Below are 129167 nucleotides of genomic sequence, written 5' to 3'. Positions count from 1 at the left end.
ACACGGCCAAGGAGTTAAGCGGAGTTGGCAGTAGGTGCCTTCAGGGGTACTGCCAGAAACTGAGCACTTGAAAGGATTATTTCCACCTGAATATTCAGAAACTGCAAGTCACTAGAGTCAGGGTGGCCCCAGCCATCGGGAAACCACTCAAAGATAAGCGAATGAATGGGACTTCCTAGCAATTACGCTTTCACCAGTCCCCTGAAAAAGCAATTAACACCAAAGGGGGTGCGGGGGGAGGAAGAGAAGGCAAAGGAAAATGCTACTAACATGCATTACGTTTGCAGTTTTAAATGAGAAGCTTCACTGACTCTAGTACTACTTCCTGAAGGGGAATTTTCTTAAAGATATAATCAACAGAAAAGAAATGACTGAATTTTCAAATTTTCCTGTACTACCTCTTTATTTTAGCGTGACACATACATCCCAGCTCATGAAGAATTGCATTATCTTCAGAAGGAACTCCCCAGCCTTCGTGAATTCTGTGCTTTCCCCCCCCCCCCCAAGTTAAAGCCATGGTTTGTAAATCCTCTTTAAAGTCCTTTGGGCACATTTTTGCCTAAATCAGCCCTTCTCTCTTCCCTAGCTACAAAGTTTATCCACACACACACTCTGGGGATTAAACTTTTTGACAGAACTCGGAAAAAATACAGAAACTAAGCTCTCCTGTGTCGTGTCAGTATTAGAATGACAAAAAATAATCCACGTAGTGATTTTTTTTTCACACCTTTGAATAATCCGTGGGCTCCTCTATAGCTAACAGCGTGGAAAAGAGACTCCACCAGCCCCATGGTTCTGCTGTGGACTGGGAAACAAAATGTGGTCGTGTGAATCAAGCGTAGGAGGAACTTTAAACACTTTCATGATGTTCTGCAGCTCGTGGGCACCTTGGGGAGAGTGAGGACAGCAGCGGGCCCCGGCCATGGCGCGGGGTCAGCTGCCGCCTCCCGCTGCACCCCCAGGAAGCAGGGGCAGCGGCTGATGGGTGCGCTCAGCCGCCCCCAGCACCACGTCAAGGGGATCCCTGCCTCGCTGTGGCTTCCTGCCCCGACGCCCGGGTGATGGCCGCGGAGCTGCTGCACGGCAGCTAGGGCTCAGCCTCCTCTCCAGCCTCGTCCTGCGGGTGGGGTATCAGGGGAAGGGGTTGTTGCCCTTGCTGACATACGTGATGCTGCACAAGGTCACGCCGTCTATAGCACAGAACCAAGCAGGGGCACTTTAAGGCAAGTGAGGCACAGATTTATCGCGGTAACTCGTTGGGCAGGTGACAAAGCAGTGCAGAAACTGGCTCTCCGCTTGCCATCGCGGTTGGAGCTGAGGCAGAGTTCCAGTGTGGGAGAGCGGCTCCGCAGCACCCAGCCTCGACGCAGCGATGCACGCACACGCCTTCGCGAGGAGGGCACGGCCATGGGCGGACACTCGCTCAGATATCCCATAGAATCACAGAATCAATCAGGTTGGAAGAGCCCTCTGGGCTCATCGAGTCCAACCATTGCCCTGACACCACCATGGCAACTAGACCAGGGCACTAAGTGCCATGTCCAGGCTTTTCTTAAACCCCTCCAGAGATGGTGACTCCACCACCTCCCTGGGCAGCCCCTTCCAATGCCTAATGACCCTTGCTGAGAAGAAATGCTTCCTAATGTCCAACCTGAACCTCCCCTGGCGAAGCTTGAGGCTGTGTCCTCTTGTCCTATCGCTGGTTGCCTGGGAGAAGAGGCCGACTCCCACTGCGCTCCAGCCTCCCTTCAGGTAGTTGTAGACTGCACTAAGGTCACCTCATGATTTAAGCCCACAAATGACAACTGACAATAATTTTAAATGCTTTCACAGAACAACCAGTGTGATTGCAGTGGGCTCAGGACCCAAGCGTGGACTTGGAGTCCACTTGGAGTCCACCCTCCGAGAGCACCCAATGCCTCCCAGGCAGACGTCAGCAGGTCAGCCTGGGAAGGGGTTCTGCCAGAGACTGCGGGCTCCTCATCGCTTCCCTCCCACCTCTGTGCCACATCATTTATTTCTTCAGTAACAACATTTTCAGTTTATCTGCACTTAGTAAGCAAGGTGGCAACTACTTTCACTAGAAAAAAAAAAAATTGGCCTTTTAAAGACAGCACTGCCTGAACAGCCTTGTTTCTGAGTGGAATTTATATTAGTGGAAACCCAACACTTTGATTTTCTGGTGCTTCCTTCACTGTTACACAGCACGATGCTGTGCTCTCTACTTGGAGACTGCTCCACAGACGCTGCTTGGCCCAAAGTGCTTTGGGTGTTTAAAACTTCAGAGAAGACGAATTCTTTAATTTTTTTAAATTTTTTTTTCAAGTGAAACAGCTTTCTGACCTGCCTGAAGTAAAAAAAAAGTGACTTACAGAACACGTAATTTGCTGCTCCCAGGAGCAACTGTTCCATAAAGTTTCTAACTGGGGAGGCCCAGGTTTCCTCCTGCATGCCTCGTTTTAGGCAAAAAGCTTTTGCAGGCACTAAAAATTAAAAATAAAAAAACAAACAGATGTGATTATCTACAAATAAATACCACAAACCAAACCAATAAATGATGCTTTCAAAAGCTTAATCATTTAAGGACTCCTTGTAACTTTGTTAGCATTTAAATGTCACACTAAATATCATTTCTAATCTATTTCAGTATGACAGTTTGTTTACTACCCACCCCCCCCAGCCCCAGGGGCAAGCTGCCAGGAGCCAGCACGTATTCTCTGCTTACTGCAAGATTACACCTTCGGGAAATGTGATGCAATTTGCAAATTCTCCTTCATCCTACTCCATGTAATTTGATTTATGCAGAAAAAAGAAATTTAGCTGTAGCACACCTTTGCCTCCAGCTGCACCGGCTGAAGGAAGCAGGTTGGCTCCAGCGCCGGGCTGGGCTGCAGCACCGTCCCAGCACGGGGTCTGAACCACTCACAGTTTGTAAACTCAACCGCTGATTCAAGAGATATTACATGTGCTGATGCTAGACGTTACATGGTGACCCACATTTGGGGCTTTTGTCATGTTATAAAGTGTTTTATTGAACTTCTCTACCATCTTCTGAAAGTAGGGAACAGCAAATGGCCTGGAGAAAAGTGTTGTGGCTTTTTGATGAGAATTTCATGGAAGGCAAAACTGGAGTAGTGTTGGGAACAAGCAGGTGGGCTGTAGGGTTGGCCAAATGCAGGTCCTCAAAAAATGGTAGGAGAGACCTGAAGTTGTTTATATCACTTAGTGCCCTGGTCTAGCTGCCATGGTGGTGTCAGGGCAATGGTTGGACTCGATGATCCCAGAGGGCTCTTCCAACCTGGTTGATTCTGTGATTACAGCATCCACTGGACCTCATGAGGTCTGACATGGTTACTTAATGGCATGATCCCATCCTGTGCCTCCACAGAACCTCCCACTCCTCCCGCTGTGACGGCCCGGTACCGAGACCAAGCTCCTGCCTGTTGAACTGGAAAGGCACAAACTCAACCCATCTGAAATGATGGGCCGTCGTTCCCCCGTTTCCCAGAGAGGCAGGGAAGCGAAGGGGACCTGTAGCCCCTCTACTCCTGCCTGACCCATCAGCCATACCTGGTTCTTTCCATTGCTTGCTGGTGATTCCATCCATGTCCTGTGCCGGTGGTGGCCGTGGCTCCAGCCCACCCTCTGCTCTTCTTTTGTGTGATGATCGTGGGCAACCAGCCTTGGTTGTGGGGCTGGAAAAAAGGGAAAAGAGATTTTTTTTTTAAAAAGACATGGCTTTGGACACAGAACAAAGCGAAATGTCTGGGTTTGGTTGCACTGAGGGTCTCTTCAGCTGGTTCCTCTGTTTTCTGGTGCCATCATCCAGAGATGAGCTATGGAAAGGTCCGACTGGTGCCAGTACAGTGTGCGCCTTCGCCCCCGGCCTCTCCTCCACGTGGGGGCCAGAGGACCCTGATGGGGACAATCGAACACCTAAATTAACCACTTGGATCATTTTTCTGAATTGTTTGGGGACAGACTTGAGGTGGCTTAAATCAGGCATGAGGAGTATGGGGGGGGTGCGTGCGGGGCAGGCGCAGCCCCCCCCCAGCTGCCGGAGCGCCGGGACTCGCCTGTTCTCTACCTCTGGCCACAGCTGGAAGCAAAACCAGCCCTTCCATGACAAGACCCAGTTGAGCCTGGGCTCACGAGCCTGGGGTCCTGCGTCCACCCCAGCCGGCAGCAGCGGGCTTGGGGACGCAGTGTCGCAGCCCCACGTGCCCCCCTCCCTTCTGCACAGGCAGAAATTTCCCTTATTTCACAGTCACCGCTGGGTTTAACGCTCCGGGCAGCTGAAGCCGCTCTGATCGAGCGATTTTGGTTCCCTTCAGTTCAGTGACGCTCCCGGAGGGCAGCGACCCCCTCTCCCCTAGCCCCCAGCCTGACGCTGTTTCTCAGAACCGGGCTCCGCTTTCTCGCTGTCATTTTCCACCCACGTGAGCCGAATCGATCGATGTCAGCTTTTCCCATCACCAGGTTCCCGTTACCGTATCGATAGTTTGGGGAAATGATTTTATCTGCCTTTGGGGGACGTGACACACTCTCTCTGCGTGGGGTTTCCCAGCCAAGGGGTTCCCACTGCCCGCAGCCCCCCGTGGCCCCACCGTGCTGCTGCCGGACCCCACTCCAGGGCACAGGGGGGGGTGGGACCACAAATGTCTTCCCTGGGGCCATGGTGTGTCCCACTCCAGCATCCCGCTCGGGCAGCTCGGCTCAGGGGACCCAGGGACAGTGGCTTTGGGACAGAGGGACACGCACGCTGCACTGTGCTGCCCTGGATACACACCAGCTCCCACACCTTCCTCCCAGTGCCTGCGATGGGAAACCTCCAGGCTCCCGTCCGCCTCCAGCTCAGCCTTTGGAGTTTGCAGGAAATTCAGTGATTGGGAATCATCACCAGCTTTTTTTTTCCCAGGAAAACCAATTTTTTCCAGCTAATAAAAGCAATGGTGGGAGTGCTGCAGCCCAGCCCTGCCATGGTAGTGTTAGATCTGCCCATGCGAAAAGAACGCAGTGCAAGGGGAAGGGGGTGGTTGAAATGTGAAGTTCAGCGCTCCTCAGGCTGGGCAACACCTTGGCTTTACTGAAAAAAAAAAAAAAATGGTTAAAGTTTAAATGTTTCTACATTTTCTAAATTAATTTAATTATTTACAAACCTCTAAGCAGGTATGAGGTGAAGTCTTGGGTTTCCCTGGACAGGGTTTGCCCAGGGCAGGGGCACTGCCTGGCAGCATGGGGTGTTGGGGTGAGCAGAGCCATGAGGTGCCAGGGGCACTGAGCCACCTCACTGGTGCTTGGGAAAAGGCATTAAAGACTTTGGGGAAGAAATGAGCCATTTTGGTGAGTCAACTTTTTTCCCCCCGCACAGAATTCCCACTAAGAACCCAGTTCAGCCATGGTGGGAAAGGATTGTGGTTCCATGTCTGCTCTCTGGGCAAGGATGCAGTGGTTGGAATCCCTCAGTCACTGCTGGTGTTCTAGTGGGACAGCGTGGGGTGGGATGGGATGGGATGGGATGGGATGGGGTGGGACATCATGGGGTGGTGTGGGACAGTGTGGGGTGGTGTGGGACAGCGTGGCTGGGCTGGCATGGATGGTGTGGGAGGCCGTGGCCCACGGGCACAGCCCCACACAGGGCTGAACGGCACCGGGTGCTGCAGGAGCATCCTCGCAGGATGGGATACGTGCCACAGAGCTGAGCAAGTCCTAGTTAAAACCCAAACACCCACACGCCAGAAAACCCCCTCAGCTGCTTCTTCCTTTACATGCAAGAGCATTTTTTTTTTTGTCTTTGCAGATGTTTAACATCTTGATAAAAGTTTTGAGGTTTTTCTTTTCTTTCAAATCTGACTTTGGCTACTGGAGCTTGCCGGAGCTGCTGCCAGTATGGCCAAACAATATGAATTTTTTTTTTCTGTCACACAGTTCAGCTGTCCCGCTCCGACAGCAGCCGTGTGCCATCTCCTTCGCCAAAGTGTTGCCGTCACCACCAGCAATGACCAAGCTGGAGCACATGGTCCCCAGGGCCACCACCAGGGAGAAGGGATCCTCCACATCAACGGGAAAGAGAGCAAGTGGTTGGGGTGCCCTGCAAAGCAGCGCTGGGCACGGGGGTCCTCCCACCCATATCCCATGACAGCGGGGTCCCCAGGGCAGGTGGGTGCCGAGTTGGCTGCAGGACGAAGAGGCACGTCCAAGTGCAAGAGCAAATGTCTGCTTTTGTGTCACTTCACCTCCTGGATTTCTAAGCAGAGGGTGATGCCAATCCCCAGGCTGTGCTGCAGCCCCTGGGCACACACCCGGGGTCGTGCCATCCCCAAGGACCATCGCCACCCAGGGCAGGAGCCCCACAGGCATCCAGCCATGCACATCCCAGAGCCGGTCCTTCTGCATAACTGTCTTTTCCATGGTGGGGACAAGGAAAGCTGGAAGCTTTGGCAGATATTCCTCTGCACGTAAGGTCATGGCTTGTAAGGTCATGGCTTGACGTTCCTCAAGCGTTGCAACACGCTTGGTGAAGCCGTACTCACATTCATGGGTTTCCACACACAGCACGTTACAGACACGCTCGCTATAGTAAATAGATCCTCAACCCTCAAAGAGAAATGCTCAACTTCTCATCCCAGTATCTCTTCATCTATCAATTAGGTGATTAAAATCTGCATGGTAGCTGAAGAGCAGATAAGGCTGGTTAAGGGCGCAGAGTCTTCGCTGTCATTACATAATGCCCTTCTTTGGGGCGAATGGCACGTCCCACCGTCTCGCCTGCTCAGCACAGGAAGACACCTATATTTGGTAGTCCATGGGGATGCTCTGCCTTCTTCACGCTATAAAAATGGTGCTCTGCCAAGCAGCGAGGCAGAGAGGCCCTGGCCAGCCAGCCCAGGCGGCACGGGAGCGCTCGGACAGCGGCGACACGATGCTCCCCTCGCTGAAGGCAACCTTCGCGCTCCTCTCCCTGCTCGAGCTCATTGCTTCCCGACCACTGATGACCACCTCGCCCAAAGTAAAGCTGTCAGAGATCACCCACCGCATCCAGCAGCTCAACTCAGGAGTGCAGGTAAATGCCGCTACACCTCCTGCCTTTTCCTTGCTTACAGACCAGAGGAACGTTATTGGTGATGGTGATGGTCCTTGGTGCTCAAGGCCAGGCACCGGCACTGCCACCATGGGGACCAGCCCCAATCTGGGCACGCAGGAGCCATCCCCACCAGCTCAGCCCGCTGCGTCCCACCTCCAGCTTTGGGCACCCCAGCCCGTTTCAGCCTAGACTTTGGGTGCTCAGCACTTGACTTGGTGGTACCAGAGGCTGCTGGGGTCGGGCAGAGTGAAGTTTTCCACCAGACATTGGGCACATTGCAGAAAAAAAACACTGAGGAACAAGACAACCTCCCCCCAACCTCCCTGTCCAACACACAGCGCTGTGTTGGGGGGACCGCGGCAACTCGGTGATGGGGACATGGTGGCCCGGTGCTGTGTGAGCTGTTGGGGAGTCCCTGCTCAATGCCAGTCCATAACACGCGGGGTCCCTCCCAACCTCCCCAAACAACTGCTTGTGAGTGTTCTACAAACCCAGGTCCTGGCTTCCCAGGAGCCTGTTTTGAAACAACTTGCTGAAACATGGATGGGGGTGGTGGCAGCACCCAGGGCACATCCATGCCGTGTCCTGCTGGAGGGGGATGGGGAACACGGTGCCCCTTCCCGGGGGAGGGCACAGCTGGCGGCTCCTTGGGGACCATCTCATAGCAATGGTCTTACAATGACCATCTCATAATGAAGGTCTCGTAATGTCATCTCGTAATGACAGCTCTCCCTTGCGTTGCCTCTCCAGGTCCCCTGCAATGACACCCGCGTGGCACAGGTCGCCTTCACGGACCGAAAGGTAAAAGATGATGGAGAGGGAGGTGGAAAGAGCCCTTATACCGAGCACAGCCCCAGCCGGCGCCGTCCTCACCACGGGGCACAGCCCACGTAGCGCCGGTAGCTTTATTAGTCACCGAGCAGGAGCTGCTCAAGCTCCAGTCGCTGGGGCGAGCGTGCGGCTCGATGGGGGCTGCGCCTGGGACCTGCCTCCTGGGCACCTTGATAAGTAGCATCACCTTAAATCAACTACACAGTGCTAATAAATTCCCCCCCTACACGTTTACCAGCTGTCGGAGCAGGAGCTGCTGTGCCAGGCTGCCGCGGCGCTCACCAAAGTCACCCGGTGCAGGAAAGACTACGAGCCCTTCATCGTCAACCTGCAGAGCCTGCACGGCAAGACGGTAAGGAGGAGCTGCACCTCCCCTGTGCCCCCCACACCGGCCCTGCTGAGCCCCCCATGCCAGCCTTGCTGAGCACACACCCCGCTGCACCCCAACTGCACCCCAGGACTGGGGCCGGACCCGGGCGGTGCAGGGGCATTTGCCTCCTGAGCACCCTGGTCACCCCGGGCCAGCAGAGATGGGGGGTCACAGCGCTGGGCACAGGGGCTGGGTGCTTGTCCTGAGCAAAGGAGAAATGCCCACCCTCCCAGGGCAGCATCCTCACAGCTCAATTATTTGCTGAATTATTTATATGGGAGACACAGGCAGTGGAAACACACCATCTGCTTGGGCTGGTGGTGTGGCTACTCACCCTCGGAGCTGCTCTAACTCCTGCTCTCAGCTCTAATGTGTTTCCTCTTTCCCTCCCCCAGAACTGCTCCCTGAGCAATGAAAACGAGATCTACCTGCGCAACTTCTTGCCAGAGCTGGGGAACTTCACCCAGGGGATGTACAGGCGCCTGGCCACAGCGGCTGCGCAGTGAGCCGGGCGCTGCTCCGGCGAGAGCCCCGAGCCCAGGGACCCAACTGCTGGTAGCTCTTACTTAGTTTTTGCAGATTTTCTTTTTCCACCTTGTTGCACTCCCTCAGCTCTGCCCCAGCCCTCCTAAGCCCGACGCAATCCTAACAGCAAGTCCCAGAGCGTACGCCAGGCACCCGGGCTTGCTCAGCCACGATGGAAAATGTCCCCTTGCTGGCAGGTGCCTGGCATCTCCCAAGCTTTCCATCCATGTGTTAGACAGTGCTCAGCCTCTGCAGGAGAGGTCTCGGCCAGACCTTAGTGCTCCCGTGCAGCCCTGTGGCTCTTCCAGCTGGTGCGGGGTGGGATGCGACCCCCTGGGAGGGATAAGACCCCCCCAGGAGGGATGCGACCCCCAGGAAGGCTGGCAGGAGGCTTTGCCCAGCCGGGAGGAGCAGGACATCCCACCCAGACAGGACATCCCACCCAGACAGGACATCCCTCCTGGACAAGGGATGTCCAAGGACAAGGGTGGCCAAGGGGGCTGAGCTTTAACTCGCTTCCCCTCCTCCTGCAGCGCCTACCAAAACCAAAACCAACTTACCTCCTTCCTGTTCCTCTTCGCGAAGGGAGGCTTCTTCACAATCATCTCTTCTTCCTAACGAGATCACAATCTAGGCTGAAATGATGCTTTTTTTGCTAACGAGTTACTACAGCAGCTCCCGGGGCCGCGGTGGGAGCGGAGCTGGGGAATGCAGCATCCCAGAGCGGGAGGGGACATGGCGCTGCCAGCCAGAATTGTCACCATAACCTTTAATGTGTCTCCTGTATCGTCCATGGGCTTTTAAGTTATTAATTGTGAAGACTAGGAAAGTCTGTAGGATAACTTTGGATCTAAGAGGTGCTCACTGGCATCGTAATTCTAGTTTATTTATTATTATATTTTATTTAAATAACTTATTTTTATACTGTGCAATCTAAAGATTCAAGACCAAAAAGTCCTGGTTCTTGAAAGCTTTTCTTCACTTAGGACCCAAAAACAAAAAGGAAAGGTCGGTATTCAGCATAGGTGATTCATTTTTAACTTATATACGAGTAGTTCTGTGGAATACAGGTGTATTTAAAATACTGCTACCTCATTCTTAGGGAACTATTATTGCCTAATTGCCTTTCCGTGACAACAAAGGTGTGTTGATTCATAATTTATTATTCTTCCCTCTATTTAAAAATATTTGTATTACAACAGAGTTAATATATTCAAGTGATCATGTATTTGGATGTCGTCACTTTGGGTTTTTTATTTCATTTCAACTTTGCACTGATGTTATCGAAGTGTCTCAGGGCTTAAGCAATAAACTACTGAATAACGAGCTCTTGGTACCAATGGTTTCTGCTCTGGATTCCTCTCTTCTTACCTTCAGCAGCTACTACAGAGCATCAGGGGGGTGCTGGCTCCTTGGTTGGGCAGCACAGGGGGGACGGGGTGGGGAAAGGCTGGCGCTTCTTGGGGCAACACACGGCAAATCTGCCCAGCCTGCACCAAGAGCAAGGGCTCAAGCAAGCAAAAGGCATCCCTGACCCTCCCCAGGTCGTGGTGCAGGGAAACAGGGGGCAAAGGGAAGGGCTGGAGGAGGGGGATGAGGGTCCTCGTTTGGGAAGAGGGTCCCATGATGAAGGGGAGTGTGTCGGGGTGCAGAGCATGGTCTGGGGGCAGCAGGGCTGAAACGGGGCCAGTGGGCAGCAGAGCAACGGGGGATGGCACGCTGAGGCGAGGGAGGGGATGGGGGTGGCATGTGGGATGAGTGTCAGCTCGGGGCCAGCAGCGGGTACAGGGGGAGGAAATAAACGAGCAACGTGGCTGCTGTTAATTGCTATAAATGCAGGGAATGGCTATAAATGCAGGGAATGGCTATAAATACATGTGATGGGGCATTACCTGCAGCCTTTGGATTTGTTCCGGATCAACCACAGCGTTATTAGTACAAGCACCAGACATGGCAGGGAACAGAAGTCCCTGGAAAGTGCAGCCTGTCCCAACCGCTGCCAGCCAAAACGTGCCCCAGGCAGCGCGTGACGCCCAGCAAAACCCTCGTGGCCCTTTCAGAGAATCACAGAATCGTTTGGGTGGGAAAAGACAGAATCACAGAATCAACCAGGTTGGAAGAGCCCTCTGGGCTCATTGAGTCCAACCATTGCCCTGACACCACCGTGGCAACTAGACCAGGGCACTAAGTGCCATGTCCAGGCTTTTCTTAAACGCATCCAGAGATGGTGAAACCTTTGAGATCATCAAGTCCAACCATTAACCCAGCACTGCCAAGGCCACCACTAACCATGTCCCTCAGCACCACTTTCTCAGTGGCTGTCCTGGAGTCACTCTGGTTTGGGCCAAAGGAAGAGGGGGAAAGCTGAGCCAGTGGCCATGGCTTTCAGCAGAGCCCTGGGCTCGGATGCTGGTGCTGGGAGCCCAGGCAGGATCCTCGTGTGATGGGGAGATGCTTCAAACCACAGAGCACAAAGGGGAGAATGGCAGCGCAGAAAAACCGAGGCCACATTTCTGAATCAAGCACCTTCCTTGGGTAGGGAAAAAGGCAGCAGGTTCATCCCTGAAGGGCAGCCGGGGCTCTAGAACAACCCTCCTGCCCCGCATGGGCAGAGCCAGGGCCCACACCAGGGCTGGAGCCGTCCCTGCAGCGAGCGACGGAGCCAGCGCTGCCATCGGCTGCATCCCACCCTCGGGAAAGGACGTGGGAATTTTTTCTTCCTTGGTGACTTTCCCATCACAGAGTGATGCAGCTTTCCACCACGATTCAGCCCGAGCAGCTCAAAGGTTACATTTTTCTGTTAATTTAGCACTATCTGTTCCCTTACTCCAGCTTCAGACCTTTCCACCGTGATCACTGGGGACGGGACCACCACCTCCATCCCCTTCTCCAGCATCACTCTTGGGAGGATCCCTGCCTACCCCCACCCAGCCCAGCCCAGCGAGGCGGCTCCAGGGATCCCAGCCCCACGGCCACCCTCCACCGTGGTCCCCCTCGCTTCTCCGCTCGCCCTCGAGAGCGGGGCAGGTCGGAAATGGCGCAGCGCTCCGCTGGCAAATCCCTCGCAAAGGGCTTTCTGAGTCAGTGGCACTAACTTCATCTGGGGCATTTCGTAATTAGACAAACAAACTTACTCTCAGTCTGGCTGCTCCCGGATTAATCGAGCGCTCGCGAGCTCTTATCAAGCATCTGACGGCAAGTTGCTGTTTGAGTTAGAAAAATACCTCTTAGTTATTACAAAACTCCGAAGTTTCCCAGCTCAGCTAATTTCTCAGCGCGATTTCCTGCGGCGGGGCTGGGCGGTGATGCCAGCAGAGCCCAGTGCCCGAACCCCCCTGGGCTGCTCCCCGAGAGGGGCCGGGGCAGCCTCCGGCTCCCCAAGACACCGGGCGCTGGAGCAGAGGCACAAAACCCCATTTTCCCACGCGAGCACCTGCGCTCCCGGGCACGGATGCCACAGGACCACCAGCTCCCCGTCCCTCACCCCCATCCCCCCAGCTCACACAAGTTTCAGGGGTCCCCTTTGGCCAGGAGGGCCCCCAGCTCTCCATAAGCCCCCGGCCCCGATGCCCCACTCCCATCGGGGAGGTTTTTGGGCCCCAGGCAGGGCTCGGCCCCGCTTTCCATTTCCCCCCGGGCGCAGGTTCCGATAACCGTAGCCAGAAAAGGGTATGCAGATGAAGGATGCTTTGCATGATTTGGAGATATTCAAATGAAAGGTGAGATGGAAAAGCTTGCAGGATAGTGATAGAGAAAAGAAAAAAGCCAAGCTCCGTTCTTGGAGCGCGGTCAGATCCATGGTCTCCCCCGTTCGGCTGCTTTCACCTCGCGGTGCAGAGAAAGTCTCAGGATGCGGAGAAATGCAGAATCCCCAAACGGGGCAGTTTACACACTTTTCTTTTCTACGTGACCTGACTCCTACCGCCGTTATCTTACGGTGGAAATTTCCTACGTTGAAACGTAATGCAAGATCAGAAGAAAATCGTGACTTTTGCAACAAGACCTGTTGTCCTAATTGGATAGGAGCAATTTTGGAAAGTGCAGCTAAGGGAAAAATCAGTTTTTCCTGTGGGTTCAGCAATTTTTACGGCCATAAATTGAGATGGTTCTTCCAGCAAAGCACACACAGGTACACCTCACCCCAATATCCAGAAACTGCGAGCTGAGAGGGTTCAGTCCAAGCAGGCCATGAGCATCCCGGTCCCGGTGCTGCTCACCCTCCTGGTGCTGGCCGCCTGCTGGGGCCACCCAGCCACCCTGCCGCAGACCTCCACCCTGCTGAAGGAGAGCATCAGGCTGCTGAGCGAGCTCCTGGAGACCAAGGTAGGGCTCGGTCGTGCGGCTCAGCCTTCACCCGCTGATGGGAGGGACAGATTGTTTTGCTGGGTGATGCTGAGTCTAAGAAAGGTGCTGAGCGTGCAGAGCTGGGTTCACGGGGGTCCGAGAGCGGGCGGGCGTCTGCGTGTGCACGTCTCAGGCTGGATCCGCGTTGGCGGCTCCTCTAGCCTGACTGCTCCTCTCCTTTGTGTCTTGATAAAGGTTTCCTGTGACAAGATGAACGTGACAAATATTTTTGCAGGCAATGAGGTAAGAGAGAAAAAAAGTAACTCGTCCTTGTTTGAAAACAATCGTATGGCCACGATGGGTGTTGGGAGAGGATGGCGGGGGCGAGCACGGGGCAGGCAGGGTGCAGGTGTGAAGTGCTGCCCGTCCCGGTGCATGGGAGCGAGGAGCCCATCGCCAGCCCCGACGCTGGGCTGCCAGGCTGGTCCCAGTGCCCAGCACAGCTGCCCTCACCCAGCTCCACCTCCAGCCCAGGCGGCATCAGGGGGAGGCCGAGGGGCAGGCAGGAATGGGCAGCGGGTGTTTGAGCAGCACGCAGGGGCTTTCAAGCTTTTCAGAAAGGGAGAGAGGAACGTCTTCCCTTGCCTTGGAGCGGTGTGTCACCGTCTCAGACACCCACACACCCCTATCACGCAGCATCTCGAGCGCTGGTTACACATACTATCCCTCTTTAGCCCCTTATCTGGAGGAAGGCTCCTCAGTGAGCACAAGATTTAATAGCAGATAATAAAGCCTATTTCTGCTCTGAAAATTGCTGCCTAAGCCAAGCTCCCCGGCCCCAGAGTTCCTGTTTTCACAGAAAGCCGATGCCCGGGCGGGAGCAGCCGAGGGGCGCAGCAGCCTCCCTGGGGGGGCTGGGGGCTGAGCACCCCCTCGGGGGGTCCCCGTGCTCCTGCTGTGAGTGAGATGCCCAGGATGCTGCACGACCTGGCGCCCGCAGACCCAGCCGTGCTCATGGGGACAGGCTGGTTACTTATTTGGTGGCAGCATTTGGGGCAAGCTGGGGGGTGTGAGCAGGTAGAGCTCCCAGGGACCTGCCCATGCAGCGAAGGGACATCGGCAACAGCCCCAGGGAAGACACCTGAATCGTTCTCTTATTACCACCAGCACCTCATTTCTCAGCTCATCTTCGACTGCTGCTACAGGGCTTTACCTGCTCAACCTGAGGCAACCTCTTCCCAGGGGCTTTCGTTATTCCCGTGGAGCCTCTGCCCACCCAGATCAGCTTCATTCCCACAGGACCCCACAAGCAGCAGCTCCCCGAGCACAGGGTCCCACCCATGGGTCCCACGTTCACGATGCTCTAAGCACGTGGGTGCTCACTGCTGCGCCAAACACTGCCACAACTTCTCACCAGAGGCTGATGGCACCATCCTCACCAGGGACAGGAACCGACCCGTGTGTGCCCACACGCTGGGAAGCTCTGGGAGGCTTCGACACCTCGGGCTGCACTTTGCACCTGCCGTTTAGAACAGAAATGTATTATTTGCGCTGGTTTAATCTGCTCATGAAGCCGTGGCTGTACAAAAGGGTTTCTAAAAAAGCCACGTGTGTCTTTTTCCAGAAAGACAACGATATGGAGATCTTATGCAAAGCCGCCACGGTCGCCTGGGAGGGCCAGAGCTGCCACAGGCACCTGGAGGGCATTTACCTCAACTTGCTGCGTCTGGTCCAAAGGAAGAGTGGGGTCCACAAGGTAAGGCAAGGCAAGGCTCTCCCCTCGCCACCATACAGCCCTCAAGCTTTCTGCACATCCAGCTTCTCCCTTGGCCACCATTTCCACCCAGACCTCTCCCAGTAGCAGCCAAGGCTGGAGAACTGGGTCCCTCCCCAGCTAGCATCCTAACGGCCCCTTGTTCCTGTTACAGGCACCGTGTCCCGTGGCAGCAGGCAACACCACCTCACTGACCGAGTTCCTAGGGGACTTACGCAGAGTCCTCCAACGATTAGTAAAAGGGTAGAGTTTGAAGTGAAAAAACACAGTTTGGGGTTTGTTTTTTTTTAAACTATAATGACACTGTATTTTTCAAAGCTTATTTATAATAATTCTTTAAATAAATGTATTTTTGGACTAAATTTGCTGGCATTGCATAAGATGTTTCTTGGTCAGGAACTGGGGAGCACAGGAGCATGTTTGAGAGCTTGAAGGTACCAGCTGCAGCATGGGGCAGTGGGCTGCAGGACCTGGCTGGCAGCACCCGTGAGCCAAAACCCTCCCAGCAGAAATGCCCAGGGGTGGCTGGGCCCAGGAGGCAGCTGGGGCTGGGGCACAGCACCAAGGCCAGGCCAGAAGCAATGGGGACCAGGCTGATGGCACCAGGTGGAAACTGCCAGGCAGGGAAGAAAGGACCAGGGTGTTCAACCCACCTTGTTGGAAAGGGGCAGTGCTGCCTCCAGAGGGCTGAGCAGTGGCAGGTTCCTCGATGGACCTGGGGCTTTAAAACCATGAAGTCAGAAGTTATTTTTGTTACTTTGCCACGCAAGTTGCAAGAAATACCTGGGGCTGCAGCAAACAGAGCACAGGGGTGGTGCTGGCAAGAGCTGCCAACACAAAGAATTTGTCCTGCGATGGGGTGAGGTTTGTACTAACATAAGGAAAGTAGGGCCAAGCAGAGGAAAAAACCCAAGAGAAGCCAGAGTGGAGAAGCCAGGTCACAAACAGGGCCTGCTTCTGAAAGCCATGAACTCAGAAGTGCGTGCTAGAGCCAAAAAGGGAGATGCCAGGTCCTCAGCTAAGGGGGTCCTCAGCTCCCCCCTCACCCCAGTCTGGCAGTATAGTGTGGCCCAGGAGTTAAGAGGCTCCAGCAGCAACAGCAGTGAAAGAAACAGCAACAGGGAGCAAAACTGCACCGTGGAAGGGGTGACTCCAGCCTGCAGCAGACCTGGTGGTGGTTAAAGCCTCTCTAGCAGCAGGGGACTGGAGTCTCGCAGGTATTTAGGTGTCTACAATCTTGCAACCAACTTCGGGACGGCGTGGGAGAGCGCTTTGGAAAGTCCCAGGACTGCGCAGGGTTTGGTTCGTGCATCAACTGAGTCACTCAGGGGAGCTGCAAAGTTAGCAGACCACAAAAAAACCTGTTACCTACTGCCTGAGCGGGCTGAAATGCCTTCCAGAGGAAGAAATGCGCTGCAGACCAGTACAGTCTGCGCAGCAAAGGAAACGGAGCTGAACATTTCCAATTAGTGCAGGTAAATTCACCCCATCTGCACGAATACAGGGTGAGACAGGCTTGCTGCGGAGCCAGGACAGTGTGGAAAGCCTTCTCCTGTGCAAGAAGAGGCAGAACACAGGCAGCACCGACTGTTTCAGTGGACAAGCCGCTGCTCTCGCAGTGCTCTGGCTCAGCTGGGCTCTGCTCTTCCCCCAGGGCAGCTCAGGACAACCCCAGCAGAGGGTGGGTTTGAACACAGGGGCCAACAGCTCCCTGGGCACGTCTCTGAGCTGCCCACCAGCCTCATCCCACTGATCTCCTCCGGAGTCTGGCAAAGCATCCTCTTGTTCTGCCCTGTCTGCTTCTGCCACAGCAGCTTGTCACCCACTGCCCTGGGCCATGGCAATGGGGGTCCCCACATACCCCAGACTCACCTCCTTAACTTCTCCAGTAAGTGCTGTGTGTCTCAGAGCTACACAGACTACTTTAGCTCCCTTCTGATATTTCTTCTGACTCAATGGAGTTAGAAAGATGCTGTATGTATAAAGTTATTTGAAAAATATGCACAAGAGGTTGGAACTAGGAATCAAGAATTTTATTTCATGGTATGAACATGCTCCAGGGACACAATACTGATATATACAGTATAATGAATAAAGTTTAATCGTAAAACAAAGAATAATCAGAAATAAACAGAGTTAGAAAACCAATAAATAGGAAGACAAATGATACAAACAGCCTAGCAGTTTCTCCTGTACACAGGCCTGGCTAAGCAGAACTGTCGAGAAAGGTGGAAGCTGGACACGTGCAGACAGTGTAGTCAGTGAAAGGCACTAAGGACCATTTTCCCCTCCTCTTAAAGAAAGGATCAGGAACAAGTTAAATATAAAATAATTCGCTTACACAGCATTAAACAACATAAACCGTTAAAAACCTCAACGTTAAGGTGAATGTTCTGGAACGAGGGGAATCTTCTGGTAGCAAGATACGAAGATGAGCACCTACAATACATATATCATGGTAATATGATTTCTGATAAATACTACAGAGCACGTACTGACCTGGGATGAGAATGGCTGGATTAAGCTCTTAAACCCACACAAACCAAACCCCTTCCTCATTAAAACATGTTACAGACCCATCAGACATTCACAGGTTGTCCAGGGCTACAGAGAGGGCCCACATGGCAAACCTGCAAGCCAGACTCCTGGGTTTTGAACGAAAGTTCCCAGAACTTCAACAAAACACACCAGTTAGAAGGTAAGCCAAACTCAGAGATCATCATGCCCATGATATTGTTCTACTTTATTTAAAGTCCTCTCGTGAGAACAGATAATTTGTTCTCAAGCCCCTGTAACAAGAAATCACAACCAGTTTCTCCAATTGGCCAATAACAAAGGTGTGCAAGCAATTATTTATTGTTTTCTCTGCCCCAAGGCTCACTTAAATATGTAGAGTACTATTGTTTTCAGCAGCAGGACTGTAACATTAATTAAATCCTAAAGCATATGTCTTTATAGTTGAGTTTTAAATATTGTAAATGTAGTGTCATGGTTCACAGCAATATCTTTAAGCCACTGATTCTGTCAGGTAAAATAATTTTCAATGGTCTTTTTGAAAACAGAGTTCAGGAGAATCTCCCTTAATCACTGATCATTCAACAAATCTTAGCACAACGAGGCATAGCACGAAAAGGAAATACAACAGTTATCCCTGGTTCTGAGAAATAGCACGGGCCAAAACTATCTGTCTGCTTGGGCTGGGAACTGACATAAAGCCTAAGACAAAACAGCACTTAAGCCATTTTCAGTCTGTCTTGGTTGATGAGAAGTGTGTGACACGAGATAACCCAGTTCTATCCGAGCACGTTCAAAGTAAGATCAGCTCTTCAAGGGCAAAACCAACTACAGCTTAGACTGACAAAAATTCTGAGTGTTCACCTCTAACTGCTAGGCTAGAGAAAACAAATGCCAGTGTTTGTGTCTTGTACAAACTCAGGTGACACTCCCTCCCCCCCAGAACAGAGGACAGTATGTTCTTCCAGGTTATGATCCTGAAAACACATTTAAAAAAACAAGCAAAAGCTTACAACTCATTTAGAATAGCACTGAATATATCTCCCCAGCAGCACACGCCCATACAAGACCAGGTTTAACTATTCCAGATCCTGTCACAGAGTCACAAGGTACACCCAGTTAAGCATCCCCACAGTAAGAAAGGGCTACCAGCTTTATAACTACTCTAAGTACTTCACAAAACATTCTGCTAATTGCAACTGTGGCTACCAGCAAGAACTCAGGACGCCTAAGGAGCTGCCTTCTTCTGTCATGCTTCAGGACTCAAATTCTCCTATTAGTAATCACAGCTTTTTAAACCTCTAGGTAACACTAAGATTACACGGACGTTACACCTAATCACCACTACCCTGGCGTGGGAGCTGTGAAGACGCCTGCAGCCGAGTGCTCCCACATGAGTTATAAAGCACACACAATCCAAGGGAGATGCATTTTATCTGTGACACAAAAGCAATGTGTTAAAGTGATATGTGTCTATTAGCAGCATAAATATCAAAGAAAAAGAGCAGCCACCACAAATAAATGGTTATTATCAGAGACCAGAATTTTTTTTCCTCTCAGAGCATAACCAGAAACCCGAGATGATACAGTCTACACAGGAACACCAACAGCATCAGCTATTTCAGGGGAAAATAGGGCAATTCATGCCTGTTTTAATATAGGAGAGTCAAATTTATCCTCAGTTTAGAGCACTGGTCCAGTGCCCTTGTAGCCAGGGATGAGAAAATGGGGCCATAATGCTCCCAGTCCCAAGGCTGAAGCCAAGTGCTAGTGTTACAGCACTCCCCTTCAATACTCTCTGCTGTTCACATTACAAAACAATTCACATACATTTTAAAAATTCCAGCTCAGAAGCATAAAAAAGCAGCCAAAGCAATGCTGCAACACAGCCTTAAAAGGAGGGGGGGAAAAAAAAGCTCTTTCACCTTTGCATCAAAGGCCTCACTCCACAGTGCCAGCAGATCCCAGGCAAAGAGACAAAGATAAAAGCACTCCTCAGACACACTTGTTTTCTGTTGCACTTAGAGCATGGTCCCTTCCCAGAAGGCTCAGACTTTCCTAGTTTCCCCTACCCAACTACTTTCTTAGTACAGCAAGACAGCAAATGAAGGGACAAGGACTGTGTATTTGATACACAACACGATCAGGTTAACAGCCACAGCGAGGAATATTTAAATAAAAGGGTTTGATGCTCTTAAAAGGTTTGCAGCAACCACATTCAAACACAGATCAGTGCAACAGAGGACAATAGTGAAAGCTGCCAGTTATGTGCAAAGCAGGGCATAAATCAGAGTTACCAGCCTTAAAGTTTAGGATTTCATCAAAATTTTGAGCTAACGTCTAGCACTTACACACGTCTAGAGCCTTTATTCTCTATACATTTCAACGAGGATTGCCAACACGAGTTTCCCTGCACAACACATTTAACACGTGGAATTTCACAACCATCATATATACCAGTTTGATATTATGTTAATATAACATACAATATACAGGCAACTAAGGAAAAATACATTTTTTTAAAATAAAGCTCCATACCAGCACGGCATGGATTTCCTAGCCATGTCAAACTGTGCCATCTCTTGAATTCCATATTCTGGCCAAATCTTATACACTCACTGATTTTTATTGCAATTCTGAACAGGTCACACCTACTGCAGCAGGGAGTCAATGACAGCTCCTGGCTTTGCCGAACGTTTTCTGTTTGGAGAGCAGAAAGAAAAGGGGAAAATAACACCACACACACATCATTATGCTATCTAGGAAAGACAGGGACCAGCCACATTTCAAGTCAAAACTACACAATGTTCCTCTTTCACAAGCATTTGTCAAAACCAAGTGAACAAAAATGACCAAGGAAAGCCATGCTGAAATCTTCCCCAACAGCACTACTTTCCAGTAATAAGTGTGTGCACTGTCAACGTGTCAGATGTTAAACTGAACCACAGAGCACAGTAAAACAAAGCAAGAAGCCAGAAGAGGGGAATGCAGCAAAACAGCATCAGAAAAATCCCCAGACCAGTCTTTCTGGACAAGATTTTACTGTAGTAAAGAGATTTCAGCTTGGTTCTGTCACACTTGGCACGAGTAAACTTTATACTGTGCAAAATTCTAGCATTTTCCCTTCTCATTAAGCAACTGTTTGAAGACTTATGGTAAGTCTGCATGCACAAACTCAAGCCTGCCCCTGGGTAAATCCCCCTTTACATAGAGATACTCCAAAGTTCTTCACCTTCTACCCATCTTGGGCCTGGATCTTCCTTTTGAAGTCCTTGGTCTCTCCAGCTTCATCAGAGATTGCCTCAAGCTTTCTTCTGTGTAAGCCAAGTACACATGGGAAAGGTCCACTTCAAAGGGCTTAAAAAAAAAGTAAACACACAAAACATCAGAAATCATTTTATACACTGATCAATGGTGCTTTTTTAACACTAGAAAGACTCATCTCTTCCAAAGAAAAGAAAATTGAAATTGGACAGTTTCCCTATAAATACACAGGCAGCAGAACTCAGACCTGTGCAGTTCAATACACGCTTATAAAAAGTTACTCACATCTTTCTCTTTTTTATCCAGGACAGGCGTCTGCTTCCTCATGTTGTTTCCTGTATATGCAACACATTTCTAAAAGAAAGAAAACTCTGTTAGTAAAGTCTACCGTGCTCAGTAAAACTGACTACAGCTTTATCAGCTTACTTCTGGGCTCAATTAAACTCCCCAGAAGCTCATGCCAACAAGAGCTTGCACATGAGCCAGTTCACTAACTCACCAGCTGCCATTCTCCAATGTCTTCGTTCCAGTGAACGTAGTTTTCAATCATTTCCTAGAGAGAAATTAGAACAGTAACTGTTACAGACTTGCACATACATCCCTAACAGCCTGGCCAAGCTGCTTAAGTCTTGACCATTCCAAGTTGTTTTTATCAGGACAGCTCTATCACATCAAAAAACCCCTTATTTACACTCTGAAGACTACAGAAGAGGAAAATACCACTCCCACACTGTATGCACTGGAGTTCCCACTAAAGCATGGGCTTCCCACTATGCCAATGTCATCAGGATAGCAATAAACACACTGTAATATGGAAAAAAATGAAAGATGAAGAGAAATAGCTTTCATATTTGCTGTGAAATAGCATGCACCATATTTAAGCTCATCATGAATTTTCTGGATATTGGGATCACAAAGAAAACAAGGAGTTCCAAGTTCAGGCTCACTACTTTGCACTAATATCAGACATTAGCAAGCACAACTTCAAGCACAGTGGAAAAAAGGGGTTTGGAACAGACCCAGAGCATGGGCACACAGTGAATATTAAATACATGGTAAACGTGATTTTATTTCTTTTAAACATTAGGAAAACATGCTGCAAGAGAAATGAGATTAGTACATCCCTCTGCTTATAACCCCCAACACATTATACACTGCTTCCCTAAAACACATTCCATAAACATGGAATTGTAGCCAAAGTTATCAAAACCCCTAAGAAATCCAACAAAGCCATTCTGTATTTGTTATTGACATCATTGTGCTGGTTTTAGAGCCAAATGCACCCACTAACTCTGATCTTCCCATTGACCTTCAAGCAGAAGTCCACCAGGTTACAAGAGTCACTTGACAAAAGCTTCTTTTCCTGGTTGATTCTGTGATTCTTTTCCTATTTTAACATCACCTGGTTCTAACAACCCAGATAATGGCACAAACACATGAATGCCACCAAGTTGGATCTGCTCAGCTGAGCCCAGCAAACCAAGGCTCACAGCAATACACCCCAACTCATTGGTGCTACAAGTGTCAATCCATTCACTGTGAGTTCCTCACGAGGAGAAGGCAGCTCATTCCATTTGTTGGACAGAACAAAAGCTCGAGAGCTCAGCACGCCTCACACAATCCCACAGCACAGGCTCAGGTTCTTTGCCTTTACCTGGTAGTCCTGAGGAATGAAGTTGTCTATGATAAGCATCTGGAGACGAAGTTCTCTGCTCAGCTGCCGAATATTCTCTAGCAATCCTTCAATCTCCCTCTGATGCTCTTGTTGCAGATCCGCCATCTAAAGACAAATCAGGCATTTGAGAGGCATCAGAGCTGGCTTAAGACATGGTAACGGCCTAAAAGAGAAGTGTCTTCTGCCCATATGAGGTTTTTGGGAAATGAAAACAAACTCTGGTTTTATATTTTATAGAATATAACTCTATATAGAATATACTAGATATTTATCTCTGAAGAATAAACCCTCTGACACGTCCCAGCTCAGAGATAACTGAAAATAGCATTAAGCTCTCAGTTTCATAAAAACAAATCTGGCCTTCTGCCAACCCAAGCTCTGCACCAGCTCAGAGGAGCAGATGAAGAACGTGCAGACAAGTTATACCCCTGGCAAGATTTCAAGGAAAATCTCTGATCTCAAAGACAAAATGCACTTTTCATGAAACAGAAACTCTAGATACCAGCCAATGGACACATTGGTCCAGTGACTGAGGAAGAGATAACAAGGTTGGACTCGATGATCCCAGAGGTCTCTTCCAACCTGATTGATTGATTCTGAGGGCAACAGGCAGAAAGGACAGACAGCAAAGAGCAGAGGAACATCTGGGCTGCTGCAGAGCAGGAGACTGGGCTGCCAGCAAACAACTTTTGTTTCAGAAATAACCAGTGTTTTTCCTTGGAGTTCTGAATATCTCAGGGTCTCACACATACCCCCTCAGCCTGGCTAGGGGAAAAGCTCTACAACATGCCCCTGTGCAGCTCTGATGCCAGACTTAATTAGATCTTTTTGAATCACAGAAGCCAGACAGACAGCACAGGAAGACATTTCTAAACATATGACACTTTTTCCAGTGTTACAAAGCTGATGGCTTCCCCTTCCCAGCTACAGTCTCTCACATCACAGGCTGAGGACTTCAGACACTAACCTCGGATTTTGCAGCCATAAGCATGGTCCAAACTTTCTTCAGCTTTTTGGTTTTCCCCTGTGCTTCTTCCTGGAGGCTGGTGTACTTCTCCTCGATGTCCAAGCGTTCTTGCTGTGTGCAACATTTAGCACAGACACCCACACATTAACACAATCAAAGAAACTATCTGCAATAGTATGAACAAGAGGAGAAACTACCTGAACAAAACAAAGCATTTGCCCATGGCACGGAGACCTGCCTTAGCCAGGCTGGCTCAGCCCCACAGTGGTCGCACTGCCAACACGTGCCCTCCAAAGTGGTGAGGAGCAGAGCCACGTTTCATCCACATGAACAATGCCAAGGCACACAGCACGGTGTATCCTGCCATGGCTGTTTTCAGTACAGCATATAACCCCACCTCCTTCTCCTCAAGCTCCTTGCGAAGCTGTTCTGCTCTCTTCCTTCGTTCTTCCAGTTCCATATTTGATTCTTCTAGAAGCTTCTCTTGCTCCTCTGCTTTTGCCAGCAAGTCCACTCCTCCCACAATCACCTTCTTCTCCAACGCAGACAGTTTCTCCAACAGGGACTGGTGCTCTTGTCTAGAGACAGGTAAGTGTAAAACTTCCTATCCTACAGTGCTCACGAGGCAGCAGGTCCAGCTCAGTTTTACAGCCCAGACAGCATTCACAGGGCTGGAAAAACCTGCCTTGCTGCCCAGGGTTTAAGTGGGGGTGAGGCAGTGCAAGTGAATGTAGGGAGTTCCCTGAGCTCCAGCTCCCATCACTTTCTCACAAGGAAATCCAGGTCAGCAGAGAAGTCTCTCCTGCTGCAAGTCCCCTCTGTGAGGGGCTGCAAGGTGCCAGCAGTACTGCCAGGCTACCCAAGGCACCCCCTCCCCAAGGGCCCTGCCAGCACAGTGATGCCCAGAGGCAGCTGCAGAGACAGAAGCAAGTGAACACAGACCGAGGCAGGGCAGCTGAGATGCAAACCAGGAATGCTGGCTGCTGCTGGAACAGCCTCTGACAGCACGACTGTCCTATTTGCATGGACCAGTGTGATCTCAGCAGCTTCTCAGCTCCAGAGCTGAGAACCCTACAGCCAAAATGACATGCTCGTGACTGTGCTGCAGGAAACCTGGCTTGCTACACAGCTGTTGCCCACTAACCAAGCAGTACAGCAGTACTGTTGCTCTTCACAGGTCTCCAGGGTATGGAGGATTCATTTATGTTTCTACGCTATCTTGCACAACTAAAGTTAAGAGAAGAAAGAAGTGGCAAAAGGATCAAGTTTGTACTTCCCATTTGCTCTAAACTCTGAAAGCAAAGTAAGCTCCTTCTTCACTTTGATAATAGCAAGAGCTAATGTCCAGTTTACACAAAGTTCTACAGGCACCTCACCATGTACCTTCAGATATCCATAACTGAGTTGTAGATCAAGGAAGGAAAAACCCACATGACCACACAAACTACTCAGAGCAGGGTACTCACTGAGCTTTAAGCAAGTCTTTCTCTCTCTTCTCCAGCTCAGCTCTGGCTTTATTTCTTTCTTCTTCTTCCATATCAAGCTTAGTTTCAAGAGCTTTTCTCTCCTCTTCAATCTTTGCCTGCATCTCTGCCATCTTATCAGGGGAAACTTTCTTTTTGCCTTTGGAAGAGATAGGGAAAATAAGTCAGTTCACAGAAAAATAAGACAGCCTCTGCATTACAGCATTTTTTTCCAAGTTCAGATTCAATACTTGCATTTAGCAAAAATTAATTTATCTAGATGTCAGCTCCAAGCTGGGCACGAGTCAGTCTTTCAGATCCCATTTTAACATTGACCAGTTGTCACCAGTTCCTACAGAGGAGGAACACTATATAACTGTAACATAATGCCCCCAAAATAGAAAACATGAACACTTGGAGAAGGAACACTGCCTGAAGAGAAGTCTGAGCTGGAAACTCAGATGTTCTAACTATGTAGATTAGGCCAAATGAAGGAAAACAGAAGACTGTCTTGACATACAGCTACAGGAGCTGAGCTACCAACAGTTACATACTCAAACTTCAGATCAGCATCCCCACCCCTCGTTCATTCTCCTCCTTACAGGCTCACCTATTGCCCAGTCAGCACGTAGATATTTTAAGAATGCACTACTATAAAAATACACAGGCTGGGGAAATTCAGAACAGCCCTATGAAAACAGGCAATTAAAGAAGCTTTTTGATGGTATTCAGTCTATGCAACAGTGACTACCCACAGATTTGAAAGTACTGAGGTTTGCTGTGACTTATCAATTGTGTCTTTACAGAGTAACTACTATTACAGCAACTCAGGGACGTTTCATAGAGGGTTACAAAGCAAGTGGCCAGAGCAACTCATTGAACCTATGGGCCTGAAGGGCTGGTCCCAAACACCTGAGATTTTGAAATCAAGTGTGAAGCTGCTGCTCTTGGGAGTCACTCTGCAAGTCTTGAGTCAACTTTCATTGTAATCCCAGGAGTGCCTAAGGCAGCTGAACACAGAGATCCCTGGGGGTATCTGGAGTGCGAGCCCAGCCTATGTGCATTTCCTCAAATCTCTCACAAGTCCTAAAACTCCCTTTATTCACTACAAGCAAATCCTTCATTTTCTTGGTTTGCTCTTCTCCAAACATGGAAAAAACCCCCTGCAGAATCCAGATGCCTAGAAACTAACAGAGGCCATCGACTGTCAAAGGACTGCTTTTCACAGTGACATAATTCATACAGTCAGGACATGCTCAAGGAAGCTGTTGTCCAATAAAAGCCTTCCCTTACCTCTAGTCTTCATGGCATTCAGCTTTATTTACATACATACATGACCTCTAGCACACAGACAAAATGCACTGTATTTGTAAACGTGCATGCACATATGTACATGTGTGTAAGCATGTTTGTTCATGCACACAAGAGAATATAATCAGTTTTGTGGCAAGGTAAGGACTTCAGCACTACAGCAGACAACGTCTTAGTTTCCATCTGCTAAACTCAGGAATCAGATAATAAGCACCTATTTCTGGATCTGTGGTGAAAAAAAAAACCTCTCTCACCAATTAGTCTGAGTAAGAAGCTTTCTGAAAGTGCTATACAGAGCTGATCATATAAAAAGAGATAAGCCAGATAAAGGCTTCTTACTGTTAGCAGACAGCCCTACATATTCTCAGTTTAGGAGAAAAAGGTGAACTAAACCAGGCTGTGAGACCCTTTCACAAGTTCTGCAATTGTATAAGGAGATGGAAAACAATCACACCAACCTGCTTGGTCTTGCATTAAGAGGAGGTAGAAAGCAAATCGCAGAGAGGCAGCATATGCATAAAAAGAAGAGGAAAGAAAATATATTATTGCTTTGATCATTCTTGGACAAAGATCATTATCACCAGAACAAACATTAATTTTATATGCATGTTGCTAGAGTAGAAAACACAGGATAATCATCACTAAAAAACCCTCCATTACAGCACACATTAATGCATCATGGTTTTATGCTAAAGCAGAGAAAGTTTCTGTACTTCAGGGTGCTTTGCATATCCAGGATCATCTTCAGCTCACTCTTGCATTCTTCTGCCCCATTCAATGCAATGCAGAATCTAAATGTATATTATGAGCCTGCCGCAAAGATCATGCCCTAAGAAACAATTAAAGAGGACAGATTTCTTCTTCAATAAGACTGAATGCTTTCCTCCCCCCTCCCCGACTCAAGACAGCCAATTCTGTTGGATTACCTGTAAAATATTAGCATACAGAAGACTTGTTCTAAGTTTTAACCAAGTTTCCAGGCCAATTCTTTGCAAGATACATGACAGTTGCACACAGGAAGTCTCAGCACAAGATTTCTTCATTTAATTACACAGGTTAGTAGGTTAATTTGCAGTAACTGATGCTTCCATAGAGGTATAATATAGCCAGGTTTGGTTACTCAAGCAAGCGCAGCAAAAAAAGGCAGGACAGGGATAATGAAAGACACCACATGCAAAAGGGCCACGCTTGAGGACAGTCAATATCCCAAACCACAGCGAGCTACACTTGCACAAGTGTGATTAGCATTAATCACCAAAAGCCCAGTGCAACTTCCACAACAGAGCTGTCTGCAACCTTGCAGGAGATGGACTCATCCACCCACTGCCACACCAGCAGTTTGCTATTAACTGTCCTCATCCAAATAAAATATTCAGGTTTCAAGCAAGCTTTGAAAGAGCAAGTTTGAAGCAAGCAGATTTCCAAGCCTACCATCATATGACCCAAAGTTCTCCCTTAGGTTGGGACCCTTCTTAACCTGCTGCTACACCTTCTCTGAGCTGATGATGTCCACTAACATAACCAGGACAAATTTGATTGAAGTATAACTATATAACAATGCTTTCCAGACTCTCTCCACACAGGGAGGAGAGTGGACTGCATCTATACAGGATAACCACAAGAGTGGGTGAAGTCCCTACCAGCCAAGTCCCAAGATGAGATTTATTTCTTCAGTCATCACTAATTGACTGTAGGGTTTTCAAAGGACAGAGGCCTCTCTCTGACCAGGAGCAGACCAGACTTTCCCCACTGCTAGACCAAAATCTAGATCCCTTGTTCCTCTGAACTAAGTCCCACAGTGACCAAGAACTTAATGTCACGAGGCAGTTAAAAAAAACCCTAATTGCCATTAAGTATCTGCCAAAATAAAGCCAATCAAACAAGCATTAAACGTTTTCCTTGCAAGTATAAACCTCGTGTTGCTTGATTGTTGACTGCTCCATTCATTTTCTCCAAAACTAATTTTGAGAAGGCAGAGTCCAACATAACATAGCACAACCTATTTCACCCATCTAGCTGTCCTTTTTAGGAACTCACATTGTAGCAACTCCCATAAAAAAGGTCTGCTCAGGTTTTTTCCTGATATTTTCGACAGTGTTTAACACAGAATTTGCATACTTTTTTTTTAACCTATTATTTCTCAATTGTCTTTAAGTCTTGTTCAGGCAGCACACTAAATTGCTTCCTATTCTCTCACACATCTGGCTAACTGTGCACATTGAACAGCTGTTTCAAGCATGGAAGCAGGAAGGGCAAGGCATGCTTTAGCAGAGTTAAAAGTTCAGCTTTATCTTGCCAACAGACACAGCGGGGACGAGTGCAGCATCACAAAATGGAGTGTGCAGATTACGGAAAGGCCAAAGCTTAAAGGACTTAAGAGCTCCCACTCACTAGTGAAGGACTTATCCAGAGGTTTCTCTATGACAGAGCATGTGGAGTCTGAACTACTGCTGCTGCTACTGCCTGGAAAACAGAAATGCGTCCCACAGAAAAACCCAGAGAGGAAGAAACATGCAGATGGGAAGTTAGTTCTAAAGGAAAGAAACCCAGAAGGGCCAGCAACCCTCGTTCAAAAAGGCACAAGTTCCCATTAGGAAGCATTTGCTAGGATCCCTCCCAGACTCAGCTCGCAAAGCCACCATCTCCCAGCACAAAATGGCATGCTCAGAAAGATACTTCAGTTAAAACCCATCTTAACCAGCCTACAGCTTAAAACAACATGCCAAGGCAGCTTCCATTTCAAGCAACAACAGCACAGAAAACCAGATCATAGTGGAGAAGGCTGTGGGTATCTTCAGCAGAGGATTCAGTGACCAGGAGTCCTTTTCAGTCTTATGTACGTGGCAATGTGCACTTTTCCCTCTAGAAGGCAGAGTGGGCTTACACAGGGACTGTGCGTACTCCTGCTGAGCAGCACCCTTGACTGGAAGTTGAGTAAGTCAGTTATTTGCCCTCTACTTCTTTTGAGCAGCATTTTGAAGGTGGTTTCCTCACGGGAGGAGATTTGGGCAGGACTTGGTTCTTGATGGAGACTATGGTCAACGTTTTTGCTTCTAGAAGTTACCAAAAGGTGAAAAATGAAGTAAGAGTTGTCTCAACTATCACCAAAAGGCATGACAAAGGTCATTTACAACTCTACTTGGACAGATACCAAAATACCAAGATAACAGAAGAGAGTGCATCAAAAGCAAGAATGCTTTAACAGGAACTTTTAAACAAGTGTGGGTGTTTCAGGACAGAAAAGCAGTCTGAATGTCAAAATCAGTTTACTAGAAAAGCTGGAGGTTGAGGTGTAGCACTGGGCTTGACTTCTCTACTCCCCATGAAGAGAGAGATTCTAGGGGCATAGCAAGCTCCCTGGAAGCCACAGCATCCCCTGGGACACAGTGCCCTGCAGTTCTAGGCTCAGCAACATCCCTTGGGGTTTGAATGTTGTGCAGTAGCTTAACACTGGTGTAGGACAAAGCAAACTTCACCATGGGATTTCCAGAGTGCTCCCAAACAAGGGATGTGCAGCTCCCATTCAGCTTTTCAGCTAGCACAAAGACACCCAAAGGTCAAGTTCTTCCTCTATCAACATAAAATAGGACTCCAGAAGAGTCACTTACTGAACATCCATAAGACAGATGAATCCTTTGCCTAAACCACAGCCAAAATTCCCCTCCAATCATTCCCATGGTTATAAAAACCACATCTGCCTATCATTGATCTTTGGTGCCTTCTTCCTCCCACCCCTGTGAGCAGGGGAAGTTCCACACCACCAGTCAGAAGCCATACACAGCCACCTTGCGGCAACCAGGGAGCCACCACAGAAGAGGATGTTACCACAAGCACAACTACCCAAGTGGAAGCAGATACTACACAGGTTCAGAGCTGTCCATCTACAGAGACTGTGTCCAATAGCTTCATTTCTCGGAGAGGCATGATAATTGCAGCGGCAGTAGGGCAGCTCTACAACTCCACTTCTCCCCTCCTGGCTCTGGCTACAGTGTTTGACAGCAGCTGCTGGATAAGAGGAGATTGGTGGCACTGACAGAAATCTCTACTGCCTTACCCCGCCGTTTCTTCCGCTTCTCCCCATCCTCTCCAATCTCTGCATCGTCATCTTCATCCTCCTCTTCAGAATCACTGGTCTCAGAACCAGATATCTCTTCCCCTAGAAGAGAAGAGAGTGTTTTTTGAGGTACTTTGCTTCACCTCATATCATCTCATTTTTCTCAAATGGAAAATGGTCAGATGAACAAAGTTCACACAGACTTGCTGCTTAATCAGACACCTGCATACATGAAGCTAGATGGCTGTTAATTGAGAAACATGCCCAGTTTCACAAATGTTTATCATTGTTGCCATTGCAGACATGATACTCAATGCTTCAGGCTGAGTTTGGAAACCAAACTGTATGGAATCCAACATCTAACATCTGGGCCTCCCAGTAATGTCAGCAAACATAACGTTGGTTGTTCTGTAGCTTAGAGTCTAAAATTTAAGAACCCACCCTCAGCCCAGCAGGGGTGAAACAGCTACACCCAGCTCCCAAACCTTGAAGAGTTCCTGATTATTTCCTGCTTCCCCTGAACGGGGCAGACTCCAAAGAGCAAATCATGTTGGAGTCACTGCTACAGCTGTTCTGTGCTGTATCTCTCTGGAGAGAGATGCTGTGCCAAGGTCACTGTTTAGTAAGCATCTCTCTGGCTGGGTCCTTTGATGTTGATGGACTAACAGTGTCACGAAGCCATGAAGTTACAGGGCTTAAAGAAGCTTCTTGTTTCTCTATGCATTGTTTGAAAGCCAGCCCCAGTTCTAGCTCCACAAATTTGGTTCATTTTTCTCCCAAAAAAACGCATCCCTCCTCCTCAAATATTTGACCTTTTGTTACGGTACGTTTTAATTCCCCACACTGTGCCCAGAGCCCTCCTGCTCCCCAGGCAAACCTGGCACACCTCACACAGTCCAGCAGCCATCACATCCTGCGTGCCAAGTGCCACCTAGCAGGCACCACTGGGCCCCTGTGGCCTTCCCACCCTCAGGACACCCCTCCCAGAACCCAGCAGGGCAAACAAAACCTGGCCACTGGCTTGCACCAGCTACCAAACTCCTGTGACACATCTTCAAGTAGCAAAGAACATTCACACTCAAGCAGAACGAGCATTGGTAGGGAGAGAAACACTAGGAGGAGGGGGAATCTCACCTTCTTCCAGCTTTTTCTTAAGCTCTTCAATTTCTTTTTGAAACTGGCGGAGCAAAGCATCTTTGGGATCTTCATTAATCCTGGCCTTGTTCTTGATGTTCTTGGCTCGGTTTGCATATCTGAGAGTGCTGATAGTCTCATCGTAGTTGTAGTCTGCTGGTCCAATATTTGCACACTGTGACACGGGGAAGACAGACTTACTGGAGCACAGAGTGTCAGAGCCCAGCACAAGTCATTTCACAGGGACCCAGACCCAGTTCTGCCCATCTCACACCACCACTCTCTCCCAAGCTTTCATGTTGCTTCTACACCAAAGCTGCTTTTGGCTACCCAAGCGCAGCTTCTCTTTGATCTTATGTGTACATTTGCACCGTGTTTAGAACCTCATCTGTACAGAGGCAAAGAGAAAAGACAGAAAAAGCACATTAAAAGTTCTCTGAGCTGCAAACAGCTCTGAACTAAAGAGGTAAACGCCAGGCTGCTCTCATGGCAAAGTCACTACACTATCCCTGTAAAAACACAGCTCGATCACTGGCACTTGAAAGGGCATCTCTCAGCTTACCATCATGGTTTTGGAGTTGCCCCCCAGAGAATCCTGAAGGAGCCGTGTCAGTTTGGAGTTACGGTAGGGCACGTGGGTACTCTTGCCATCCACCAACGCAGAGATAACATTCCCCAGCGTGGAAAGAGAGAGGTTGATCTTAGTAGCTTCTTTCAGTCGCTGCCCCGTGGCTCCAGTTTTCGCCTGTCTTTCAGAACCCTGGAAAGGGAACAGGAAGCAGAAGTGGCAACAGATCCTCTGATACATCTTCTTCCTCCAAATAGGATCAACTGCACCTGAAGTCTCACTAGCAGCCCTGTCACTAACCACCTCATCTGTCTGTTTTTAGAGAACCTGGCTAAGTACCTCAGACATTGTTAAAGAGACAAGTCAAACAGGTCTTAACTGAAGCTTTCAATGCCAGCACATTCAGGATTGCTCCAAGTAATGCAGCTGGGAAAATAGAGATTTTGTCCCCACGAACAAAAATTCCATAAGCAGCAAGTCAGCAGTTATGAGATACCTCAGCTGGAGCTGCTAAGCACCATCTCCAGCCTTTCCTATCAGCAGATCAAGGGAGAAAAGCAACACTGCAATTATTTCAAAGTTTCATAGAGCAACCATGTAAATAAAGTTAACATGCAGACATTGAATGCCTTTAGTCTCCCCTTTCCTGCACCTTCTCCAAGGAAGGACATTCCAGTGGTAAGTTTGGGCTAAACACACATTTTACCAGCACAATTATATTGGTTTAAAGTGAGTAACAGAGGGAGGGAACCTGCAAGCAATGAACTGCACAGTCACAACCCTCTAAAAAAAAAAACCTCCTGCAAAGACCCAGTTCTGCTGTCCAGAGAGCTCCTTCCAACACAGTTTATCCATTTAATGATCAGGTTATAGAAGCAAGAGAGCCCTTTTACTTGGACAAGCCTAAAGGCTCTTCCTGGAACACTTTTGATGTAAGGCCCCGAGTACTTCACCAAAGTCGAGCGTCAAACAGAAGTCAGGCTTTAGCCATGAAACAGAGGAGAAGCCCTTTACCATGCCTTCAACAGTGCACACATGAGCAGCAATGCCCATCGTGCATTACAGCAGACCCAGCTGGTCCTACTTACAGCAAGGTCGACAAGGTGGAGCTTGCCCATGCGCACGTGCATGTTTCCATCAACCCCCTTCTCACTGCACTCAATGGTGATGGTGAAGATGGCGTGGGAACGGGAGCTGTGCTCGTTCATGTTTGTGGCACCAACAGAACCTTTTAACAGAGAGAAAAGTCAATGTCTTCAGAAGGAATCACATGCTCCTCTAACACTCTTCCTGCTTTCAAAGGAGACTTTTCCCCACCTCTTTACCCAGCCCTGTTTTTTAGAAGATGGATGCTCAGACTCAGCAGCAAACTATTCTTGGGCACTGAAGTTGCAGCACATCTCCAATCTGGACTAGCAGATGCATTACAGCCTGCTGTAGCTCTAAGCCAACCAGACTCCCATCCCAAGAGCAGCAGTAGTTCTCATCTGTTTCTTAAAGGCTACAAAGATCAGTAGCCTAAGGCACTCACAGCTGATCCCTGAAAACAGCTGTATGTTGAGAAATAAGAACACAGCAATCCATGCCAAGAGCAACAATAGTCAGAACTTTAGGTCATAAAAGGATCTGAGCTTAACTAAGAAGTCTTCCAGAAAACATAAACCACCTCCCACTCACAGCACAGGGCTAGTTGTTGTTCATCCTGATCAGAACTGAAGAGGAAAAAGGACCAAGACACACACTAGTTGTTCTGACAAGGCTGACCACCTTCATTGCATTCTCCCCTTCGCCTCTTCCCCCACTGGCACTCACAGATGTGGGAGGCACAGCCTTCACCTGTCCCTGCACAAAAGGGGTTTGGGAGGAGATACCCTTTTCGCTCTGCTCAGTTGAACAATCTTCCCAGCATTAGGACTAGGATCTCTTCAGTGCTCCCATAACCCAACCTTTGCTCTGTCCGAGCTATAAACCTGCCCACAGCAAGGCTACGTACGGTTCTTGTGGCCCAGAGTCATGATCCTGTCCATATCATCCGCATTGTTTACAACATAAGCTGAAAGGTCTTTGATATAAACTCCCACATCAGGTCTCTCTTTAACCTAAGAGAGAAACAGTTGAGACTGAGCATCCTTAGGAGATCCCCCATAGCAAATTTCAGTGGTACTGTTAATAATACAGTGATTTATCCCTCCAGGTTCTGGCTCCAACACTCAGAATCAGAGCACCCATCACATTCAGAACAGCAGGCTCACCTCTAATCTCTGTGTCTGGTCTTTTCCGAGCAGGTCCCGCACTTCTTCGTTGTAAATTTCCAGGTAAGACACACGAACTAAAAACCTGAAGACAAACAGTTGGGTAGCTTTCTCAGCAAGACATTTGTTGAAGTCCAACAAACACAATCACAGAGTGCAAAGAAAATGCAGTGATATATCAACACAATCCTGACACTCCAGCAAGAACTAAGTAGGAGTCTTTCAGCCAGGGCCAGAGGCACCATTTCAGTTGCCATTGTCAAGATCAGGCTCCTACTACAGATGGACAAACAAAAGAGAGAAGCAGTGAAAAGACACTCTTTACCTTGTATCCCCCTCTGCCTTGGCAATGTGACCAAATATATGGGCAAAGGAATTGGGAATGATGCCTCTAAGCTCAGGAACTGCTCTGACCCCTTCCATGGTGAAAGTTTTCCCTGTTCCAGTCTGCCCATAGGCAAAAATAGTACCTGAAGGATAAGAAGATATATGAACAAACTCTAAGTTGCTAACTGCAATTTTACTTCATCCCTTCTTAGCCTGATAGCACTAAACACCTCTATTTGTATGGAGTTGCAATTTTCCACCCACTCCAGTAGATACTGTACAAGGCTGGGAGCAACAGAAATGCTGGACAACCACAGAGCCACTGCTTTTTATCCAGCTTGCCAGATATCTAAGAAAAAGTCAGCTTGTTTTAACTGTGCAGAGTGATTACAGTATGGGGTGCTAGTACACTTAGGTGTCACACACAAATAATTAAGGCAAGCCCAATTAATAACATGGTCAATTAAAGGAAGATCATGATATACCAAGTGCAAACCCAACTATTGCTAGTGCTCTAAGCCAGAAACAGTGTGAGGCTTCTACAACACAGGCCACAGCACAAGCCCAGTTCTGAACCTGCAGAAGCAGCGACAGTTTGGACTAGGTAATCAGCCTGCACAGGATGACATCCAGAAGATTCATTGAGATCCCAGACTCTGGTACTCCAGAAGTATGCTGGTTAGGTTTAGCCTAGCACTGCTGAAAACTCCGTTTTTCATTGTCAACCCACTGACATTACAGTTTGGAAAAGTTGAATTTTAATCAGCTGAAACCTGGGCGTGTTAGCACAAGAGCTTATTAGGCATTTTACAAACCTTTAAAACTTTGTAATCTGTTGTTTGTAGCACACTGTTATGAAAAGCAGTAATTTGCTTCTCTACTAGCATCTGCTTTCCTTTACGTAATGCATTTGCATGCATAACAGACACACACACAAATCATGGTCATTACTCTTCCCAGCTGTAGGAAGCAACAGATTATCTGTGGGGTAGGGCAGCTGTGTTTAACTAGTCATCTTAGTTCAAAACAGCAAAGTTTAGAGGAGAAAATGCAGCAGTTATGTGCACAAGTCTGGTATGCATACCTAGGTACTGCAGGACCGTGGCAGCTGCCTGGTTACTGAAATTGTATAGTGAAGAGCCGCTGAGAATTCTGATAATGAGATAAAGTGTATATCTTTTGCAAACAGAAGATACAGAAGAAAAACATCCAGCTAACTGACCTCAGCAGAGTCTTGTTCATCACCAATCTCCCACTGTTAATGATCATAGTAGGCACAACCACTGAGTAGTCAGAGCAGCAAGTACCTTCAGGCTATTTTAAATTAGAGGCCACAACAGAAACAAGACATGGCTATAGCCCTCAGAAGGTGAGACTCCCTTAAATAAGATCAGCAGGAACTGTGACAACACAAAGAACAGGAGATGGGATCCTTGAACTAAAACAAGGGACTTACCGTTGTATCCTTCTAGGACAGAGTCAATAATAGGTCTTGCAGTTAAATTATAGACATCCAGCTGTTTGCTCTCTGGTCCAAACACTGTGTCAAATGTAAACGTCTTGGGAGGCTCATTGGAGGAGTCTGTTTTATGAACAGTTATAGTTCCTCTCATTTCATCTACGCTGACTGCCATTTTGTAGCCCGTAGCTTTCTCTCGTTCATTAAGGGGCCGGCATCGAACAACCACCTTGACATTATCACAGCTCTCCGGCTTGTCCAGCTTCTCAGGCTTGTTGATCTATAAATATTAAAAAAAAAAAAACAAAAGAAATACATAGGCTGTAACACTAGTGTTAACACACCCGTGTGTTTAAGCACAAACGCTGCTGAATCAACTCAAGTAGATCCACACACCTCCATATAACCATGAACTTGGGGACTTAAAACCAGAACTGGTTTATAATTAAAGCTTAGAGAATAATGGTGCACTTACTCAGTCAATGCAATCTTCTGCTGTTTGCTAACATGGAAACTGATTGAGGAAAACTTGAGAACTTCACATTCAATATCATCTATGAGTTTCTTCAAGAAACAATTTCATGCTTGCAAACAATCTGCAGGCAGTTTGCTGGGAGCAGGTGCAGCCCTGCCGTTCTCTTACATTAACACTGACCACGCTCTCTCGCTGGAGCACACAAGCCTCCAACCTTACACATGACATAAGCAGATACCAGCGAGCACTGGCTGAAGGGAATCAATTTATGTTACAAGCTTCAGTGTACTTGCTGAATTTTAATCATTTAGAAAATTCAAATGCAGCATTATAAAACCTCACAAATCTTTTCTTCCACAAAGTAGTTACAAATATGAATTTTGAAGCACCGCTGATTAACCTGATGTCACATGCTTCTCCTAAACCTAAAACTCGTTTGATCTAGTAAAGTCTAAGACACCACCCTTGGTGGTAGGTGTTGGAGCTGAGCATTTAACTACTTCTAACGCCACTATCTTCGATGTCAACAAGAAACAAACCCTGTTTCCAAGCACCTCTCCCACCAGCTGCCATCTGCCTAGATTCCTCTCAGGCCTTAGCAGAGGCCAGAAACAGCTTCTGTTGCTCTGGTGAAAGCAGAGTGCTGAGGAGTCTCATCTTGGCACCCTACAGCCTCATTCTACCACCGCAGGTACAGAGGAGTTTCCAAAACCAGCTACAGAATTCTGAGTCACGACGAGCCCCGCGCTGCCTCCCCACTGCGCTGTCATCCGAAGCCTCCCAGAGGAAAGCGCTGCCCTGAGCGGACACCCCGGTTCCTCCCACCCGCCGCTTCCCCGGGCATGGCCCGTTTGCCCGCCGGCACCAGGAGGCGGCCGGGGAACAGAGGCGAGGCCCCCTGCGAGGCGAGGCCGGCCGGCACCCCCTCCTGCCAGGGGGCCGCCGCCTCCGCCCGGGGCCTCGCCCCACCCGCAGCCCCTCACCGGACAGGACGGCACACACCACACGCCACCCGCCATCTCCCACCCCACGCCGAGACGGGAACGGGAGCAGAGGCCGCGGGGCCCGCGAACCCCCCCACACCGGGCGCTGCGGCTCCTGTCAGCGACGGGCCGAGGAACGCACGAACCGGACGGCCCCAGGACCGGGCTGCCGCCCCCTGGGCCGGCCTCCAGCGCTCCCCACCGCGCCCCCCGGCCCCGCAGGCCCGCCGCGGCGGGGCTCACCGGCATGGCGGCGGCGCGCGGGCGGGGAGCGGCGCCGGGCGCAAAGCGGCCGCCGGGCGGCACAACGGAACAATAACAGCACCGCGCCTGCGCCCGCCCCGGCCCGCAGCCAATCCCCGCGCGCTGCGGAGGCCGCGCACCCAATGGCTGGCGAGGAAAGGCGGGACCCGGCCTGCCCCTCGCGGCCATAGGTGCCAGGCCCCAACCAATGACGGGGGCGGAGCCGCGAGGGGGAGTGGGCGGGGCGTCGCGTCGCCATGGGAACGGCGGGGAGCGCGGGGCGGGGCCGGGAGCGCCGGTGTCGCTGCGGCGCGATGGCGGCGCCCGGGGCGGGCGCGGGAGGCCCTGCCCGGTGGCGCCGGGTCCCCGGGGTCCGCCACAGGGCTCCGGGGGGGCTGACAGAGCTCCGGGGGGCTCCGGTTCTAGGCCGGACAGGCCTCATGATGCTGACAAGGCCCTGGGGGTTCTGACAGGGCTGTGGGCCTGAGGAGGCTCTGAGGGGACTGACGGGGCTCCGGGGCTCTGACAGGGCTCCGGGGCTCTGACAGGGCTGCAGCGGCTCTGACAGGGCTGCAGTGGCTCTGACAGGGCTGCAGTGGCTCTGACAGGGCTGCAGTGGCTCTGACAGGGCTGCAGGGCTCTGACGGGGCTCCGGGGCTCTGACAGGGCTGCAGGGGCTCTGACAGGGCTCAGGGGCTCTGACAGGGCTGCAGCGGCTCTGACAGGGCTACAGTGGCTCTGACAGGGCTCCAGGGCTCTGACAGGGCTGCAGTGGCTCTGACAGGGCTCCGGGGCTCTGACAGGGCTGCAGTGGCTCTGACGGGGCTGCAGTGGCTCTGACAGGGCTACAGTGGCTCTGACAGGGCTGCAGGGGTCTGACAGGGCTACAGTGGCTCTGACAGGGCTGCAGGGGCTCTGACAGGGCTGCAGTGGCTCTGACAGGGCTCCGGGGCTCTGACAGGGCTCAAGGGCTCTGACAGGGCTGCAGGGCTCTGACAGGGCTGCAGGGGCTCTGACAGGGCTGCAGGGGCTCTGACAGGGCTGCAGGGGCTCTGACAGGGCTCAAGGGCTCTGACAGGGCTGCAGCGGCTCTGACAGGGCTACAGTGGCTCTGACAGGGCTGCAGTGGCTCTGACAGGGCTCCGGGGCTCTGACAGGGCTCCGGGGCTCTGACAGGGCTCCGGGGCTCTGACGGGGCTGCAGTGGCTCTGACAGGGCTGCAGTGGCTCTGACAGGGCTCCGGGGCTCTGACAGGGCTCTGGGACTCTGACAGGGCTGCAGGGACTCTGACAGGGCTGCAGGGCTCTGACAGGGCTCTGGAGCTGACAGGGCCGCAGCCCCAGCCTGTTCTCCACACAGACACAAAATCCATCTCCCCCTTTTCCCCATCCCTGATCGGTTTCTCACACACACCCACCCACCCCCAGGTATTTCTGCACACCCAAATCCTTCCGTGGGCAGGTCGCAGGGCGTTGTTCCTGTCCCTCTCCTCCCCACGCTGCCTTTGCTCTGGACACCGAGGCCTGGGATTCCAGAGCAAGGCCGGCACGAACCAGCAGTAAGCATCAAGCACAGAAACTAACCGAGGGCTGTAAGTCAGTTGCTCTGTATTTTTGCCAGAGGAGTGTAGGCAGGAGGAGGAATGTGGACAGGAATGATCTGGGGCTTCCAGGAGCGTTTCTGATCTCACCCAACAAACTCACCGGTGTATGGCAGGGCTGGGAACATGCCGGTAATGACAGGACAGGGCTGTTCCCTCACCCCCAGCTGAGCGTCACCAGGTGAGTCAGGAAGCTCGAGGACAAGGTGTTCAGCAGACACAGACTCTTTGCTATTTATACACTGCCACAGCATTACTCAGAGCTGCACTGTATGCAAAGATTTGTAGACTAATAGAGTCATTTAGCACCAAAAAAATGTATAACCCAAAGGGCTGGTGAGAGAACAGGGAGTAGTGCGTGGGCAGACAAAGCTGAGGAACGAGAAAAGGTTTAACATAAAATATTGGAACATAAAATGCTGGGTGAGAAAAACAAAGGGCACCCGGAGCCAAGGGGAAAGGTGAGGAGAGAGGTTGTGCGAGGTGGAGAGACCCTGGTCGGAAGCAAACATGGGGTGAAACACAGATGCTGGCAGAGCAGCCCAGCCCTGGGAGGGGACGGGGGGGCATATACTCCGTGAAACACGAAGGAAGGGCTCCTCCGTGGTGCCTTTATCGCACAGAAGTTCCTCGCCGACACGTCCGGCAGCGCCTGCGGGCACCGAAGCGCCGCGACACATCGCCCGGTCCGCGGCGGCTCTCGGCAGGCGCCGCCCCGCCGCCCTCCCCGGGCGCGCCCCGCGCAGCCGCCGGTACCGGCCCGCCCCGGCCGCCCGCGCTGCTCTCCGCTGCCGGGGCCGCACCGTGCCCAGCACCCCCGGGTAAGGACGGCGCCGCGGCGGGGGGGCTGCTCCCGGGGACGGGCCGGGGCTCCCCGGCCGCTGTGCGGGGCAGGAAGGGCAGCCCAGGCGGTGGGGCCGTTCCCAGGGACGGTGGCGTTCAAATTAGCCGGAGGGTGAACTTTTAATTAACTCTACACCCCTCCAGCTACAGAGGGATAAACTTTTCTGTGCATCAGACTGGACAGATCAATCTTTTCCAGCTCTCCTTGTGCTGAAATGGTCCGGGCAGTCGGGTGTGGATGCTCCGACATCCAGCGGCAGCGAAAGTCGAAGTCATGTGCGGTCCCGGCGTCCGGTGAAACACACACACACCGCAGAGTTTCAGCTTTAGAAACGTAGAACAGTTTCGAGAGGATTCCTGTCACTTTGGGGTTTTTAATGGAGCGGCAGAGATAATGGCGTGAGCTTCCAGAAAGCACGGATGAGGAAGCCCACATCCACCGCTCTTCATAAAGAAAAAACAGAAATTTTATATCTTTAACATCTTTTTCCTGCTGTTAAAGAGACACCAAAACGTAAGCATTGAAATACTCGGTTCAGGCTGAGATGTTCTCACTGCTTGGTTCCTACATGATGTTATTCAGAAGCGTTTATTTGATGTAAATACGTGCTTAGTCTGGAGAGTGGAATTTCTAAAGTGTTGCTGTTGCATGTCTTCAGCAGCAACAGAGAAAGATTAGACTGCTTTCAGGAAAACTCTTCACTGGGAATTAATAAACCTCCTAAGAACAGTCATCTCAGCTTTTGTACGGAAACAATAGACCTCTATTTGCCAGAAACTTGAAATCAGGTGATAATGGGCTGCAACTTAATAGCTCTGCAAATGGAGAGCTGAATGGGTGAAACAAGGTAAAGGGAGTAATACAGGCTGCTCGACCCAAGGTTACTCAAGCAAGCCTTTACACAGCCCGGGAGGAAGAAAGCTGCGCTGTTGTTCAGCCATCTGACATGTTTTCTTTCATCATGAGCTTCCCCTCGGGGAAAATTGATGTCAGGATTGTTCTGTCTGCAAACAAGTCGTATGGCTGCTCCTGACTTAGTCTTCAGTGTCGGAAAGCCCTCACGAGAAGCAATCATACTTAGTACAAGGAGCTGGGATGTTGCTTTATAAATCTTTTCTTGGTTTTGACAGCGGCTCCCGTCGGGGAAACTGGCTCGAAGTGTTGCCATGAAGTGCCCTGGACCTCCGGAGAGCTCAAGACTTGCCCTCTTCCTGGAAAATGCCTTAGCCAGAGAGGCTAGGATTTGGAAAGTGCCAGTTTTTCATCATCTCACCCTGAAGGTATTCTCCTCTGTCCTCTTTGGAAGTCCCCACAGGACTCTGCAGAGATGCAGAGCTGGTCCTGCCATCTAGTCCATCTGAATGCAAAAGTCATCCCACATGGACTCAGCTTAAGGAATGGAGGGGGAGGAGGGTCTGTGTTTGTCCCATCTTATTAATGCCCTCTGTAAACCAGGTGCTTTGCATTTTGTCTTGACTCAGGTAGTTTTGGGACGTGTGGTGGAGCAGGTAAGAGCAGACAATTGATGGTAAAGCCATAAATATGTCACGTTAGAATTAATGATGCTTGGCACCATCTTTGAGTCCCATCTATTCAGAGGGGAGAAAAGGGAATTCACTGAGGCCTGACACAAACCCAGCCCCATTCCTGGCTGCTAAAGCGAGTCAGTGCTGCCTTGGGGAGCTACAACACTTCATGGCCTCTGGGTACAGCGGAAACAGTTATGCTCAGCTGCTTCTGTAAGTGCATCAGATCCACAGAAGAATGCACGCAAGTGCCCTGCCAGCCTTGTCTCTTTTTTTGCAATAGTGTAGAAATGCTATTTTTTGCCAAGTATTTTTACTACCAAATAAAGCAAAACAGTGAAACGGATAATGTGATGAGTAATAGTAAATGAATTGTTGGTAAATGTTGTCTGCTCTGTGTAGCTGCTCAGCCCTTTCAGTTCTCCTACAGTAACGTTCAAATACATGCCATGGGTCACGTGTGGCACTGTAATGGCAGCTCGAGTAAAGTCCTTCCTCTCACCTGAATGCGGCTTCAAAAAAGATACAAGAAAGAAAAAACTGAGTACATTTTACCTTGTGCCTTGGGGGGGGTCATAAACCTGGTTTCCGTGGTCCCAAGGCTGAGCAAATTCAAGGGCTGTTAAAACAAAAAAATCTTGCAGAGTAAATCAAAACCTGCTCCTGACCCCAGTTTCTCTCTCCCTGTCGAGGCTGGCTGAACCACACGCTGCAGCAGAGCCTTCACTCTTCTCTGGAGGTGGAACTAATGAGCACACGCAGCACCTTGTTTGTGAGAGCTTGGTTGGTTTGGTGGTTCAGCTGTGCAAGGGGAGGGCCGGGTGCTGCCCCACTCAGAGCTCCAGTAAATTCAGCTAGAGCCTGACTGGGTGGGCAACACGGATGGGTGCTTTAAACTGCTCCAAAATGTGCACTTGCCCTCGCTCTGTAGACACAGCCAACAGATTTCAAGCCTCCAGACATCTGCAATGTTAATTAGAGCACTTAGGATGATTTGAGTCTTCCTTTGGAGATATGTTAACAAAAGCATCAAAGCCCTAACTGTATTTTTCTTTCAACTTGTTCTTCCCCTTAGGGCACAGATATCTCTCTGTCATGTTACAAGAAAGCTGTTCTCTGGATTGCAGAAATAAGCTCTCAGTTCCAGTTTTACCCTGAAACATTTGCCTTAGCCACCAGCATCCTCAACCGGTTACTGGCATCAGTAAAGGTAGAGAATCTCTGTCAGCTTTTTCCTGGGTAGATTACTGCTCGGGGATGTAAGGAGCGTGTCATCAGTTTGTACACAAAGCAGGTCCTACGTCTGGCAGCAGATTTAGGGAGAAGTCAGGGTCTTTGCTGCAGAAAGCTTTTGAATATATATATATATTCAAATATATTTTTATATATATATATATGAACTTGGGTGTTTGATGAGGTCCCACTGCTTTACAGCCCTCAGTAGGAGTGTTTGTGTGGATTGTAGTCCAAATGCTGGGAGAAATACAAAGAACTCAGCATCATCTGGTTGTCTCTGCTAAACAGCAAACATTTGCGTTATCACTTTTAATATTTTAGTTCTGAAACCACTATTTTTAACCAAACCTGGGGGCCAACTTTTTCTGCCATTGAAGCAACAGCAAAGTTATGGGTTGCACTGAGCCTTGCAGCTCTCAGTTCTATTTAGGTTGAGACTAGCATTTGGCAAAAGCATATTAATTATCTCAGCTGAGAAGAGGAATAACATTGCATTGTAAATACTGGGGCACAGTCTAAAAATTGTGGGGTACGTGAATAAAAAGTGCACCAAGAGGAGGATTTATTTTGCTTCACTTTGGATTTCCTTGCTCTGTTTCCAGCTTCAAATGAATCTTTCTGCAGCTAAACTAATTCAGAAGCAACTGGCACTTAAATGAGAGTTTGAAACTTGTGCATCTGTCATAGAATGACAATTATTTCCCCCAAGACTGTTATCTTTACTCAGTGTTTTCTTCTTCTTCTCCCTCAGGCCCAATTAAAATATCTCCAGTGCATAGCAATTTCCTGCCTTGTCCTTGCAGCAAAAACCAATGAAGAAGATGAGGTTTGTATGTTAAAACACACTCAATTCATCTCATATTCAAGTTGTTCGTGTTTCCAGGTCTTTCAACAACCTGGGCATAACGAGGAAGTGTTGACTTGTTTACCCTAAGTAGTCCTTAAGGGGTGACAGTAACATTTTCAGTCCTGTTTCATCATTGCTTGGAAGAATTGTGACCTTTATGGATGCAGGACTTGGGTTTGCTTATGGATGTGTTTCCCTCCTCCTGCCCTTAAACCTCTCACGTTTTCAGAATCCACGGCTCGCAGTAAAGCTCAGTCTGGGGGGGGACAGTCAAGATGCACACTCAGCGTTGTGCACGTAGCATCAGAGTGCTGTAATGCCTTTGCGATAGGTCCTGGGAGGGTAAGGTAGGTGAGACAGAGCAGAGGTTCTTCAGAGGAAGCTTAAAATAGATGAGTTTTCTTGGAGTCAGAACGGGTTTCTGAACCTGGTGAGGAAGTGACTCAGGTCTGCACCTCAAGGTGAGCAACTCCCCACGTACGCATGAGATGACACAGGATAATCACTGTGGCAGAAGTGCACCAACAGACTCCTTCAGGCATTGAAAAACATGAGCCAACAGCATTCCAGATTGCATTTCTCCTCTTTCCTTCGCTCTGTTTTGAAAAAGAAGGGGAAGCCCAGGAGTTGGAGTCAGACACGCACGTCTCTTCGACCAGCCTCTGCTGTAGTGGAATGGTCTTCACCGCCTTCCTTCGGCTCTGTCACGCTGAGGTGGTTGCTCTTTTCCCCTCGGTTAAAGAGGAGAAGCTGAGTCAATGACCACAGGAAACAAGCCAACCACAGAAGGCCCTGTAAAACAGGCTGACAGGAAGCCTCCTCCTCGTCAGAGGAGCAGAACTAATGAGACTGAGCGTGAAGGAGGCTCGAGTGACGTGGGGCGTGAACAGCACCATCCTCGCCGGGGGCTGGGTTCAGAGCCAGCTGCCCTGCGCCGAGCAGGGGCCAGTCTTCATTTGGGATGGGAGTTACCTAGGAAAGTGGTCTCCTGAACAAGCATTCTGCAGATAAACTCATCAGAGCCCTTCACAATACACAGAAACACACACAGGACTGTGTAGGACGGTGGCTTCTTTATTTTTTTAATTTTTTTAAATCTTTTCCCCCACAGGTAATGCCATCGGTGAAGATGCTCGCCGTGCAGAGTGGCTGTAAACGTTCTCCAGCTGAGATCTTGCGAATGGAAAGAATTATACTAGATAAGCTTCACTGGGACCTTCACACAGCAACACCAATGGAGTTCTTAAACATTGTAAGCACTAAGTTCTGCAATTTTTTTTTCTCTTTAAAGAAACAGCTCCTTATCAAATAAGACTAGAAAACACAGATGTGCATATACACACCCACCCCCTTGCCAAGATGCTTTGCAAACCACCCGTTCTTAGCTATCTGCAAGTCTTTTGAAGAATGTTACAGTGATTTTTTAAAAATTTATTTTTAATTTTTTTCTACACTTTAATTTCGCTCAAAAAATTTACTCCCATCTTTAAAGGACAACTAAAATGGACGTTAAAAAGATTCTCATCATACACAACTATACGCCATTTTTATTTTTTTAAATACACACTGCAAAAATATTTCTAGCTATTTCCATTCTATTAATACTGTACATAGAAAGCTGTCAGAGTTTTGCTACATTTCACACACAGGATTTTTTTATTTCTCTTAAACCATTTTCCTTTTCATCCCACTACTTATTCACCCTTGTTTTAGGCAATGAGACTGCCCCAATCTGGCACTTAGTTCACATTGGGGTTACTAAACGTTTGATAGAAACAATTAAACTTTGTCTTCAAGAAATGATCACGTGCTAGTAAGGCAAAAATCATGTGGTACGAACACATCCTGGATCCCTTTTTTAAGGTTATGTGCAAATATTAAGCCATCTTAGGCTGCTGATTGTGAAAACTGCCTTTCTTAGGTGCTTGTTTCCCCAGTAAATCCAGTGCAGTCGTTGTTACTGGTTTTACTCTACTCGTATCTGCTGGCCTGAAGTGAATCTCCTCGATAGCAATCTGGTTAACGTGGAAACTTCAGGAATTGTTAGGAAACACAGACCTTTTACATTCATTATAAGCTCAAAAAAAAACCCAGTTCAATGGTTGGCGAGTACAAACACAAAACACAAAAAAAAAGCAGGTGGGGGCGGGGAACCCTTTAGGTTTCCTGATATGAGATGAAATTAGTCTGTACTTCTGGTTGGTAACATAGGAAAACATACAAAGTTCACTGACCTCTGTTTTTTTATATATATATAATATATATATATACTTTATCTTCTCTCCAGTTCCATGCCATGGTGATGTCCAACTGGCCCCATCTACTCCCTGGGCTGCCTCAGATGAATCCTTCCCGCCACGTTGCGTTCTTGACCAAGCAGCTACAGCACTGTATGGCCTGCCACCAGCTAGTGCAGTTTAAGGGCTCCACGTTGGCTTTGGTGATCATCACCTTAGAGCTGGAGAGGCTGACTCCTGACTGGTTTCCTGTTAGTACTGATCTGCTAAAAAAAGCACAGGTAGGAATCAAAATGGCCTTTGGCCGCAAATCTTGAGGCCAGGACACCGATAAAGTCATAAACAGGGGGTTGGACTAGATGATCTCCAGAGGTCCCTTCCAACCCTTAACCATTCTGTGTATTTACAACCAACATTTCACTCAGCAGCCTTCTGAGAAGCGTGTGTCCGTGTTCTGCCTTTGCTGCAGACCTTGCTAGTGCTAACGAGAGGGACCAAAACTGCAGTTGAGGACCTTCCCTTTGGCAGGGAGGGGAGGTTTCCCAATTGCTTGGCCACATGTCTGAGAGCACCTAAAAACCTGCCCAGTGTCCCCAGCCTCCCACTGAACACTGCAAAAACTTCTAAGTGCAGTTACATTGCTTTTAAAATATAATCAGTTTGGCTTCTAATGATACACGTTAAAGGCAAGCTCTGGGTTTTTTTTTTTTAAAGCTTTTCTCCAGTTTCATACACACGTGCCTTTTAAGAGAACATACCTAGAAGGATAAAGACCCAGGCTGTCAGCTTACCACCAACCCATTTTGTGGTCTTGAATTTCTCTGAAATAACCTCGTCTCCTGCTGTCCCTCCTGACTGTTGTCACCTCCTAAAAAGAGGGAGCTTGTGCCCCCCTTTTGTGTAGTTCAGGGGCTCCTGGTTAAGTGTTCTGCATCAGGGCCAACATGCATATTGCTGATACCCATCTGCTGAGGCACCCAGTCCAGCCCGTCCCTGCCCTCCCCCTAATTACAGACTTACAGGAGCGGTGGCCAGAAGAGAGAGCAATTTACCATGAACTTACAGCAAACCTGCACGTTTCCTTACAGGTTAACAGCACTGAATTCATCCACTGCAAAGAGCTCGTGGATCAAGAGCTGATGCACTTGCAGCCACCCAACGCTGTTTATATTTTCTCTCCGGTCAGTCGGGCCGTCCAGGGCCGTGCCAAGGCCAGGCCACCCCACCACGGCCCCTCTCCACTGAAGCATGCCCACCACGCCAGCCTGAGGGTGGCTGGAAGCCAGATGGTTTTAGCACCTTTCACACCTACTGCAGCCCAAATTCCTGGTGACACCACGGAGACAAGTGACAGATTGGGACACCTGTACAGGGAGGACGGGGGAGCGAGGGGCAACGCGGGTGGCTCGTGCCCTCAGCTGAGGGCTGGAGAAGGCAGCTCCCCGTGTCCTCCCTTACAGCCACCCCAAAGGGACTAGGGGAGAGTCACTGCCTTGGAAGCAGCAGCTGCAGCAACCCAGCGGACAGAACATCTGACACAACAGAGCAGAAGAGCTGCTGTGTTTTTTCAGAGGATAATGACAAAAAAAATCTGTTTTTTTATGTCCTTCCTAAGCAGTGTGTGGTACCCCGCAGGAGGGACTTGGTCACAATCCTACAACTCAGGGGTCAAGTTGGCAGAAGGCTACAAACTGCACCAGAGAGAACCAAATGTGTGAGTTTATTTTTAAAATAGCTGTGATTAATCGTGTCAGATTGAGCCTTTTATCCAGCTCGCTCCCTCATTCTCTAATTAGAGCTAATCTGACCGGCCCCACGGGAGCTGCTTTCGAGGAAGGGGGAGCTCCCACTGCTGGCTCTGTAAGTCATTCTCAGGTGGAACCTCACCAGCATGTGCCATTCAGGTTTTTTTTTAATTTATTCTGTTTTAATAGACTGGACAATACAAAATGCCTTTAATTAATCCCTCCCTCATTAGTTTTTATTAACTGCTAATCTCCACAGCAAAGCAGTTTTACAAAGGTGAAGTGCACTCTATTGCACTTTTAAAAACCAGCCTTACACGTTCTTTTAAAATAAGTGTTTTCTTAGTTTTTGGGGCTTTGTTTCAACAATAGGGTCAGCATTTTCAGGCAGTTGCTCCCCTAAGTTTGCAGGTGTAATTCAGACAGTGCTGGATGAATAACAAGCCCACACCTGCAAGTCCTGGCACAGAGACCTCGTGCAAGTGGCATGTGTGAGCAGACGTGGCTTGAAGCAGCGGTGAAACCAAAGGGGTCCCCATGAGGCAAGTCAAAGCTACCACAAACTGTAAACGCTGCGCTGCGGGGGAGGCTCTGCCCCGGCCAGGGGATGCCACGGGAGCAGCTCTTGGTGCCCAGTTTTGGAGCAGACAAGGTTTACGAGGCGCCCGTGCAGGCGGGGCGTGCTGGGGATGTTACTTCTTCGTCCTGCCTACGTAGCACAGGGAAGGTTTTAATTTCGTGGTAGGGCTCTTCCCCCTGCCCCAGTGCAGCACTTTCCCTTTCTATCACAAGCTGTGACTTCACTGCCTGACTTTTTGAAGGAGGCAAATTGTTTTTTGTAGTTTTCATTAAATAAAATATAAGTTTAGTGTGTGGATTCTGTGTGAGCCTCAAAGAGCCCAGCCAAAAGCTGATGTCCCTGCAGGAATCTGGGGTGCGTGTCTGGCTCTGCTTTTCCTCCCATCCCTTTGCCCTGTCTCAAGCATCTTCACCAGTGGAAATGGTAGCAGGAAAATTCTCCACACAGTGATTAACACGCTGTCAATTATACCACAACAACCACAGCTCGTGGTTTTCCCCCAGCTCTGAGCCTATGCAGAGTTTCTTGCCCATAAGCTGGATGACACATTAAAAACCATGAATGAACCTGCTTTTCAAAACCTCAGATCTACATGATCAACACTCAAAAGTATATATTAATGGGGGATTAATTCTAAAAGATGAAGTCAGCGCTGAAAGGCCCCCCAGGGTCCTGTGTTCCCAGTCAGGGTGCAAGATGCCATACTGGGATGGGAGCAGTACTGGGCTCTCCCAGCATGTGCTGCTGCTCTCTGGCACCTATTGCAGTGCAGGAGTTATGATAAAGGACCAAACACTTGCGTCTTGGCCTCAGCAGGTCAAAAGTGCCGCTTACCTTTGTGTTCCATCATCGTTCAGAACGGAGCTTCCTGCCCTAACGAACAAGCTGCAAACTAGGAAGCATTTTCTTCTCAGCAAGGGTCATTAGCCATTGGAAGGGGCTGCCCAGGGAGGTGGTGGAGTCACCATCTCTGGAGGGGTTTAAGAAAAGCCTGGACATGGCACTTAGTGCCCTGGTCTAGTTGCCATGGTGGTGTCAGGGCAATGGTTGGACTCGATGATCCCAGAGGGCTCTTCCAACCTCATTGATTCTGGGATTCTGTGACTACGGGAAGAAGCTGCCGTGGCAAGAGCATCGTTCTGGTTACAGAAAGAGCATTTTTGACAGCAAGGGCTGCACAAATTCCCTTCTTGCTGGCAGAACAGAGTCTGAGGCTGTTAATATCCTTCCCCTCCCTGCCTGGACGAGTGATGAGTAACAAGACCAACACACCCCGGTGACAGCAGTAACAGGAACCATCACGTTGCCCAGCTGAGTTTCCAAGATGATGACTGTGTCACTTCTGTGCCTGCCTGGTGGGATTGTGTGTAGACACAAGTTTATTCTACCTGCAGCCAAACTCACCCCTGTGGATCCTGTAACCACTTCGCTACACAGCAGTTACTGGTGAAAATGAGCCAGATTGAGTCGGCACAGCGAGTGCTGGCACAGAACTGACGTGTTTAGGGCTGGTTTTGTGAGGATTGGTGTTCTGGGGAATATTCAGTCCCTGTAAACTCCAGAGAACATGTACAGAGTATTTTCACAGAGCTCTTACGGTGCCTTACGTTGGCGTGGTGAGGAAGGCTGCTCCTCCCTCTCCCAGGCTCTGCGAGGGCGGATTTGTGTCAGCCGTGGCAGGACCCCTTCCCCTGCGGGACTCTCAGCCCGGGTGAGGCACTCCTCTCCAACCCGGGCTCCTTTGCTGCCGCCTTCCTTCAGGCTGGATTTCCAGACGCCTGAAGCTAACACCACCCCGTAAGCAAAGCTGCGATCACATCTGAAATCCCCCACGGAAAGTACCCACGGAATTGTTCTGTCCTGCAGGAAGGTTCCTGGCAGACGCTGCTGCTGCACATGGATGCTCCGATTCTGAATCGGAACCAAACCATAAACCAAGCACTAAATCACCTGGAGAAACAGCGAAGCAACTCGGAGACAACCCCCGTCACCACCACGGCTCCTGTTCACAAACCACCAGCGAAAGGAAACGTGTCACAGCTAAAGTCACCCCGGGACCGCTCCGTGGGAGGACAGAGCTGCCTCACTGCGGACCAGCGCTCACCAGAGGGTGTCAGATAATCACCCTGACTTGGTATCGCTGCTTACGGTGGCGTGTGATGACCTAGAGGAAGAGTTCATTTACAGCTGCACAGATAAAGAAACTTCTGTGGTCAGAGAATCGATCAAGGTACAAGAAAACAGCAGAGGGGAGAGTAACACACTAGTAGTTTTACTGTACTACACATTTCTGACATGTTAAAGAAACGCCCAGAGCAGCTAACAGCCACCAGGATCACAGAAAGATCTCCCAGAGCACCCAGCAGGCTGCCTCGAGACATCACCCACCCCAGGTGCCTTCAGACATGTATAAAGCCTTTAGATCTCATTCGTGGGGTTGCCTCTATGCAGGGTTTATTATTTTTTTTTTTTGCTAATTGACTTTAATGTTTTAAATTGCAGTCTATAACTACCTGAAGGGAGGTTGTAGCTGGGTGGGAGTCAGCCTCTTCTCCCAGGCAACCAGCGCTAGGACAAGAGGACACAGCCTCAAGCTTGGCCAGGGGAGGGTCAGGTTGGACATGAGGAAGCATTTCTTCTCAGCAAGGGTCATTAGCCATTGGAAGGGGCTGCCCAGGGAGGTGGTGGAGTCACCATCTCTGGAGGGGTTTAAGAAAAGCCTGGACATGGCACTTAGTGCCCTGGTCTAGTTGCCATGGTGGTGTCAGGGCAATGGTTGGACTCGATGAGCCCAGAGGGCTCTTCCAATCTGGTTGATTCTGTGATTCTGTGAAATTCAGTTTGAACAGTACTTACAGTTCAATTCTTTAAGAATGCAGAAAACCACTTAGACCAAGTGACGCACTGGATGCCCTGGCAGGTCTCAGCAGCTCCCTCTCGTTCTTCCTCAGCAAGGTGCACAACTTGAATCCCACTGGTGACCAAACTGTGGTCACGGCAAACAACTGAACCAAATCTTCTGAGCAATTTGGGAAAAAAAAAACCCCACCCAACTTTTATTCCCAATTCACCTATCCAGACAGGAATCTAACTTGGCAATAGCTCCAAACAGGATTACAGCTTTGCCAAAGGAAATTAGATTGGTTTGTCTCCAAAGAGAACAGAGGCAAGTTTAAAACAACCATCGAAGCAGGGCTCCTGTCACACACCCCGCTGTTCCCAGCCCCTGCTTATCCCACTCTGGTCCCACCACCCAGCACAAGGCAGGGGTACAGGGTGCAGGCATCCTGCAAACCTCCTGCCCAGCACTGGTTTTCTGCCAGTCCTACAGCCCCAGCCCTGTGGCACCGGGGCAAGCAGCAGCTTGGAGAAGGGGAGGGTGGCTGCTGGCAGCAGCTGCCCCAGACACAGGGGGGGACATGGCACTTTAAACACAATACACGGGGTAACAGGGGTACACAGGGTAAGGGGGTTAACGGAGAGAAACTGGAATCACAGCAAGGGTTGTGAACTTGGGCACAGCACTTTGCTGTTCCAGGGACTACAGCTGCGTACAAAAGGTGGTTTTAACAGATGTTTGTTAAACAAGTCAGTTTTGTTTTTATTAAACCCAACTTTGATACAATCAGGTCATTCCTGAGATTCATTTACAAGGTTGTTTTAAAATGCAGATCAACTGGGGCCTCTCCCCGTTTCTGGGGGAAGTTAGACTGGGGCACAGACATCACGCTTTTTTTTTTTCCTCCTTTTTTTGTTTTTCTTTAAACAAGTATTTGTGTAAGGGCAAATCAGGCTGTTACAAACACAGAACACACAGCCCAGAACACCGAGTCTCCAGCTTTCAACTGTTTCCCCTCCGTTAACACACAACACTGAGTTGTCCTTTACACAGTTCCATTCTCCCCCGCCACATCCCAGCAGGACGTGCTGGAGTTGGGATGTGCCAGGCAGGGTCACCCGGCCCCGAAGCAGCGAGCGGGGAGGTGGGCAGGGAGCTCGGGGAAGGGGTTAAGTCGTGAGGCAGGCGAGTGCAGCCCCAGGAAAACAAAATAAATGAAGGTTGGGGGATTTTGGTTATAAAGCTACACGGAAGAGTTATTGCTAAGAAACGTGAGGATCCAGCTGCAGGGTTAGGGCCACGCAGAGGTTCTCTGGTTATGCCCCAAAACCAGATCGAGGACACACAGAAACCCCGTTCCAGCAGCAAGCTGCAAGCTCACCTCGTGCTAACCCAGCTTCGCCCCTCGTCCCCCGGGAGCTCGGTCCGTGTTAGCCACCCGCTACGGGCTCTCGCCCAGAGATGAGTGTTTTGGTTAGTGCAAGCCATGCAGCAGCCTTAATTAGCAATTTATCTTTTGGCAAGTTATCTTAGATTTCAACTTTACCAAGAAACCTGATCAAGCAAACTTTTCCCCATCAGAAGATACGGTGCATCTTAGTCCTTGCTATACAATCTCTTCTGGGCAATATATTGCAAGCTTAAAGGTGAAAGCACCAATTAATTTCTTCTGCATGAGATGTTTTGGCCTTAATAAATCTTCTAATTAACATGTCTTCCTGATGTTATGGAGCACGCACTGGGAAGACTAAAAAAGCTACAGAAAGAACAAAAGAGAATCAGTATTTAAGTTTCAGCTATTTACATTAAGACAGCATGAAAGGTCAAAGCACAAACCTAACGTCTGGCAGCCAGCGGGGCTGGGCACGGACGCTGGAACTTAAACCATCGCAAATGGAGAAGCTCTCGGCTGCCAAGATGGTGTTTGGAACAGGTAATCAGAGGATTGATTTACAATTTTAATGAGGAAACGCTGCTGGACAGGGAAGATCTGAGCAGTCGCGTGCTACTGGGACGCAGGATGGGGAGAGGTGCGGAGCTGTCTCCAGCCCGGCCAGGACCACGGGTGCCACCGACCAGCCCCAGCAGCCCGAGACAGCAGAGCCAGGGGCTTTGCTCTTTGCCTCGCAGGTCCCATCCCTCCCAGCTGCACAGTTCTCCCTATCGAGCAGCCGAGGGCGAGGAGACGAGGCTGGGCTTGGGCTGTCCCTGAGCAGAAAGCATCAACGTGTCCCAAGGCCTTGGTCACCGGGCTTCCAGCTCTGGAGCTGCAGGGCATGGACAGTACCCGCCTCCCTGCTCCACTGCTTTTGTAACACCACTTTGCAGTTCTCATTCTCTTGCAAGCATCTCTAGGACCTCTGCACAAATATTAATGAACGACCTTAACACTGCTCCTGTGGAAAAAATACTTGCCAATGCGTGTCCTCCTGAATGCCCAGGTGGCCCGTCTTCAAAATGACCAGCTACTCTGCCACCTCAGTGTCCCCATTAATCCTTATGTACCTGAATGTACTTTCTCTTCTCTGGCCTCCTAAAAAATTTGGCTTTAAAAAGCACTGGGATGAAAAAGGTTGTAAAACATTTCACACAAACCACTTGGCATCAACTTTTAAGTCCCCACCAAAGCTTCTCCTTCAAAAATTTAACAGGTCCAAGCGACACAACTCTACCCCAGCACAGGCTCAGATGTTCTCCTGCACTCTCTGCCAGTGGTGGCTACAGGCAGCATCACGCCAGCTCCAACCCCTGCTCCTGCTCAGCTCTCTTACAGCGTGGTACCGCAGCTGGGGCAACCACCCCGGCCTTGGAAGAAGGTGAGATGCAAGCAAGAGCACTCAAGATGACCAGAACTGCCCTCTGCCCTTTAAGCAAGCTGAGCATTAAAAGCAAAAAGCAGAGGGCTCACATGAGCCAACTCCTGCAGCAACAGCACAGTCCATCTGCATGTTTCTAGAAAGATTTCAGAAGCAGCCAGCACCACCACCTTGGTTTTGCTCTTGAAACTGGGGCTGCAGAAGAAGTTCCCATCAGAAACATATCAGCGAACACCATGCATCAGCCAAACTCCACTTGTTGGTTTTGTCTTAAGCGCAGTACCGGTCTCAGCCCAATACCAACCAAAACCCAGAGAGACCCTAAATTAACCGAATATAACGTCCTACGTAGCAGCGCCCCACAGAACAGACACCAAGAACAGGCCTTCAGGTAAAGCTTCAGCAGCAGCTCTCTGAACAAAGAGCCCCAGGCTAAAGCTGGGCTCAGTGTTTGGCCTTGATCTAAGTGCATGACATGCTCCACTTTGGCAGTACCGTCAGGAAACAACCACCCTCCATCTCTGCTCCCTTTTCATCCTACCCTTAAATCACCTCTTCGGGCATCACATGAGCAAAACTGCTGGGAAATCTGCCCACGCAGCCACCAGATCCCACAAAGGAGATGTACCAACAGGCCTGAAGGCTACTTTTGCCCAAACAGGGATGGCATTTGAATTAATACCTTAGAATTTCTCCCCAGATTGCAGATGAGGTGCTTTTCCACATACTGTGTGATTAGCTAATTGTTAATTAATTAGCTAATTGTATTTTTGAATGTTCCCAATAGTCATAAGACATCCCGTGACTGGTGAGCTCTCAATCCTTACACATTATTATTTCAACATGGGAAATCCAGCGCTAAATAAACGACACCACAAAAACTCAAAATACACGTGAGATTTAATAAAAGAAAAAGAGTACAAAGTGAGTGGAAAGAACTGAAAGTCAAAAAAAAACCCAAACAAAACCAAAACACAACAGCCCACCACGTGTGGAATGACGAAGGGATGCAGCAGGTCCCCGAGGCACCTCCACGTGCTCCGAGCCACCCCCCCACCTCCAGCCAGACGTGAAGCTACAGAGCTCAGAGCCCTGCAAAACACCTTTTAAATTAGAAAGCAGACAACATACATGATGGTAGATGTTTAAATGATAAAAAAATGGATAGTTTTCCCCATTAACACCAACCTTTTACAGATAAATGTATGAAACAGCTGGAAGATGTGTAACTGAATGGCTTCAGGCATGTCTGAAGGGGTTTTCTTTCTCTGCTAGCCTACAAGATGTAGATCTTCAGACTGGGGTGAGATTAGCATCACCATGTTGTAACTTGTTAAATAAAAATGAGATACAGAACTACCCTATATACCACGTACTTCAATCTTGTCTCAGCCAAAAGGAAAAATCAAGTACTAGAGAAAAAAAATGTACAGAGTCCCCTTGGGGAGATGATGACGTTGACTGCTCTGAAGAACAAGTAACTACGAGGCAAAGGAACGTCCGTCACAACGTAAAGCAACGTATAATGATCATTAAAATATTGTTACACACATTCTGAATGTCTTCATCAGAAAAAGCTGGGAATTTCTCCACAATGCCCATGGGTTTGAAGGTTTTTACTCTTTCATTATCATCATCACTCATAATGCTGTTACTCTAGGAAAAAAGAGCCGATCTCTGGCGAGCCAGGGCAGGCAGAAATCATTTGCACAGCCCTCGCTGGCTGCAGCACGAGATGGGAGGAAACTATCGACTGGAAAAGTGACAACGAGGCAGCTGTTTGCATCCCCGGTATCATCAGTTGTGTTTTACCCCCCAGCTTTTGCAGCATTGGCCTTGAGAAGCAAAACACTGAACCCAACAGCGCTGCTTACTCAGGCAATCAGCGCACCAGAGTTTCTCTCGTTGGCAAAAATCAAAATCCTGCCCCTGATTTGCTCCGTGACTGGACTGTGGTCAGTGGTGAGCTGGAACTGTCTTCCTGCACGTACCAATAGGTTGGGTTCCTTGTACGTTTCTCTGAGAAAAACACATTAACCCTTCTAACGTTTGACAGTTACTCTAAAATGCATCTAACCTAGAGGCACAGCCTGAAAAATTACACATCCAGCTTTCAGCAGACTCCTAATAAGTGCTCATCACTTTAACTCTCTGAGAAATGGCCCGTTCTAGAAGGTACCTGCGAGATCTTCGTGAGGTTCCTTCTTACATGCATCAACACTGACGTGATTTTCAATATTTCCATATGAAAGGCCAATGTCTGCATGAAAAGTTTAACACCTGAGCATGTATTTAGGGAAAAAAAAGCTGCTTGAATGGGATATGCGAGTTAAAGAACCTCTCTGACAACCAAAGTGCTGCCCTCCATCAGCCCTGGGACGGCTCAGGGGCAAGGCCACGCACCTCCACCAAGTCAAATGGGGGATTTGCTGTCACTTTAGCTTGAAGACAAGTCTTCAAGGAAAAAAAAAAGTCAGAGAACTCCTGTAACAACTAAATAAAAACGCACACACTCACAACTAACACTTAGCCAGCCAGTGCTTTTATAAATTTTAAAGACACTATGTGGGGTTAATAAAAAATATTTGCTTTCTTTTAGCCTATTATCCGATGGATGGAATTAGGTCCAATTATTTTTCCATGACAACACAGCTAGTAAGTCTCTATTCAGTTATCATCCTGCCTTATCACAAAATGGTTTGAGGGGAAAAAAAAATAATATTGATCCTAGTTATTCTTCTAAGCTCGGTTGCCCAGGGAAACACGGCTGTGATTTCCAGGCATGAGGAGTGTTAAAGGAAGCACCTCCCAAGGGGAATATGGGCATAAATAGAGTGCACAGCTCAGGATCAGGGGATTCTCCGTATTAGGCACAAAATAAGTTTAAGGTTAAAGAGTAAAGATGACCACTTAAATAGTTTTTCCACAACAGTAACATACATTGGTAAATGACAACTGAAAAGTTATACAAATCCTGTAGTTCCACATTATACAACAAACTCTTATGAAAAATCTTTCTATATAAATGTTCTACTTTAGCAGTAAAGAAAATTCAAAACATTGTCCCATGAATTTTATTAACCACTCTCTCTCTTTATATATATATATATATATATATTATAAATGATGTAGAAAGTGTTTAGAGTAATTCAGGATTAAAATATATAATGACTGGAATGAGGGTTACTCAGACTAAGATTCCCAGGGCAGAAACTAAGCGTTGTGTTTTTCTCCCCATTCTAAAAAACTTATTCAAATTGGGAATTCTGTTAGAAAAATAAATGTTTCAGCATTTCTTCATCCCACTCCTCACATTTGTGCATGTACAGGGGAAGGGAGACGAGCCTCACGCAGTCACCTTAGCCAACTGCAAAACAAAAATAAATCTAGAAAGCAAGTACTCAGCTGGTGGGTAAGATGAGTTCAGACACACAGTTACAGTCACTGTACACACAGCTGCTCCATCACCGGGTTTAGAACAAAACATCTTACTTGAGGGATTAGTTGACTTTGTTTAACAAAATGTACACGGGAAGGTTACTCCCTTAACACCTCCTGATCAATTCTGCACGGGTAACAGCGGGTCGTTACACTGCAACCACCGAAGAGGCTCATTTTCTCTTTCACTTTGGTCCACTCACACAATGTTATGAGAAGGGTCACGGGGTGGGAAACTCAAAGCAACTTAACACATGAAAGCACCAAGTCCACTCTTGGCCTGAAAGTCTGTGTGTGATTAACTGAAAGAAACAAAACATAAAAAAAAAAAGCATGAATTAAAGTTATGAAAATTAAACAAAAGCAAAATGTAGTGAAATATGTTAAAAATAAAATGAAGAGAAGGGCCAACACTGCTTGGGCACCTGCAGCTTCACAGACAAGAGCAACCCCTGGCACAACGGAGAATCTCAGCACAAACACTTTTCCCCCCACCTCAGCACCTGCAGTTCTTCCATCTCCATTTTTTACTTATTAAAGCTACTAAAAACACTTTTTGTAAAGCTACTACAAACACTAAAAACTCATTTTGAAACAGGAGACGAGCAAAGGTTCAAGTAGCTTTCCTAAAAATTGAAACAAGAAAAAACTCCCCCTCCCCAAGCTCACGATCCATTCCCAGCTCCTGCAAGGTCCCACCACCTTGCCCATAAGCCCTGGACGTGCCTCCGCTCACACCCCATCCCTGGGGAGCCGCGATGGGCCCCGGCACCCTCTGGGTCCCGTGTCCCTCGCACCACCCCAGGTGGGTGCCTGCCCCCGTGTCAGCGGAGCGTGAACCCCGAGCTGACACCACGCTCGGCTCCGTGAAGCACCAGCTCCTCGCTGACCAAAGCCCTGGCACAGCCCGGCCCGTGGTGGAGTCACCATCTCTGGAGGGGTTTAAGAAAAGCCTAGACATGGCACTTAGTGCCCTGGTCTAGTTGCCATGGTGGTGTCAGGGCAATGGTTGGACTCAATGAGCCCAGAAGGCTCTTCCAACCTCATTGATTCTGTGATTCTGTGTGCTGCCAGGGAAGCTTTGCCACCAGCCCCGGGGAGGACACTGCCTGCCACCAGCTCCCCAAATCCAGCTGCCTTCCAGTCCAGTTTGGTCAAAAGATCTCGGTAAGAAGCCAGCAAAGCCATTCCCGCTGCTCGCTGGGGAACACACAGATCCTCTGAACCCCATGGTGGTCTGTGGGGTCAACCCCAAACCGGCCACCAGCGATGCGGCAGTGGGATGGGTTAGGGCTGTGCTCCCTCACACACAGGTTTCACAACACCCCCAGCTCCTCTTGATGCCGCCCCGATGACGACAGGTCACTGGCAAGGCCAAGGGGAGGCACCTGTCTCAGAATTTAGTCTTTTTGCTGATTTTAGTGCACTAACCAGGATTTCAGCTTTCAGAACGCCTACCCCATTCTAGCCTCGCATGGCTTTATCCAATTAGCCTCCATTCATTACTTAGTTCTCCCTTAACAGCGTTTGCAGAGGCTGCAGCACAGAAGATTTTCAGAAACATATTTCAACTTGGGTTCCACTTATGTATGTTGAAACTGTGTTATTTTACCCTCATATTTATCGTTACCATGGTAAGACGAGCACATTTCAATCTCGTTTTCTAGATATGTTACTATAGCTCCATTTTCAAACCAGACCCTACTCATCTGTGAAAAGCTGCCAAAGCATTAGGTGAAGGAAACGGATAAGGGGCTCAAGTTGTAGGAACACCATCGGTCCTTCGCTCACCGCCCGAGCTGCCTTCTCCCAGCCCCGCTTCTGACCGCAGCCGGCTTCTAATCGCCACCCAGAAGAGGACGGGCGTCCAGACTCGTGTCTGCAGGTGGCTAAAGCCAGCAAGGCGCAGGAAACCCATTTCTATCGCAGAGGGATGGAGTGGAGGGGAGGCTGCAGCGTTTCTGCCCACCCAGTACACACAGTCCCTCACCGCTGGAGCATCCCGGCATCGCTCGCACACGTTAACGGCGAGCGGCTCAGCGCGCTCACCTGCTTCAAAGCAGACCCAGGCCCCCATCTGCCCTGGTATTCAGCACCCAATTCATACATGAGTTTAGCTGGATTAAACCCTATTTTTAGCAGAATATTTTATAAACTGGTTTGGACTCTGTGTGAGGTGGGACATGCCCCGAGCGTGCTGGGCAGTCTGCATAAGAGAGTACTGTGGTTGTGTTTTAACACCAATGCGTTTACATTCCAAGGAAATACGTTAAATAATACATTAAATAATATGTACTGTCATCTTCCACAGGAAGAAACAAATTACTAGCATGTCAGTACGCAGAATGAGCTTCTCCAGTGCTGCACTTCACAGCAGAGAAATGAGAGAGCACAAGAGCTCATCAGCGACGTGAAGCCGAACATTGTGCTGACAAGAGCAAACTCGGGTGTTGCCACTCTCAATGCTCTTTTTTCCTTGTCATTATTCAAAGGCTCAGACAGCATCACCCCCAGCCTGTTCTGGGTTTGCCAGAACTCACTTCAGACTCGTAAGCTCCTTCACGCAAGGGGGAGTAACAAAAAAAGGTGGAATAAGAGAGTTACCAGCTTGCACAATGGCACACTTCTCGTTTTGCTCCCTAGCCAGTGTTCCTTGAAGACAGGCTTGAATGGAAGCGGGATCACCCCCCCACACCTTTTCTTCTTAAACCTGTCTGCCCCATTCCTGCTCTACCATTACCCAGGCAGGCAGCTGAAAGCATTACTCACATGCCCCAGCTCCACACTCTTGCTGGCTCCAGCAGCATCAATTACCTTGCAGCAAGCTAAGATAACAATTCTGCCTTTAGGGGAAGAGAGCTTGTAAGTGAAACTGTGTCTTGGAGCCCTATTTCACAGGGAGCCCTAATGAATTTCCAGTGCATCTTCACTCTAAGCTGCTGTCTCCTTCTTTACAGCTCTGCCTCTAACCACACAGTAAGAGCACTCTGCAAGGAGGGTCCCCAGCCTGCAGATCACAGCGAGGTAGTGCACGACAGGGGACCACATCTGTAAGACATCACACCTGGGTCAAGATTGCCCCTGCTCCTCGCTGCTGGGGAGATGATGTGGTTTATTTCTAGTCACCTTCCCCTCTGTCTCCAGGAGCTAACGGCTTGCAGGATCGCTCGAGCTGGCTGTCACAGAGGCAAGGGCAAACCCTGCGGGACTCTCAGCCTTTAGAGAACGGCCCCAAACTGCAAATCCCTCCCACCTGGCACAGGAAGACCCCCTCTCTCCTCCACTTCAAGAAGAGAGTCCCAAGGGCAGGAACAAGGATCCCAAAATCCCCTCTTCCATTTGCTGCCTACACAAGTGACCAAACACGAAAGCGCCTGAGCAGCCACCCGCCTTCCCAGCGGCACAGGAGAAAGGCTCGAGTCCAGTCACTTACTTTTTCTTGTCTTTGTCCTTCTTCAGGGGCTGCTGTGAGGTAGCCTGCAAGGATTGGGACTGCAAGGTTTCCACCGCTACTTTCCGCCTGTTGAAGGCGTTCATCTCTTCCTCCAGCTCCCTCCTCTTCTCCTCCACCTTCCTCTTCTCTTCCTGGTGTATCCTTTTTAAGTGCTCAAATTTCTCATGCAGCTGGTGGGAGACAGACCCTCTGAGCATGGCAGCCAGCAGGACCCAGAGCTGCAGTCACACCTCCCACCCAAATCCCCCCCCCACCCTAGAGACCAGCCAGCTGGTGGGTACCGCAGCCCGTGCCCCTGCACCATGCCAGCCCCTCGGTTCTCCAAACTGGGAGAAAGCGTGAGCCCTGCATGAGTGCACTGAGGATCTCAGCTCAGCCTGCAGCCCTGCCACGGGGCTGTGGGCATCGTGGACTCCTCCGCTCCTCACTAGTTTTGCAGATGGTCCATTTATTTCCCCCCCAGTCACGGCAGCTGCCCGTGGCCTCACACCACCGACCCAGGGGACTCCAGCCCAGCTGCCCCTTCACTCTGCTGTCCAGTGAGCCTCCAGGGCTGAAGTCCACCTGACGTGGATGCTCACCAGAACATCCTGCATTGCCCTTCGCTCACCAAGCAGCAGCCAAGTCTCCTACACGCTGCACAGGATGGGGCAGACTGTTGTTCCTGAGGCACCTAAACCAGTGGTGCTGTTGTGCAAGCATTCCCCCATGTCCCCTCCTCTGCGTGGGGGGAAGGTGTGTGTGTGCTTTGGCTGGTGAGGTCTGCTCAAGAGCTGCATGTACTTTCCAGGATTCACACGCTGCCCAGACCCAGATCCTGTGCTGGCTGTATTTTGGGCTCCTCTCACAGGTTTTTGGCACACCCACCTCTCTCTCCTTCTCCTTCAGCTCTGCCTCCGTCTCCTTGACTTTGTTAACAAACATTTGTCTCATTTCTTCCTCTTTCCTCTGGAGCTCGCCCAAGAACTCTTTCCTTTTGGTCTCGTATGTTTCTTGGAGGCTGGGGAAGAAAGCAAACGAAATCCAGACTCTTTGGACACCACCGAGTTAGGGATGGGGAAACGCACACCTGCCTGCATTGCTTAAAGACAAACAGGCAAAGGAGGGAACACCACCAAAGTCAGCTGCAAAGTTCAAACCCACTGCTAGTATTTTCCAGCCCAGCATTGTGGATACCAGCTACAAACCTCTTTTTTTTTTTTTTAGGGTTTCAGTACCAAACTAATGCTCTAAATTGATGCTTGACGTGAAGGTCGCTCACCTGAAGGGCTGGCTGTCTGGATCTGTGTCCTTGAAGCCCATCTCTTCCAGTTTGCACCTCCTGTACAGCTCGTAGTGGCGGGTGTGAGTCTGCTCCCGGAGATCCTCCATGTTTACTCGAATCAGCATTTCCCGCAGTTTCACAAAGTCACAGTGACTTTCATTCTCAACTGATGGAAGCAAAGGGAGAAGTCAGCAAACTGCACACGTGGTGGGGCAGCACAAAGGCACCCCCAGATTAACTCCAGACACTCCCCTCCCAGGGACCTCTGTTGACCTGCCTGCTGTCCCACACAGGGCACAACACAGCCCCTTGGATGCAGGGATTCCCATTGACTGTTACTACCTGTCAGTAGGAATGAGAATTCAAAGGGAAGATTGGCCATCCCACAAGAGGCTGCACAGGATGATTCTGTACAGGACACCTCGTGCCCACGTGCGGGTGGGCAGAGCTGGGGAGGGTGCCAGCGTGTGCACCAGCACCCACAGGGGAGGTTTGCAGCAAGTGCCCGGCTCGCAGCACCTTACCTTGCACCACTCCCCACGGGTACTGCCGAGCTCTCACCAGCTTGTTCCCAACTTTCACCTCCTCCGTGCTGCCGACCACAGCGAAGGGCAGATGAGCCTGAAACAGAGCCAAGGGCAGGGACTCGGTGCATGGGCTAACCCCTCAGAGATCAGCCTGATCATCAGATCCCCCCTCACAGGATCTACTTCAAAAAGTCCTTCCTCTGAAGCTAACAGTCTCCAGCACTCAGAGCAGTCTCTACTATGACCAGGGATATTACGACAGAGAGCAGCACAGGGCCACAGCACGGCTTACTAGCGATGTTGGCTCGACTGAACAAGATGGGGAAATATTGTAGGAACACCACGATCATTACTGCTCCCTCTATCCATTTGTCAGGCTGTTCTTGCAGCTTCTCCACACACCAAGAGCCTCACAGAAAGCACAGAGACATCCGTCAACAGGCCTTGGCACAGCAGTTTGTGTGTGGGCACTGAAAGGGACACGTGCAGGATACACCATGTGCTCGCTGCTCTCCAAGCCTGCAAAGCACCGAGCGCAGGAAGGACACAGGGTGCTGTCCTCAAGCAGGGCAGGAGAGGAATCACAGAATCAATGAGGTTGGAAGAGCCCTCTGGGCTCATCGAGTCCAACCATTGCCCTGACACCACCATGGCAACTAGACCATGGCACTAAGTGCCATGTCCAGGCTTTTCTTAAGCCCCTCCAGAGATGGTGACTCCCCCACCTCCCTGGGCAGCCATGGAGCGGGCACTTCCATAGGGTGAGGTTGACAAAATCCTTCACATTTAGGAGGAAACGGACCCAGAAGTGGGGAATTTTTCATTCTCAATATTTTCATTAGGTGTTTGGGGGAAAGAAAAAGAAAAACCAGGCAAGTGTGGCTCCTGTTTTCCTCCCCAATGCACTCAGCTTGCAGTTATTTTCAAAAGAGTGCATCCTCCAAATTTTTCATGAATCCAGCAAAAACAAATTATTATAGTGAAAACATGTATCAAGTTGACCCAGAAATCAACTGGGTATTGAAAGTTAAAAAAAAAAAGGGAGGGGTGAAAGAAAAGACAAAGCATGTGATCAGAAACAGCTATGCAGGAAAATGTTCATTTTGATGAAAAAGCTGCTTTTTATTTAAAAAATTAACATGGAAACGTTTCAGCTCTTTCTGCTGCAATAGCTACGCTCTGACACGGGAGGCAGGAAACTTGTAGGTGTTTTGCACTTGCTTCAGCCAGGTCTGAATTTGATCTTTGAATTTCAAAAAAGACAAAATAGAATCTAACATTTTTTATTCCTTGTTTTAAATTGGGTTTTCTCTGCTCAGCCTCGTAAGTCACAAGGCTAATGTAAATCTTAACTGTAAAATTTTTATTCAAAGTTTCTCCCTCCTCAAATGAAAAGTAGCCTAAAAGCAGACAGAATGAATTTTGAAGAAAGTCTCTTTCAGAAATTCAAATAAAACACATTTTAGAGCCGAGCTGAGTTTCTCCAGAGAGCCCACAGATTAATTAAGAGCCACGTTTTAATTAATTCTGTATGCATCAGCCTTAGGCATCTGTCAGATCCACAGCTCAACTTTCAAACAGATGTAGTGTCTGGACAATCCCAATGAAACTTGCCCTTCAAATGCATTTTTGTGCAGCAATTTAACCTGTCACAACTCCTGGAGGCGATGGGATGGCAGCGTTACTCACATTCATCACAGAGTTGATCTCAGCGACCGCTTCGTCGTCCGTGGGGAACTGATAGATCTGCACGCCGTTGCTGACCAGCTCGCTCATTATCTTTATCTTGAACTTGTGCAACTCGCTCTTGGAGATGGTGTCTGCTTTGGCAATGATCGGGATGATGTTCACCTGCAGCAGGAGGGAGGAAGGACAAACAACCGGGTGAGCAAGCAGCTCTGTCGGGAGCGTGGGTGCCTGTGGGTGACCCAGGTCCTACCCCGGGAGCTGCTTTACATTTCATAAAACCACAGAGGTGCTACGCTTTGCATGCGAGCTGCAGCACAAGCCCAGCTGAACACTAGAGGGAAGAGTTTTCCAGGACTAATTTGGCTACAAGACTTCCAGATAAACCAAACACCCCGCAATAAATACCCAAGGAGCAGATCAAAGCCTCTGCTCTTGCCTATGGATGTTGTTACACGTAGAGACAGCGTAACTGTCACAGCTCGAGTTATCACTCCTGGCTGTGCTGACAAGCCGTTTTAGAAGACAAGCACAGGGGTGAAACGCTGCAGCGAGCTGGTGTGGAGCCTTCCCACGCTCCAGCAGAAAGAGCAGGGACTCCTCAGCCGCGTTCGCAGCGGTTGCAGATCCTTCCCCAGGGTTCCCCGAGCCGCTCCGTGAGGATCACAGCTCCGGTGTGTGGATCACACGGACCACCCAGGAAAGGTGCAGGGTGCCACACAGCAGGAGATCCGTTTTCATGCTGTTGTTGCTCAGCTTCGGTTTCACATCAGCAGTCACCGAGCACAACACCCCACGCAGCTTCATCAGCCCAGGTTTCAAAGCCACCCGCAAGCTGCGGGGTGGGGAGGTCCCCCGAGCCCAGCACATACCAACATCGAGGGCAAACGAGGGCCACATCCCCCATCCTTCAGGAGAGATATCACAGAATCAACCAGGTTGGAAGAGATCTCTGGGATCATTGAGTCCAACCATTGCCCTGACACCACCATGGCAACTAGACCAGGGCACTAAGTGCCATGTCCAGGCTTTTCTTAAACCCCTCCAGAGATGGGGACTCCACTACCTCCCTGGGCAGCCCCTTCCAATGGCTAATGACCCTTGCTGAGAAGAAATGCTTCCTCATGTCCAACCTGAACCTCCCCTGGCGAAGCCTGAGGCTGTGTCCTCTTGTCCTAGCGCTGGTTGCCTGGGAGAAGAGGCCGACTCCCACTGCGCTACAACCTCCCTTCAGGTAGTTGTAGACTGCACTAAGGTCACCTCTGAGCCTCCTCTTCTCCAGGCTGAACACCCCCAGCTCCCTCAGCCGTTCCTCGTAGGTCAGACCCTCCAGACCCTTCACCACCTTGGTCGCCCTCCTCTGCACTCGCTCCAACACCTCAACATCTTTCTTGAAGTGCGGGGCCCAGAACTGGACACAGGATTCAAGGTGCGGCCTCACCAGTGCCGAGTACAGAGGGACGATCCCTTCCCCAGACCGGCTGGCTACACTCTTCCTAAGAGAGGCCAGGATGCTATTGGCCTTCTTGGCCACCCGGGCACACTGCTGGCTCATGTTTAGTCGGCTGTCTATCAGCACCCCCAGGTCTCTTTCCACATATGGTTCACTATGGCCTCATGCTTGGGAGAGCTACAGTGGGGCAGGGTCTGCCACAGGAACCTCTCTTAGATAACGCTGCTCTGCCCAGAAAAGCCAAGTGCAACACTGCAAACCACGGCTTCAACAAACAACAACAAAGCTCGTCTGCCTGAACAGCAGCCAGATTCGTAGCAGTGAAACACGAGAATTCACACAAATGAGGGGAAAGTCTGATTTGCCATCTAACATTTCCCAACAGCCAACACTTTTTGTCCTACAAAGCAGAAATTCATAGCAGCCATTTGGTTTCCAGTGGGTGCCCATTAAAATAAATTACTTTGCTTTCCCAGCTCATGTTCCCTTTGAGCTCAGTGTTTTTTCCATACTTCTTGTTTTTTCTCCCCACTCTGGTTTAGCACTCACTAAATAAAAGAGCATTTACTCGCTCCAAAAGAAAATAGTCTTCATTTGCCCATTGCAAATTTACCTGAGAGGATAAATTCCTTATTTTTCCTCAGCCACTGACCTGGCCTCCTTTACCAAGGACCACGAACCCACACAGAACAAGGTCTGCTGCTCCCTCCACCCCTCAGCAGGTGGATGTCCTCGTTACAAAGGTTAAAAAGGGCCACGACCACAGCTGGGTGCCTCGCTGACCTGCCAAGAGCCAAGGAGGCTCAGATCCACCATCTCGCACAGAAAAAGGGTCAGCTCAGGGCTCACACACCGCCTGCTCAGGAGCGGTGTCTGCGAGGGGAAAGGCACTGCCGGGGAGCTGCTGTGTGCAGGGCTTCGTGCCCTCCAGCCAGCCAGGCACGCTGACAAACAGCACGAGAGGTGATTTTAGTCCATTTTCAGTTGGTCCAAGCAATTCCCTCCTCTTCTTCCACAAAGCACCAGCTCAGCCCTGCTTACAGTGCTGCAGGAGGCGCAGAGCCCGGAGCTTGGCAGAGCTTTCCCAGCTGCAGGAGAAGGCAGGCTCTGTGGTCACTCAGAGAAGGTGCAAACTGAGGCTGGTTCAAGTCCCCTCCAACCAGGTTCCTCATGCTTTGAAAAGGCAACTCTGCCAGCACCTGCTGCCACAGAGTTCAAAACCCAAAAGGGTTTTACAAGTTGTTGTATTTCCAGTAATCAACAGCCAACATCAATACTGTGGAGTCCTGGAAGTGGCATTTGGGTGTACCTCCCTCCTCCTCTCTTCTTCCCTTGTGAGTTCCTCATTTTTTAACTTATTACTGTTTTTATTTTGATTTCATGCATGCCTTGGAAACCCACAAGCTGGAAACCCACGGTTAACAGTGATACCCAGATACCATACAATTATCTTCCCATTTTCCTTTCTCCGATTTTGAGCATTGGCACCCAAAAGCCATCTAAGTCTAGAATGAGCTCAGCCCTTTGTAATAAGGAGAAAGGACAGAAAAGTTTGGAAACAAGAAACAAACAAAATATGAAATGCTACCAAACCAAACTGGATGTCTAACCCTGCCCTCCTACAGCACCTTCCACACATCCACTTCTGTGCAGAGGCCAGTCTGTGGCACAGAGATTAGCACCAAATAAACTGATACACAACTAGCTAGAGAAGAAGAGTCACCTCTCCTCTCCCTCCTGAACAGGTTTTAAAAACCCAATAAAAGCAAGTGATGCCAGAAGCGTGTGAGGTTTCTCTCTCCACTCTTACTTTTCCACAAATGTTTACCTGGGGTTGCAGGCAAAATCCCAGAGAACCTTCTTGTGTCTCATGGCAGAACAGCAATATTCTCTATTTAAAGATCTAGTAACAAAATAATGACGTTGACTACTGGTGTCATCCCACTGAATGTGACAGGCATGCAGTGTCCCCTGGAGTGTCACTCCATGTGCTGGAAGCCTCTGCTGGAGCTGGAATGAGGGCCAGAGGAAGTCTGTGCTTCAGACAAGACAGTGAACTCACACGCACACTCATAAAATACACCTCATTCTTACATCATCCCGACCACAGAGTTATTTCTCCTCTCCAAGAATAAAACTTAACAAGACTGTGCTGAAGTAAGACAGTTGGTAGAAAAATAATGTTTCTAATATAATAAGACTACATGGATTTTCACCTCGTGAAATACAGATGGATTTCTCCCCGTCTCCAAAGTGTTCCCACGTGCAAGCCCCAGTGAAGCCAACAGGCAAATCCTACCGTGGAAACCGAGCAGGAGAGGCACAAACCAGCCTGAAGCATCCCCCTGGCCAGTGTGTCAGCTCATGAAGGGCAAGCAAATAGCCACAGCTCGTGAACACCATCCAGGGACAACAACCAGGGAGCCCCAGGGTGCCCACGACAGCACACGGCTGTGCCGTCACTTTCCAGGGCAGGACTGTGGTTTAAATCAATAAATCACCTTCTCACCTGATACACATGCAGTTTTATCTATCTTATATATTTATCTCCTCCTTCTTCCAGGTTAAAGCCAACCCCTGCCAGGTCACACGTGCTTCCCACCTACCAGCCAGGCAGCCACATTTCATCTACCTAGACCCAGTTCTGAAGATGCTTCTGGCTCTCTGGCTGCAATTCAATACCCCAGACAACAGCTGAGCTCAGACAAACAAATATTGTATTACAGTACAATGGAAGATTTTGTTTGCAAACCAGCTTCACCCACAAGGGATTTTGTAAACTTTACACTAAAAGCAAGACTCATTAGTGAAATCATCACACGGATTCAAAAGCCTGCCCTAACCCGGTGCCACGCCACTGGTGTGCTAAAGCTAAGGTGTACCTGAGCCAGGTTCCTACAAAACCCTTGCTAAACTAGCCCCAGAGGCTGAGCCAGCAGAGCACACAGCAAAGCATTGCCTCCCACACACCTTTTGTCTCCATGAGCTCCGTTCTTTAACTGTGACACAGGGGCCACCAGCCATGTAAAGCTTCCCAAGAGGAGAGCCAGGTTCAGGTGTGCTCACGCGACTGCAGACTGAGTCAGAGCACGTCACCTCTGCTCAGCCACGGCGACCACTCGCTGTCACCAGGCTGGAGCAGACAGAAAGCTGCCTGGGCTTTGCTGACACCCCAGCTCGCTCTGCACATGCGCTGGCCCCCAAGCACAAAGGTTCATGTCTGCTGGGAAAGGGGCAGAGCGCTTTCATGCACCAATCTTTAAGGAACGCCTGGAAAGCACCCTGAACCCCTGGGATGACACTGATGCACAAATACAACATAAACCCCTGACAGCCAGAAAATATCAATGGTCTCTACTTGCTTATTCATTTCCATGCTGCTTGTGCAAGGCCACCACACCACAAAATCCAGGATGTTCTCATGCTGTGGTAAGAAGGGAGATGAGAGCAAAGGGATAAAGTGACTTCAGAGAGGACTATTTAAGTGGAAGTTTAGAAATATAAAAAGCTTGTGTGTGCACAAAGTTCTCATCTCTGCAGAAGTACAAAGGATTTATTTTGGTACTACCCAAGGACCACATTAAAGACAGCCACGGGGAAATGTGAAAAGTAGGGAATGCAGAAGGGAAGGAAGAGAAAAGCTTTGTGGGACCACCAGCACCAAGGGGAATCGTGCAAAAGCTTTTCTCCAAACATACTTCTGGGAACATGTAATGCTGGCACTGTGCCAAGAGACAAGAGTTTATTAAGGGAAAGGTTTTGGATTCAGTGTAACAGCCACCACGGTTACAAACAACCCACTGCAATGGGAAGCCAGCGCCTGCTCTGGAGCGGGGCCAAGGAAAATCAGGCCAAGAGCCCCGGGTGTCGAGGGCGGACAGCAGGGACTCCACGAGAGGGAACTCTACCTGCCAGGGAAGTCCAACAGAGCCGCACGTGGCCAACAGCCAGAGAAGAGAGCATTCCCTGTGTGACCCAGGGATGCCCAGTTAGTGCAGGGTCCCAGCTGCCCTGCCCGCCCCTCTGCAGACTGATCTGCCCGCTGAGAGAAACCCCCTTGCTGCTAAAATACTGCTCTGAAAGACAGGAAATTCTTGCAAAGAAGAGAAGAGATGCTGCTGTCACTAGTGACCTCTGAAGCCTCCTGCAGCTCCCTGGAAGCCAGCTGGAACAACCAGAAGTGTCAGAAACCTCCTCCGAGCTGCAGGAATATCAGCGGTGGCCGGTTAAGCAACCTACTGCCCCACAGCAGCAGCTTATGCACAAAGCAGCAATCCCCAGGCAGACCCTCTCACAACCCACTTTTAGGATTCCTATGACCTTGAGAGTTTCTCACCATATTTACATTTTCAGAAGACAGTGTGATCTACCCAGCTCATCTGGCACTACCAGCACTGACAGCTCACACACTCCCTGTGTGCCAGCACGTGCAGCCAACGCTTCTCTTCAGCCCTTGTCTCCTCTGTACTGACCACCACCTTGGGACAGCTACAGTTTTGGTTGCTCTCAGCCCCCCTGTCCCTGCTGACTGGGCAGGACAGCAGGGGTGGCTCTGCAGCTTCCACAGTTCGACTGCAGGAGCTGGAACACATCCTGACCTATAAAGAAGAGCTAATAAAGATGCAGCTGATGGCTTTGATAAACATGAACTAACCTTGGTAAGATTCTTACAGTGACGGACACTAAGCTAGCTTGAAAACCGGTTTTTCACTTGACTTTTTTCAAGAAAGCCAGTGAGAAAAAAAGACACAGGACCTCAGCAACCCCCAGGGCAGACTAAGTTTTACCAGAGTCCTAAAAACAGCTCAGCTAACACACAGGAAGGAGCCAGCACTTACACGGAAGGAACAGAGCCTTCCACAGGATAATCAATATTAACAGAAGCATCACCACTTCCAGAAAGAGGGACTATGGTTTCCAACCCTTACCTTGCTATCCAGCTTCTTCATTGTCACCAGATCCAAGGACTTGAGTGAGTGCCCAGTTGGAGTGATGAAGTACAGGCAGACGTGGATCCTCGTGTCGTGATAGTTGAAGAGAGATCGGCGGATTTTCAGCTCTTCTTGCAAATAGTTTTCAAACTGCGTATCAATGTACTCAACTATCGGCCTGTAACTAAAACCAGACCATTAGCAACCCAGATACTGGAGCTCAAAATTAAACAGTTTGAAGGCTTACGGAGTTCTCCTAGACATACTACAGTATCATTTAAAAAGTAGCTGTAAGACTCAAACAATTTAGCCTTACAACAGGAAAAGTGTGGCATTAACACACAGACCTTATGATCCAAAGGTTGCTGGAGTCCCCTGAGGCTGCCCTGCAAAGTCTAAGGACAGTGGAGCATGGGAAGACGACTACTCCCACAGATCAAGCTTTGCCCAGATCTCAGGGCTGAGCCATCTGGCTGTAGCAATGCAGCATGACCAAGGAGAGACCTTGGAGTCCCAGAAAGCCTTTATCTGGGGCTTGAGCAAGATGTTTGTGTAATTAAACAAGACGGGTCCAGAGACACCGTTCACTGCCAGAACAGATAATTCCCAACCCTGCACTGAGGACAGCTCGTTAACTGCTCACACTCCTGGAGGACACCATTCTCTGCTAGAAAGACCTCCTATGACCTCTCTTTTTGTCTCCTCACCCAGCTCCCTCTACAGTCAGCCCCCAGAAGCAGAGCCACTGCAGGGAGCTCCTCCACGAACAGAAACACGGACACCTCCTCTACAACACTGCAAGCAGGACTGCAGGCAGTCCACGTCTAAGCATCAGAGGCAAGCCCAGAAAAGCCAAGCAGATGGCACGAGACCTGCCTTTCGTCTTTATTTATCTGATCCCCAAATCCAACCGCATCCACAATCGTCAGCTTCAGGTGGACGTTGCTCTCCTGCAGGTCGTAGGTCCGTGGCCGCAAGCGAACTGCGCTCTCATAGTGACTGGCTTCCTCCGTCTCAAACGTGGTATTGAAGAGGGTGTTCATTAGTGTGGATTTCCCAATGCCAGTCTCACCTAGGAAGGAGAAATAATCAGCTCACTGCAGCATGAATTTGTCACAGGTACTTCAAAGAACACTAATTACAGAGCAGAACTAAATTATACTGCGAAAGGTCACTACAAATTGCTTGTGGACAGACATATAATTGTCACAGAGGTAACTGCATTCTCCAAGGCCTCCATGCTTAATGCAAAGCTAACACACCACTTTGGTCTCAGCTCCCCAGCGAGGACCATACAGCACAGCAAAACACACCATCTTCCCCTCCATGTACCCTGACTCTGCTTGGGATCCTGCACCAGAGAAGCTGGGGAGAGTACAGTAGAGTCTTTTGAGTCCTCAGATGAGGAGGAGTAAAACTCAGCTGCTCCTACTGAGAAGGACTATCCAGGTAGCTCCAGTTTGCAAATGGAAGTATTTAACTTGCCACGTACAGTCTTCCCTTAATCCTTCCTATTGCAAAGCTGTTGCAGCGGAGGAGATGAGCAACACCTCACTGTTTATGGATATTCTTCTGGTTTGATCCACAAGGCTCAGCCACTCGGACCTCCCTGCCACTCTCTGCAGCTCCTGCACCTGCAGCTCAGCTCAACGCAGAGCTGGACAGTCTCATACCCGTTTCCTCCCCTCCATGCCTCACCAAAGGCAGAAAGTTGATATATCACAGAATCACAGCATGGTTTGGGTTGGAAGGGACCTTAAAGCCCATCCAGTTCCCACCCCCCTGCCATGGGCAGGGACACCTTCCACCAGACCAGGTTGCTCCAAGCCCCATCCAACCTGGCCTTGAGCACTGCCAGGGAGGGGGCAGCCACAGCTTCTCTGGGCAGCCTGGGCCGGTGTCTCACCACCCTCACAGCAAAGAATTTCTTCCTAATATCTCATCTAAATCTCCCCTCTTTCAGTTTAAAACCGTTCCCCCTCGTCCTGTCACTATATGCCCTTGTAAAAAGCCCCTCTCCAGCTTTCCTGTAGCCCCTTCAGGTACTGGAAGGTGCTAGAAGGTCTTCCCGGAGCCTTCTCTTCTCCAGGCTGAACAGCCCCAACTCTCTCAAAGCTTTTCCCAAGACTCACTCTAATTTTGGGCAACGAGTCTCCAACAGTCACTTGTGAAAGTCACAGCTCAGAAGCACCAAGTTCTGGAGAGCACAAGTTCATTGAAATTATTATGCATTCTTTTGTAAAATGATCAAGCAATTCAGAATTGCTTGAAGTCACTGCCAAGGCCCGTGGCACAGCAGGACACACAAGAAATCCTGGTCCCAACCTCACCGCGCCGCCAGCTCAGCCCACGTCTGTGTGCAGAGGACCATGCTCACCCACGCAGAGGATGTTGAAGCTGAAGCCTTGTGTGACGGACTTGCTGACCAGCTGGTCGGGGAGACTGTCGAAGCCCACATGGCCCCCCAGGGAAAGGTTCCTCTTCTCTTCATTCTGGTAGGGAGAAGAAGCCAGGTTAGCAGAACTGCACTGAGATGGCAAGTCAGAGACATGAGAGGAACCACCGAGCCCAAGAAACAACCACCCTCCCGGGCACTGCAGAGCCACCGACACAAACCCCAACGCTGCCTGTGAGAGCTGGTGTTTCGGCACACCAGAGCTCAAACCTTCCGACAGCCACCAACAGAAAAGAGAGGGGAAAATACTGGTCTTAATGGGGAACTGGGAGAACTAAGCTACCAGGCTACAAAGAAAACACTAGCATGAGCTCCAACCACACACCACTGGGAGAGATTAGCAAAGGAAAACCCACCACCGTGTGTTTTAGCACTCATTTCTCCTCATCCTTTTTTATTTTCTTACACTCTCCAGCACTGAATTCAGCTTGACAGACTCTGCACTCCCCTCACCCCGAGCACTCGATTTTTTCCCTCTGCTCTTGCCATGAGCAGCGTGGTTTTGTTCGCTCCGGCGTCCAGGGGTGCTGGTGGCACAGGCAGGGCGAGGAACCCTCTTGCTTTACCATCTGCAACCACACAGTTTCCCACCGTTTCTCCGCGGTTCCTCTTCCTGCCTCCCCCACATGCACTTTGTTCTCCCTTCTGCCTCCTCCCTCCCCCAGAGGAAGCTGATCACCTGGTCTGAGACACTAAACACCCGAGGAGAGAACGGGCCTGTGCCCCACGTTGTACAGAAAGGCAGCCCAGACCAGCTGTAATTCCAGGAGAGAGGAGTTGACAGGAGGGACATTTCTGTTTCCAGGGGTTAAGAACAGAAGAGTTTGGATTTGCACAAATATTTCAACAGGTGTTGCCACCTCTCTACCCAGCTTAGCAACGCTGAGCCCAGGGACCAGACCACTGTCCCTGCAGCCCCTCAAGCACTCTTACCCTTCCAAGGATACACCATTTCTGAGCATGAGCCACTCACCCTCACCGTTAATTGGTAAATTACTACTTTTCTTAATCACCAGCACACAGTGGAAAACAGGGATGGAAAAAGTGTCTGCCCTTTGCCTGGCTCTGGTTCTTCCGTCTGTCCCTGACAATCCAGAATTAACAAGAGCACACCCTGAGAAGGGCCTAAGCTGGCTGTCAAACTTTAAATTAACTCAAGAGGAAAACTAACGCCGCGATACACCTCGTGTATTGCTCGATGCCTGCAGTAAGACTGCTAAATAAAACATGAACCTTTGTTCAACTGCATCTCGAGTCAAAGCCTCCTTTAGTTCTGCCTGAGGTAGAACAAATATTCTCAGCTTTGTAAAATAAACCTTTTATATCACAAGAACCACCTGTGAGCAACTGAAGCAGCTCTGATGCCTCACGTACAAACCTTCTGGCTGTCCTGGTCAGCACTTGTGACCAACTTTCAGATGGTTTTAGCCCAGTGCTCTCCCAAGGGACTCCCCTGGATGGAAACACAACCGAATCGTAGCTGGGCTCCTGCAATCAATTCTGTTTGATCCCATCGGGATCGATCGCGCTCACTAACCAAGCGGAAATAGCAATCTTTTAAAGTTCTCCTGTGGGAGAGACGGCTCCAATTAAGGTTTTAAGATGGCCAAGAGTTTAGGTGAATTAAAAAGGGCCCCTAAGACACAGAAACCGCCACGTCAAACTTCCTTCCATTCATCTGTCACCACACGTTGATGCTAAAGCTCAGACTAACAGCTCTGCAGGGACAGACCCCGATGCAGGACCAGTCCCCAGCACACAGGGAGAAACATGAGTCCGTGCTGATCCGGGCAGCCCAGCACTGACCTGTGGATCCAGCATGGGATGGTGCAACTGCACCGGGAAGGGGAACGTGGGCCAACGTGTGCTGGGAAAGGGCTCAGCGTTGCTTAGGGTTTGTTTTTTTCCTCTTAAGGAGGAGACTGTCACAAGGCGCAGGAAGCCACTGCATGGCTCAGACCTGGCATCAACAGAGCTTGAGGGGCTTCCTCGGGCTCTCAGCCCCATCCCCTCAGCCCCCACTCCTCCTCTCCCCCCCAGCCCCTCCGAGCCACCACCTCACAGAGCTCAAACTACCAGTTCCCACCACTGCAATGCAGCGAGAGCCAAGCAAGCCGTTCCCACAGAAAGTCACCGAGTCCGATGGTTATGCTTGGTGTCTTTTCATTTTAAATAATAAACAAAAACAAGCAAATAAAAACACAAACCAGAAGCCTGGGATGACATTTTGGATGGGAAATAAATGAAGGCTGCCGAGGGCTATGATTAGGCTGAGAGTGCCCGAGGCTGGGAGGAGGTTTCCAGGCAACAGGCAGCACCAGTGCTCGGGATTTCAAAATAGGCTCCAGCTAGGCAAGGCTGCATTGAGAATTCAGTCATGCTTCAGCCAGAGGAATCCCAAATGCGTTCGCAAAGGGCTTTCTTTTTCTCTTCTTTTTTTTTGGCATTTAGTCGCTGTTCGTTACGGGACAAGAATACACTTACTCAAAACTGCTCATCATCTCTTAAAGGTGCTAAACCAATGAGTGAAACTTCAGCGGAACGTTTTTATCAGTGACCTTGAAAAGCAGAGTTTCCTTTTATTTCTGTAAGCAGCGATAATAATCTGGTCCAAGTCCAAGACGCTGCCGATACCCAAGCAGAAAACCATTTGCTGTGCTTGCAGTGCCTTCAGCTGTCACTCAGCCTCTGAAGGGATTTTGCTGTTGTTGCTGTGTTAGGACAAACAACGGCAACAACTGCTGGAAAGTAATAAGACCAGGAAAAGAAAGAAAGGGGAAAAAAAGTATTCTCTTGTTTTATTCTTTCCCTCCAATCCATTGAGCTTACAAGCTTGACAGCCTTGCTAACACACCCAGCTTTTCTGGCCACTTGTGTTGTTTGGTGTTTTGACCTGCCCTGGAGAGGAACCTTCCCACCACCCTGATGAGCAACCACCAGCACTTCTGCCTGCACCTCCCTGCAACTGACTGGCGAGTCTCACCCCAAACGACTAACCCTTTTGGCCAGCTCCCGCTCGCCCAGGCTAGCTCAAGGACAGCTTGACACAGTTCACCTGCTAGTAAAGACATCAAGGTCATACTCAAAACTGAATTCTTTCCAGCAGAAGCAGCCAGCCTGCAACGCTCAGCATAAATAATCAATCCAGAATATAAACGCTGCAATGAACGAGGGCAGCAGCAAGGCAGCAATGTGAGGTTTTTTGTTGTTTTTGTTTTAAACAACAGCTAAGAATTTCAGCAGGACTTGCTCCACGTTTGGCGCCAGTGATGCGACTGCTCTGCAGGAGAGAATCAGGCAGGTGACGCGGCAGAGCTGGATGGGATCAGCCATGGCGAGAGCCAGGCAGAAACACAGCCCTGCCCCTTCCAGTTGCACTGGTCTCTGCAACGCTCCCGCCCTCCGCAACGCCTGATGAGAATCAGGTCCCTCATCTCATGGCCTGGAGAGAGAACCCTCCTGCTTCTTACCAGGCAAGACCCCATCCTGCAGCTGCAAATAACCATGAGGCAGTCAAGCTTTCCTGAAGCCCGTCTGGTCATTTTGCGACATGATAATTAAGAGTTTGTGATGGCTCCGAGTGCAAACTCCCACCATAAGCAGCCGCTGCAGCCCTGAACGCCACTTCTGGGTCACTCATGGCATCCCGTGATCGGCAGCTACCAGGGTTTTACTTGGAGCCTTTGAACACGCTCTTTGAAGATCTTCTGTGCCTTGAGCTCATCTTCAGGGCTTGAAGCAGAGAGACAAGGGGATAATTTGTATTTTGAATCTGGAATTTCGTGGGAAACAAAAGATTCATTGGAAGGTCAGAGCAGAATTTATTAACTTTCAAATCCAAAGTCCTTTGAACATTTTCACAGATGCTCTGGCCAGGCCGAGAAGCAGGCAACAGGCACACAAATGGCATCTGGGGGCACAGCCACGGGAACAACAGCCACCCTGAAGGGAGATCGATCTTTGGCTCTGGTTTGACAGCTACATCACAGGACCCTTCTCCTGGCGTGCAGCGGAAAGACAGACGTGCCCTTGGCAGCACAGATTGCCGTGCTTAGCTGAGAACTGAAAAGAAACCTCCCAACACAGTGCACCAAACCTGCTGTGGCACCAGCCACGCCGGCTCCCGGACACTCTGCTGGAAGCTGAGGATGCACTTGGGATGCACAACAGCACGCTGGCCCGTTCCTGCAGCCACACCAGCACGGAGCTGCCCAGGGAACCAAAACCAGCATTTCAAACCCACAACAGCTTCCTGAGCCCATCCACAGCAGGGTCCCACAGACCGTGCCGTGCAGCGGGACCACGGGGCTGGGAGGAAGCAGGGGCAGCTGGCCACAAACCACATCCACAGAAGATGATATGTTATTTGGACCTTTACTGCAAGTGAGACAAGAAAAGGCAGCAGAGAAACACAATCAGAGAGGCCAAATCCAGATCCCTATAAGAGGGTCAACACAGTATTCACGTATTAATTAATCCCTCTACTAGGAAGAGCCTAAAGAAACCTGTGAGGAGAAGGCACAGGCTACAGCATCAACCAGTGTGGCTACAGTCCTTTAAACACTAAAAATCTGATGACAGTTTCTCTTCTCCCAGTCTCTTCATGCTTCACCTCCAAATTAGCATCGGTTTCACTTTGCGTCATTACATTTTTCAGCAGCTTCTCCCAGGAAAAGTGGCTTTATCCCTGTCTGAGCAATCCGTGGGGGATGTCAGCAGTGAGATCAGCTCCATGTTCAGCTGCCCCTCAACTGCAGGGTTTTCCTTGCTGGGGCTCCCGGTGCACAGCGGAGCAGCTTGCTCTGCTTCTAGATGTGCTGCCCCTGCTCTCCTTGCTTTCACAGCAGGAGCAGTATGAACAGACTGGAACTTGGATATAAAAGACCATTCTGACATCAGTTGGTTAAAAAAAAAGAAAAAAGATATTGAGAAGTGTCATCTTGCAATTAATGTCAACAAGAAATGCTCTTTGGTGACATATGCTTGTGTTTTCTCCTTGAGACAACCCTCTTGTTTTCCTGAATGAAGCAGGTGAAAGCATATGGGTAAACAACAGCGTATTTGAATGCCACAATCACAAATGGGGATATTTGTTTTCTTAAATGGTGATATTTATTTTTTTTTAAGAACTTGGCATGATGGGAGTTGTGATGTAGATCTTGGGCCCTGCTACAGCAGGCTCATCAGCGTACAAGCAATTTATGAATATGCCCTGTAACACCAAGAGCAAAACCCAAAACTCCCATGTTTATCAGCTAAACCATGACTTGTGTGAAGCCTCCCTGTTTTATACCCTGAGGGACAGCACAGCACTTTTCTGTGCCCAAGGTGCCTTTTCCTGTTTCTACAGCCCAACAAAACACGAGTGAGAAAGATGAACAGCTGACATTTTCCAATGCAAAACAGCAAAGGCCTACAGGGGAAAAAGGAGGGGAAACGCAGTCCTTTCTTCTTTCTGTTGAATGAAAAGGGCTTACCCTTGGGGTGAAGGGCTTTGTGCAAGTGTATCTGCTGCTCCCAGATGCTCCCCCCGGCACCTCTGTAGGCTTCGCACCTCCAGCCCTGGGTCTCCCCGAGCTGGGGCCAGGCTGCAGCTCCCCAAATGCCAACACCACATGCAGGGCAGAGGCATGGCCATTCGGATTAGAGCTTTCCTGTTCCGGGAGCTCACAGGCAGTGGTATTTCAGGCCCTTCTCTTCCTGGGCTTCCTCCATTTACGTTTTCCATACACATTTATAAAACAGCAAGAGGCAACAACACAACACCTGCACAGCACTTTCCCATAGTGCTTCAATTCCCACTGCCAAGGCACACCTTTGTTTATAAATTCCTCAATCCTGGATGACATCTTGACCTTAAACAATACCAAATCCCCCAGGACTTTGCAGCACGGGTCCGCCTCCAAGCTGGGTGCAGCCCGTTACCCCAAGGCCCCGCAGAGGCCTCTGCGCTGGGTACACCCACGGGCGCCCCGTTTCGCACCACCGTGGCCGTGGAGTCAGATCCTCTGCCCTCCAATTTACAGTCAAATCAAAACAGAAAGATAAGACAGCGCTAGCAGACGGGTTGCAGCTCCTGGATCGGCCTAGCAGGCCTCTGGCAGGGCTCCCGCGGTGGGACGGAGCGGGCAGCCACCGCGGGGGCCGGCACAGCTGGGGCCTGCTGCTAGTAACAAAGCAGTGACTTCAGCTGCTTCATTCCCCATCCACAACCCGCCACCACAACAGAGCGTGCAACAGAGATTAATACATACACCAGTGGGGTTTGTAGGATGCTATTCCTTGTCTCCTGCCTACAGGAAAGCGGGAGAGGGGCTTTTTACAAGGACAAGCAGTGACAGGACAAGAGGGAATGGTTTTTAAACTGAGAGAGGGGAGATTTAGATTAGATTTTAGGAAGACATTCTTTCCTGTGAGGGTGGTGAGACACTGGCCCAGGTTGCCCAGAGAAGCTGTGGCTGCCCCCTCCCTGGCAGTGTTCAAGGCCAGGTTGGATGGGGCTTGGAGCAACCTGGTCTAGTGGAAGGTGTCCCTGCCTGTGGCAGAGGGTTGGAACGAGATGATCTTTAAGGTCCCTTCCAACCCAAACCAGTCTGTGATTCTATGAAATGCATGGAATCAAGGAATTATTCAGTCCTGATGCAGGGAGTCTCATTTGCAGCTGAGCAGAGAAAGGACTGAATGAGATCTGGCTCTTTATTAAATCCAAGCAGAGCAAGCTGGTCCCATGGACAGGCTCGTGCACACCAGCACCCCAAGCAGCCATGCTGCCGGCATTGCCTGGCCCCTCTCAAACTGTACAGGGCAAGTGGATCTGCCCACAAACCCACGGAACAGGGAGGTCTGCTTCAGGGTCCAGCACAGGCAGGGTCCCTACCCCAACCCCACAACTGCGTGATGCAGAGGGGACCTCACCCTAACACCCGTCCCTGCGAGGTTCCTTACGGAGGCGCTGGTAGATTTATCCTCAGTTCACAAGCAAACCGAGTCATGGGGCAGCTGAGTGCTTGCCCAGAGACCTTTGGGCAAACAGTGTCAGAAGCCAAATTCAGCTGCTTTGTCCAAGCAGGCACTCCCTGGGGCTCAGCCCACTTTAACTGGATCAACGGGGAAAAACCTGGCAAATCACCTCTCCCAGGAGATCCTACCCCATCTCTGAATACTGGCTCAACAAACGCCACTTGACATTTGCAAAGAAACTGCAGCAAGTACAGGCTCAGGTTTCCACGAGGAAAACATTTCTTTTGCCAAGCTCAGCAGCTGAGGGGTAGTGACAGCAACACCATACCTGAGGGTTGAAAAGCACCTCTGTGGTGCCAGCAACATTCAAAACAGACACTATCACACTTCAGAATGGTATCTTGTACTCCCAGGCTACAGACTATTAGAGTTAGTACAGCATCAATGAACGAGCTTGCACTTTGCAGCCTACTAAGCAGAAAGAGACTGCCCAAGAGAGGTAACAAGGCCAGATTTGAGGCTGCCTAACATCAGCCAGAGGATGCTGAGCATAGTAAGTCTTGACAGAAGGCTTAGGCGCCGTAAGCGTGACCTCATGGGTGCCTGTGGCACTGTAGACAAAAGGAAGAGCACACTTTCGGCTGGGGCTGGCCACTGGAGATCTCAGCACCTCTTAGGCTAAAACTGTCGCATCTAAATGCCACCTAATCTCAAACAGATTTGCAAAGCACAAGCACATACACAAGTCTGAAGGTTTTCAGTTAATCTTAAGCATGTGCTCAAAATTCCAGATCCCCATTGTGGAGCAGTTAATAACAGGCTGGGGGAAGAAGAAAGGGAGGAAAAAACCCCAAACCCTACAGAGATAATTTTAGCTGTGGGGTTTATGCTGATTTACCACTTGTCTTACAATAGCAACCTGCTGTGCTTCAGCCTCTCGCTCTAGTGGTGGTACATGGTCAAACAAGACACATCTCAGATGGCCAACGCAGATGCATCTCAGGTGGCCTCACTATGCCCATGCAGGGAGGACAACAGTGTTTTCCCCACTGTGGCAGTCCTAAAGAACTGTCAACGGTAATACTGCGATCCCTCCAGCAAAGGCAAGGTCACTTGCTTCTCTTTTCCAAGGTACTGCACACCTGAGCACAGCCACCTCTGAGCCACTCCTCCACGTACACAACACCATTTCAGCCAGTCACCTCCAGTTGCTGCACACTCCCCCAATAAAAACCTCATGCTAAAAAAACCCAAAACCAAACAATTCTCAGCCCCCCTTTAAACCGCTCTCCTAAGAATGCCAAGAATTTTCCCAGACACTCAAGCCTTTATTCACATCCCTCCCGGCTCCCAGCTGCACTGCAGGCAGGCAAAAACATCACTGAAGAAACCAGATATGGAGTCACCACCAAGATATGCCAAATAAAAATGAAAGCCACTGCACATTACAGAGGCAAGACGACTAAAAAGCTGAGGTTCTCTCCTTTAGGGAGGAACTCCTTAGGCAAACTGCTTAACTGCAAAGTTTCTCATCTTTTCTTATACAACATACATCCAAGATGATGAATTCACAGCCTGTGAATGTAACATCAGTTTTAATTTTTGCAAACAAACTGTTTCTGGCTTAGATTCTTCTCTGACTTTTCACACTAAAATGCTTCCTTAAGCTGTTACTTAGCGATTTCCCTATAACATTTATGAAGCCTAATTAATTAATTGTGAGGTCTTTCTTAATTAAGAAAGGATTAAACATGCATTTTGTCCCTATGACAAGCCCTGGATGGGAGTTTACAAAGCAGCAAAACAGGATTTGCCAGGCATTATGCACACAATGTTTTGCAAACATGAATGTTGCCTTTGAGAATGTGGAAAGCTGGTTAAAACAGACAAAACTATGGAACCAAAAATGAGAGACATTTCCTCCAAAATGACCTTAAAGGATGAGAAAGTTCAGCTTTTTGTCAGCCTGAGAATTCCATCCCCCACGAGCTATTCAAAACCCAGAAAGCAAAGACCAAAACACAAACATTACTTTTCCTTCAGTCTGGTTAAAAAGAACCTCAAATACAGACAAACAAGAACACACCAAAGCACCTCGGTTCGTTTCTCTTCAAAATTATTTATTCAGAATGTGCTGAGGCTTTTAATTTAATGGAACCTCACAATTAACCCTGACAAGAGGCTAATGTTATCACCTTATCTAGTAAGAGACTTTCCCAAGTTCACCCAAGGCAGCAGATGCATTCCCAGCTTGCACTCAACTGACCTGCCCAGCAGGACCTCTCCCCTTCCTCGCCGCCCTACCACGAGGAAGAGGAGACACTTGGCAAATACAAATGGCCGTGGAACAAGGCCAAGAGAGAAACTGAGTGCCCACCCCTAACGAGTGACATGGAAAAGGTTTGGGGTAGTTCAAAAGTAACGTTGAAGAGGGGAAAGAGGATCTGGATCCCCATCACACCAACCAAGCCATGCTGGATATCAGCCACCAAGATTATTTGTTTTAGTTACCACTTAAAATAAACATAGCTAATTCCCACATACGTTTCCAGAATTTATTGCCTGATTACAATAAATACCACTATTCAGTATATTTTTAGACAAGGGAACAGAGATATAATGGGAACCCAAGAGTTTTGGTCACCACTGTACGCTTTTTCCCAGTTTGCCTTACGCAACCAGCTCACAGCCACCTCCACAAACTGCTCCTCCAGCTACTGGACAAGTCTCCTTGTGATACTGCCTGGAAGATACCAGAAAGAGAAGTTTCACATACCACAGCCACTCAGCTCCAAGAGCTAAACCAGTCATCACGCTAATAAGCTGTCTGCTATATATCCTACTAACACATGCCTCCAGAAAGCCTCAAGGTGTATTAGCACAGAATAATTTGAATACTCAGGGCAGCAGAAAAAGAAAACTCTATCTGAAAAAATCATATAAGCTGAAAGAGCTATTAATTCTGTATGAAACTCCAGAATAAACCTATAGTCACCAACACAAGCTGGAAACACCTTTGCTGCAGAAGACGGATGGAGAGCGTTCCTGGGGGGCAGCTCTGGCAGCCCTTTTTCAGGCAACCTTTTTGCTGTGGCAGAGCTGAACACCAGGATCCCCTTGGATTAGGACCCAACAGCTGGAGCAGCCTGCTGGAAGCAGGGTCTGGACCTGCTTCGAGGTGATGCCCCTCGGACCCGAGCGGCCCCACGATGGCAGGGCTGCCCCACACACACCGGGCACTCGCAGGAACACACACGCTATTTATCATCACGCTGTCAGCCTCCTCTCCCAAGCAAGCCTGGCTGCTGCTGCGGGAAGGTTCGATTTTCCCACGTGAACACCCCCAGCTCTGGGGACACGCTTCACGCCGGCCTGCACAGTCCTTTGCACGCAGACACGAACTCAGCCGAGCACGAGGGACGTGTCCTGCCTCGCCGTTACGGTGAGAACCAGCCGAAACGCTCGGTGCCTGCGGAGCACTCCAGAGACATTCCCCGCATGTTTCCTCGCACACGTAATGCAGCGGTGGCACGGACTCATCGCAGCACCTCACGCAGCGGCGAGGAGAGGACAGAGCAGCCCCAAGGACCTCGGTGGAAATCCAGCACAGGCTCTCGCTCTGCGACAATCTGGTTTTGAGGCTGTGCGAGCCAGAGAGGGCAAGAGCCCCGAGGCAGGGTGCTCCATGGGAACCTCTCTCTAGCTGTCTGACATCTCTGGAATGTCATGTGTGTGGGAGACGGACGCTTTTTGGCTTCACAAAAGCATCTGAACATCTAAACGAAGTGGTGGCTCCACAACCCTGACCTCACAGGCCCTGGTCAGCCCGCAAGCCCAGAGCGACGATGAGGGATGTATCCGAGAAGCCTGTGGTTCTCACTGACGCCGTCCTCCCCTAACCCTTTGAAAATCTCCACCATCACCCCATTTTGGAGCATGCTTGTTCCCTGTCTCGCTCCACCTTTTGCATCCAGATGTCACAAGTTGGAGGCAAGCACAGCCGCTGCCATCAGAGAAAAGGCTCCAGATGGAAAGCATCTGGCTGGGACTGAGGAGAAGCAGCACCCTCAGGACTTTTTTCCTCACTTGAGCAGCTCTGGGAGCAGAGATGGGCTCTCCTACCCATCTGACACTTTTATAATACATGAATACAAAAGCTTCAGGTATAAACCCAGAACTCGCTGCAGCTACACAGAACTGGGGAAGGGGAGAAACACGCAGGCTGTGCATGAACACACAGACCCCACCTCATCAAAACAGAAATATGGGACAGGACAACATTATTTCTAAGGGTTGCAGCTAATCTGAAACGAGCAGGGCAGCCTCTCCCATCCACAGCCTGAAATGTGCCCAGGACACGTTCTGAATAATCAAAGTTAATCACATAGATGTGCCCCTGCCCCACACAGGCGGGGTGGAAACAGCGAGCCCACACCCTGCACGTCTCCCGCAGTCCCATGGCCTCCCAAATTCCTCCTCTTCATTGCACAACCCAGGCAAAGCCAATTCAGCATCACGCCATCTCTTCCCCTCCCAACCTCCGAGCCAAAGGAGCACGAGAAGGAAAGGAGATGAGCATGACAGTTGCTCCTGCAGACAGAAAAACACCCCAGTCCCCAGAGCCCTTCGTGTGCACGGCGGTGCCTCGAGACGACAGGACTGGGGACAGCGGGGGCACTCGGAGACAGGGCTGCGTCTCTCCCCGCAGCTGGCGACAGCACTGGTATTCTGCTACAGAAGATAATATTTAGGGAGCTTTTGGCCTTCCAGCAACGCTGGGGACTGGCTGACAGCTGCCACCACAGCACTCATGACGAGCCCTGACACCGTGCCGGCCTCCTGAAAGAGAGTTATTCTTCAGGCTTTCATTTGTTTTGCCAATGCAGAGGGCACACACGGCTCCAGCCTTTGCCAGCTCACATCCTTCCACCCACTGCCTCGGCGCTCGCTGCGATTACGAGCGGTTAAGAGCAGCTCTGGAGCTCCCACGCAGAACAACATGTTGCGTCTCTGCTGCAAGGAGACACTCCGGATTCACCAACAGCACCACAGTGGGGAAGGGAGGAAAAAAAAAAAAAGAAAATATTTTTCTGGGCAACATTTGCTCCCAGCGCAGACATTCAAAATAAGTGTTTAACTGCGATGGACTGTGGTTGAGCTAATTGGTCCTGTGGTTGAAACAGTCAGAGCTGGCTTCCTGTGTGAGCACAGGCGAGCATCCCAGGGAGGGACTGCAGGGCCCAGAGAGGCAACCACCAATTTGTCTCCTCCAGTGACCATTTTCCCCATTCCTCCTTCCCAAAAAAGCTACAGGCAGCATTGCTGGCCAGGGCAGGGAGGGAAAGGGCTGCTCCCGCTGGGCCCACTTCCTGGTGCATGCTACCAGCTTGGAGAAAAATCTGTCACTTCTGTTCCACGCTGCATGGGGGAACCACTTGAGTTTTTCCAGGCTGAAGGTAAAATAATTGAATGACAAAAACAGACAAGGAAATTTAACCCTGGAACTTCCAAATGGTGCTGCTGGCCAGGAAAAAAACAAGGCAGAGGGAATGTCTGAATCCAAACAAACCCCAGTTTCCACTGGAACGGAGCCATGGAAACATTTTCCTTCAGAGTTTGATTAAAAGAAAATGTAAGCCTATGCTTAGGACCTGCAGTGATAAGACTTCTGGCAACCACTGTGCCCTAGCCACGGTACACAGAGCAGTTCTCAGCCCGCTCCTCATGCCCATCTTTCACGGACTAAGGGACAACACTGGCCCCTTCACACAGGGAAGCGGATTTAGACTGTGCAGTCAATAAGAGAAAACGCGAGCTTACAGAAAACAGCAGTAGAAACGCATGAAGTTTATCCCAACCCAGGCAGTTACGGCAGGAACAGGCACCGTCCAAAGGTCCCTCTCCTCCCACAGAGCTGGGAGCAGGTCACAAGAAGGCAGCGGTGTGTAAACAGGTAACACTCCCACAAAGCTGCCAAACTGGCCAGACCCCCCCCAGCTCAGCAGCTCGCTGTGACAAAAAAATCCCATTGTCTGTTTCCAGTGAGGAAGATGTTGTTCAGCTTTCCTCTGTGTTTTTTCTGGCAAGATCTTCTAAGGAGCATTAGTTTATAGCCAAGCTACCAGTAAAAGCCTAGCTATCAATCACTAACATGAAGGGACTTTTTATTTAAAAAGAGAGAAAGCAACAGATTCGGGGGTTTGCAAAAGCTTCTCAGAAGCAAAACCGTCTTGCAGTCTCAGTCTCGCATCTCATCCCATTTATTCTCCCACGCATCTTGTCGCTTCTCCATCACTTCTTCTCCTTCCAGCTCTTCTAGCTTCCTCCAGAGCTTCTGCGTTTCCCTGCTGCATTTCACACACTTTCTGGCTCCCGCTTGCACGTGGTGGTTGGGCTGTTCCCGCTCAACATACCAACGTCCTTGCTAACACTGCCCGTGCCTGCTCCAGCACACGGTCGTCACGTGTGTAGCTCAGCACTGGCCAGAGCAGGCAACAGAGAAGCTCTGAGCTTTGATGACAAATTAAAATATTTCATAATTGAACCAAACTTCATCAGCTTTCCTTCCACTCTGGTGGTAACCGTAATGAAGATAACCGGCCCCTGGTACCTAGAAGTGATGCCTGCAGCCCAAGCTCTGAGCCCCATTCTCAGGGCAGATCAGCAGAAAACTTCAGTCTCCAGGGGCTGAAGCCAACCTCTCCCACAAGCACCACATTCACAAGAACAAAGGCGGTCTTGAGCACCACTGGTGTGATTCTGCTGCCTTCCAGGCAGCTTTCTATGGGGGAGCTTCCTTTCATTTGCTTTTGTTGGTCATTTCCAACAGCAGCACTTCAAGGGAACTTTATTGTTCTGGAGACAGAGGCATTCTGGAGGACTGCACAAGGGAAGCATGCATCTGAGGAGCTTTGAAAACACATTATCCAAACCTAAGGGTCACTACATTCCAGGATGTCAGTGTCAGCTGGACATTTATAAATAGCTTCACCAATCTGAACAGCATGACCTATTGTACATCAAAAACCTTCTTCAGAGGCTTTTTCAACATTACTTCCCACTGCAGATACAAACAGCTGGTAAAATAAATTAATTTATCATCACCTCTTCTTGGCAGTAACACACTTATTCCCACCCAGGCTTCACGCTCAGGAAACTGAGGCACGGTGATATAAAGCGGCACCAAGAAAGCTGTAAACCCTGCAGAAAGGGCAACTCGGAACACCTGAATCATGAGGTTTCCGTTATACTGCTGGAGGAACGGCATCAGAGCCAAGGCATGCGCTGAGGATAAAGGAAACAGCAGCTGGGACAGCCCTCTGCCCTACACCAGATGGAAACAAGATGTTGCTCTCCCACCTGCTTCTGCCAGATCCGTGGTTCCAGGCAAAAGGCAAACCAGTCCAAAGGCAAAGATCAGCAGATCCCCAGATCTACTGGGCCTGCAGATCCCCATGAACTCACCCTAGCTCCCTGCACAAAGCAGATTTTCTCCTAATGGAGTTGGGCACTACAGTCGTGCTGGAGCCCAGCCATCTCACTCTGGTGCCCAAATGAGAGACAAGCACCTTAGGGAACTTTTTTGTCCCCCCCTTTCTTTCTTTCAATAAAAGCGACAGAGTATTAACTCAAGTACACCAAGCATTCAAGCACCCACACCAAAGAACACAAGATTAAGTCTTCTCCTAGGCTATGCAATATTTTAAGTTCCTGTAACACCTATGAAAACCCGCACAGGCACCAGCAGGCACAGCAAATTAACATTAAAAGTATTTATGGATGATACAAATGCAGAAAGAATTGCAGTGAGACAGTTACAGTGTTTCCATGCCCTGCCACTGAGGCTTTACCTTAATCCCCCCTCCCCAGAGCCTAGAAGCATTTGCTTTCTTAAATAAGAGCCCACAATCAATTTTCCTTTATGCAAGTTTCGAGTAAGTCACAGTCTTGCAAATTCATTCTTGAGCTGGAAACTTTTGGGCCAGGATTCAAAGAAACGAAGCAGAGCTTGAGATTCTTGGCAAAAAGTAGTTTACAGAGAAAACAGTAGCAGGGGCTTGTTTGTGCTCAACCGGCATGCCTATAATTCAGCCAACCGCCGCTGCTGTTCCCATTTATTTAGCAAAATCACACCAGACATTTTTGACTTTTGCGAGCTATGCTATTTCATGTGGTAAAAACGTTTTTAGCCCTGAAAGACTGCAAGATGCATCGCCGAGCTATTCAATCAGAGCAGCCTTCCAACAACAACAGAAAATTCAAGCTTTAGACAAAGAACAGTTCTAAGCCGACACAGATTTGAGCCAGATTGACTTCCGATAGCAGTTATACAACATGTGAGCTGCGGCGAGCGGCGGTGCCCAGGTCACGCTCCATGTTTGCTGTACAGCATTCTTCACACGCTGCCTCGGAGCAGCCCCCCTCCAGGGTTTGCTTTACCCGTGCTTCAACCAGTGCGTGTCTCTCAGTATTATATACACACACCGTTAAGTTACTCCCTGTTGCAGAGTGTTTGGATACCAGTGGTATGTAAACAGTTCTTAATTAGGGAGCTCTGACCCCATTTCTGCCCGCCCCCTCTCTGCCTGCACACCCACGGACACGCGATGCCCTTCGGGGCACCCCACGAACGGCTTTTCCTCACCGCTTTCAGCACCGCACCGAGCCCCGAGGCCTCGGAGCCCGCCGCACCTTCCCGCAAGGACCCTCCCCGCGCCCCGCCGAGGTCACCGGCTTTGCCCCTCGCAGCCGCACACCCCCGGGGCTGGCGGGGCAGCGGCCGCGCACACGGCGCCGGCGCATCCCCGCGCCTGCCCCGGCCCCACCACCGGCTCGATTTTAATTCTCCCCCTCTGCCGAGGGAAGAAAAAAAAATAAGTTATTTGCCCGTGGGGAGCGGGGCCGGCCCGCCGGTGCTCACCGAGAAGCGCTCCAGGTCGGTGGCGGCCATGGCCGGGGCGGGAGGGCCGCTGTCCCCGCCGCGGGTGGATGCGGCTGAATGGATCCAATATGGCCCCTTCCCGGAACCGCCCTCCGCGCCGCCCGCCCGCCGCAGGCGCCGCCCGCCCCGGCACCGCGCGACGGGCACCGGCACCGGCCGGGGGCGGCCCCGCGCAGCCCGGGCCCTCCCAGGGCGGGAGGCCGGGCCGGGGCAGGCGGGCTGCGGGCCGGCCCCCGCCGTCCCTTCCGTGTCCTGCCGCGCATGGGGAGCGGAGCCGGGGCTGGGCAGGACGCTGGGGCGGGCGCCGGTGGTCGCCAGGGCCCTCAGCGCAGCAAAGCTCAGTGTGAGTGTGGACATGCCAGGAGCCACCCCCGCAGGGCCCAGAGGGTGCGCACAGGGGCAGGGGTACTTAGAGCAGGTTGCACAGGGTTGTGTCCAGGCAGGATTTTGATATCCCCAGAGAAGGAGACTCCCCACCCTCCCTGGGCAGCCTGTTCCATTCTGGAAGGCCATCAGACACCACAGGGCAGCAGTGCCCCTGCACTGAAATGCCTCTGTCACACACAGGAGTCACACCAAAGCTGCAGCCACAGCGTGAGGTTGAGCAGGGATGCCAGAGCTCGTGGCCATTACACTGCCTCTGTTCATAAAGTACACAGCAGAAGACTGCCAAACCTTTCTTCATCATTCCTTCCCACATAAAGCACAAAACCAATCCCACCACCAGTACCCTCAGTCTTTGTAACCCACAAAACCATTAGCATTTTACAAGCTGTTAGCACAGAGCAAAGTTTCTGTTGCTTTCTGGTGCCCTCTGCTGCAGTGCACCTCCCAGGGAGCAGCCTGCCACAGCCACTCGTTCTTCCTGTCACACAGCTGGGCGACTAGACCAGACCTACACCCCTAATCCATCTGCTGGCCTGGTTTTGTCTTAGGCTTTCCCCAGTCTTTCTATCAGCCACTGTGTCCTCATCTTTTCTCCTCATCCTCTCTCTTGAATCACAGACTGGTTTGGGTTGGAAGGGACCTTAAAGCCCATCTAGTTCCAACCCCCTGCCACAGGCAGGGACACCTTCCACCAGACCAGGTTGCTCCAAGCCCCATCCAACCTGGCCTTGAACACTGCCAGGGAGGGGGCAGCCACAGCTTCTCTGGGCAGCCTGGGCCAGGGTCTCACCACCCTCACAGGAAAGAATTTCTTCCTCGTATCTCATCTAAATCTCCCCTCTTTCAGTTTAAAACCATTCCACCTCATCCTGTCACTACTTGACCTTGTAAAATTGTTGAAGCAATGCATACTTCCAGTTGGAGACCCAAGTTTGGGCAAAGAGATCAAATACTTCTCCCTACAACACTGACTATGGAGGGAAAGGACTGCTGAGGATCATTTTGAACCCCCCAAGAACAGCAAGCCCTCTTGCAACTCACTACACACGAGAGGCAGAGAAAAGCTACTATCCATGCAAAAGGGCAGTAGTTACCACGCAATTTCCAAGGACACAAGAAGAAATCCCCCCAGCAGCTTTGGGGACACACACTCAGCCCTCTCTCTCTTTGCTGTTAGACACACATCTGCTCAGCTGAGCTGCTCCTCAAACACCATCCTCAGGGCTGCTGCTCCACTCTGCATACATCAGCTATAGGGAGCATTAAGGAATCAGGGTAACTGTGAGTATGGGCCAGAACCTGCTGTCCCATCTTCATTGTTGTTGCTGGCAAAGACTGTCCTTCAAGAACTAGTTCACAACCTGAACTTCCCTAAATTATGCTCGATGTGGGGTACTAATCTCTGCACAATATAACCACCTCCCAGGGAACAGATAAGAGAGAGCTTACCTGGAGTAACTCTGTCCAGGAGACTCTTCCTTGTTAACCCAAGTGCTCCCACATCATCTCCAGCACCCTGCACAAAAGAGGGCCACAAATATAGTCGTTACCTGATTATGATACAGCTGAAGCTCCAAGCCCCACCCCAATTACTAGGAAACAGTGAGCAACTGTGCTTAGGCCCTGTTTCCAGTCATTTTTCAAAAGCTTTGCCAAATTTCAACTTTTTGGCAAGATAAGGGAAAGGAAAGATACCCAATATCCCAGTTCCTTTTATTCATTGCCCACAGTCCCTGGAGAGCCCTAAAGCAGGACTGAAGTATTCAAAGACAATCGAACCTCAGCGACCAAATTAAAACAGAACTTATACTTCATTACAATACTCCATGGGCTGCACTTCATATTAACTTGTCTTCTCCTTTACCTGCTATTTGTGATCTTAGCAAAGGTCTCTTGCTCCCAGGGCAATATAAATAACTGAGACCACGCTGTGCTAGTGGGTGCTGGGTTGCTGTGTCATAGGATGTGTGCAAGATCCTGTGTTACTTCTCCACGTCTTTGATTCTTCCCAAGACTCCTTGGGATCCACCTGCATCGCACTGCAGGAGCTCTGGGAAGCACTATTCATCCCAGCAGGGGACAGTGCTTATGCTGGGCAAATAAAACAGGGTATGAAAATTAGATGTAGATAATTGAAGTGAGGGAGCAAGGGTTAGCAAATGCAAGTGCTTAGAGGGATTGGAGATGGGGAAGAAGGTTCTATTCTCCCTTGAAGCAATTTCAAGGCGTTTTCTGAGGAGGTGTTATCCAAGTGATCTGCTTTTCAAAATATGACAGATCTAGTGCAGGTCAGAAGAGCTGGTTTTCTGTCCTTCCTGAGCGGACTGCCTATGACCAAATTAATTCTGCTAATCTATCTATCAGTTCTGGCTAAAGACAGGTTGCACAAATGTTGTATTTCTCTAAAAAGGCCATTGCTGAACACCATCTGTTAATTTATTTTCTTGGATCACCAAAAAAAAAACCCCAATCTTCTTCCTGTCACAGCCACAGCTCTTTGTTAGTGCTGCCTTGTGCTGGAGCTGCCAGGGACAGCAAAGCTGGCCTCTGGCATCTAGAGCCGAGTCTCCCTCCTCCGGCAGCGGTGGGATAAGCTTGCTGAACCTTTTATTCATTTATCCCTTGCGAGTGAGGTGTTCGTGCAGACCAGACACTCACTTTGCCATCGTGTTTCTTTGGCTGATTCCCAAAGCTTCTCCAGTTCTCCCTGAGTCCTTCGGCCAAAATGGGGAAGATAAAATCTGGTATTTCTGTGTACAGATGCGAGTAGAACAGTTTATATTGAAGCAGAGTTAACTTCCCAGGCCACCTTTATATGTCACAAAGCAGCAAAAATAAACAGATAAAAAGGTTAAAAAGTTACATTTTTTGTACTTTACAGGCAATTTACTACACTGTAATGGTGATAGTTTGAAAGTCTGTGAAACTTCTTCACAGAAAAGATAACTCTCCTCAGTCACACAGCTCAAAATAGAGGCCAGCTCTCTACAGTTTATGACGTAGAACTAGCAAACTGCACTATTTATGTTTAAAAAAGTAGTAGTAAATTAATTTAACCATGGGTTTCTGTACATTGTTTTTGTCCCAGCCTGTAAATTAAAAATATCAAGACAGTTGGCTTGAAATCTCCTACGAAGCAGCCCACAGTATTCTGTAAATAGCCCCAAAAAAATACTTGCTTTGTTGGTTTTTGGTGACACAGAAAAAGAGGCAAAACTTCTCAGGCTTTTTAAGGCTGGAAATTTCTGATGACTGAAGAGCACAACACTCATGATGCTCCAGGTTTTTATTATCTATATTAATAAAATAAATTCAAACAACTTAACTTCTGCTGCACAATCTGATCAGAATATAAAATTACGTGCTCAGTAAAATAAGAGGAGCTCATTGGGATCTGATCCCCTGGTACTTTGTGCTCAGCCTGAAAGGTGGGCAACCAAAAGGTGGGCAACCAAAAGGTGGGCAACCAAAAGGCACCAACAGGTAAAGGGAAAGGTTAGCAAATAGGACGTGCCCCACACTGTGGTCTGGAAATGGTACGGGGGATTAGCCAGACGTGTTGTTTCCTTCTTAATTACAGAAAGTATAGGACTGACCTCACACCCACTGGCAGCGGGACTGTGTAAAGGAGCACGACCACATGGCACAGGTTGCCCACAAAGGATGAAGTGAGCGCACGTGGGACAGGCAGTTGGATGTATCACTGGAAAATTACCTGGGGAAAGAGCTCCTTGTGCCAGGGCAGTTAAACAAGAGCAACCAGTTCACACTCAGCATGGCACCAGGCGCGCTTGTAGACATCCCCTGTCCTCTTCTGTGACCTCTAGGGGATGTGGCCTTCTGCTCTGTGGCCACGAGGTATGCCAGGACCTGCAATGGGGAACAGTCTCAGCACCACCCCTCCTTCGGGACCCCAACCCAACGCAAGCCCTCGGAGAGGTGATGGGACCTTGGGACCTCTGAAGGAGAGGTGCTGGGCTGGGGATAAAGTGGGTAGGATTTGATGGCACCCTCATGGGTCTCAACAGATACATGGGTGCAGGGGGTGACGCCTGTGCAGGCAGGGATGGAGCACAGCACCTCTCTGCAAGCACCCACAGAAACACCCTCAGCTTAGAGATGAGCCCAAGGACGTACCCTGCTGTGCTTCAACCAAGGCAAGCAACAGGAGGAACTTCTCCCTTAACATTTGTAACATAAGAAAATGTTTTTTAACAGAGCCTATTCTTCTGAATTATTTTCCCTCCTCCTCTTACTCATTTGCGGATATGAACTGTAATCCTAGGGTACAGATGAAAGTTTGCAGTGCAAAAATCACGGACTGCTGAGACTTTCTTATGCCTGCAATGGATTCTAGTACGGAAAAGAAATCAAGAGTGAGAGCAAGGCATAGCAATGAATGTTTGGATGCGTGCTCATTATTAGCTCTCGAAGGTAGGCGAGGCAGAACGGTGGCGATGCCATAAGCTAGAAAGCGTTGCTAATGCAGTAGAACACTAGACACAAGTGGCTGCCTCAGCAGCGGGCGAGGTTGCCGTGTATGCTGTGTGAAAAGGCAGTAATGAGGTGTGCGATTCACATAGAAATACTGAATTGCTGCAAGTAGCATGAACATTACACGCTTATGTGAAAGAACATTAGAGCAGCAAAATGATTTTGAGGAGCTGGCTCAGTGCCAGCTTGTTAGCAAGAGATAAAATAGCTTTTCAGAGGTTTGCACAAAGATGGAGAGAGAAGGGGAAAGGCTGCCAAAGGAAGACTCTGAGCAATCTGTGGGAAGAGGCTCTCCCACCACCAGTAAAAGGTGCGAAGAGGCAGAAGGGAGGTCAGCACCAATGAGAAGGGAGAGAGGTGCACTGTGTGGGGATCAACGCACCTCGAATTGCCTTCCAAACGGAGACAGCACAGGCTGATACTCCATTTTATTCAAGTTCTAAGCCAGTGAAAACAAAATCGAATCTATTTTCTGTTTCCTTACCCATCCCTGTACAGACAGTTACCTTTATCTGTCTTCACACCACACTGACTCTCTTCATTCTGTGTTCAGTCTCTCTTGCTGTTTTCCTAGAAACTGTTCAGTCATTAAGGAACCAATTTCTTGATCTCAGTTGCAACACTCAGTGGAGGAGAAAACAAGTTTGCAGGCTGAACGTCATCCCTTCAGGAGGTCTTCAGCCCTACTTCTTGCCTGGGGAAAGGCATTTGTCTGGGATTTTTTCTTTCCCCTGTAGAATAGAGAATAATAATAATGTTAAAGGCTTAAGCAGAAGTAATTTATATGGTAGCTGAGACAGCTTCTCTCTTTATAAAAAGAGCAGCTCTCTCTTCTCCAGGTGTACATGAATAGATGCAGGCATGTTGTAAAGATTTCATCATTTATATAGACACATATATGTACATTGTAGATGCAATATAGATAAAAGACATATAGAGAATGGGGATGATAATATATATAGCATCATATAGAGTTGAATCTATTTCAAAAGATTGACCCATCCACCTATCCTCTGACTTATTTTGAGACTAACCCAGAAGAATCGCAGCTCCCGCCGGACACCAGAGGCTTCTCAGAGAATGATCTGACTTTGCAGAGTGATTTCTGCGGAACGCTGCACCGCTTATGTGCTACTGAAACAAAAAAAGCCACAATAGTTTTAGGAAGGGGATGTGCCGGGGCCGGGGCCGGGGCCGGGCCCCGCGGGGATGTGCCGGGGCCGGGCCGGGCCGCTCTCCCCGCAGCGCCGCCCCGCGGGAGGAGGCAGGCGCCGAGGCCGCTGCGCTCCCTCACACGGAGGCGGCGGCGCGGGCAGGGCGGGGCGGGGCGGGGCGGGGCGGCCCGATCACCTCAGCGGGAGCGGCCGCCGGGGACGCGCTCGCCGCAGGTGCCTCCTGCCCGCCACTCCCGGCGAGCTCCCGAGGGCCAGGCGGGTTCCGGGGCTCCCTCCGCCGCGGGGAGTCGGCGGGTGCGGCGGCGGCGGCTCCACCACCTGTGGCGGCGGGATGGCGGAGCTCGACATCAGCCCGGCGGCCGTGCTGGGCTTCCTGCGGGAGCGCGGCGGGCGGGTGCGCAACGCCGAGCTGGTGAGCGCCTTCCGGGCGCTGCTGGAGGCCGGCGGGGACGCGGCGGCGCGGGCGGCGCGGCGGGAGCGGTTCAAGGCGGCGGTGAACGCCGTGGCCGTGGTGAAGGAGCGCGACGGAGCCAAGTTCGTCGTGCTGCGGCGGGAGCTGCGCACCGCCCCGCCGCCGGGGGGCGCGCTGGCGCCGGGGGGCGATGGCGGCGCCTCGGGCCCCGGCGGGCGGCTCTCGCCGGCGCCCCCCGAGGAGCTGCCCTCGCCTCGGGCCGTCTCCGAGCTGCGGGGCCTCTTCCAGGGCGGTGGTGGCAGCGTGCCCCTGCCCACCGGCGCGGGGGCGTCCCGGCGGGAGCCGCTGCCCAAGCCCTGCATGCTGCCGGTGCGCTGCGTGCCGCCCCCCGCCGCCGCCGCAGCCCCGGGGCCACCGGAGGAGCCGGGGTCCCCCTTGTCCCCGCCGACACCAGAGGAGGAGGCTGGGTCCCGCTCGCCCGGCCTGCGGCGCGGGCCCAAGAACCATCGGGCAGGCGAGGAGACGGCGGCGGTGCCCTTGGAGGAGGCCGAGCACCAGTGGCTGGTGATGGCGGCCAGCGGGCAGTGGACCCAGCAGCTCCACGGGCTGCTGCTGAGCGACGCCAGCTTGGCGGCACGGAGGGACTTCATCTCGGGCTTCACCGCCCTGCACTGGGCCGCCAAGAGCGGCAACTGCGACATGGTGACGAACGTCATCAGAGCGGCCGAGAAAGGGGGGGCCCGCGTCAACGTGGACGCCAGGTCGCACGGCGGCTACACGGCTCTCCACCTGGCCGCCATACACGGCCAGGAGAAGATCATCACCATGCTGGTCTACAGCTACCACGCCAAGACCGACCTGAGGGACTACAGTGGGAAGAAGCCACACCAGTACTTGAAGGAAGGGGCCTCCTCTGCGGTCAGGCGCTTGCTGGGGGACCCCAGCCTTCCCCACAACGTGGAGCCCTCCGTGCCCATCAAGAAGACCACAAAGCTTGCAGCTTCAATCTTGAGCTCCACCAGCACTTTCCTGGGGGTCATATCCGATGACATGGCTTTCTACGATCTCACCAAAGGTTTAAGGAAGCCCTCGTCCTTAAACAAGCTCCTGGCTGCCACCACGGGCCCAAGGAGGAAGCCAAAGACCAGAGGGGGCTTCCCTTCATACTCCTCCCTCTCCGAGGTGATGGAGGAAGAGGAAGAGGAGGTCGTCGTGAAGCGCAGACCTGTTTCTGAGCTGTTCTTTGGCCACTAGCCTCTGCCTTCTTGGGATCAAAATTGTTTAATGATGTGACTGGGGTCTCGATTTTCTCTCGCAGAAGCAGCTTGGATTTCTTCTCTCTGTGTCTTGTCTTTTTGGATGTTTAACTAAATCGGTGATAGGGTCTGGCTCCAGAGGCCATGGCATGAAACCCAGCTCATGGACACCGGTGGAAAGGGAGCTGCCCAGGGAGCGTTGTCAATGCTGTATGTACCGTCGTGCTGGGCTATCAGCGGAGACAAACTTCACACTTAACGGTTGAAAAACTAAAACAACCTCTGTGTGTGTGTAGACAGGTTAAAATGCTTAAGGTGCAGCTGCCTTGATCTGTGTTCCTCGGCTGGAGAGCGAAAGGGAGGTAAAGGGTTGAGTATTTTACACTGTGAACAGCAAGCTGGTAGCTGGCTGCTTTAACACGGCTTGTTACATAGCAGGCTTAAATTATTCGAGGAAAGATGCGTAGTTTTCTATAATGTTTCTGAGTATTTTGGTAACAGAAGAGGAATATTTCTATTTAAAAAAACCTGTGTACTTTTTCAAAATAAAGTTTCTATCAGAAATACTAACATAACAATCTCAATTGTTGCCTAAAGCATTTTATTAGATGAACAGGTTTAAAAAAATACAAACCCAGCCCTCAGCACTCAAGTCACCATGACCTGTCTACCTCAGTCTGAAGGCTAGGTTAACAGTTTAGATTTTTTTTAGATTTTTATTTTTCCTCTTCCTGGAAGACTTTTTGACCAGGTGGTACTAACAGGCACATGTCTTGATGATACTGTGAACATTTAAACTTGCCTATAGTTCAGTCACTTAATCTGAATAAAAACCTTGTTGATATTTGATAGTGAAAAACTGAACTGAAAAACTGGGAATGGGATCCCACAGTTTCTGAGTGGCCAACTGGAAACAAAGGCTCATATGTCTGATTCTTTTTATTTCAAACTTGGCCTTTGGTTTTGACCTATTAACAATAAATATTTATAAAAATTGGGCTTTCTGTTATGTTAGGTGTTTCATGATAGAATGTCTGCATGACCTCTTAAAGCAGTGTTTGTCTCAACAGCATGAATCATTGACCTAAAACTAACTCTTTTATATTATAAACATAATTGTTCTATATTTAGAACTACACCTAGCTCCAAAAAGCATGCGAACTGCAGGTTAAGTAATACATTTGCAGTGAGATGATTATTTCTTTAATTACTGTTTGGTTCATGTGAAGAAGCAGAGCTAAGAACAGAAACTGGGGGACTCCTGGGGCCAGCCTGCTAAACCATCACATTTTCTCTTAATGTCACTAAACCACCTGTATAATCCAGAGGTGACGAAGGTGACGGCAGTACTGCGCTTGCTCTGCTCTTCAGCTCTGTCAGGTGTTCAGGTTTCCTACTGAAACCCTTTGCATGCTTTGCCTTTTTTTCCAAGTCAGTGACTTCAGGAATGGGGTGTTTTTTTCAGCCTAGTACTTCTAATTGGCTGTAATTGGCTTCTCCCAAACGCTGGGCCAGGAATGCTGCAGGACTGCGCTGAAGGGGAGGCACTGCCCTCTTTTACTTCAAAACGTTCCCCCGAAGTCCCTGGAGTGGGTGACATTTGTTGGGAGCATAATCAGCGATTGCAGAGCTGCCTGATCCACCTGCTCTTGGAAGAGGCTGGATTACTCTGCACTGCTCTGCTTCCGTGTTGAACTCATTAAGTTGTTAAGCACACGTTAATGATCAAGCACCTTATGACTTCTATATCTGGAGTAAGGTTTAAAAAGAAAATCCTATTTGCTCCATAGCTGTTGGCGTGACCATTGACCAGCGTGGTCATTTGCAACCTTGATTTGTGCTGCCCTGTGTCAGCTCGCAGAGTTCCAGGAAAAAAAAAAGTCTGTCACTCTGTTTTAAAGTTTATTGACATTAAACACTTTTTTTCTGTATTTTCTGAAACCACAGAAGCATGTGTGTGCATTCGTGTTGTGTCTGAGGCACTGGCAGGACTGACGCTGCGTTCTGTTTCTGTGTGAACTGGAAACACTCTCCAGTTTGACTCGGCCTTAGTGGGAAGTTTATTCATGAGTTATGGATACACGCTTGATACCTGTTCAAAGCACAGAGCTGATTTTTTAGTGCTAATTCTGAGTAAAACCTACTCGAGTCAGAGGCAAGGTTGCAGGATAGATTGTTTGCTGTTTAAAAAAACCGACCAACCCGTAAAGCGTGGTGATGACCTGACCATAAAGTAGGGAGAAGGTTTCGTTGCTCCTGTATTGTGTCAAAGGAAAAGCAAGAAGTTATGGCTGAGGTAAGACCTCATTGCAACACGGACCATCAAGGAAATTCTACGCTACTCCTTCCTCGGAGGCATCGCAGCGATGAGCTGGTGAGATAGAAAAGTCCAGCCCCAACAACGGAGCCCTCGTCCTTGCAGCCTTCCCCGGGGGGGTGCCCAGAGGCTCGGCAGGAAGGTTGAGACACAAAGGTGGGGCACTCGCAAGGTCGGCGCAGTGCGTGGGGTGGGCCGGGCTCTGCCAACAAGTTTGTGTGGTGACTCAGCTCATTCTTCCACCTTGTTGAGCAGATTAAGGAAAAGATAGTATTTAGGCAGGCTGTGATTAGCATAGCCAGTGCTGTACGGCTTCAGGTGCAAACAAACACTGAGAGGTAGTGAGAATGCGCTGCTGTAAGCTTACAAAAATACATATTGTCTTTAGTTTGAAGTAAAACCAGTTCATCGGCCTTGCTGGGTTTGGCTTTAGTACTTTACACTGTGGAAGGGACACGGTAGAACAATCACGGGAGTGTTTTCCTGGCAGACACTAAGGCTGGGACTGTTTTATGAATCCCTCAGCTTGAGAGACTCCTTAATTTCACTGTGACAAGCCCCGATCCAGCTGAACACAGCAGGGCTTTTACGTGAATGAATGAGAGCCATGGAGTTTAGCCAGGGTGCTTTCACAGAGAGGAGGACTGCGGCTCCCAGCTCCCATCAGCATGCTGGCCCAGGGCAGAGGCTGTGTGGCAGCGTGTGCCACAGGCTGGGCAAGCAGCCTTTGGAACCTGTGGCCCAGCCCAGAGCCGGGAGCTGCCTTCTGCACCATCAAAGCTGATTGCAGGAAAGATAAAACCACAAAACCCCAGCGCCCTGGGCTCCGCTCCTGCTGTGCTGAGATGGCTTATGGGGTGGGGGGAAGGCCAGCAGCAGGGGAAGGCTGGAGGTGGGAGGTGCAGATAAGGCACAGGACCAGGGTTCAGCAGCTCAGGGTTGTATTTTGCCTTGGTTACTAGCCCGCCTGCTTGCCACATCTCTCTTTTCCTGCTATAAAATGGAGATAATCACCTTGGTCACTTTAAAGCACACAGTTAGGACTGATACTCCAAATGGAAATCAAGATAATTTTTTTAGACCTGTAGGCAGCACAAGCAGTGTCATCTGCAACCTGTGACTGCTGCGCGTTCTGTGCAGCGCCTACGCAAACAAAACTGGCTCGGATTTTAGTTCAGCAGCATCAGAGATCAGCAAAGCTAATGTTTGTCTGACCCTGGCTCGGCCCATCTTGCTAAAGATAACTCGGTTTGTCTGTTCCTCGGCACATTTCGTTCTGAGGAATATCAGCTCAAAAACCTGCGCTGCAGAGGTTTGCAAACAAGCTTCAAGCCACGTTTCCATACAAAGAGACAGACTTTGGCCTCCAGGATGGGGCTGTTTGAGCAGCACGAGGCAGCGCGGTCGCGGTCGGGCTCGTGTGGGTTTCTGGCCGCCTCCATTCCCAAGTGCCACACAGAAACACCTGCTCTGTGAAACCCACGGGAAATACCGCTCCTGCACTGCCAAGGGCTCCGTGCAAGATCTCAGGTTCATCATAAACCCACAGTCCAGCAGAGAGTCGCTGAATAACTGCAACAGACCCACGGGAGCTGCACCCACCTGCCGAGGGCGGAGGAGGCCTCTCGAGGCAGCCCCTTCGCTCCCCATTGCTCGTCCCTTCTCCTCCTGCTCTGCACGTTTCCACCCTGACCTACATTCCTTGGATGCATTTGCCTCCTGCTTTGCGTATTAATCTGAGTAAAATGGTGACATGGCACTTTTTGCTCTTTCCAGTGATTTGTACTAACGTGGGACCCCCTCAAATTAAGAGGTTGTTAACAGGGACTTGGCCGGCGCGTAGCACGGTCACGAACAGCACGGTGTTTGTTTGCTGCAGGGGCAGAGCAGGGACAGAGCAGGGTGACACAGATCAAAAGCTCTGCACCCTAATGAGGAACATTCATTTTCTACTCCAGTTCCAAGGTTTATTTCACTAATTTGTAAGACAACAAAGCAAATCACGAAGCACATCTAGCCCTTACACTGCACCATCACCAACTGCTGGTTGTTGAACGAGGGTGGCTGGTCACCTCCTGGTCCTTTGGGCAGTTCACTCCAAACAGACCCCTCAGGAGATGCTTTGTAATGGTGATGTAGCTGCCAGCCATAAGAGAGGAGCCTTGCCAAATCACTTAGACTAGTTCAAAAAAAAAAGCACTTAGAAACTGCTCTCACCAAACTCATTCCACCGATCAACACCGTTACACCTGCAAAGACCTCCCCAACAGAGCTGCTGTAGCAGCATGTGGTGCAGCCCCCGTTGGGAGCAGGAACCTTCATTTTCACTGAATAAAGCACAACGCCCCAATGCACAAGCCCAGGACACAAGGGTGGGGTAGCGGGGTGCCAAGGTGATACTGACCTCACGCTCAGGAGGGAGCAGCTGGAGCCACCAGCCATCCCATCAGGAGCTGTCGCGGGGCAGGGGTCGCAGGAGGGGTTGTTTCACAAGTGGTTCTTTCTTGAGGGAGTTTGGGATGTTCTTGCTCCTCCGCCATGGGCTGAAGGCCATTAGAAAGACGCCTGCTGTTCACACACATTTTCAGAAGTGTCTCTTATTGTCTAAACCGAGACCATCAGATCAGCCCATATTTTCTCTCCATGGATTTATCTAGGAGGTGACTCAGCTTCAAGGCTCATGTGACATTTAAGAGTCTCTCCAATAACCTTTAATGCCTCTCTTCATTTAGCCGTGAAATTCATACGCTGCTTCTTGAGTGTATTTTGTGAAACCCAGAGGTTGCATGATTCCTACAGCCTGATTATTTTTTAACGTATACGTGGGCTCCCTGCAGGCGTAGATTAGCTTTGCAACGCTGCTCCGGGTTTATTTTTAAAATTTTATTGAGATGGTTGCCATGAATTCCCAAAGCAGAGAGAATATCAGTCATTAAATGCAGCTCTCAAGCACCAAATGGATCTTTTGCAGAGTACATTTACATTAACCCCTGCACCCCTCCATTCCTTAATTAGCTCCACATCTAAAAGCCCCACGGCATAACACCCCAGTGAAGAAAACGAGGCCTGGGTTTAATAAAAAAAAAATTAAATCCTTCAATTTAGTGCCCAAGAGGCTGAAAGAGCAGCTCCTGCTCCAGCAGTGCCTCCCACACATTGCAGTGGGTGTTAAATCAAACTCTAAATGAGCCACTACGTCTAAAACCCCGCAGCTGCCGCCGAGGCACTGTCAGACAGGCGCGGTGCAGGGTCTGCTCCCACTGCCCCCCCGCTCTGCCCCACACCTGCAGCGCTTGCTCATCTCTCTGGCACCAGGCAGCAAAAGGGATCTTTTCATCCTGAGATCAGGCCCACCTGCTTTTGCTCAGCAGAGCATACGCTGCTGCAGCTTCTTCCCCCACACCGCTTGTGCGTGGATGGCCAATGAGTTCGAGATGGTTCCTGGGACCCCCCCAGCCCCCCCGCAGCCAGCACCCCACGGGGCAGATCCAGTCGCTCGCGTTTTGCCGATTTCACCTCCTTCCTTCTCCTTCACACTATTATTTTGCTTTCTCCTGGATGCAGCTGTAATTAATTCGTACAGACAGCTCACCGCAGGTCTCTGAGTGCTCTCGTGGCAGTGGGGTCCGGTTACCTCCTGCCTGGGAGATTAAGGCAGTATCAGACTTGGAGGCTCGATAACAAATGATCAGTATCAAAATCGAGACCCACCTGACGATCCAGACCTGCTGGTGCTTTGGAAAGGGGGTTTCTACTTACCAGCAAAGAGGTTTTGATGTCATCGCTGTATCCATTTTTCACTTTGCCTGGAATTCACAGTTCCAACAAAGTAACAAGGAACACAGATACGTGACTTTTTGGAAAACAGAGTAAAAGTTATTTCTAATTGTTGCTCTTTGAAGCATAAGTGTGAATGCCAGCCTGCTAGGAGCAGCACTCCTCCTCCCCCTGACACAGAAGACCAAAAAGATAAGAGAAACTAAAGAGGGCAGACCCACTCTTTCCCTTAAAGGCAAGCATTAGCTTCAGTTATCACACATTTATTTCCAACCAGGTGGATTTTCATGAGCTAGGAATAATAATAATAATAATAGAGTACACCTCCAAGTCAGGCTTCTCGAATGCAAACAGCTCATCTAACATAGCTCATATTTTTTAAAATCTCCATTGATTCTGTCAGCATCACTTCTGTTCTTTTTTAAGACCATTTTCAAAAGGCAGCTTTCAGATTTACACGTTCAAAGCCTGTATTTATGGCCTTTTGAGAACCACTGAGCAGATCTACTCACGGGATCTGCTGTGTCTGGCCGTTTTCCCCCATGTATTAAGACTATTCGTGCTTTATTGCACTGTTGGGTAACTCTCAGGCCACTTCTGAATTTGCTCATGATAAGTGCAACCCACTGTACCCTCTTTGGTGCCCTCTTTGAGCAGGTAGGAGCATTGGCAAGTTATCCTCAACCAACACCGCCCATGCAGAATGCACACCATGGCTCCTTTTTGTTCACTGCCATTTCTTGATTGGTTCATTCATGTTGCCCAGTGGGTAAACTCAGAGGAAGAACATGATCTGAGATAAAACAAATCCAAACCACCAATTTAAACCCATGTCAAGTCCCCACCCTGGGTGGCTGTGTGTTTATTGAAAGCTCACACAATCCCGAAGGAGAAGATGCCTCAGGAACAGGACCCCTTCTCTCAGTGGTGATGACACACGCAGTCAGGACACACACCACTAGTAAAACGCATCCTCGTGTAGTCTCCTGTCACAGAACAATGAAAATCTACTTTGCCTGTGGAAGAAACCTGACTTAGATCAGTAGCTGCCTTATTTGTGGTCTAGGTATGTAGCTCAGATGGAATATTCCTCTCACTGAATACTTAAAAACAAACAAACAAGGGGAAAAAAAACACACTGAAATTTTAAATACAGCAGCATCCCTGGTTTGACTCAACACACAACATCAGTTTAAAAGATTTTTGCCAAGGGATTTATATAAAGCCTCACTGAAACTGAATTATCTGCTCCACTCGTCCCACCTACCTCGCTCCGCAGCAGAGCTTTCCCCCACGTTCAGCACTTCTTGTGCACGCTGACAACTGAAAACTACCTAAAAACAAACCCCTGGAGGTGCTGCTTGAAAAATAAACGCTTTGAAAGCATAGCAAGGGCTTTGCAAATGAGGGTGCAGGAATAAGCTTGGAGTTTATCACTCCCCAAAGTGCTTATTTGAGTCTTCATCACTGAGTGTCTCTTTGCTTGGCTATGCCAATGCAGACCACCCTTTTTTCTGCCCTCCTAACACCCACTACTACCAGGATTATGCAGAGCCAGGACAGACTCATGGATGGCAACTGCCAAGAAAGGAAATAATGATTTTCTTCCATTGCAGTGTATTTTTACTGTGTCACACACATAAACAGTAGAAACGAGTGCGGGAGTTTCACTGAAATGGTCCATAACATTTCCTATGGCTTTGTGCAATCTCCAACTCAAATTTCAACACCCACATCATTTTTCATTTCAAACACTCAGCCCACCCACAAGAGGAAAATATTTGTATCGTTCTTTTATTGAGATTATGTCAATCTGGAAACAGATGGACAGACAACAAGAAGGGGAAACACATGCCAAGTTAACAGGAGCAACACGTCCTATCAGTCATTTCCAACATGAAGTTTGCTACGTACTGCAAGATGCTGTCAGTTGGCCAGTCCAACGGGGAAGGCACGTCCAGCGCGTGCCCAGAGCATCCGAGCACTTGTCGATAGCGTGGCACCAGCAGGATTGCAAGAACCCACCAAACCGAGCGCGTGGGGATTGCCAGGGACACGTCACAAGTTACGCCGTGTGAAAACGGCCGGTCAGTTGGCGGGTGTTAGAGGGGGATGCTTTTCTCCAGGTTTTCTAATTGTTCTTTGAAAAATTTAACCTGCTCTTCCAGGTCCTTCTGTTCAATCAGCAGGCAGGTCTTGACCTGAACGAAGCGTCGGTAGTCCTGGAGCTGCTGATCCGTCAGGTATTTGGCAAGGATACCAGAGACCACTCTCTCCCTACGATCTAGATTCTCTTTCAGGTCTTTTGCATCTTCCCGCTGTCGAGACAAGAGCTTGTGCCGTTCGTTCAGCGATTGCTAACAGGGTGAAAAAACAAAGCAGCACACTATGAAAACTCATCATTCCTGGCAGGCTCTAGATCTTCATTAGGAAGCCACAGTCGATTTAGTTTAATTACTTCCTCTGTGGGCTTTGTGTTCCACATGAGTTTTTTTCTTGATTGAATTACTCATTCTTGTGGCTTGTAAGGTAAAGGCACCCAGTAAACCCCAGCAAGGCTCACTTCTTCCATGCTGCCCTCAGGAAAAAAGTCAATATACTTATTCTGGTAATTTTAGAGTATCCTGTATCCACCTTCATTCAATTAGAAGCTCTTTAAGGCACATCTCTTTGTATTTTGTGAGGAGTGTGTGGCCAGAGTGCCAATGTCACATTAAAGAGAGAGTGTGACATCTATTAAAAGGTGACAAAGAAACTCTGATGCAGACAGTAACTGTTCATCAAAGGTTTCTTTTTAACAAACCCACAAGAATCAAACCTTGCTTGTTCTACACGATTTTAATACCTTCCACATTTTAGCTAATTCTCTTTCAGCTGCCATGATTTTCACAGGGATAGCACTGCTGGAAAACATCCCGTTTCAGGACTGTGTCCATAAATATAGCACAGAGCAACGGTGACCATCAACACCCTAAAAATGGAGTCAAAAGATGGAGGCTGCTGGTTTTGCCAACACTGGGGCAACTGCAGCGACTGGGAGATGGGTGTGAAAGTGCTGGCATGTACCAAAGCCTTTATTGAGCATGTTTTTCAAAATCTTGGATAAATTATTTAATGTATTTACTATGAACAAACATAACACTAAAGAAACAGCAGCCCTGCCACCAACCACAAGGCCAAAGTCAGCATGAAACACTGCTCAAAGTTTTTCACATTAACACAACTGACAGTTTGGAGCGGGCAGGGGCTGATGCCCCACATCACACTGCATGGCAGGACTCTCTTGGTGCCCCCCTTCTGCACGTGAACTACGACAAACCTCTAGAGCTCCAGGTCAGCAGCAGCACAGCTCCAGAAATCTCAGCTTTTCTAACTCTGTGCTTTTCCAAATGAGATAACAGCAGGTATTGTATTGATAGAAACATGTCTAAAAGCAATAAGGACAGCAGGAAAGCATCATTCCTGGGATAACTTTGGCTTGTCTCCTCTAGTGAAAAAGAGACTTTTCAGACTTGATTTCCTGGTGACATGAGACCATTCCTAATTTTCCAGCAAAACTGGCTAGCTGAATTAAACTACAGGGAATTTTATCTCCAGTTACAACCACATCTTCTTCCTGCTCGCTACAGTTAAGACAAGCCCAGTAAGTGAAATACTATTTCAAAGGCAGTAATTACAGTATTGAAATCACCAGTAGAAGAAACCAAAAAAAACAAAAACCAAAAAATGAAAAAACAAAACACAAAAAAACAACAAACCCCCCTCTGAAGCACAGGTTTGGAGCTATTCCACAGGGAGCAGCCTGGGGGTTCAAAGGCCACCCCCCTGGCTCAGACCCTTTGGGGCTTTGCTGCTGCCCCCCCTCCAGCACCCCAGCACCCAGAGCTCACTCTGCCCTTCTGTTCTCCAGCACTGAACCTCAGGTCCGCTCCACCTCAGCCCCAGAGACAGCCCATGGCGTGGCACCAAACACTGCCTGGGCAAGGGCTGGCTGGGATTCATGGATGATTTACAACTTTTATTCAGACAAATGAGGTGAGCACAGCCCCACCTGGAAAGAAGCGAGCAAAACAAATGAAGTACCCTGCTTGCTTCTCACTCACCTTCTCCTCAGCATCCGTGTTGCCATCAATCCTCCTCATGGCATTCTGGACTCGGGCAAGGCGGCTGGACAGGCAGAGCAAGAGGCTCACGACCTTCTCCAGGTCACCGATGAACATCATGTAGCGCTCGAACTCATTGGGCTTGCAGACAGCCCTCACCGTGGCCTCCAGCTCCCCGCCTCGCTCCGCGCACTCCCTGGCTTCGGAGAGGACGAGCTCCCTTTCCTCCCACAGCGTCTGCAGCTTTGACCGGAGGCTGGAGATGAGTTCCAGCTGCAAAGGGAAAAAAAAAAAATCACAAGAAGCTGTTATTGCCAAAGAGAATCTATATAATTTTTAGAGAACGGATTTTCCTCACATTGTCTTTGCCAAATTTTGGACTTTTCAAATAATTTTAAGCTCTGGGAAAGAAAAAAAAATATTTTCTATGCTGTACTTAATTCTCAAACTCTGAAAAGTAAATTAGTGTTTAATTGCCTTAACTAGTGATATGATCCCCAGCTCAGAGAGCTTCCAATCAGTCAGAAGTGAACTACAATAACAGTTACAACATGATTACACACAGTTATGCTCTGAGACACGAGCATAAAGTCACAGCTCTATTACAAAGCTTTACAAGAACTGACTGGAATTTCATTATTAATATGCACAGAAAAAGTCCATTCCACGGGTGATTCAAGCCAGCCCCAGTGCCTGGGTAGCAAAGCACACAGAGGGGGCTGTTGGATACAGAAATGTTGATATGGGAGAAGGCCCCGAGAGTGGAGAGGGGGAAGAACCCTCTCAGCTTTTTTGGAGATCAGCCAGTGCCACCACGAACAGGAGCAGCAGTGAAGACAGGGGGTACTGAAAAATATCACCACGTGCACAGCCAGAGGAGTTTCAGGAAGGCAGATGGTCATTACCTGGGATGAAGCAGGGCCAGGTTTCTACAGGAAAAAAAAACAAATTTAACTAATTCTTCAAAGCTACCTATTGCCCTTCCAAGCTGCCGTATTTCTGTCGTAGCCCAGCTGTGTCCAAGCTACGTCTGTTCCCTGCACGCATGACAATTAACAGGGCACCGCAGTGTGCAGCAAGTGCTGCAGAGTAAAAAAATATTTCTTATTTAGGCTGCCAGTTGTAACGAATTTTACAGATTTTGAGACCAGCTTTGCATGTTAAATCGTGAGTCAGCTGCTGCACAGGAGCTGGCTGAGCAAGGGAATGTGTAACCAGCCCTGCGCGCTTGCTCCAGGTACAACCCATCCCCAAGGACCTGCTAAAGAGAAGTATGTGGGAGGAGAGATCTGAATCAAACCAGGCAGGACTTAAATACCACCATTTATGATCAATACGCCAATTTGCCAGGACTTTACCTACTGGAAAAAATTGATTCAGAGTTAGGTGTGAAAAATTATTAGTGAGATAAAAGTAACTAATAAAACTATCCACATTAATAACAACTTCTTTGTCGTGGTGAAGAAATGACGATTCCTCTGATGGTCGTCTACCTACTTTCTTAGATGTGATGTCATCGAGGTCATTCGTGCTGTCTCTGCTCCTATTCAGGACTGGGTTTCCCTTCGAGGTAGGATCTTCGCTCCTTTGCTTGGCATTGTGTTCAGGTCCAGGACATTCTTCTGTTGCATCTTCACTACTTTTCCTGCTATTGGAACAGAAAATAAATACCCGTGGCAAACACCTGAGTTTTGTTCTCAGACATTGTGTTCATGGTTTTATCCACCTTGACTCCAGAATCACTCTCCTTTCTTCTCACAGCAGCAATTTTTCTAATTTTTTGAAAGATATGGAGCAGAAGATGTGCAGCCCAGGTTTGTCACAGCCCCTTTTAATAAGGTATCCCTGAACCGCATTTCTTCTGTCATATACCCATAGTCTCAGATACTTCTTGATATGAAAATCAGAAAGCTAAAATATTTTGCTAATGAAACAAAACTAAAACAATATGCTCAAGACATCTGACTACTCTTATATACGTGATATTCATAGACTAAAATAGCTTAAAATACTAGATAATTGGTGTTGTCTACTTACTCATTCTCCTGTGCGTGCTGTACGTCTCCCTTTTTCCTGGGTGATTTGTCCAGCACGGAAAAGTTAACAGGAAAAAGACCCTCCATGAGGTCTAAAGCAGTTTTTCTAACAGGATGAGGCATGAGAATATCAACCAGAGAATTGTCTTTGGCAATGATCTCCATAGCAAGTTCTTCATACCGCTGGTCTTCAGGAGACTGCAGTCTCCTTTGGGGCAGATCTGTCTCTCTCTCGGGGACAGTATCACCCTGGCTGTTGTGCACGGATGTGTCCTTTGCAACCAAGCCTTGGGCTGTATTGTTGCCTCCCGGGTGAGGCTGAGCTAAGGCTGTGTGGCAGTACATCTCCTGCTCCTGAGGAGCTGCAGGCTGCTGCTCTGTGCCCTTTATTGAAGTGTTGCCATGCAGAGATTTAGTTCTGCCTTCCTCCTCCACCTGAGCAGCTTCCTTGCTTCTGCTTCTTGGGACAGGAACAGAGGTTTCAGGAGTCAGCTCCTTGGTATCCTGACAGCACGCACGTCCAATTAGGTCATTGTCTTTATATCCATGACTCTTACATCCACCTTTCTCAGGATCATGGAAACTATAAAAAAGAAGACACTTTCTTTTATTTGAGGCACTTCCTCTACAATAGATATTTCTGCAGACTGTTTAAGCAGCTACAGGTAATTGCAATTATCTTTCCAGCTTCCTCTTTTTATTAAAGTTTTTAAAATTCAGATTCCATAATAAATTTTGCTCGGGGAAAAAAGGGAGCAAGTAAAATGTCTGTCTGCACCTCGCCACATTGTTTGCATCCCCATTCTCATTTTCTAGTTATGACCAAAGTACATGTTTTCTGAAAGAAACCCGTGGTAAAAAGTGCCCTAAAACATCACACCGATGCTGTGTGACAAATGAAGAGCACACAGCCAGCCCTCCTGCCTCGGTGAGCATGGTGCCGACACGACGAGATGCTTGTGGGGACCAGGGCTTGCTGTGACCTTTCTCAGGCCACATCTGGGCACAGCTGGCAGTAACAGGAGGACGATCTGCACTCTGTGTTTTCCTCACATGTGTTTTCCTACATGACTGTATCGCAAGAAGGCAAACCTTTATCATCTTGTTCCTTACACCTTCTTATTTCTATAGCAAGAAGGTTTCAGCCCAAGAGTGAGAAGCAGTTTATGCCGTTGCTATTACAGCGCTTGGCGAACACACATGTTTCAAGACTGGGGATGGATATCCGAGCTGTGGCAGGTGCTGTTTTTGCCAGAGCTCAGAGGAGGGAGCTGTGATCTCAGAGATCTGACGGAGAGCAGCTCAGCTGTGCTCTGCATTTTCCACTTTTGCTCCACACAGTAGAATTATCTCAAAGACAGTCCCAAAGCGAAACAAACAGCGCAGCAGATGAACATTCCCATATGGACAACGAAGCATCACAAGACAGAAGGGCAGAAGCAGACAACCACGGCTGCCGTTGGAGGTCCCACACCTTGGACACGGGCTCTGCCCAGGCACAGCCCTCGCAGCCTTACCTGGGGGTGCCCAGACAGCTCTCGCAGCGCCGAGTGGGTGCCGCCGCACCCCCCGCACACCCGTGAGCATCCTGGAAATGAAAACAGCACACTGAGAGAACCAGCATCTTCACACTGGGCACCTGTTTAATTTTACTCCCATGTTTGTTATCCCCAGAAACAGAAGCCAACTCTCTGAGGAGGTTCACCAAGGTTTTTATTTTTGAGTTGGCCTATCTCCTTTTATTAATGAAATTGCTATTATGCTCTTCCTAGGAAGCATCCTTCTCTTTCCTAGAAAACCAAAGAACAGCTAGCAACCAAACATATACTCTCATTGACTCATAACAATTCAGAAAGTAGGCAGCCTTGGTGGAAATTTGTCAGCCTCTTCAGTCAGGTAATTTTAGTAGTATATGACATTATTTGTTTCTCTGACCCTTTTATCTTCTTTATTCTCCTTGACAACAATATTGACAGCTACTGTCCTTCAAATTCAGAAGCCAAAAAGGTCGGTCATTTATAAAAACCTCTCTATAACAACCTTTTCTGGGACAGTGCTCTAATGAAGCTGCTGTAGTTAACAACAGTGACTGCCGAAACACGAACGGCCTCACCCCGCACACAGCACGTGTTCTTCAACCGCATCTTCCCAGTGCCAGACCCCACGCACACCCCTCCGGGGCTCGGGAAGGGACCCTCAGTCCTCATCTCCCCTGCCTTTACCTCTGCCCTGGCTGAATGACAAGCAGCTCTCCCCAGACCCAACACCCACTTCACTCAGCTGTTACGAAGTTTCCATCCTGACCCAATTCTCTTGCAGCTTTTCACACTAAAGAACACCTTGTTCACCTTCAATACTTTCTTACAAAATACTTTCAAAACCATTTAATTGTTACATCAATCACAAATTCATACCATGTTAAAGTTGGTAGCACTTCTCCTGGAATCCCCCCAAATTATTTCTCCTGCGCACTGCAAACCAGAACATGCATTTTGCTTTCAAACAGCTACACAGCATTTCCTACAGATTAAGCAAATGTGGCTTCTCCTCTGCATCTATCATCTCTCTACTGCATGCTAAAAAAAAAATAAAATAAATCAAGTCTTAATTCCTCATTCGTGATGTTCAGGAGTTTTTCATGTGAATAGTCCCACAGTCCTCTAAAATAGGTAGAAAGGCATAAGTTGGACTCAAACAATAATTATTATCTTAATATCTTTCTTACCTGCATGGAAGGAGGAGTCGATTTTGATCTCTCGCGAGCTCTTGCAGATGCAGGAGCATCTGCCTGCAGGAGACTTTCAGCTGACGCACACTTGCTGGTGCAGCTCCTGTCCTCTTCGTTGGGAGACGGGTCATGCTCCGAGGCCGCTGGACCAGCAGCGGCGGAGCCGGGATCGCACCCGCTGGTCACGCTCAGCGGGGGAACAAAAGCCAAAGGAGGAAAAACATCTGGTGATTTTTCTTTAGAGAAGACTTGGCAGAAAACCTCATTGTTTTGCACCTTCCTGCTCCCGTTTGGATGGGAAACCTTGCCAGGAGGCCATTTGGGATGCGAGAGCCTCTTCTGCAGGGGCGGCTTATGCAGCGGGAGGTGTTGGGAACCACCCGGTCTTTGATTAATCTTTCGTTCCATGTATTCCAGAAGTGCAGTGTGCTGGATTTGTTTCAGCTCCGTCCTGGAGATGTTTGAACTGGAAAGTGCCCTCCCTCTGTTTTCCAGAGTCTTTCTCCTAGCTGCCACCACATCTTGCTCAGTGATTTCATCCCTCGCTTGACTCCATGATACTTCCTTATCTGCCAGCTGATCCAGTTTCTCAGGTTCAGAATAACACAGTTTCTTTTGCTCCTTTGTTACCCTTTTCCTTCCCCCTATTCGACCTGTTTGTGGCCTCTTAATTTCTTCATCTCTATTGAAACTTTTCAAGGATTCTAGATAAGAAGGTGAACAAGGAACAGGTTTGGCATCCTCGCTTGCACTGGATAACGAGAAAGACCTAAGGTGTTCAATTGAAGGCCTTTTAGAAGGTTTCTGTCTGAGTCTAACGGGCAAACTCATCTGTAAGTCTTTTCTTTTAAAGGAGGTTTCTCTCAGAACCTTTTTCTGAGCCACTTTAAGTTGCTCTCTATAGTCATTCTTGAAATTCTCATCCATGGATGAAGCAGGACTCCCAAGAATGAGATCTTCAGACTCGAGCAGGAGATCATCAGCACTGCACTGATGGTGGTGGTTGGTCCTTTGAAGCTGACTGCTTTCCCTTTGTATCTCTGAACACCACGCTGAGGCAGAGGAGCTGCTTGCTGGAAATTCCTTTGGGGAGCTCCTTGAGTCCTCCTGACATTGGGCGAGCTTGTTGTGGTGCAGGATGTTGGTGGGTTTCCCCCCAGAAAGATAGTAAAGCATGGGAGTCGTCTGCCTGGTTATTTGTTCACCAGCAAAATCATCCTGATGCTGTCTTAAGATCTGTTTTTGAAATTCAGGTTGATATTTCTGAACAGGAGGTTCCTCTTGTTCTGGATGGGTGCTAGGGTCAGGACTGCTGTTATTAGCCTGTTTTTCTTTCTTGACATCATGTAAAAACTGAGATGTGGAATCTTCCTTTGGTCTGACAAAAGACATTTGGTTAGTATTATCATGGCGTTGCTTATTTCCTTGATCCAACTCCTCACAGCAAGGGTGCTCTGCTCCTACAGCATTATAGCTGCAGGACATTTTGGCTTGCTGATTCAGGAGTGGTTCTCTAACATCACTCCCAATTTTTCCTTCAGAGTCAGAGCACTGATTTTCACCTGTACAACTGTTCAGCTTCCTGGAAGCATTTTTAATTAGAAGAGCATTCTCCATGTATTTTAAGTCACAACCATCCTCAACCACCTCTTGATCCAAGTCTGAATGCGACTCAGCACGGAGCAGGCACTGTTGGCTGGGTTCTGGCCCTGCGCTTTGCAGATCTGCTTCTCTGAAAGTTGGCTTCCGTACACTGCACGGACACTGTTTGTCTTCTTGTGTATCATTAACAGTGCTAGGGTTGGTAGGCACTGGGTGATAGGACCTGGAGTTCGTCTCTTCAGGAATTTTATAAGCACAAACTGAATTATAAGCAGAAAGCATTTTAGGGACGTTAGCCACAGAGCCAGTCTTTAAATATTCTTGAAAAATGAATGAAGAAGGTCTGCTGAAAACGTGTGGATTGTTTCTCTTTATAGGTTGTTGGGATGGGCTCCACTCTCCATCTTCCTCCATCTTTAACCCCTGAATTTTTGATACAGATGCCTTATTTGTGGAATCAGAAGAAGAAAGTCCCTTGTTTCCCAGAGTCTTTCTCATAGCAGCCACTATGTCTTGCTCAGTAATTTCATCCCTGTGTTGACCCCGTGGTGCATCCCTATCTGCTGGGTGATTGTCCTGCATGCAAGGAGCTGGCTGCACACTACACTCGCTGTGACTTCCAGAGGTGCGTATCCCTCTGGAGTTTTCAAGGTGTCTAGTGACTTTATAGCTATCAAGTCGCGTGGGAGGAGAAGGTGGAGGTGCAGCCAGAGGCAGCAGTCCCTGATTTAAAGCCCCTCGAGTAGGAGTGCTGCCACAGCGTTCAGCGAGGCTGGTGCTGTGAGAGTTATTATTGATGCTCAGGTCTGGTGCCGTGTATGGATGCAGGCATCTGAGGTCAGAGTCTGCTGCACTGAGATTATAAATACCTCTTACATATTCCGAGTCCATGTACGGTACCTGCTCTGGAGGCAAACAGCAGTTTTCACCACAGCACGATGGGGTGGGATAGTCTGGAACATTCGATCCCCCCGAGAAAGAGCTGTAAGCAGAGTCTACTCTTCCAGGGAGGTGCAAGAGATGATCTACGTTGCCAATCGACTTCACGGGTGAAAGACGATTACTATTTTCAGTAGAGGGCACAGGCTCTACCAGCTCTCCAGTTCTGCCACCTTGCCTGTGAGTCCATCTTTCTATCTCATTCCCAGATGAAGCCATCTGGAAATGGCTTCCAGAAATCAAAGCCTGATTAAATGTCCACAACCGAGATGTTAGAAAAGCACATTTTTCTCTGTAGTCACATTCCAGTAACATCTAGAGGATCCTAAAAAGAAAGAGAAACATGTGAAAGAGACTCAGTGGGGAGTCGGGGAGATGAGGCAGTGAGCATCGCACACGTGCTCGAGGTGAGAGCTTGAAAACAGTGTTTAGAGTAGCTAGAAGTAAATTTCTGGCTTCAGTCATTATCAGGATCTTGGAATGATCATTTCCTCTACCACAAACAGAGCAACTAAGTCTTTAATAACAAGAGTTCTCTAGATCTTCATTAAATCTAAAAGACTATACATACAATTAGAAGATGCCCTCTCATTATGACAACTGTACCAAAGAAGCAGTGCACAGATGAACCCAGAAGAATTATCAAACAGGAAGAAATCATTATTATATAATCCATCTTATCAGCCTTCTCCCCCCTCCTTAAAGGCTCCCGTTGTATCTCAGAGAAGCAAGAACCAAATCATACTTTATTTCATGACCATGATGAAAATGGTTTGCCACTTGTCAGCTTCCATGCCATTTCCATCTGTGCTCAAAAATACACATCTTGGAAAACCCTTCCCAGAGGCTTATTGAAAGTGGCTTGATGAGAGATCGACAGAATATCTCGATGAGAGACTCTGCTGTGAGTAACAACTCATAGATTTTAAAAGACAGCCAAATATGTTGATGGCTGATGCTAAGAACTCCCCTGCAAGCATAGCAAACGTACTAGAAAAAGCACCAGCTTAGAGTTCACGTACAACAATTTTTGCAGAGTCTAGAAAACGGCCTGTGTCAAGCAACACTTGACATTTACTCTCTGATCGTTACACATGATGCACGCAGGTTTATTTTAACAAATGAGGTCTCCACAAGCAGCCTGTTTCATAGGCCAGCAGAAGACATGCAGGAGGTGGTCACACGGTGTGACCCCCTCAACCGCCTCTGACAGCTTCAAATCCCTCCGACATACTCAGAGGTAATACAAACCCCTAATACAAGACTGAGCCTCACAAGCAAGACAGGTACTAGCCAGTGACTTTGTTTAGTAATTCTCATTTAAGTTGGTTCTAAAGGCTGATTAGTTATTAAAAGAAAGCAAACAGTCTTGAAAACCTTTGGTGACAAGCTGCTCCCTGTGACACATCTTCCGAGGAGATGCAAACTGTTCCCAAATCCTACCAGGATATTACATGTCTGTTTTCTTCAAAAAGATTGAACCCACCAGACCTTTAATCTGCCGTTCCCAATGCCGTACTTCTGCAGTGGGGCCTCATAAAGCTGGCAGAGCGAGAGAGGTTTCAGGGGTGACGTTGCTGTTTAATCAAAAAACTTCCCATTCCTGCCTTGTTGCAAAGACAGTCCTGGTACCATTCATTTTGAGCCAAAGGAAGGGATGGACAGGAGCCAAAACACACAAGTTAATCTATAAAGAGAACTTGGACTGGTGGGGCACAGTAAATAAATTAACTAGTTTCTGGGAAATGAAAATAGCACAGCATTACAGTGGGAATTCCTGCTGGGCTCTTTTTGAAATTTCAGTAAGAAACAGACTCAAGGATGCCTGGAGAAGTTCTCTCTCTCTTTAGAGATGATCTAAAATGCAGCTGTGAAATTTAATTGTCCATCCCTGAATAACAGGCTCACATAGGAAACACGAAGCATCAACGGCTGATGACAACATTCCCCATCCTTTTCACCATGGTGTATTGAAGAATTTAAAGAAATAAAACCCTTCGATATCTGGTGAAAGGAAAACCTTGGATTTTCTGAAGTTACAGAGAAAGAAAAGCAGCCGAGAGAATGATCGTACTGACACTAAACACAGCATCAGACTGTACCACAGTTGCTATCACGCCACTGTTACGTTCTCTAAACGAACAGAGCTCACCTGAAAACCCGAACCACCACAGTGACCGCGGGGTCTCGCTGAGCTGCCCAAGCTCGGCGGTGTCTGGAGGTGCTGGGAGGTGCACAGAATCAAACCCCACGAGGACCACATTCCACAAGAGAACCAGAAGGCAGAATCCTCTGTCATTCTTATCTCTGCTTTTTTAATCAAAATTTCATGCCAGTGGAACTTCTCCAAGCAGCTCCATTACTCGACTGTTGCCAAGCCTTTGTCTGGGGCGTGCTGGCACTGTTCCACTGAGGGTAACAGAGCTACCCTGATTTACAACAAGAATTTGGCTCTAACTTTTCAAAGCTATGTGTAGAATTTAAATAACAGTTGTGCTTTGGTTTATGTATATCAATGAAAGTACTCTCGGTTTCCTGTACCAGTGTCTCCCCCCAAGGTCTCTTTTCTCCCGTTATTTCAAGCTACCTGTTCATGATTTACAGTGAGGTCGCCAACGGAGTGCAGAATTTGTCTGAGGTTTTTATGATGATACCAGAAATAATACAATATATAATTTCAGTATCTTAGAAGACAGGTAAGAACATCTGACTTGGAAACAGCAGCAGCAAGCACCGAGTCCGCTCGCACCAGGTGCAGGAGGACACTGCAGCTCACAGGACATTCCCTCCTCCGTCTGCTCCTCCTGTGCAGTCTCTCCCGTTGCCTGTCTGAAGCCTCCTGCAGCCTCTCCTCCTGCTCCGTGGAGAAGTGCCAGATAAGCAAGAGGACTTCCCCCTCACTGGGTGCCCTCTGGTCCCACTCTTGCCATGGCTCACATTTTGCGTATCTGTTTTGCTTAAGTTTGCAATTTCACATCCTTGAAGTGACTGAAAAGTTATAAGAACTGAAGCAATACACTGTTCTTGAGAAGTCTTAGTGAAAATCTGTCACATTTCTTTTGGGGAAGATGTTTCCTAAACCCCGAGAGCAGAATCGTTGATTTCAATGTGTTTAAAGAGCTGTGTGAAAACTGCCTTCTCTTTCACGTGGAAAAGAAAAACATTCATGTACTTAAAACTCCACTGACATTAACAATGACGTTATTGTTCTCCTCAGCTGGTAGGTGGTGGAGCACCCTCATGGACTACACTGCCTCTGGGTCTTAGAAATGCCCTGGCAAGGCTGTAATACCATGTGCACATTCCACACAGGCTCGCTGTATTTTCATTGTAAACCTCTCTAAGCAAAGAGATTAAAAGTTAGATTAAAAGTGTATCAGAACCAAGAACACTGGAAGATGAAGGGAAGCACATTAACAGCGTGTCACTCCATGCCCAAGGAAGAAATAAAGCCACTAAGAACCTATTAAGATCCAAAGTTTTGTTGGTTTTGTCGTGTTTGGTTTGTTGTTTTTTTTTTTTTTTTTAAACAGGCTAACTTGACTTCCATCCACTTATTTATTGTATTTACTCCCTAGGAAACCCTGCACAGGGCACAGCCCTCTATGCAAAGCAGTTTGCAAATACAAAACACGCACTCTTTGCTCTAGAGATCTGACAAACTAGACAGATGAGATGAACAAAAATGTGGAAGAGAAACAGGGTCTCCACAGGGAACAGGACTTGTCTCATGCTTCACAGCAGGCTGAGGGCCCAGGAAGAACAGAACCCAGATGACACAGGACGTTGTGTACACTAGGCTGGGCTGTCTCTGGGCTAAGATAATGATGGCTTACATCTCAAAATGAGATTTGTCCCAAGTTTCCACCATAACAACAACAGAAAAAATAGTAGTGGCAAGGCAGTGCCAGGAAATCCACACTGTTACAGCCCGTGCTGTACGTTCTCTCAGCTCAGGTACCAGTGCTTGCATTAAAACTTCTTCACCCAAACATTTATCAAGTCCAGTCCCCAAGCATTCAGCGCAGGTTTGAGTCCTGCTGGAGTCTCCAGGCCCTCACAGATGGCCATTAAAACACCAGTCACCACCTCAACCTCTTAATTCTGGGGAAAGGTGGTTTGTATTGCACAATCTTAATTCCCTGCCACCAACTTAGTAGGTCAAAGCTTCACATCTCTGGCAAATTAACTCTATACAGAGAAAAAGCAGCAACTCCAGGCTGCAGTCAATTAAAAAGTTACCTGTCTTTTAAGGGCAAGCTTTCTTCTTACAGTTTGTCCTTGTTTAACCTCACTTAGATTGTATTAGGTGCTGCTAAATAATCCATAATTCACCTGCAGTTACATATAATGCTTGCCCAAAGTACCACCCATCTGAAACACAGGTATTTGCTTTATCAAGCCTCTGGTTTACCATCAACAACCCAGGAAAACCAGCCCCTGGCACTGAACACAGCCACGCAGCACACCTGCATTCTTGTGCAGTTCCCTTAAGGTTTACCAACACAATTTTTCCATCAGAGAAGCACGAATGAGCATTTCCCTCAATAAAACAAGCAGAGTTCACACCTTCTTTGGAGACTGGGCTCTTGGTGTTTTTGGGTGAGGACTTGTAACTTTGGAAAACCAAACAGGATTTCTCCTCCACAACAGACGAAGGCAGCACCCTGCTAACATGTGGAAAAGTTCATAGATCTATTTCTGTCAAACTGCCCTTTTGAAACAAATGGCTCCACAGAAATAAAGGGGGAAAGCACAGCTACTAATCCGTAGCAAACTACAATATGCAACTGTTCTCCAAGCAACGAGAGTGATAAGCGTGTGAAATGCAAAGCAAACACCATGACCAACCTACCGATATTATGTCATGTCCGTGTTTGTGAATGACCTGTTTCTTATCAAAGGGTAAACACCTGATGTAAATATTATCCGAAATTCTTCAGATTCCGATCAGTTGCGCAGTCTGCAGCACCTGACCCATCTGTTTCACAGACCGTGAGATCTAATTGCTACCAAAATATCATCTGTGAGACTCTTGCTGTATCAGGCAATCTTACTGGTGGTCCCAGGGAAGTCTGGAGAGTCTAAAATCTTGGGGAAGGCAAGCGGAGAGTCTCTGGTATCACAGACACCTTCGCCAGGTCATGGGTTGCTGATCTAGCACAGGTTCCCAGATCTCCATCCAGCTCTTCCTGGACAGAAATCTATGCACATGCACTACTTGGATGCATGCTCAGGGACTCTGTCTCTTACTGAGATGCAAGATGTCTGGAAATAAGAGCTGCTCCTTTAACCAGACTGAATTATTCAGAAATTCCAGACAAATGTCTGAAGTCTTCAAATTCCATCACTTTCACGTGGTTGCTGAAAGGGTGAGAGAAATGGAAGGAGACCGCATCCAGGGAAGTGTGGCTGGCTGATCAGCCTTGCACCCAGCATCTCTGAAAGTCACTGTTTCTCCCTTAGCTGTTGTTGGGCGTTTCTGTTGTTGTTGGCTTTTGTTTTTTTAAATAGATACATTCATTTTATTATTTTTTTTTCTGATCTATAATCAACAATTTTATCCCCTAGGGCTTTCAGCTTTAGGTTTCAGACAGGAAGGCAACTTAAGGGAACGTATCAGATGTCATCCCCTTTAGATGACTGGAAAACACACACTCTGCTCATCTGTATTTTTCTTGCAGAGATTTCTGAAGACTCTAAAAACACGATTTCTCATTTAGTGCAGTTTCCAGAACTATCATGCAGGTAGCTAACGGCTGCCAAGGATATCATACGTCAAAACCCAAGGACAAACTTTCCAGTTTGGCTTACACAGGCCCAGTGGGAAACTGACCCTGCTACTGAGAGCCAGGGAGAGCCAAAGTGTCAGACATTCTCTAGACAGAGCCTACATGCCAGAACTGCTCCAGCCTACACCTTCCCTGGAGCCACTTCCCATACAGTGATGGCATCTCGCTGCTGGACATGAACGTTTGCCACTTCAATAACACGCACACTTGGCTGGAGAAAAGCTGTGGCCCAAATAAAACGCTTTTGGACCCGAGAACCATGGTCCGATCTCTGGCCAAGGATTTAATGAGGAAGATCAGGTTTGGCAATTCTTCACAGCCCTGTGAGAGACCTTCTCTGTGCACCCAACAGAGTCTGACCTTTTAATTAGAGCAGTCACCCGCCACATACCTCTCCATTGTCCTTGAATTCCCTGACTTTCCTTATTCAGCCTCAAAAATGTCTCTTGGCTTCCATCATCATTACTCCCTAATCTACTAAACACCAAACACTTATTTTTGTTTCTACCTCTGAAAGCACTTCACAAAAAAAAATGCTTTTGCCAGAAATCACAGCATCATCCCAAACATACGCATTTCTTTCCGATCGCTTCCATTTCACCCCTTCTTACTTCATCACAATTTTCTTTCTTCTTTTTATAAATCTAATTGAGTTCATTTAATGCCATAAATTTACCATCCATACTGTTTTTACAGGCTACAAGAATAGACTCAAAACAGACTCAAGAGCTACAAGAACAGACTGAAAAATATTCAGGAGTCGCCTGGTTAGCATATAAACGAGAGCCCAAGCAATTCCCTGTAACTCTTCACACCCGTTAGTCCCTGCCCAAATAGAAAGGTGGGAGTTTTTTCAGATATGGCTCTCTACATTTAATCTGTTCTACCAAAACTTGCCCCTCAAGTTCCCAAATCAGTCATCCATAACCTGCATTTCATCACCAGCCTTGTCACTTCAACACTGACTACGCTGGGGGATTATTACGTGCATTTGTACCAAGGTAACTATTTTCTGTGTAAAAAAAAGTATAACTGCCAGAGCTCTTACCTCCTCTGTTTAACACAGACCTAGTTTTTATTTATTCTGAAAAAAAAAACCCATAATCTGCACACCCAAGGACAAAGCAGAGCTCCCGTGTTTGTATCAGACTGATGGTCACAGCAGAGGTGACACACCAGACTGTCCATGTCCACAACCGGTGTGAGACTGGTCCCTTGCACATTATAACAGACTAATAATTTTAGCATTTTAAAAATAAATCTTCTGGTATAAATTAAGTTCTGCCCTTGTTCACTGATTTGGTTGTGTTCACACATTTCCCTATGAAAAATATCATCTTGCAAACGCAGAGATACAGAGGATAAGCCCTGAAGTCCAGGCTGCCTGGTGGAATCCAACGAGCCTAAGGCTGCTTGCAACCCTCGGTTAAACATTTCAAAATGTGGTTTTAATGTTTTCCAAGATAGATCCTGCTCCTTCATCTGTTCTCCTGCTGTTAGAGAAGGGTGCCCCTGGATGGGAGCAGATGGACTTGGGCAGCAGATGCTCCTGAAGAAACCCGAGAGCCGAGTTAGTCCTCGGTGGGGAGACAGGATCGATAGAAAACACAACACTTGGACACTTCATTTTCCAACGTTAATCTTTTTTCTCCTGCCACCTCCACCAGCTCACGCCTGGGTCTGTTCCCACCAGTTTTACAGCAAACAAGATACGAGTAACACGGAGGAACCAGAATGTTATTTTTGTTCTTCGCTTGCATAAGGCAAACACACAGATAGGGACCACAGCAACTGCTGAATTACAGAGACAACATATACCAGGTACAGCCATCTAAAACACATCCAGACACTGAAATGGCGTGTGGCATCGTTACCTCTGAGATCTGACGGCATGTTCACAGTAAGCACAGCTAGCTCAGATGTTCTACCTCCAGTTTTCTCTTTAGAAAACAAAAGCGAATGCTTTAGGTCCACATTCCAGCTGTGTCCGCAGGAGATCTGAAAGCCAGTGGCAGAGAAATCGCAACCATCAGACTCTGAAGGGTTTTCAACACAACTCGTACCACGGCAGAGACAATTTCCCCAGCCTCTCACCTGGCCCCGCCACGCGACCGGGATGTCTCGGAGGAGCAGGCGTCTCCACGCACCGCACGGGCGCCAACGCTGCACAAGTGACTCTCATACACAAACCCTGCACCTCACGGGGGAAACTGCCCTTTGGTTTATGACGTTCTGCCGTGCACAGCGTTACAGTTCTGCCGCGCACAGCGTTACAGTGGCAGTGGAAAAGGAAGGAAAGCAAACAGTGGGCCCGGCTAGTTCATTATCTCACCAGTCAATTATTAACGCTGGCGCTTTCTCTGCCCAGGCGTTGGGCAGCTGCCACGACTCCTGCGTGGGCACAACTGAAAAATTCCACGCAGATGCTGCCAAGGCCGCAGTGGAGAGAGCAGGCGAGACCCAACGCACTCCCCTCCCGCGCAGCCCACCGGGATGGCGGCACCAGCAGAGCATCCTTCACTCGCCGCACCTTGTCCTTGGCTGTCCCCAGCCCGGGGTGGCAGCACAGCGGCCAAGAGCCCTTGCTCTGGGGCAGCCGAGAAGCACTTCTAGGCTACAGCTAATTAAATCCAACTAAAAGTAGTTAGATTTAATCCAACAAAGCAGATACATTTGATTTTCTTAAAAAATGATGTACTGCTTTCAGAGGGGGAGAGAAAAAGGGTTGTACAATAAAAGTTAATACGGTTCAAGGAAACGCTGAAGCTATGTTTTATATGCTGCAGGGTTTTTGGTGGGGTTTTTTAATTTTTTTGGTTGGGTTTAAGGGTTTTGTTCATAAAACAGCACAGAAGGCACACAGATTGAGGCTTTCCTCTATTTTGTGCGACTCTGGATCAACTCAAGCCTCTGCAATAAATTCCTCCCTGCCTCCAAATACATGCGATGGAGCCCGATACTAACATTTTATAACATCCTTATCTGGTGAGATCAATTCCCAATAGTTCCCAGCTAGGCTTAAAAAATAAGCTGATTTTATGCCACTATTTTTTTCCTCAAACTAAGCTGCCAACTGGATAATGCCATGCAGGCAACACTCCGATTTCTTCCTACATATCCCCTCTCAAGGGAAAACTGGGGATTCCTTCCACATTCCCTACAGAAATAATCCCCTCAGCTTGTGGCTACGTTCACTTTTCACACGTCTATTCTTCAGTGGGACACAGATTCAGCCTTAGGTTTTTGCCTGGCTTCTCCACACTCTCCAGCCAGGCAGTGCCCAAGCCACGGCAGAGAGTTCAGAATCCATCCTGGTGTACTGAACAGCAGAAGCAGGAGGGGACGGGGATCCTGTGGTTGGGAAGATCTCAACTCCACATCTCCTGTGCATGAGGAGAACACAGAAGCCTCTGCAATACAGTCCACTGATTGCTCATTTAACCCATGTTTGAGGTTTTTCTGTGAGCAATCATCCAGGCTCCTCTTCAAAATCCTGTACACAAATAGGCCATCCCTAAGCCTCACTTTTTTTTCCACCAGCACATAACATGGTCAGTAACTCCCAGAGGATGGAGAAGGGTTCCTGGGAAGTTACTCAGTAACCAACTCAGTGTTTAGTCACCGCATTAAATTCTGTTTTCACAAAGCAGTGCCCTGGTATCTGATCGAGCCAAGTGTTCTGCAACAGGAGGCGAGGGGGCTGTTTCCAGTGGTCCGAGAAATGAGAAGAGAAAAATCTTGCATTGCATGATGCCAGCTTGGAAGGGAAAAGACAAACCTGAGCAACTCCTGCCAGGTCACGAGCAAAGCTCTCGTTTGGGGACAGAGCTGGCGACGCTGGTGGTGCCTTCTCTGCGCAGGAACTTCTGTGCATTTCTTCTGTAACAGTAAGTTTTGTGCAGGTATGTCAGAAATTCCTGATTTGTTCAAGCACTGCAGAGAGAAATCTGCCTTTAGTCCTACGTGAATAATAAAGGTTCAAATGTACCACAAGGAAAAAAAAATACAGGAAGCCAAAGTCAACATTTTGCCACCCAGAAGGTTAATGCACCAACTCCTGCCTCTCCAGGCACAGTGGAGATGGCTGAATTCGGCTATTAACTTTGGAGAGGTTGGTTTAGCACCCAGTTTTGCCACAGGTCTTTGTAAGCTTTGGCCCTTACGTTACAATGAGGGTTTTTTTTAAGACATTTGAACACATCAAGGTTAAGACAGCGCTCAGACTTTTCCAGACACAGCACAGCGCCCGACTTCTGTCTCCTGACTGCTCTGGACAGGAACTGTACAGACATCAAAGTTCAAGTGTCCTGAAATGAAGCGTCCTTTGTATGTAAATCGGGGATAAGCAGCACTCTTCTTGCCACGCTGTTGTCGGGATAAATCCATTAAAAACTGTGAGACTCTCAGAAACAAACGCAACTTCCCTTCTAACCTGAGGGTGCTGAAAGCTTCTGCAGGGTGGAGAGTGTCAGCAACAGTTCGGAGCAAACCACTTGAAACTTTGCAAAACAGTGCAAAGCCTGAGGAAAACGGCCCTGTCAGCACAGTATCCTGTAACCCAGAGCTCTCAACCAGCAGAAAGTTACTAGTACTGTGTGTTATGGCAAGTTACTATGCATACAGTAACAGCATTCACTAATTATAAAATTATTTCAAAATATAAATCACACGCTTCCAAATGTTCCTCTTACATTATAAACTAGTTGCCTTATAAAGAAGTTATTAAATATTATATATGGTCCACAGCTCTAATGATTTGCATCTCACAATGGCAAATTGTTCCGAGGCTGGATTCAGCTGCGTTACGATCGGGGAGGACCATGCGAAACACTGGGCAGAGCTAACGGGGAGCAGGGCTAGAGCTCCTTCAGGGCCCCCCCTGTCACAGGAAACCCACGTTTTACCAGTATGAACAATTAAACCTTCCCAGTGCCTTTGTGTGAAGCGCTGTGGGTTTGGGCTGAGCAATCACCCTTGGCTCTGTGCGCAGATTCAATCACAGAACGGCAGGGCTGCTCGGGAGGGACAGTGAGAGGATTTACAGCTGCTCTTGGCAATTAAAACCACCAAAAATACATTAGAACCAGAGAATACGACAGAACCAAGGCAGAAACCTGACTCTCGCGTCAGTCAGACACAAGCACACCAGCCAGGCATTCATCACCGCTGGGAAGCAACTAAAGCATTCTCCAGAGATCTACAAGCCATGAAAAAGCATGCTGAGGGTTGTGATCTACAAACTTACAGCGTTACAATAATAAACATGGCCCAGAGTAAAAACAATCAAAGGATTTTGTAAAAACAACAGAGCTGAGGTTCATTGGATCTGTCCTTGGGTTCCTAAACGTTTAGAGCGCATTTACATTATGTTTTCAAACTCTTCTTCGCAACGAGAAATATTGATATACACAGTGGATTTCTTAATTGAGAGGTAAGACTGTCAGGGAATCTTTGAATTTTTACAGCTAATGCTTTCAGAGATGCACAGAACCTCATCACACATGAGAAGATGCCCGCGGTTGCCATCAGTGCGCCTTTCATTTCTGGATGCTGCCACAAAATTGCTTGGGAGTAGAAAAGCAATAATTAGGATTATGGGCCAAAACTTGCTTCTTAATGCTACTTTACAGATCTTCTGCTTAACCTGCACGTCGCTATGATGTGTTCTGCACAGCCTGCAGCTCCTCAAGGCCAGGACCTGTAACTCTGGATGAAATGCAGAAAGCACCAGCAATCAACAACAATTGAGGGAGACGTCTGCTCGCCGTTCACCAGCATCTCTCATCCTGCCACTGCTCATTTAACACTAAGTGCACAGTACCAGCATCACAAAAATGCTCACAAAGCGTAGAGGTATCAGGTAAGTGTGATACTGAGCTACCTCGGTGCTTCCTCGGCCATCTCATGTAGGTAGAGAGCTGTGGGCAGGGCCGATCGGAGCCCCCCTCGCCCCGCAGTGCTGCTCCCTGCACATCTGCCTTCCCAGCCTTTTTTACTAGGTGTTGGAAAGTGAAATCCAAAGGGGAAGCAACACAAACAGCAAATGCTACCCATAAAAACCTGCCTTTCAATGTTATTTTCATTACTTGGCATCAGCTGCGATACAGATGGCTGCTCGGCGTTAGTGGCTTCAAACAACAGGTCAACGGTGGCACGATATAAAGTAAAAATAAAAATCCTGGGTTTTACCCACCAAAAACATCCAATTAACAGCAGCCTAATGGACAAAATAATATTGCTGAGAGAACTCATCAACCCCAGGCTTCAGAGATGTGGTTGCCCTACCTCGTAACCAAACTAGGCAGCAGGGCAGAGGACTCAGTGCTATTACAGACATATACTCGTTATTTTTCACCAGAATCCAGTAATTCCTACAGGAGTTAATCCTTCTGCATGACATTACAGCAAACACAATATTTTTTATCATTTCCTATTATGTAGTTACTTGTTTGATAATAGTTTATAGAAGAAAGGTAACACAAAGCCAGTACCATTGTTCTGAATCGTACAGATGTACCTTGGATCAAAGACAGATCCCCGTGCTCCTTCGGTCCCTGATTTGACACAAAATATTCCGCAGCCAAAGCAACTTACAGAAGTTTCCTCTGCTCATGCTCCTTCCAAGGCTGGTTTCCCAACCCACAGCAGCAGAAGCCCTTGCAAGGAGCAGGGTTTGCTGCTGCAGTGTGGGGCAGAAGCAAGCAGCTGCCAAGAACTGCCTTAAATTGGCATTGCTGCCAAACAGCACGGCCACGCTTCTAGTCACATAAATCTTCACGGGGAGTTTTGACTGAGTAAGGTTACAGGATTTGCCCCTGGTAACATATATAATGGTAGATCTTTAGGTGAGAACAATCAAATAATATTCGAAAGCCTCATTAGAAAAGTCAAACAGTGTTTAGCTGAACAAGCTTTCCAGCTGAAACCATGTCGTGAGCACATTTCAGTACTATACCCCTGGTGTCTGAGCTCTTTGAACCCACAGAAAAATCTTCAGAGAATATGTATCACACAGCACTGCGACATTTTAGTGTTTGAATCAGGGGGCTGCACCAGCCTGGATAAGTGTTTTTAATTTTACTGTTTAATATTGTTTCTCAAAGCAGCTGAACTTCATACGGCTCATAGATTATCAGTGATCCCCAGGCCTCAAAGCAGAATCTCCTCAAACCATTTAAATGGCAATGCAGCTCAGTCCATGCTGCTGCTGAAAGGGGAGAGGATGCCTTCACCCTTGCTCTTCCCATTTCTTGCTTTCCTATCCCCAACACTGGCCTTGCTGCAGCTCTAGTGCTTGTTGGACTCTTGTGCCGAGTTTATTCACATTGCTAATCCAGCAGAAGCTGTTCTGGGTTTTTATTTAGTTTTTCTGCTGGTTTATTGAGCTGAAAGAGTTCACAGAGGAACTGGGTGGACGTCGATGCCAGGGTTGAGGAGAGGAGCAGTGCCAGGCAGGACGGCCACAATGCAGCAGCGCTGAGCCGTCCCAGCAGCTTGGGCTGTAACACAGAAATTCATCCCAAGTCACTTCATACTCACCATGTTAGGGCTGTGCCGAGCTTCCTTCAATATAAAAAGGAGTCTGGGTGTGAGACACAAAAAGCATTGGGGCCTGACCCTCCAATCTGTGATCATCTGAGCTAATTGCAGAGGGTGGACTCTCAGTGGTGCGGTACCCGAGGTACAAACGTGTATCCAGTGCTCAGCCAGCAAGCAGAGGCTTACCAGAAATCTGCTTTGAGTCTGGTATTAATTCCACTCAAATCAATGGCAAAACTCTTTCTTTATACTGGCTAAATGAAAGGGCATTCAAAAAAGAAACAGGACATTCTGGACCAGGAATGTGTCACTCCTCACAAGGTGTACACTTTCTTTTTTCATAAAACTAGAATTTAAATGACACTTGTCACTACGCTTAAAAAAAATTGTTCAAGAATCACACTTGTAGCTAAGTATTAGAGAGCAGTGCAGGATGCTAACAACCAACTGCCAAGGAAATGGTGATCTGTTTATCTTTTAAGCATTGTAAAATGTGAGAGAAGTAAGAAGAGAGGGACATTATGGTTCCCCTGGGACGAGGGTCCAGCTGAAAAGCAGAAATGCCAGCTGCCGCCTGCTTTTGTCATCAGGTACGTGCTCCTCTCCTTCTGTGCTCAGAAAAATAACTAACTAACTAATGAGGGCTGCTGGTGGCATGTTGATCCAGTGACACGGCAGAGGCAGCGGCAGGCGCTCTGCTTTCTCTCCCAACACCCCAGTACAATGGTGCCTTTGTTACGGGGAGGCTAAATAAATAATGTAGCCATTAGATGCCATAAAGAAAAGGAGCATTACACGATTAAGTTCCAGATATGGAGTGGGGCAGCTCTGCCACGCTCCCAAATAAACCAACGCTCAGTGAAGGAAGCTGCGGACTCTGCCAGCAGCCTGGCCCAGCAGCGTGTGGTTTTTTCCAGGCAAAAATTACACCAGGTCAACAGAGATCCAGAACACGAAGGTCTGGGCATTGAGTACAGCTCAGTTCAGAATAATGACAGGTAACAGGTATTTCTTTCTCTTATGCTTCTGTTTTGTGCAGTGGAGCTTATAAATGCATCAAACCAGCAGGATCTGAGCGAACATCTCTTGAACGTAGCTTTTGAAAAAAATCAGTTCTGTCTCACAACACAAATTGAGCAGATGTACTTTCACAAGTAAAAGCAATATTATTCTAATAATGGAACACTAAAAAGTTTCAGAGGTCTGTAAGCAAACCCGGCTCATTAATCACATAACTTCACATTTGGTGAGCATTCATTTGGCCAGCAGTCTGGAAATGCCAGTTAATCATTTAAATTCTGGAGCCTCCCCGAACTTCAGAAGGCATTGGGATGACAGAATAATACACAAAGTAATTTTACATTAAGATTAATATTTTAGGAAGCATACATTTTCTTTTCTGTGAACCATTTCTGCTAATAAGGACCGTATTCTGCAAGCTACGCACAGTGGAAATTTCACAACAGCTTTTGCAAGAGTTTTCACTATGGAAAAAAACCTCAGGAACAAGTTTCAAGATGTTTTTCATGTGGTAAAGTTGTAAGAAGTTATTAACAGAAAACAGGAAGCACAGAAGGTGTCTGCTCTGGAAATTCCTACAAGTGGATATACAAGATGCTCCAATTGATCTCTGCTTTTTAATTTGATTTTATAGATTAGAAGAAGCAATTTTCC

The 129167-nt window shown here is 48.8% G+C and overlaps 5 protein-coding genes across 8 annotated transcripts; 2 read left to right on the top strand and 3 right to left on the bottom strand.

The window, feature by feature from the left end:
• Positions 1-12998: 12998 nt before the first annotated feature.
• On the top strand, positions 12999-15115 carry IL4 (interleukin 4). Its single transcript, XM_068409248.1, has 4 exons — positions 12999-13133; positions 13350-13397; positions 14719-14850; positions 15023-15115. The coding sequence occupies exons 1-4, from the start codon at positions 12999-13001 to the stop codon at positions 15113-15115; spliced, it is 408 nt and encodes a 135-aa protein (XP_068265349.1).
• A 1808-nt stretch (positions 15116-16923) lies between these two features.
• On the bottom strand, positions 16924-37613 carry KIF3A (kinesin family member 3A). The gene is made up of 19 exons (XM_068409129.1): positions 37558-37613; positions 35854-36136; positions 34396-34540; positions 34071-34155; positions 33812-33917; positions 32907-33046; positions 31813-32010; positions 31251-31425; positions 30117-30218; positions 28454-28525; positions 26521-26529; positions 24755-24911; positions 23686-23866; positions 23289-23399; positions 22301-22426; positions 21146-21199; positions 20932-21000; positions 20615-20739; positions 16924-20082 (listed from the first exon to the last, which is right to left on the bottom strand). Exons 1-19 carry the CDS (start codon positions 37561-37563, stop codon positions 20034-20036), a joined length of 2193 nt encoding a protein of 730 aa, XP_068265230.1. The 5' UTR covers positions 37564-37613; the 3' UTR covers positions 16924-20033.
• Positions 37614-45137: 7524 nt separating this feature from the next.
• Positions 45138-89010, bottom strand: SEPTIN8 (septin 8). Of its 4 annotated transcripts, none has more exons than XM_068408466.1 (10): positions 88916-89010; positions 72958-73072; positions 71457-71652; positions 70578-70764; positions 64200-64361; positions 62508-62604; positions 61981-62149; positions 61587-61719; positions 60699-60889; positions 45138-46113 (listed from the first exon to the last, which is right to left on the bottom strand). In XM_068408466.1, exons 1-10 carry the CDS (start codon positions 88943-88945, stop codon positions 45948-45950), a joined length of 1446 nt encoding a protein of 481 aa, XP_068264567.1. In that variant the 5' UTR covers positions 88946-89010; the 3' UTR covers positions 45138-45947. The 4 variants fall into 4 exon arrangements, with proteins under 4 accessions (XP_068264567.1, XP_068264568.1, XP_068264569.1 ...); XM_068408467.1 differs by having other exon boundaries at positions 45138-46110; XM_068408468.1 differs by having other exon boundaries at positions 70578-70758.
• A 6313-nt stretch (positions 89011-95323) lies between these two features.
• Positions 95324-96658, top strand: SOWAHA (sosondowah ankyrin repeat domain family member A). Its single transcript, XM_068409644.1, has one exon. It carries the CDS (start codon positions 95324-95326, stop codon positions 96656-96658), a length of 1335 nt encoding a protein of 444 aa, XP_068265745.1.
• Positions 96659-104604: 7946 nt separating this feature from the next.
• SHROOM1 (shroom family member 1) lies at positions 104605-114381 on the bottom strand. The gene is made up of 6 exons (XM_068409445.1): positions 111619-114381; positions 110411-110481; positions 108895-109476; positions 108355-108505; positions 106858-107130; positions 104605-105111 (listed from the first exon to the last, which is right to left on the bottom strand). The coding sequence occupies exons 1-6, from the start codon at positions 114379-114381 to the stop codon at positions 104857-104859; spliced, it is 4095 nt and encodes a 1364-aa protein (XP_068265546.1). The 3' UTR covers positions 104605-104856.
• Between the last annotated feature and the right edge of the window lie 14786 nt (positions 114382-129167).

Source organism: Nyctibius grandis, chromosome 10 (genome assembly GCF_013368605.1).
Source record: "Nyctibius grandis isolate bNycGra1 chromosome 10, bNycGra1.pri, whole genome shotgun sequence".
Taxonomy (NCBI): domain Eukaryota; kingdom Metazoa; phylum Chordata; class Aves; order Nyctibiiformes; family Nyctibiidae; genus Nyctibius; species Nyctibius grandis.
This window is presented reverse-complemented; position numbering and strand designations above follow the sequence as displayed.

Bases quoted from the DNA above. Each gene is read 5' to 3' on its own strand.
- SEPTIN8 (XM_068408466.1), bottom strand. From the start codon at position 88,945: ATGGCCGCCACCGACCTGGAGCGCTTCTCG. The intron at 71,653-72,957 runs GTGAGCATGGTC...TCTCCTTCCTAG, and splicing joins CTTCAACATCCTCTGCGTGG to GTGAGACTGGCATTGGGAAA. The intron at 62,605-64,199 runs GTGAGTAACGCT...GCTCTGTTTCAG, and splicing joins AGATCAACTCTGTGATGAAT to GCTCATCTGCCCTTCGCTGT.
- SOWAHA (XM_068409644.1), top strand. From the start codon at position 95,324: ATGGCGGAGCTCGACATCAGCCCGGCGGCCGTGCTGGGCTTCCTGCGG.
- IL4 (XM_068409248.1), top strand. From the start codon at position 12,999: ATGAGCATCCCGGTCCCGGTGCTGCTCACCCTCCTGGTGCTGGCCGCC. The intron at 13,134-13,349 runs GTAGGGCTCGGT...GTCTTGATAAAG, and splicing joins GCGAGCTCCTGGAGACCAAG to GTTTCCTGTGACAAGATGAA. The intron at 13,398-14,718 runs GTAAGAGAGAAA...GTCTTTTTCCAG, and splicing joins ATATTTTTGCAGGCAATGAG to AAAGACAACGATATGGAGAT.
- SHROOM1 (XM_068409445.1), bottom strand. From the start codon at position 114,381: ATGGCTTCATCTGGGAATGAGATAGAAAGATGGACTCACAGGCAAGGT. The intron at 108,506-108,894 runs GTAAGTAGACAA...CTGTTCCAATAG, and splicing joins CAGCACGCACAGGAGAATGA to CAGGAAAAGTAGTGAAGATG. The intron at 105,112-106,857 runs GTGAGTGAGAAG...TCACCCTGTTAG, and splicing joins ACACGGATGCTGAGGAGAAG to CAATCGCTGAACGAACGGCA.
- KIF3A (XM_068409129.1), bottom strand. The intron at 34,156-34,395 runs GTAAAGAGTGTC...GTTTGTCTTCAG, and splicing joins AAGGCAGAGGGGGATACAAG to GTTTTTAGTTCGTGTGTCTT. The intron at 20,740-20,931 runs GTGAGTAACTTT...TTTTTTTTTAAG, and splicing joins TGGATAAAAAAGAGAAAGAT to CCCTTTGAAGTGGACCTTTC.